This window comes from Salmo trutta, chromosome 20 (genome assembly GCF_901001165.1).
Source record: "Salmo trutta chromosome 20, fSalTru1.1, whole genome shotgun sequence".
In the NCBI taxonomy this organism is placed as follows: domain Eukaryota; kingdom Metazoa; phylum Chordata; class Actinopteri; order Salmoniformes; family Salmonidae; genus Salmo; species Salmo trutta.
This window is the reverse complement of record NC_042976.1, coordinates 25,357,161-25,501,339: the sequence shown is the minus strand read 5'-3', so window position 1 is coordinate 25,501,339 and position 144,179 is coordinate 25,357,161. Positions and strand designations below refer to the sequence as shown.

At 42.4% G+C, this 144,179-nt stretch overlaps 1 protein-coding gene and 1 pseudogene across 4 annotated transcripts; both read right to left on the bottom strand.

Moving 5' to 3' along the window:
• Positions 1-62,942: 62,942 nt before the first annotated feature.
• Positions 62,943-87,776, bottom strand: LOC115155768 (T-box transcription factor TBX15). 4 transcript variants are annotated; one of them, XM_029702701.1, is made up of 8 exons: positions 87,085-87,776; positions 79,876-80,083; positions 77,231-77,332; positions 73,897-74,080; positions 71,377-71,544; positions 68,100-68,164; positions 66,722-66,843; positions 62,943-65,026 (listed from the first exon to the last, which is right to left on the bottom strand). In XM_029702701.1, the coding sequence occupies exons 1-8, from the start codon at positions 87,284-87,286 to the stop codon at positions 64,206-64,208; spliced, it is 1,872 nt and encodes a 623-aa protein (XP_029558561.1). In that variant the 5' UTR covers positions 87,287-87,776; the 3' UTR covers positions 62,943-64,205. The 4 variants fall into 4 exon arrangements, with proteins under 4 accessions (XP_029558561.1, XP_029558563.1, XP_029558562.1 ...); XM_029702703.1 differs by having other exon boundaries at positions 66,722-66,819; positions 87,085-87,775; XM_029702702.1 differs by having other exon boundaries at positions 73,909-74,080; positions 87,085-87,775.
• Positions 87,777-95,625: 7,849 nt separating this feature from the next.
• On the bottom strand, positions 95,626-133,570 carry LOC115156348 (tryptophan--tRNA ligase, mitochondrial-like; annotated as a pseudogene).
• Positions 133,571-144,179: the final 10,609 nt, after the last annotated feature.

Below are 144,179 nucleotides of genomic sequence, written 5' to 3'. Positions count from 1 at the left end.
CATATTTAGCAGTGTTGGTTAGTGATAATTTGTAGATTGTCTCTATTACGCAGCATGCATATTTTTTTTTACCATTCTGAATGACTAAAGAATCCATATGTTCGACTGTAATATTAAAACCCCTAGAGTCAATGTCCGCGTGGAAATATAATTAGCATAATACAATAATCCCCATCAAAATCCATCTGTTTAAAATAGAGATATCTGGTTTTGTGCATGCGCTGCGTCTCAATCCACCACATCCACCAATTATGGCCTTCCGCATCTGCGGTGGAAGGTGGCAGAGCTACAGCTGTTTGTCAGTCCAGGTGACATCCCAAAACTCGGTCTTTTCATGAAAACGTCTGCAGAATCCGTATGGTTTTGCTCTACGACCCCCACAAACTTCACAGGACTTGTCTGAAGTCGATACAGCCAATGTGCCAGCTTCTGTCTGTAGCATCCCAACAGTTTGGGCTACAAACTATTATGACTGCACCATCGAAAGCTGAGACTCTCACGAACACATACATGTTGTTTTGCTCTACGACTTCCACAAGCCTCACATTTCCACTTCAAATGTACACATTTCCTGACCTTTCTTGTCTCTCAGATATAGCAGACACTTCAAAACATACTAACGTTTGATGTATTTTTTCACTATCTGTTTTGCCATATATCAATGTGTTATTTAATGTGTTTCTATGGGCTAATAGCAATAAGTCCAAATTCAATGATTCATAAAAGATCAATTAAAACATGTATACTTACAGGGTTCCTAAAATTCAAAATCAATTAGCATAATGAGCCATGGTATGACCATCTGAAACCCCCCCCCAACATTTTTGGAATCCCACACTCACATATTTTCAACTCTTATGATGGTGGCGAACACAATTCCAATCATGGTCTTGAAATGGACTTGCATTGTTCTGGTTTCTGTCTTCACTCGGACTCACCCCCCTCACGGTCTCGGTCTTGACTTGGTCTCGATTTGCTCCAGTCTTGGTCTTGACTTGGACTCGATTTGCTCCAGTTTCGGTCTTGACTTGGTCTTGACTTGGTCTTGACTCGGTCTTGACTTGGTCTTGACTTGCTCCAGTCTTGGTCTTGACTTGCTCCAGTCTTGGTCTTGACTTGGTCTTGCTTTAGGTGGTCTCACACTGATTTTCAGTCCCCTGCTCTTTCATAAAAGATTGTTGTTTTTGGAATTTTGGAATGATAAAAAGTGTTGTAGTCCATATCTGCATACCCTGTGAAAAAAGTTATTCAGAGACAACGCTGACCTCTTCTCCATCAAACATCTGTTCACATATTGTACTATAGAGATAATGTTTTCCAAGATAGTCTCAATATCCCACTTCTAACACCAGTGTATCACAGTCTGGTCAGCAAATTACATTACATGACCACAGACACAAATAACATGAGTTTCAACGAAGATATATAATATACATGACCCTATCTGCTGTTTGGAGACATAACATCTCCTATTATAAACCAAGAACATTTACCCTTTACCCTTTCAGTCTGCCTGTCTGGCAGGTTTACCTTCTTCCTGGTACAATAAAGTCCTAAAAGAAATGTCTGCTAGAGTCCCCAGAGGGATGCCTCCTGGCTCTGTGCCCCTAAGGCTGGTCTATATGTCAGAGGAGGAAGCTGTCTGCCTGGACATTGGGTGCAGTATATCTCCAGTCCCGCTGGGGCAGAAGCCCCCTGTCTCTTCGCTGCTCAGGGGAGCTGGGGCTGACAGGTCAACCCCCCCACCCCACCCCACCCCTGCCAAAGGCCCTTTAAGTAACTTTTAAATAGCTGATATTTCTTCCTCGCTTCCAACAGGAGGAAAGCATAAAAAAGAACAGAGAAGAAAAATCACAGGGTTTAAAAAAAAATAACATCTGCATTGGACATTGTTGAATGGCACTTACGGTACCCACACACTTGATTTACTTTGGGCAACATAATGTCTTCATAGAGAACAGTCACACTAGCAGCACACACACACAGAGCAGATGGAGTCTGTTATGCATGGGTTTCATTTTTAACCTAATCACAACTTGCTTCGCTGGCGAGTGGGTGAGTTCTGAATTGAACCGTTTCAGAATCGTGAGGGATTTGATACACTGCAGTTTGGAGTGCAGTGATGGGTGGCCAGGGAACCATGGAAGAGGTGGGGTGTAGGAGTGGGGGCTCCCTAGTTGAAAACACATTTTTGATTGCTCTCATGTGCCTAGGCATTATGTACTGCTCTCATTAATTCTGTGAGGGCTTTTTCTTTTAGGGGAGTTTAGTCCAAACAGGCGTCCTTCCAGTCCTGTGTATTTATGTTGGGCTACAGACAGACGTCCACTGACCCCAGGCTGCCACTGTTTACAGATCCTGTGTGTGATGGCCTCCTTGCGCTAATATGTTAACAACGAGCAGCCTTGAAGAACGGCAGCCCCCGGCCCCTGGGCATGCTAAAGATATTACATTAGTTTACGACTAAACAGCGGGAGAGAGAGTGGAGGACAGGCGAGAGCAGAATATCCCGGCCAGCGGATGCACCACGGGGCGGAGGACGTGTTTGGATGATCAGGGTCACTTTACTGATCCTGTTACTGAGCCAACCTCCCCAAACTGTCTGTCAAATGATAGTAGGTTCCACTATTGGGCTAACTGTGGCATTGTGTCCTTAAGAAACACAAGGGGGTTTAAATGGCTTTGGTACTGAAAAAATTGATTCCAATACTTAACAACCCATGATCTTCACCTTCTCTTCTAACTCCATCAAACAGACAAATGTTCAGTTGGCATCTAAGATTCTACAGTATACCATCAAAACTACTGAACCATGAACCCCAAACCTAGTAGTGATTCTTTAGTTGATATAAAGCCTATTTTGTTGATCGGCCTGTGAGCACTGGGCAACGCAGCACAGGCTGAAAAGCGTATATACAGACGTACAGTTTCAGCTCCATAAATCTGCTCCCCCCTGCAGAGAGAGATGAAACTGTCTCCTATAGGGCTGGTATGGACAGGGAAGAGACCGATCATATATCACATCATCGCTGTGCTCACAGCAGCACAGGTTAGAGATATACACCCGGCCCCCTCCGGCACGGGCCGACATGGCAAAAACACTGCAGAAACCACAGCTCAGGCCTAAAGTCTGGTCTGTCAGGAGTCCAAACTGTCTATGAGCTTAACAAGAAGATACAGCCATAAATATGACCTTCCCAGACAGAGGAAGGTTTGGAACGAGGATGTGCTGTGCATATGGAATGCAATGGATTCAATGTAATGTAATGCTCTATGAATTTTGCACAAATAGCTAAGAGTGAGTGTATGGGTGTGGAGTATTGGTATGAGTGCTAGGTCTGGACCAGACAGGTTGTGGGTTCATAAAGAGCACCAGATAGAGAAGTGGACGTTGAATCTGAGGCAGTGGCATCATTAGGGCTTCCGGGGCTGCAGCCCCAAATATTTTCTGTCCAGCCCCGAACCTTTTGATGGTTGAAGAATTACAGCCTGTATGTGTGATACAAGTTCCCATAACGACGCTTCACTGACACACTAGGCATTATGACATAGAGAAGAACTGAGCACAGCTTTGTGACTGTCATGGTTTCACCATTACTTTACTGAAAACTGTGTGTCTCTAGCCAAAACCATTCAAAAGATCAATTATACCGGAGCTATGTTGAGTTTTTCTTTCACAAATGTTCTAAATAAACCATATCTAGGGCCATTTAAAACTACAGATGTAGGATCTTAATTTGAATCAGTTTGCTACAGCATGAAAACCATCCTGCAGCAACATGAAATGTGAATTATTATGTGGATTATAAATAATGGATATTTTTGTAGGGGTTGCAACATGTTTTCTAATGTAGTAACTCCTGCAAGTTCTCCTGTAACAGGGTGATCAAATTAAGATCCTACATCTGTAGGGTACTCACAGAGCACTGATTTGTTCAATAACAACTTTGTTCAGTCATGTTACCTTATTAGCTAACAACCTGTTAACTGGACAGGCAGAAATTTGGTTTAAGACTGCACATGGAGAAAGAGATTGTGAACCCAAAAGTATACTTTTTATCCTAGTGGGGGGAGTGGGAAAAAAATGGACATCATTTGGGTGGGTGTAGTCCTAGATAGATTTAGGATATGCTATGTTGTCTTCAGGAGATTTTCTGTAAATTTCTTTCATTCACATTAGCTGATGTAAGTCAGTGGAACAATTCATATTCCTTATGATGGGCTATCATATTATAGGATTAGAATTGTGCTTGTCAGCAAGAACAGTACTGTTATTCCTCATACTTTTATTATTCCACTTCTTCACAATTTTGTTAGTGTAACTACTTATTTTAAATAGAATATGCCTACATGTGTTTTAGTTAGTGTAACTACTTATTTTAAATAGAATATGCCTACATGTGTTTTAGTTAGTGTAACTACTTATTTTAAATAGAATATGCCTACATGTGTTTTAGTTAGTGTAACTACTTATTTTAAATAGAATATGCCTACATGTGTTTTAGTTAGTGTAACTACTTATTTTAAATAGAATATGCCTACATGTGTTTTAGTTAGTGTAACTACTTATTTTAAATAGAATATGCCTACATGTGTTTTTGAAAATAAATTACAAGAGGCTATGCATTTTTGTCGGCATTCATTTAGATAGGCTATGTCATGGACATGTTGATTGTAAGTCATAAAATAGAGAATAGGCTATATTGAAATGCCTGTTACTTCAAGTATTTTGTCATTTATTAAGTAGTGTGAAAGCTGCTGGGCAGAGATGGTAAGGGGACTCTCAATAGCTCATAAATGTAAAAGATCTTGCCTATGTATTGTAAGATGACAAGAGTCTGCAACTACCTTTAGATTTTTCTTGAAGGTGGGGTGACTTGGAGAAAATCGTTGTTATAGCGTGAACATTTTCAAACCCCTTGCACTTGGGAAACACCCCCTGCAGGAATTTCTTCAAGTCCTATTTTAAAGGGATAGTTCACCCACATGAATTAATGTTTTTATGTTATTTTAACAAAATTCTTAGTAGATCTACAGTACATAGTAACACTTTATTGGATAGACCATCTGTAGATGCTCTACAGCAGGGATCATCAACTAGACTCAGCCGCGGGCCGATTTTTTTCTTGAACGGCTGGTTGTGGGCCGGAAGATAATTACAAATAATTAGCAAATTGACCGCAAAAAGCCCAAACAGATATAATACTTGACAAAACCCTAATGATTTCAAACCTTGCTTAGATTTATATATGATCCTGTGTCTCTCTATTATGCGTGGAAATACTCCGGAAAAGATTTCCCAAATGAAAATCATTTGGAGCTGATTTCCTGTTGTTTTTAACATTTTTTGTGTCCATCAACTAAATTATTATTTTATTTATTTATTCATTAAACATGGGGTTGGGGAACCCTGCTCTACAGACTATCATTAACATTTCAACTAACTATCTGCTAACCCTAGCCCTTACCCTAACCTTAACCTTTATCCTAACCCTAAACTGAACCCTTACCTTAACCTTAGTCCTAACCCTAACCCTTACCCTTATTCTAAACCTAACCGTAAATTTAGCAAGCAGTTGCTTATCAACAAATAGTTAGTTGATAGTATGACCATCTACAGATGGACTATCTGGACTATCCAAATAAAGACCATCTAATCGCTCAATGTTCATTTCAATGTGCACCAGATTGATGCTTTCCATTTTTCTTCCCATGTAAGACAGACAGTGTGTGTGTGGCTGGGAGTGAAACCTTTCTGTTCTTGTTCTCTTTCCCTGGTATACTATCCAGCTGTGTAAATGTGTTGCAGGACGTGTGAGACAGTCAAGGAAATAAATGAGCTGCTGAGTAATTAGCTGTTCATCCCTGACCTGACTCTCTTTCTCTCCTCCACCCCATCTCTCTCACTTTCTCTCTTTCACCCCATCTCTCCATCTTTCTCTTCCTCTCCTCTGTGTGAGGGAGGAGTCTGTCCACTGTCCTTGATGTTGTGATAATGGTATTTTAAGTATGTTCTGAGAACCCATCCCAAACTCACTGACACACAGTTTCATTTTCCACCGTCACTCTCATGAGTTCACCAAACCCTCCTTTATGTCTCCTCTTGCTTCCGTCTGAAGAGAGATCTATGTTGTCACTTCCTGGTGTGGAGCGCTGCACCTCTGGTGTTTGCTGTTCTCACAGTTAACATGGAGAGAGAGAAAGGGAAAGAAAGAGAGGGAGGCAGAGGGAGAGAGAAAGACAGAGAGGGAGGTAGCAGCAGGAAGAGGTGATGAAAGGGCCATCTGGCCAGGGAGTTGGTGTATATCAGCGTATTAATCCACAATCCCAGAGTGACGAGTTGGAGTGAGAGAGGAAAGGGAGCAGAACAAGGAGGACTGGAGAGGACGGACTAACCCCTGCTTTTATCGCCAGGGAAAGGAAAGGATCAATCATTAGGAACGATCACAACATCCTGAGAAACAGGATTCAAACCTTTCAGACATGGTCTGCTCCCACTGGGACAGCTGACCACAATAGATTGTTAACATTTTACCTCAAAAGCGCAAATCCATGGTGTCAAAATGACTTACTTGTAGAGCTTTTTGCACAATGGTTTTATAAAACATTGATTGTGTCTGAATCGCACACAAAACAATTAACTGGCAGTCACATTTTTCCCAACCAATAAACTGTGTAGAATACAAGCATGTTGCAGATGTAGTTTAATCCAAGATCACTCAACAATGTGGATGACCCACCGTGGCTTTCGGCTGAACCCTTTACCAAACTAATACCACAGGGTCAGGGGTCATGGGTCGTGGGGAGCGGGGTGTAAAGGAATATCAGTGAGCAGTGTGGTGTCAGGGCTGGGGCTGTGGGTGTGAGTGGAGGGGTTAGAGGAGAGACTTGCTGATTGAGTATCCATGTTTATTCTTCCATGGGGAGACGACTGTCGTTGCCAAATTCCTGTGAATGACGTATGGCCGTCCAACCTGTGAACTGGACTGTCCACCTACGAAGGGTTTAAAGTAGATGATGTGTCACTTCCCCAACAGCGCTGAGACTTCACACCAGGCTAAGGCCTCGTCCAGAGACAACCCCTAGCCCACTATCCTCTATACACTTGTATAGAACTAAAGGAATTTGATAGGCTTAGGTAATATGGTAGGAGCTCCATCTTGCCCTTCATCTCTTAACTTTATCAGACCAACTGGTGGGGCTATTGTTGGGCAGAAACATAGGGTTGTGGCTTTAAGGACTGTAGTTAGCCAATCCAGACCAGAGAGAGAAAAAGCAAAAAATTATGACTGGCCAATCAAACAACTCACTTTTCAGTATTTACAAGCTGCCGACAGGTCGTCTGAAAATCACATGGAAACCCCTCGGTGCCCACACCAAACACCTTTCCTGTTTCAGACTGTTATTGTTACATGACGTCATAATGTACTTTGCCCACTGCCTGCGTCACCTTACTACTTTACTACGTGGAGAGTCTATAACAGTTCTGTGTCACTCTTAGACAGAATAACCCAGTGTTGGAAGGGTATTGCTGAGCCCTGTACAGTCCCATACACTACAGTGACTTGGGGGATGGGTTATTTTCTTTGCCTTTTCCGGTAGAAGTCCAACTTCATATTGCGATATTATATATCACGTTGAGTTATCTGCTGTGTTTCCTGGAACGCATGGCTCTTATTGAGAGGGGGCTGAATTCCTCCATGCTCCAGCCCCTCTGCGGTAGGCCCTGGCCTGGCCTGCTTTGTGGCTCTGCAACCTTGCCTTGGCTCTGGCTCTCTGGTCCCCATCTGATTATAAACCTGCTCAGGTTTTCACCTGCTGAGACCATGAAACTCAACCTGGCAGTAAAAGCAGCCCTCTCTCAGCTCCAGTAGTGTTACTGAACCTGGCGCTCCCTGATAAACACTGAAATATGCTCCAAACCTGCTTCTCTCTTGCTCTTCTTTCTTTCTTTCTTTCTTTCTTTTTCGATCTCTCTCTTTTCTCTCCTGTCATTCTCCGATGGGAGGCTATCTGGAGCAGATGTCGACGCAACGGTTCTGACGCTGTGGGGCGGAGGTGGCCGATTTCCTAGCAGTCAATGCGAGGCAGCCCGGCCCGCCCGTACCTCGGCAAATCTATCAGTGTTGTTTTTTTATGAGGAGAGAGAAGGATAGAGCTGTACTCTATAAAAGTTATTTTAAAAGGTTTTCCCCCTTGTCCCTGGCATGTACGACCTGCACTGGAGCGTGTAATCGTAACACCATGTCCATGGCTGGAGAGGACACACAGGCCAAATTGTCTGTGTCATCGCCCGCGTCTGGCCGTGAAATACAGGGTCTGACATCATCACCCCTCATCGAGAGGGAGGCAAGGAGGGACTCTGGGTGGGTGGGGGGAACCGTAGGGGAAGTGGGGGGGCTGAAGCTGCTGGGAATGTTGTATCTGCTCAAATCGTTATGCTGTATCCCCCAGGTAGACATTTAAAATTATTACCTGGTTTCTTTCTCCCTATAAATGTTGTTTCCGCTCTCTCCCCAGCTCGCCTCCTCTGTCTCCCCACCCCCTTCCCCCCTCTCTCTCTCTCTCTGTCACTTCCTTCTCCTCCCTTTCTTTTTATTCATTTGGATGAACTGCAGTTGTCTGTAGAGGAAACTTGTCCTCCTTCCCACCCAGCTGTATATCAGGACCTGGACAGACAACCAGAACTGACTGAGCCCTCTGCAACTGAAATCAGATCTGTCACCATCAAAAATGTCATGATCCTAGAAAAGCGGTGCTAAAATTGGTGGTAGAAACGAAAGTCAACGACATCTAATCTGACAGGCAGGATCTTTTGATGTGCTGTGTTGCAACTGTGCCCACAACCCAGGCCGGCTTTCATCTGATGTTTTGTAGACGGACGGCAGCTGCAGCCGCCAGAGAACCAACACGAGGCAAGAGCTGACCTGCCGGCTCCTCAGGACTTTTTTAAAAAGTGTTTGACAGATGACATAGGACAGAGCTTTTCTGCCTTGGCCCTCTGGGACCCGTCCAGAGAGAAAAACATTAGTCATGACCTTGAAGTTTCAGATGCAAATACATTTTAGAGGAGACATCTAGTCAACCACCGGATGACCCCTATGCTTACTATTTACTACTACTTTACTACACACACACATGCATACACACACATGCATACACACAGTACACAAACTCAGTTTGTGAAATCACACCTAATCCAAATAATCACCATGTACATTTGAACTTATTCAGGCTGCGGACAAAGAGAATAAAAACATGTATTTATAAAGCCTCTGTTATAGAGTATACTTGAATGGGTATGACTCATGGAGGAGTGTCTCAGTTTGCTGCATGGTTCAATTTCAGCAGGAGGGTTCTGTATAGAGCTCACATCGGGAGTGTGCATCATAGCTACATAGCAGTGAAGATGTGTCTATTACATTTTGGATGACCCTCTCGATACCAAATGTAGACAGCCTCGCTCCTACATCTCCATGTATTCTGCCCCCGCCTCCTGCCCACCCTTTAAAACTCTCCCTCCCTCCCTCCACACCCCATGCAGAAGGGTCCTTTTGGTTGTGTACAGCTCCTGCCGCAGGCTCCGTTCACAGGGGCCCAGGGACAAAGAGGTGCCTGACCGGGGCAGCAGGGGCCTGGGGGCCTGTAAACTCAGTCCCCTCTTCCCTCAACCCTGACCCAGACCACTAAAACACACAGGGTAGGCCACACCACCCTTTAAACCTCTCAGCCCATGTTCAGAAATGATAGACAAATAACCTACTAACTTTGCTTTTAAGAACTCATTCAACATGTTTATAATGTTCAGTATCTGTAATATATCATTGTGTTTATAACATACTATATTAACCTCTGATTAATTGTCCCTGGGCTAATGTCTAAGCTTTAGCTTAGCGGGCTAGTACAGACTTGTGGTGCACAGACAACCCGTGTTCAGTCCCAGTCGGTCAAACAGAGAACCCTATTGTGAGGTCTGGGTCTTTGGACCAGAGTGAAGGCTGTGATTTCAGGTGGGCTGGTTCCTCTGAACAGGTGGTCCACACGTGCTGAGAGCCCTTCACATACTCATATTATTTACAAGGAGGACCTCTCTGTCATCGGACGACTTTTATCAATTGGGGCATTTTGAGGGTTTTTACTTGGGTAGAGGGCGGCGAGTTGCGGAAAAGGGAGGTTTCACTCACTTTTATTTCTATCCCTCTACCCCCCCATTCCCTTCCCTTCTCACAAAAATACAGATCTGTCAAGATGAATTTTATAAACATGTCCTGTTACATCAAGCTGCTGCTGAGGCTCTTTTAACCTTTTTTTTAAGCCCCGAGATAAAACGTAGAGAGGAGTGCTATCTGAAGGGAGAGAACAGGGAACGGTAGGGACCACACGGAACCCACAAGGAACTGTTGCCTGCTGGGATCCTTGGGGGAACCCTCAGCGATACAGTGAGGTAATTCAGACCATCTGCAGTAGAGAGGGGCCATTCTCTTTTAGGAGTATCTGTAAAACAGGTTAGGCTAGTGGACAGCCCCGGACAGACAGACAGGCAGACAGACAAGCAGGCAGGCAGACCTGATATTTACACAGCGCCCTCATAACACTGACGGCTGCTCCACCACTTCAGCAGTATCCTGTAGGTCTACATTCATCACTGTAAAGAGGACTGGAGCGGCTCCCCATGCTTTTGATACTGTTACACACACACACACACACCTACGTACAGTACACAGACACAGACTAAGAGAATTACACAAGCGAGGCCCCATACACCACAGGCTCTGTGTAGAGTATCTGTCACCAGGGTCTGAAGACACGTCCTATTCTGTAATCTATGTGGTGTGTAATTTCAGATAAGGACATTATATGTACAGTAAATGCTTGCTGGTGAAACATTAGAGAAGCCTTTCATCTCATTATTTTCAGAGGTATATTAGTAAGGTTACCTTGTCAAATTATCAGACCACCTGATGTGCCGACATCTCACAGAAATGGCTTTTTAGGGTACTGCTGTGGACCAAACTCCACAAGGGAGCCAGAAATACACCCTGCAACCAAGAAAGCAGCCAATCACACACACTACATAATGAGCCCTGGGGAGATGTGGCGCAGTGTAACTATATATGCGCTCGATATCACTGCCATCTCTACTTTGCACTTCTCAAAATATAAGCAACGGTTCACATTTAAGTTCATTAGAGGTGGGGTAGGAGACCATATCCAAACACCTTCGCTTGCAAATCTGACGTGGGCGTCTGGAGATGTCCACTATCAAATGTCGGAAAGAATCTTCATCAGTTGTTTAAAAACACAGACCTGACTCAATCCAACTCAATTCATTACAGTGTGTAATACTACATCTGTCAATAAGTTCACTCCCACTTCTTCAAGCCCGGCGACCGAATGCCTTTTTTTATTGTCTGTTCATATTCATCCATATTACCTAAACGATTCGCCTCAGAAAAAAAAATACAATTGAATTCTTCAGAAAAAAAGAAAAGAAGTAAAGAATTGACTAGAATCCAAGTGTTTTAGCACCTGAACCCTAGCGAGTATAATAAACGTCACTGGGATATTTATAGCGTAGTATATGGAGAATGTCCAATTCCCTTCGCAATAACGAGAATGCATCTGTTAACCGTATCAGAGCAGCCCCCTTTGCCTGAAGAAAGATCGGGTGAAAATAGAAAAGTCGACTGTGTCAGCCCCTCGACGTGCCACCGTACACTTTCTATTAACTTACACTTTAATCCCCCCGTAACCCAAACCCTACCAACTGCAGCCCGCTTTGCCCTATTGGGCCCAGGAACCAGGCTATATATAACCTTTAACAGAGCCACGAGAATACAGCACTGAGCACACACAGTCATATCAGCCACATGACCCTTAGTTCATTGTAGCTATAGGCTAATGTATGTTTTTTACTGTACAGGTTTTTCTGTATCAAACTGTGGTGTGTAATGTAGATAATTTAGCAGTCGTGAACATATTTTACGTAACCCATCATTGGATATAAAACAACATTGATTTGTAATTCAGAACAGCTCCTGATGATGGAGTTGAGGTGTTAGTGATGAGCAGTGAGTTTACAGTCAGGCGGTTTCTAGTGTTGTGGAGAAGGAGTTGCTGTAAGGCCCTGGCAGAGTAGCACTATGGCAGAGCGGAGTGTGGACCTGGTGTGAAGCTGTTGTTCGGCCACAGTGACAGATCCCTGTGTGCTCACGGCCTCACGGTATTCTGTAAGTTTCATCTGTGGCCACAGACTCTCTTCTCAGCCAAGAAGAGACACTAAAGTAAATAACCATACTGTATAAGTAAATAACTACACTGTGACAAACCAACAGCAACTGCCTGGCTGAGACACTTGAGATTCACACACCCACACATCATTTACACAAATACAAGCTCACATAAAGATACAAAGACTGGCCTACACCAACATTATCAGTTGGGCCGTTCCACCAATTCAATGTGTTTCGAGATGTGTATCTTGGTGTGGAATTTTGTTGTTGATTTCACCTAATTTCAACATAAACAGCACATGCTCCTGTCATAAACAGCACATGCTCCTGTCATAAAGAGCACATGCTCCTGTCATAAACAGCACATGCTCCTGTCATAAAGAGCACATGCTCCTGTCATAAAGAACACACGCTCCTGTCATAAAGAGCACATGCTCCTGTCATAAACAGCACATGCTCCTGTCATAAACAGCACATGCTCCTGTCATAAACAGCACATGCTCCTGTCATTAGCCCAAACTACTACCTCTTCCCCTACTGTATTTATTTATTTTATTTATTTTGCTCCTTTGCACCATATTATTTATATTTTAACTTTTAACTTTCTTCAAACTACAAATCTACCATTCCAGTGTTTTTCTTGCCATACTTTATTTACTTTGCCACCATGGCATTTTTTTGCCTTTACCTCCCTTATCTCACATCATTTGCTCACATTGTATATAGTCATATTTTTTTTCTTCTGCATCATTGATTGTATGTTGTTTTACTCCATGTGTAACTCTGTGTTTTTGTATGTTGTCGAACTGCTTTGCTTTATCTTGGCCAGGTCGCAATTGTAAATGAGAACTTGTTCTCAACTTGCCTACCTGGTTAAATAAAGGTGAAATAAATAAAATAAATAAAAAATAAACAGCACATGCTCCTGTCATAAACAGCACATGCTCCTGTCATAAACAGCACATGCTCCTGTCATAAACAGCACATGCTCCTGTCATAAAGAGCACATGCTCCTGTCATAAAGAGCACATGCTCCTGCCATAAACAGCACATGCTCCTGTCATAAACAGCACATGCTCCTGTCATAAACAGCACATGCTCCTGTCCTAAACAGCACATGCTCCTGTCATAAACAGCACATGCTCCTGTCATAAACAGCACATGCTCCTGTCATAAAGAGCACATGCTCCTGTCATAAAGAACACATGCTCCTGTCATAAAGAGCACATGCTCCTGTCATAAACAGCACATGCTCCTGTCATAAACAGCACATGCTCCTGTCATAAAGAGCACATGCTCCTGTCATAAACAGCACATGCTCCTGTCATAAACAGCACATGCTCCTGTCATAAAGAGCACATGCTCCTGTCATAAAGAGCACATGCTCCTGTCATAAACAGCACATGCTCCTGTCATAAACAGCACATGAATCTGTCATGAACAGCACATGCTCCTGTCATAAACAGCACATGCTCCTGTCATGAACAGCACATGCTCCTGTCATGAACAGCACATGCTCCTGTCATAAACAGCACATGCTCCTGTCATAAACAGCACATGCTCCTGTCATGAACAGCACATGCTCCTGTCATAAACACCACATGAACCTGTCATGAACAGCACATGCTCGGCTTAATAAAAACACGTTTTCCCATCTCAAGAGGTTAAATAAAACAAATGACTATAGTAAGTGCCAATTAAGTGCCAGATAAAATAACAAGGCTGACCGTAACAGGGTTGATGATTTCATCTTAAATCAGCCATAAAGGCCCTTGTGACAGAGGAAATGGAAGCTTGTTGTGTGCAACAGGGAGGGGCAATTTAATGTAAGCTTCACCCCAAGATGTTTTTTTGTTAAACATTTCTAGCCTAGCTTTCTATAGGTAACAGGGTTGACGTGTTATGCTCGACCCATTCAGTTTTCCACCACAAAACACCAGAAAGATCAGAACCAGCTCACCTGCTTTTAAACTATGATTTGACTATTAGATTTCCAATGTTTCTTTTGAATTTTTTTTTTTAAATGAATAGCTTCACCATATTAAAAGCAACTTAGTGTTTTTCATCATGAATCTTGTTCTGGAGGCAGCTCTGCAGAGTAGACACTAGCTGGCACAGCCACAGTCATGAAATATTAAACCTAACCTTAACCCTTAACTTAACCGCACTGCTAAGCCTAATGCCTAACCCTAACCTTAAATATTTACAATATAGCCAATTTTTACTTTGCAGCTGGCCCATCTAGCAGAAATAGCTCAGTTCTGCCTCAAGGACAAGACTCATCCCAATAAATGTCAACTTGCATATTAAAACAAGAGTTCAGTTCAAGTAACTGGGTTGACCTTAAATTGAGGGACAGGTTTTTTCCTTCCTTAAAATGATTCATCACATTAATAATCTTCAGAAGTGACTGTGTCAAAGCAACAAAATAACTAGGGCTTTCTAATAATGGTGAAAAGTTGGAGAAAGTTTGGGGTTACATGGGGTAGAATCTTCCTGGATGTCAAAAAGGGTGCACATAGGGACATGTCAATATGCATAATTTGGGCACTTTAGCAAGTGTCTTGTTCATATAAAAAAAATCTGATTTATTTAATTCTCCTGTGGTCAATATTAAAGGCCACTTCATAGAATATAACAGGCTTTTAAAATGTATTATTGTGTGTGTGTGTGTGTGTGTGTGTGTGTGTGTGTGTGTGTGTGTGAGAGAGAGAGTGTGTGAGAGTGTGTGTGCATGAGAGTGTGAGTGAGAGAGCATTTGTAGCTTGGTGCCCATATAAATCATTTCAGCACAGCTGCGCCCTGTCCCTCTATCTATCCTCGGATAAGCCTTCTCAAATCTCCCCCCGACATCATCTGGCCTCGCCTTGCTCACAGGCTGGCCAGCTATCAAACCTCTCTCTGTGTGTGTGTGTGTTTACTAAGCTCTCAGAGGATGAGTAAGCTCCCTATCTTTCTCTCCGTCAGCAGCTTCTCTGAGGACAGAAAGAGGATTGATTAGGACCCTGTCTGACTATACACACTATGAGTTTTTCAGGACACTATCTGTCTGTCTGAACGAGGCCTATCGGTAGGCTGGACAATAGTACGAGTCAAAATTCACCCAAGGCTGAAAAACGGCAAAACAACGTTGGCTAAGCTGGAACATTAGTGCGTGCCCATAGCAATTCATGGAATTGAACATTCGCAGAGCCTATTTTGACTGGAGTGATGCTTAGAATTCCATTTCACCTAAATGGCATTAAAAAATGTATCCCTTTTAATTTACCTCCCCAATCTGTTCGTCGGAAGAAACTGGGAAAAAAACAACTTGTGTAGAAAGTAAACATCCGCACCTCGATGGTGTCAACTGTGCTTATGTCTGCGTAATGAGGAAGTAGGGAAAAAATGAAAACTTCGTACTATTTATGGACTTTGCGAGATATTTGGAGAAATAGACAGACATGCCTATATTTCCCCGACAGGAAACAATGGGAAGACCTCAGAGTTCCATGGGTCATTTTTTGTTGTTGTTTACATTTGAACTACCAACAACGTGAGCAGGTCTCATTGCCAACAAAAGCGAAGCAGGCATTGTGAACAATAAGCTGGGAATAGAACGTTCAGAAGGCGAGTGTTGGTGCCACGGTGCTCAATACAACTAACAGGAGCTGGCAAGGTGAAAAATGCTCTAAAATAAGGCCTGTTTTTTTGTGATTACTTCAAAATGATGGCAAGCAGCTGGGAAATATGGTCATATTATGAAACTGGGCTCCACGGCTGATGCAATGAACTAGTTTTCATAAGAAAAAAGCGTTGTTAAAAATGTAATGTATCTAGGAGACGAGATGAGAGAGGGTTTAATTAAGAAGGTCCTAACATGAAACCGACCTTTTAACACTCCTAAATCAGCTGGAACAGGGTGGTATGTCAATCATAATGCTTTATGAATTAGACTTTACAGAATAGTTACAGAGATGTTTTAAAGACTTACACTCCACTGCTGTACAGTATATTGAACTAAAACTCAATTTTGGTCACCCTCATTATTTATCCTCCCATTCTCCACTCTCTTCTTCTCTCTTTCTTTCTTTCTTTCTTTCTTTCTTTCTTTCTTTCTTTCTTTCTTTCTTTCTTTCTTTCTTTCTTATTTGTCTGTGAATCAGACAGAGGGGCCTGCAATAGAGCCAAGGCAGTCAGGATGGAAAGTATGAATTTTACATAAAACTAAATGCACCGGACCCGAGGGAGGGAGAAGAGTAAAGAGAGAGAGAGAACGGGGGGAGATAGTAGAAGGTAGAAAGGGGTGGCGAGAGGGGGGAAGATGGAGGGATTGAGAAAGGGAGTGGTGAGAGAAGACAAGAGGGGGGTAAAGAGGGGAGCAGATGGAGTCAGATTTCATATTTCACATCTACTATGTCTTGCTCACACAAACAGAAACACAAAAACACATACATCTGTGCACCAGAAAGTCCCCCAACCATATGAGGGCAGTATAAAATGCAGCAGTTTGAGTGATTGAGCTTCTTTCTCACTGAAATTACCTTTGTCGTCAACCAAACCTCCCCACCCCCACCCAGGACAACACATACGGTTTCTTGGAATTCAAATCAAATCAAATTTTACCGTGAAATGCTTACTTACAAGCCCTTAACCAAAAATGCAGTTGTCACGACTTCGGTCCCTCTCCTTGTTCGGGCGGCGTTCGGCGGTCGACGTCACCGGCCTTCTAGCCACCGGCCTCCTCCGCCCCCTCTGGACATCGAGGGGGCCCTGGCGTATGCTGTTCAAGCCATCCTGGTCTCGAGGCGTCGGGCGAGGGGCCTTCAGTACCTCGTGGAGTGTGGAGTGGGAAGGGTACGGTCCGGAGGAGAGATGCTGGGTGCCGGTGGAGGACGTCTTGGACCCTTCGTTGCTGCGGGAGTTCCACCGTCTCCATCCAGATCGCCCTGCGCCTTGTCCTCCGGGTCGTCCCCGAGGTCGGTGTCGGTGCACTGCTGGAGCCGCGCGTCAAGGGGGGGTATTGTCACGACTTCCGCCGAAGTCGGTCCCTCTCCTTGTTCGGGCGGCGTTCGGCGGTCGACGTCATCGGCCTTCTAGCCATCGCCGATCCACTTTCATTTTCCATTTATTTTGTCTTTGTCTTACACACCTGGTTTCAATCCCCCAATTACTTGTTCATTATTTAACCCTCTGTTCCCCCGTGTTTGTTTGTGAGTGATTGTTTGTATGTAATACGGTCCGTTATTGTGGGCTAGATTATTGCGTTGTATTATTGATTCTTTAAGTAAATTACGTTTATTACTCATATCTGCTGTCCTGCGCCTGACTCCTCTACACCAGCTACACACAGGCTTATTACAGCAGTTCAAGAAACAGAGTTAAGAAAATATTTACAAAATAAACTAAAGTAAAAAATAAAATAAAAAGTAACCCAATAAAACAACAATAACGAGGCTATATTACAGGGGGTACCTCGGGTACCGAGTCAATGTGCTGGGGAACAGGTTAGTCGCGACATTTGTAAATGTAGGTAGGGGTAGAGCGTGACTATACACAGATAATAAACAGCGAATAGCAGCAGTTGTAAAAACAGGGGGGGTCAATGTAAATAATGTATTAATTGTTCAGCAGTCTTATGGCTTGGGGCAGAAGATGTCAAAGAGTCTTTTGGACCTAGACTTGGCGCTCCGGTACCGCCTGCCGTGCGGTAACAGAGAGAACCGTTTATGACTTAGGTGACAGGAGTCTTTGACAATTTTTTGGGCCTTCCTCTGACACCGCCTAGCATATAGGTCCTGGATGGCAGGAAGCTTGGTCCCAGTGATGTACTGGGCCGTATGCACTACCCTCTGTAGCGCCTTTTGGTCGGATGCAGAGCAGTTGCCATACCAGCCGGTGATGCAACCGGTCAGGATGCTCTCGATGGTGGAGCTTTATAACTATTTGAGGATCTGGGACCCATGCTAAATCTTTTCAGTCTCCTGAGGGGGAATAGGCTTTGTCATGCCCTCTTCACACCGTCTTGGTGTGTTTGGACCATGATAGTTTGTTGGTGATGTGGACATCAAGGAACTTCAAACTCTTGACCCACTCCACTACAGCCCTGTCGATGTGAATGGGGGCGTGTTTGGCCCTCCTTTTCCTGTAGTCCATGATCAGCTCATTTGTCTTGCGCACGTTGAGGGCGAGGTTGTTGTCCTGGGAACACACTGCCAGGTCTCTGACCTCCCCACTATAGGATGTCTCATCGTTGTCGGTGATCAGGCCTACCACTGTTGTGTCGTCAGCAAACTTAAGGATGGTGTTGGTGTTGTGTTAGGCCACGCAGTCGTGGGTGAACAGGGAGTACAGGAGAAGACTAAGCACGCACCCTTGAGGGCCCCCCGTGTTGAGGATCAGTGTGGCAGATGTGTTGTTGCCTACCCTTACCACCTAGGGGCAGCCCGTCAGGAAGTCCAGGATCCAGTTGCAGAGGGAGGTGTTTAGTCCCAGGTTCCATAGCTTAGTGATGAGCTTTGTGGGCACTATGGTGTTGAAAGCTGAGCTGTAGTCAAAGAATAGCATTCACACATAGGCGTTCCTTTTGTCCAGATGGGAAAGGGCAGTGTGGGGACTATGGCGGTCTGCTTGAAACATGTAGGTATTACAGACTTGGTCAGGGAGAGGTTGAACATGTCAGTGAAGAAACTTGCCAGTTGGTCCGCGAATGCTCTGAGTACACATCCTGGTAATCCGAATGTTGATCTGTTTAAAGGTCTTGCTCACATTGGCTATGGAGAACGTGATCACAGAGTCGTCTAGAACTGCTGGTGCTCTCATGCATGCTTCAGTGTTGCTTGCCTCGAAGCAAGCATAAAAGGCATTTAGCTCGTCTGGTGGCTCGCGTCACGGGGCAGCTCGCGGCTGGGTTTCCCTTTGTAGTCGGTATTAGTTTGCAAGCCCTGCCACATCCGATGAGCGTCAAAGCCAGTGTAGTAGGATTTAATCTTAGTCCTGTATTGACGTTTTGCATGTTTTGTTGGTTTGTCTGAGAGCATAGCGGGATTTCCTATAAGCGTCCGGATTAGTGACCTGCTCCTTGAAACAGCAGTTCTAGCCTTTAGCTCGGTGCGGATTTTGCCGGTAATCCATGGCTTCTGGTTGTGATATGTACCTTTTGTCACTATGGGGACGAAGTCTTTGATGCACTTATTGAGGAAGCTGGTGACTGAGGTGGTATACTCCTCAATGACATTGGATGAATCCCGGAACATATTCCAGTCTGTGCTAGCATAACAGTCCTGTAGTGTATAATCCACGTCATCTGACCACTTCCGAGTCACTGGTACTTCCTGCTTTAGTTTTTGCTTGTAAGCAAGAATCAGGAGGATATAATTCATATTTGCCAAATGGAGTGCGAGGGAGAGCTCTGCATGCGTATCTTTGTGTTGAGTAAAGGAGTTATTTTCCTCTGGTTGCACATGTGACATGCTGGTAGAAATGAGATGAAACGGATTTAAATTAGCCTCCACTAACAGTGCCGCTTCTGGATTGAACCTAGTATACTTTCAACCTAATATGTTTCAAGCAGCTTTAAGCACCTGCTGTCAGAGCAGCTCACAGATCACTGCACCTGTACATAGCCCATCTGTAAACAGCCCATCCAACTACCTCATTCCCATACTGTGGCTCAGTTGGTAGAGCATGGTGTTTGCAACGCCAGCATGGTGTGTGCAACGCCGGGGTTGTGGGTTTGATTCCCACAGGGGGCCAGTAAAATGCATGAAATGTATGCATTCACTATGGATAAGAGCGTCTACTAAAATGTAAATGTATTTATCTTGCTCCTTTGCACCCTGGTATCTCTACTTGCACATTCATCTTCTGCACATCTACCATTCCAGTGTTTAATTGCTATATTTTAATTACTTCGCCACCATGGCCTATTTATTGCCTTAACTCCCTTATCTTACCTCATTTGCACTCACTGTATATAGACTTTTTGTTTTCTTTTTTTCTACTGTATTATTGACTGTATGTTTTGTTTATTCCGTATGTAACTCTGTGTTGTTGTATGTGTCGAACTGCTATGCTTTATCTTGGCCAGGTCGCAGTTGCAAATGAGAACTTGTTCTCAACTAGCCTACGTGGTTAAATAAAGGGGAAAAAAATAAATAAAAATACTGTTAGAAAAATAGGCTGTAAACTACCAGAAAACCAATTCAACGGCATTCTCACATTTTCCTGTTCCTGCTTCAGAACATAATGAGTAGACATAGAAGGTGAACACATTCTCATCAATATTTTCCAGCTAAAGGCCAATACGTTCAAAGAGCTACGCTGCTGTATGAATCAGTCATCACACCCAGGCCAACAGCACACACACACACACACACACACACACCACACAAACACACACGCAGGCTCGACTGCAATCAGCCAGAAGCTGCTGGAGGAAAGGCTTGGGTGAGAGCGAGTGTTTTTTGGATTAAAGCCTTTTGCATGCGTAATATAGCGCAATAAGGATACATTAGCCATTACCTTCTCAGCAGAGAGTGCCTTAATGATCTGGAGAGGCAATAGCATGGAAAGCCAGACTCACACATCACCCACCCAATAAATGTAGGGAGGGAGAGAAAGAGAGGAAGGGAGAGAGAGAATGAGATTGAAATGAAGGGAAAAGTAGAGAAATGGAGGGAGAGAGAGGAAGAAACTGGGAAGTAGAGACAAATGGTCTATAGGCTAAGAAAATGTACAATCAATTTAAAGTGCTAGGGTTAGGGCTAGTGGGGTTAGGGTTAGGGTTAAGACCAAGTCTAGGGTTATTGTTAGAGTTAAGGTTGACAGGCAAACAAATGATGGAGTACTTACACCCCTTATATCCCTGTTTCTTCGCTTTCCTAATTACGCAGCACTGCTGTTGTGGATGGGATCCTCCCGTTCCTGTTATTACATAATGTGCTGTTTATGAGATTTTTAATGTGATGTACTGTGGCAGATTATATCATGTAATGCTGAACCACTGGTCTGTATTCTGATACAGTCCATGAGGTCTCACCATGGTAGTTATTCATTGCTTTTTAGGACAACACCCTGGCGACAAAACTATTCATTTGAACCTATATGGAAACCAAACTATTTTAGGAGGGGGGCAACAGAACTAGGCAGGTGTAGGACATCCCATCATTACAATAGCGGGGGAAACACTACTTCTAAGAGTGTGTCCATCATCTTTAGCTGAGAGCCTCATAATTTAAAGACTTGCCTACTGTTGCATTCTTCACCAAACATGGTCATTAACACGTTAGTTAACCACCGCCGATCCTTCACATCTTGCTCACTGACACACACACACACACACACACACACACACACACACACACACACACACACACACACACACACACACACACACACACACACACACACACACACACACACACACACACACACACACAAAACACATGTAAGACAGGGAATGCCACTGATCAGCACGAAGTCACAAGACTTATCGCCCCTCATATTTAACCATTGCGAGATCTGGGCTATTTTGTTCCTTCCCACAGGTGTTAGGAGTTAATGCCACTGGTCATGTGATCGGCGTGGCCTTAGTGCGGCGGGATGCCAGGGAGGCCTGAGGGCTGTGAACAGGCCCGACGGCCTTCAGATGGGTTAGGAATAACAGTGTTAACAACCTCTCTCAGAGCATAGCACAGTGGTGCAGCTTTCAACACAACACATTACAACACAACCTTACAACACAACACAGCTCCTCAACATAACACGATGCAATGCCACAGCCTTTCAGAGACCTGGCACTACTACAACACAACACAGCTCCTCAACATAACACGATGCAATGCCACAGCCTTTCAGAGACCTGGCACTACTACAACACAACGTTAAGGAGTTAGAACAGTGTAACAAAACACAACAGTAATACAGAGATAAACTGGGCAATATAGAGAAACCAAATTGGTATGACATTAACACCAGAGAACATTCTCTAACATTTTGTGTTACCTCAATTTTGCCAAACAGTAAGCCATTTAGTGTAATACACCTGAATATGAGGCTGGTGTGAAATATTATTAAGATGGACAGTATAATGGTGTTCTCTGAGTATCAGTGAGAAATCAACAGGAGAGGCTGTTTTCCATAGTGTTGCCTTACTGATTGATATCTAGATCCCACTGGCTCCCCAGGAAGCCTCAGGCTCTGTAGCACACACACACACACACACACACACACACACACACACACACACACACACACACACACACACACACACACACACACACACACACACACACACACACACACACACACACACACACACACACACACACAAACTTCTGTAGAGGTATCCAGTTCTTCTTAATGGTGTATTCCCACTCTGTTGGGGGTTATAATGGCATTTCCAGGCTAAATTGAATAACATGTCTTCAGCAAAGAGGTGCAGAAACACTGAGGGCGCGGTGTGGCTGAAAGATAAAAGAGAGGGAGAGAAAGTGGGACGCAGAATCAAACTTTTTTCCCTATTAAAATGAGGCCTGGAAAACAATAGAGTTGGAGGTCGCAAACGATAGCCGGAGGACACAGAGGCGCCTTACAGACACTGGGCTATAAAGGAGCTCTGTGATTGGGCAAGATCCACCACCCCGACCAAAGGTTTCCCCAGCTCTCCGCCTGGGCAGGGCTGATGATGACCTTTGACCCCAGAGTTGGTTGTAGTCCGAGCCAGCAGAAGCTCTAGAGAGACGGGGGAGGGAAGAGTGGCTGTCTGAGACTCCCACTTCTGAGATCCAGACCTCTCCACATTGCTCTCAGTCCTGTCCTCTGTGATTACTTGTTTAATGTATTCAGGGCTCTTGCTCTGTGTGTTTTATACCTCTAATGACGTATAGACTTTGGCATCTTCACTACATCTTCATCCTGAGGTCCCTGGAGAACCTGAGATAGAGACAGATCAACAACATACAGTGTGCGAGAGACAGAGAGTGTGTGAGAGAGAGTGTGAGAGAGCGAGGGAGAGAGACTGCCTGTGCCTGTGCAGCATGTTGTTGGAAGATGGGGCAGACAGACAGAGAGACAGGAGGAAATGGAATGCTGTTCTTCAGTTTGGCTTTATTGAGATGGACACGTGAGGGAACTGGTAGAGAACAAAGGCTTTCTGCTGGTGTCGTATCAAACGCACACACGCTGGGAGTGGACAGAGCACTTTTTCTTGGAGAGCCTTTCATACATAAAATGATTATTTGTTTCACAGATGGCTTCATTTTGCTTGTGTCATTATGTCATCCAAGTTCTGAGAAAAATTAATTTCCTCTGCAAAAATGAGAAAAGCAGGAAAACTGGTACATAAAAAGAGAAGAAAATTCAGGGCTTTTCTCATTCCGCTAAAAGGGAAAAAATTGGAAAAGGGACAGCTGAACCATTTACTTACAACACAGCAGTTACCTGTATAATAAATTAAGTAAATTAAAGAGAGGCTGTTCTTGTTTTCTGATAGTCAAGTAAGCTGCTTGCTTTGTTGATTTTAATTAATATGGTATGACTTAGAGAAACAATATATAATTATATAGGTTAACGTTGACTGAAATGACTATGGCGTAAGATGGCCTTCACTGCTGCTGGTATACAGAGAACTAATAATGTACATCCATCCAGGAATTTGAACATGCTGCAGCACCAGCATCCACCAGGGGGGAGCTGTGAGTCTACTTTCTCCCAAAGCAGTCTGATGATACATTTGGCTCTGAGTGCATGTGACCATAATAGCCATTAAAGGTTTGGACCAGCGATATTGGAATGTTACATTTCATTTACACAACTCCCAACATAACAGCTTGTCATGGGTGAGGACTGAGTAGCCACAACTCCCAGTGGCCCCTGACCCCTGGGCCTAGAGTACCAGTAAGTGTCTAGTTCTGCTGATAATACTGACCCAGCTAATTAACCCCAAGTCAGGCCTTTAATTTGAACCGTTCAGCTCAGCGTCTCATCCAATGGCCCTTGAGGAGCTGGGGATAATGAGAGACCAATAAATTTGACTGGATTTAAGCTCAGGGAGGCAGAGATTCGGTGCACCTGTCACGGCCAGATAGCAGTGAATGCAATTGATGGGCTCGACAAGGTCAATTTCGATTGCATAGGGCCCCATACAGCCTCCTCGGATCTCCGGCGCAATGCCACAGGGATTGTTGGACACCTATCAATCAGCCTGGAGAGGGAAAATATCCTGACTTGGCTACAGTGCCTCCTCTGTAAGACGGATAAGCCAGCACTAGGCTAACTCATGATATTCTCACGGAACCCCTGTAACAAGATAATGATCTTACAATAATACACCAACATTGAGAAACATTTTGCACACTAGCACATTATGAAGGGTGAATGCGTAACATGCTGCAATACTACACTACGAGGACTTTATACACTTTCCACGAACAGAATAGCCTCCTGACAACAGTGTTAGTGTGTTTAGTGTATTAAGTGTGTGTGTGTGTGTGTGTGTGTGTGTGTGTGTGTGTGTGTGTGTGTGTGTGTGTGTGTGTGTGTGTGTGTGGGGGGGGGGGGGGGGGGGGTGTTGGAACTAATGTTCACTGCCCTTGGTGACAATTTGTTTGTTGCAGGTCTGGAAAAGTCATCATCCAATTCAGGTCAGCGTGTTGAGTTCAATGTCTCAACACTGATCAATGTAAGACATACTAGCTAGCTGAAATGTGTCTCACTACTGCAATCTAAATGTCATCATAACAGAAATCCTGTCCCCTCTTCATCAACAACAGTAAACATTGTTCCGGATGCACTGTATTGTAGCGTGTGTCAGTCTCACAGGGGGATGAGATGAAGGGTTTAAGTTGTGCTCACATTCGCACAGATGAGGTCTCAGTCCCACTAGGAAATGGCATGTGTTCAAGGAAAAGACGGGACGTCCCGCGAAGCTGAAGGTGATCCCATCTGGGACTGACCTCTGACCTCTGACTGAGAGTGTGGGGGGGGGGGGGTAGAAGATAGCGAGAAGGACACCAAGATTTAATTTTGTTTTCCCGTTGAAGGAGGGTTTGAGGATTTAGGGAGGAATCAAACCCCCTCTCTCCCCTGGCTCTTCCCCCATGTTCAGGGCCTTGCAGCTGTCCCCTTTCCCTCACATTTTTCTCAGTCAGATTTCAATCTATAATTAGCAGAAAGACCTCTAACTCCGCACACACGTGAGTGTGTGACTGCGAGTGCGCCCCGAAACTAATGGACTAAATCCACTCCCCCCTACCCCTCCCAATGGCTGGAGTGGCAGGTTCACATGTAGAAACTTAAAGCAACTTCTTTCTCAATGGCTGAGGGAGGCAGACTTAAAGGGCAACCCCTTGGCGGTCTCCTCCACCATGCCAGAGCATCACTAAGCCCCCACTGAGCCTCAGTCCTCCTCGGTTCCCTCAGCATTCCAAATGTGGCACATACAGACAGACCCACCTGCTTCCCATCGCTTTTAATGATGAGTTTTATAGAACACTTGACGATTGTAGATCTAGATTGGAATCTGATCTGTGCTGACTGATGAGGTCACAGGCATAAGGAAGGGGGACATTACTCCACCAGGCATGCTGTCTATAGCAGGAAGGGAACACTGACAACTTTTCCATGACATCCCCGTACAGCCCTTCATGCTTTGCCTGGTTGTTTAATCCAAGAGCAAGGTCGTGATTTTATGGGTCAGCAGTTCCCCTCTGGACTAACTAACGTACAGACCTGTTCCCAACGCTGTGATTGGTCACCAGAGCCTTCCCACAAAGCCTTCGACCTCATCTTGATTTAGCCACCTGTTATTATTCTACTGCTGTTACCTCCCCTGCCCTAAGCCAGGGGAGGTAACAGCACAAAACCAAAAATAAAGTTTGATGTAATTTTAGTAAATCTCAACCCTTGGATTATTTTATTATTGTTATTAGAATGTCAATCTTCCCCTCACCAGTAAGTGATGGTTCCTAGTGTTCTTCATGTTCAAATGGTACCTCCTGTTGTTGAGGAGAATTTACCTAAGGCCTTTAATGAGCTCACATAAGCATTTTGTGACATCTTACATATGTTCTCAAAATACACTTAACATGTATTGGTGTTTAAAGGTAGACTCAGTGACATGACACAGATGCTGAAAGTAAACAACATAGTGGGTCAATTTTCCGCAATAAGCGTGAGGCTCAACTTCTCCGCTGTTTTGGTGCCCTCGCTACCGCACTGTAACTGTATGAAGCGAACCTGTGCACATGCGCAGATACTGTGTGTGACTGTGTGAGAGCGAAGTCTTACATCTTTCTCAACTCAATATCTGCAGTGTTGCTTGTGGCTACCTTTAAATACACTAAAACATTTATCAATACTGTACACACCACTAAATGAAGGCACATCAGAGTCTGGACAGGGCTAAAAAATATTTATGAATTTCAGTACTTGAGAATCCATATTTGACATGTTTTTATTTTCAAATAAATAGCGAACTACACAACTTAATATCAAATTAATTGAATCCTTTTCCTTTGAAAATACCAGACGATAAGAATAACAGTCAAATAGAGTAAATAACAAAGGTCACAGATGTCTTGAAGGTGGGAATGGCCATTACAACGATGCAACAGCTTGAAATTCAAGCATGAGTATTTCCAGTTTAATACTGTGTAAGTCAGCGTGGAAAATGTGACAAATTCTGCATGCATTTCATACGGAGCAATATTTCCGATGAAACATGACACTTATCCTAGAGTAAACTGTGTCGTTAAAGATTTTACAAAGTCATTATTTTCTCCGTTTCTCACACTTCATTTGGGCATTACTCAGTGTTATGGAGGCTTTCTGTGGTTTTTCGAGTTTTTCTGGAGTTTCACTCTCGACTCGCAACGCTTCAATCACACATTATCTCCAAACAGATGTAGTTACCTGGCATGGCGTACAACCCTTACACCTTACATGCTAAGGCCCGGTAACAGTTTTATTGTTTCATTACTGCACCAGGTGGTACTTAGCATCGACCTACTGGTACAGAATGGTAATCTGACTTTGGGGTAGGATTCAGAGAAACTCATTTGGTTGGCATCTGTCCCCTGGGCATGTGTTTGTGCATTTAGTCACGTCAAGTTCTGCGTTACAGCCTCGTTACTGGAGGAGCCAAGGGCACACATTTTTAATCATGATCTAAATTTAGTAAGGAAAGGTTGTAAACCGATAAATACTGTTAACTTGGCATGGCAGCAATACCGCCACAACAAGGGAGAATAAAATATCGAATGCGGTCTAGTGAGAGAAAAAAAGTTACTCCCATTCAGTTTGATTGACAAATTCATATGGGGAGACCTTTACCATAGACCGTTACCATAGATGGGCCCTCTGATTTTCCGCAGTGACCGACAGTATGAGAAGGCATGTTGGGGGGAGGTGGTAGGGAGGGGGTTTGGAGGCAGGATGGTCTTAGTTCTCCTTGTGCCAGTTCACTGTGAGCCTACTGAAATGACTTGGCACAGGGAAAATGTATTCAATTCAGGGGGACAAATAATTAACTGACATCAGCTGGTGAGTCCGGACCCTCCGGGGAAAGGTTACGGTACAAATATAGCACCTTTTTTCCCAATAAATCGTATGCGGGAGGCAGAGGCGCGTGGATTGACAGAATATGTAGAATGGAAGGCACGGCGACATTGATTAATGTGACGGACGGGGTCTTTTAAGTCGACGCTGAAATAGAACATCAAACGCTTATCTCAAACAGCAAATCACTGTCCTGCTACCAGCTATGAGCCAGCCGACAGTTACGACCAACACAGAGGTTGTGTGTGTCCCTTTGTCATGTGAGACGAGTTACTGTAGAAGGATCAAAGCAACGCTGCTCCTATGTTTGGTTCAACAAAAAATACATACAAAAAATGGAGAAAGAAATTATCCAATATTTTTCCTGCTCCCATGCACCTGTGGTTGTATTGGATGTGCTTGCTTCGTAATTATTATTATATTCTTAAAATGTATTTCACATCACTGGTAATCAGGTAATCAGTTATGTCATGTAAACAATAGAGACAAGTCCTAGTGTAAACAACAGCTGCACTAAATACATCCAGGAAGTAGGAGCAGACTAAAACGTAGCTGTGAAGGTGTGGCTATGATAGACTGCACCAGTATAAAACACTGTGAAGGCTGTCCGTAAACACCTTGGCATAATGTATTAAGGTGTTGAGAGATGCACAGGAGTATACAGTTGACATACAATATGTCTCTCTTTTTATCTTTCTCTCTCTCTCTGTTCCAGCAGCTGGAATGGCTTCCCATGGGCAGCCTAGCGGTTAAGAGCATTGGGCCAGTAAATGGAAGTTAGCTAGTTCAAATCCCTGAGCTGACTAGGTGAAAAATCTGTCAATGTGCCCTTGAGCAGGGCACTTAACCCTAATTGCTCCTTTAAGTGTCTCTGGATAAGAATGTCTGCTAAATGACTAAAATGTAAATAGAGGGGAAAAAATTACACAGTGTTGTTGCTGATTGGGCACAGAATTGGCGCAGAAAACTTTTAGCATATCTGCGGGTTCAAGCCTTCCAATGTCATAAAATTAGCACCTTTCCGGAAAGATGGTGAATGCCTGGACTGGAACCAGCGAGAGCATTGGGGGATATTTTGGCAGGTGCTGGGGCAGTGGTTAATGACAGAGCAGATAATATTTCTGATTTTATTGACCTGTCAGTTCTTATCAGAGACTTCCTCTAAAAGCAGTCCAAGGTGAGCCTGAGATGCTACCCAGAGATTCAAACTCCAAAAATAGGAAAAATAGCCCAATGCTTGTGTTTACATCAATGCTAAACGCTTCCTAAATATTCCCTGAAATATAATATAAGCATTTGGCCGACATGCTTTACAACTCATAAACCTGTGGCCTGTAATGTTGGCTTTGGCAAACGTGTTAACATTCTGGAAAAAGATGAACATAGATATACATTCTCATAAGGTGTAATGTAAATGTATATACACATATTCAAGCACTGACATACATGTTCATATACATTCACACACACAGACAAGCACACAAATGGGTTATGCTCTGCAAACAAGGTACAAATCCTGACAACTTTGCACACAAAGTTGAGCTCACTTTTAGCCTCCAAAGTAAACCATGGTTCCTTGGCCAGCCCTTGGACTTCACAAAGACCCAGTGTAGTTATCACCTAAAGTGTGAACGGACTGCTCTCTCTGCTTTTTATAAACAACGTGGCCAGCCAAGAAAAACACACAATTCACTTGATTTACTTTAAGAAGATGTAATCTCTGGCGGTGGATGTCTCAGAGTGTATCTTTGGCCAAAAAAGGCTGAACTCTGGTACCACTTTTACATTCTTTCTCTTCAACACTTTTATTTAGCTTCCACATTCCTCGGCTTGAAAATGCTCATAGGGAACGAGATGTTTTGGACTCTGAGAAGAGAGAAAACCGAATACATGATATTAGTGGACATTATCTGTCAAAATGTTGACAGTCCTCGAGGGCAGCGGATTCACACCTCAACAGCTCGATGTCACTCATGGAGATCCACTAGTTCAAAATGGCTAACAAAAACACACCAGCCGTGTTCAAGAGGATCAAAACCGTAATGAATTATGGGTCAGTGCAGTCACCTGCAATGTCGGCTGCAATGTCGTACAAGCCCACTGACTACTCCTGAAATGTAAAGAACCAACCAACCATTTCTGACACAGACAATGCCTATACATTATCATCATTTCTAGGGAGTTTTTCCTAGCCACCGGGCTTCTACACATGCATTGCTTGCGGTTTGGGGTTTTAGGCTGGGTTTCTGTACAGCACTTTGTGACATCAGCTGATGTAAGAAGGGCTTTAAAAATACATTTGATTGATTGATTTGACATACTTACAGATGTCCTCACCAACCAAACAGAACCTAACTCCAAATGTACCCCCCCATCACACTCTGCCTCTCCTTCAGCACCCCCCTTGTCCCCCAACACACACAAGTGCGTACTGTATACACACACATACCATACCCCCCGCCGCTATGCCATCCAGCACAAACACACACGCACACACTCCAGCCGGGTCCACTCCCTGTGGCGAGGGTGCTTGTAAAGCAGCCTGAGGAGAGATTGATGTGTGCGGTGTGGAATCTTCATGTGATGTGACGATATCTGGAACACATATATGCAGCGGCGGCCCACAAGCATGCCTGGAGAGGCTCTATGTCCTGCTTTTAGATTTCCACTCACCCAGACTTTCAATGTGAAAAGACCCCTCCACTGTAATTTGTTGTCTGCTAAAACTTTGAGGTGATTCAAAGACAAAAAATGTGTGTGTGTGGAGGGGTGGGGGTGGGGGGCAGGACTAGGGGGTTTGTTGTGAAATGTCACAGGGGTTTAGTGAATGTGTTGTAAATGAAGTGATATTTTTCATTGGATTCTTCCCCTCATTACATTGTTTCAACTCACTGGAAGCGTACGATTTGCATATTGACTGTGTAGTATTTGCTACAGAGGAGGGTTTGAAAACACCACACACCTTCATCAATTTAGATCTATTATAATTATAGCACGCGTCATTAATCATAGGTTCAAATCAGGTATTCTGAGAAGAGCATACCAAGTTATTTTCGCCTTCTACTCATCCATCACACTGCTACACACTGTTACTCTAGAATACTGAACAACATCCCGTCACACTGCTACACACTGTTACTCTAGAATACTGAACAACATCCCATCAAACTGCTCAATTAACCTTGATTTTTAATCATGTTCAGTTACTCAAGTCAACAACAAGTGGATACATTTGCGTGGGTCTCTGTCTTCACTCCCATGCAATAGGTTTAAATAAAGCTTTATGCATACGGTAGTTTGAGTGTTCTTTAGATGGTGGATTGATTACTTTCTTTGTAGGCAAATACTGGATGGAGAGACTGATTACTCTGTAGCTGATTTAATCATTAACCATATAGTTAGAGGTCTCATAATGTATATAACCCATTTTAGCATGGCCATTTCACCATTTTAAAGCAGTCAACTGGGTGGGGATTCCTATGAGTCAGGTAATGAAGAAGATGAAAATGTACTACTTTAAAATGGAGATAGCATGCACAGTGCCATTGTGGCTGTCACAGACACTATGATGGCACAGCTACAAAAATGAGTCCTCTATCTAGCTCTATGTCACAAACTAACCACATTCACAGGCATACATCTGGCAGATTTGATTATGCTGAGCCGCAGGGCGCCGGGCAAAGGCCGGTCGCGTCACTGGGTGAAAGCAGGGAGGGAGGAGAGCCAATCTCAAATCGAACAGTAGTCTGAGCCGCTCAGTGATTTTGTCAACAAGGCACTTTTGCATGGGAAAACAGAATCCTACTAATTAGTACACATCCTTAATTATGTCACTTTGTTTTGATCCGACTTTGCCATGGGCTTTGAAAGGGGCACCTGGCTCACGCCCGGGAGGCAGTCCGGATCCAAATCGAATGCACTCGACTTTCAGCCAAGCAAAACACGCCTACATGGGCACCCAGTCAAGATTAATCAAACCCCCTCATCAAATACTTCCTGTTCTCTTCCAACAAATACTAACATCTGACCAATCAAAATACAGCAAAGCAGTTGCTAGGTAGATAATGAATTACCGTTACGATTCCAGACAACTGTTTCACTATATGTTAGAGCTACACAACAGTGATTTAGAAAATAATAATATCTCTCATAAAATGAATCTACAATAATGAATATCCATTTCACAATTTGTTTCAGATCTGATTATAAAAAAGATTGTAATCTAAATAGTTTTGAATAACGAATTTGCATAATACCTGTCTGAAAGTCCCATGAGTTATATTGGTATACATCAGACACCTTGATCAGGCCCAATGGGACATTGTCACATGATGAAGATGAATAATTTGCTTTTAATAATCATAAAACCATAGATCAAACTCACTTGTTGATGGATAGATTTGGTGTGATATTTAGAATCATGAATTGCACTAATTAAACACAATGTCATCAGACTGGACAATGCCATCAGACTGGAGTCGTCCGAAATAAACGTAACGACATGGTGACATGGTGATTGTAAACTATCAGGAATGTGGCACCAAGACAGACAGAGAGAGCGAGAGAGAGAGACTGATCAGCGGACGTTACACTACATTAACCCAATGAAAGAAATGGTCAGATGTATGTTTGTATCAGGGGCCTTGGAATGGGTCTTTAAACCCATAATGATGCCTTGTTTTGGTTTCATTAGAGAATACACAGCCCCAGAGAACATTGTGACCTCTTCTGGTAATGTTATCTACTGGTTTATGTGATTAAAAAAGCTCTGAGCCAACTGACTGACATAAAGTGTCCAGGAATGTTCCACTTGACCATCCAGAGAATACCAAGTGAGGACAAGGGGACTGTTTAGGTTACACGGTTCATTATATCAACTGAAAATTATATGATAGAAGGCAGCCGTTGCAGAGCGACGCTGTCTCTTACATATGAAAATACAGCATGTTTTGTTAAAATGTTCTATTAGAACACTTACATTGGGCTACCTAGACAACAACCATGTATGTTATAGCTACTGGCGCACCTCTGGCCCAAGATGTACTCTTAAAGAACCGAACGTTACCGTTACTCCTTAAGGTCCAAGGACCTTATATGTTATTTTCAGAGGTAGACTGGCTCTGGCAGCCAAAACAGCCAAATACTCCATCTAAACGTGAATCGATTTTCAATCGCAATATGGTTCTAGAAAAATAAAGCCCTTTCATATCACAACAAAATAATTTTATAAATGCAAAATACACACTTATTTTAGACTGTTTTAAACGACCTTATCACAGTTGCAACCAACAGTATTTTTCAGTGACAACATATTTCTTGCTGCCTTCTTCCATTAGACACAAGTGTTCGGAGCATTCTAGATAGCTAATTAGCATAGGTGGACCCTCTGTCTTTCGTTTGTCTCTCGTAAACAGGTGCTGTAACTTGGAGATATGGCCGTGTGGAAATTCCAACCCTAACCCTATAGCCCTATTTCAATTTAACGTTTTGTTTTTTGAAAATGATTTTGACGCTGATGTGAAAGATAAGGTGCTTTCAAAGCCGTACCTTAGGCGATGCATGTTAATGTTCAGACCGAGCGTCGGGGCTCTTAACAAAACTCCCCCGTACAGAGGACGCCTTCGTCCAATGACTCTCATGTGCAATGTAATGGAACTGAGAGTCATGATCAAGGGCAAGGCCTCTAGTTAGTACACAAATGTTTCTCAGCTTTGTAAATATGGGAGCGGCAGGTAACCTAGTGGTTAGAGCGTTGGGCTGGTAACTGTAAAGTTTGCTGGATCGAATCCCTGAGCTGACAACATAAAATCTCTTGTTCTGCCCCTGAACAAGGCAGTTAACCCACTGTTCCCCGGTAGGCCATCATTGTAAATAAGAATTTGTTATTAACTGACTTGCCTAGTTAAATAATGGTTATTATCTTATCAGTATACACTGATAAGTATATTATAAGTACATTATAATTTACCATAGCACAGACCTGAATAACCTTTCAGCCAGGGCAGTCAGGATATGCAACATCAACTATGCTAAGGGGCTCTTTACACTACACTACTTTGACGACACTAGTCCCAGGAAAGATACTTTTGTAGTGTAAAGGCTTGCTTCAGTTCGCTGGCGTCTAGCTGAACTCCGAACACATGTCCCTGCAAGAATTACCTTAATTACAAGTAACTGTCCAGTGAAAACCATACTTTTGAAAGTTCATATTCTGTTAGCTCGTACCAAAATAATGTTGTTGACTAGTCCAAGACTCAGAAAATTGGATGCAGTCTAACACAGTGCCATCCGTTTTGTCACCAAAGCCCCATATACTACTCACCACTGTGGCCTGTATGCTCTCGTTGGCTGGCCCTCGCTTCATATTCGTCGCCAAACTCACTGGCTCCAGGTCATCTATAAGTCTTTGCTAGGTAAAGCCCCGCCTTATCTCAGCTCACTGGTCACCATAGCAGCACCCACCCATAGCACATGCTCCAACAATTATATTTCACTGGTCATCCCCAAAGCCAACGCCTCTTTGGCCGCCTTTCCTTGCAGTTCTCTGCTGCTAATGACTGGAACGAATTGCAAAAATCACTGAAGCTGGAGACTCAGCTTACAGATCATTGCACCTGTACATTTCCCATCTGTAAATAGCCCACCCAACTACCTCATCCCCATATTGTTATTTATTTTTTCTGCTCCTTTGCACCCCAGTATCTCTACTTGCACATTCATCTTCTGCACATCTACCATTCCAGTGTTTACTTACTAAATTGTAATGATTTCACTACTATGGCCTATTTATTGCCTTTTCTCCCTAATCTTACTTAATTTGCACACACTGTATATAGACTTTTCTATTGTGTTATTGACTGTACGTTTGTTTATTCCATGTGTAACTCTGTGTTGTTTGTGTCGCACTGCTTTGCTTTATCTAGGCCAGGTCTCCGTTGTAAATGAGAACTTGTTCTCAACTGGTCTACCTGGTTAAATAAAGGTGAATTTTTTATTTATTTTTAAATACTGATATTTGTTGGCAAATCATATATTGGAGAAAAAACACCTCAAAAACCCCACCTGTATCTCAAACAGACCGTTTAAAAAATGCTTGCTATTTCCTGATAGAACATGGTGTCATGTTGGCTCTTTGACGGAGCTGGCCAATCAGCTGTCTACTCGTATTAATATTTTTCATGATCGGTATACGCCCAAACCATTCTTTTGTTGAGGTATGTCCACACCATTCCAACGCAGAAAAGCTGCTTTTTAACGTACTCAATTATTTCAAAAAAATGTTTTACTCATACTGTAATTAATTATAGGTCATATTTCATAGAAACCTGGGAACACTGGACAGTTACTTTAATACCAGTAGACGGCATTTTTGCTCTGTTAGCCAAATTGAAAATTAAAGCTTTTAAAATATCCATACATTTGTGAATTGTTGCATTAATCAAGTGTGCAATATGGTTTAGATGAGAAGCTCCTGTATAGTTTGAATTGCTATCCTTATTTTGTTTGTCTATATACTATGGTATTTGCGGTATGCTAATATCTGCACTCACACATGAAGCAGGCATATGGCTTTGGCCACATCACATCCAAGGCTAAAGTAAGGATAGTCTAAACAGAAAAATTGCAAATCTGATGTTGAAGAGAGAGAGATCTTACTACACATATTCTACTAATGTAAATCCACCCTGATAACCACCTTTCCATTAGGATACTAGTCAATAAACATGGTGCTGTTGATGAGAGGATAATGTCTATCTCCAAGACATTTCCATTGTCCTGAGGCAACCCTTGGTGTGGAGAATAAAGGTGTTAAAACAAGACCCTGATTTATTAAGTACTAATTGTTGGTGTGAATGTCTCTCATGCAGACTGGCGTGGGTTACTGACAGTCTCCGCTGAGTGCAAACATTAATCGGCTGGCAGATTCATTGGGCTGAAACCCTGCTGGGGACGGAATATTTTTGAAAAGTTGCAAAGTTGTTGCCACCACTCGAAAATCGACCCTCATGTCCTCAAGGGTTATTGTTAGTTTTTTTCACCTCCAACAGGCCTGTGATTGATGATGGTTGACTGCAGAGAGAGAGAGCGAGAGAGAGAAAGTCTAAAATAAACCTGGCGTGGGGACGGTCAGGGCAGCTCAGGGGTCGTGCTGGCTGCTGGAGATGTGTGTTCACAGGCCAGCACACGGGACGCATGACATGGATAGCAGACCATTGCGGGAGGGCCCAAAAAGAGAGGCTCGTCTGGCAGAGCTATTTGTGGAGCAGAAATTCAGCTACTGACACAGACTGTCATCCCATGATGGATCAGTGAGATAGAGAGAAGCATGGAAGCAGGGCAGAGGAGAGGGTGTGACAGGGGACAGGGGGAGAAGTGGAGTAAGAGAGGGGGGTTAGAACAGCTTAATGCAACACTGGGGTTTTGGGGGGAAACATTTTGCCTGACATGAGACCTGTTGCAACAGTGAATCACGTCTGGAAAATCACTGACCTCAGATCTGTCTGTCAGAGTCGAGAAGTTAATTAAAGTCCACAATGCCCCCAATGCATACCTACACCTCTAAATGTCCTAACTTAGGCCACAATGTTCCTGTCAACAATGAGTAACACCTTGTCTATACCTGGTTTTACAAATAATGTTTCTAATCATAATGTTTCTAATCATGAGATCCAGATAATAAGCTTTGTTTCCATTCACACTTGGTTTCCAATGTGTCATGCCCATTTTACACTAAATATCCCATGTGCAGGTGCCCTTGGGCATTATTTACCATAACAATATACCTGACCTCAAGCACTGCCATGGACTGTAAACCAATGATTCCACCACAATACACAGTACCAGTAAAAAGTTTGGACACACCTACTCATTCAAGGGTTTTTCTTTATTTGTACTATTTTCTACATTGTAGAATAATAGTGAAGACATAAAAACCATGAAATAACACATATGAAATCATGTAGTAACCAAAAAAGTGTTAAACAAAATATATTTTGTATTTGAGATTCTTCAAAGTAGCCACCCTTTGCCTTGATGACAGCTTTGCACACTCTTGGCATTCTCTCAACCAGCTTCATGAGGTAGTCACCTGGAATGCATTTCAATTAACAGGTGTTCCTTGTTAAAAGTTCATTTGGGGAATTTCTTTCCTTCTTAATGTGTTTGAGCCAATCAGTTGTGTTGTGACAAGGTAGGGGTGGTATACAGAAGATAGCCCTATTTGGTAAAACACCAAGTCCATATTATGGCAAGAACAGCTCAAATAAGCAAAGAGAAATGACAGTCCATCATTACTTTAAGATATGAAGGTCAGTCAATATGGAACATTTCAAGAATTTAAAAAAGTGTCTTAAAGTGCAGTCGCAAAAACCATCAAGCACTATGATGAAACTGGCCCTCATGAGGACCGCCACATGAAAGGAAGACCCAGAGTTACCTCTGCTGCAGAGAATAAGTTCATTAGTTAACTGCACCTCAGATTGCAGTCCAAATAAATGCTTCACAGAGTTCAAGTAACAGACACAATTCAACATCAACTGTTCAGAGGAGACTGCGTGAATCAGGCCTTCATGGTCGAATTGCTGCAAAGAAACCACTACTAATGGACACCAGTGAGAAGAAGAGACTTGCTTGAGCCAAGAAATATGAGCAATGGACATTAGACCGTTGGAAATCTGTCCTTTGGTCTGATGAGTTCAAATTTGCGATTTTTGGTTCCAACCGCTGTGTCTTTGTGAGATGCAGAGTAGGTGAACAGATGATCTCCGCATGTGTGGTTCCCACCGTGCAGAAAAGAGGAGGAGGTCTGATGGTGTGGGGGTGCTTTGCTGGTGACACTGTCATGGATTTATTTAGAATTCAAGGCACACTTAGCCAGCATGGCTACCACAGCATTCTGCAGCGATAGGCCATTCCATCTGGTTTGAGCTTAGTGGACCATCATTTGTTTTTCAACAGGACAATGACCCAACACACCTCCAGGCTGTGTAAGGGCTATTTGACCAAGAAGGAGAGTGATGGAGTGCTGTATCAGATGACCGTGCTTCTACACCTGCATTGCTTGCTGTTTGGGGTTTTAGGCTGGGTTTCTGTACAGCACTTTGAGATATCAGCTGATGTAAGAAGGGCTATATAAATACATTTGATATGATTTGATGACCTGGCCTCCACAATCACCCGATCTCAACCCAATTGAGATGGTTTGGGATGAGTTGGACCGCAGAGTGGAGGAAAATCAGCCAAGTGCTCAGCATATGTGGGAACTCCTTCAAGACTGTTGGAAAAGCATTCCAAGTGAAGCTGGTTGAGAGAATGCCAAGCGTGTGCAAAGCTGTCATCATGGCAAAGGGTGGCTACTTTGAAGAATCTAAAATCTAAAATATATTTTGATTTGTTGAACACTTTTTTTGTGTTATTGCATAGTTTTGATGTCTTCGCTATTATTCCACAATGTAGAAAATAGTAAAAATGCAGAAAAGCCCTTGAATGGGTAGGTGTGTCCAAACTTTTGGCTGGTACTATATATCTACCCCCACATCACAAGTCCCTGTTTCCCCAAAGTAGTGGTCCAGATGGGGGCAAAGTGTTGACCCCCAGTCCATATGAGTGGTGCTCCCTCTTCCATCCGCATGGCCAGGTTTGGAATACCACCGGCTACCCCCGGGGCGAAAGTCTGCAGATCCCGTTACTGAACCCCCTAAGCCCACTGTGCCCTTTGTGATTTATATATCTGCTCTGAATTTACAGCTTGTGAAATACTCTCAGTTAACAGCAGACGGAAGAACTTAGGGTGTGTGTGGGGGGTTGGGGGGGGGGGGGCACACAGAAACAATGGATCTGTCCTGCAGGAGAAGGAACCAAGAATTTGTGTGTGTGTGTGTGTGTGTGAGAGAGAGAGAGAGAGAGAGAGAGAGAGAGAGAGAGAGAGAGAGAGAGTGACTAGGCTGTTGCACCTGGTCTGGAGAGAAGTGCATAAATTCCCCAAATAAGGAGAGGGGAAGTGTCGCATAGCTGGGTGTCGTTCTTTTAAGATGTGAGGAAATTGCACTGGGCTTGATTTCTTTTTGAAATACAACAATACCTGATATGCTGCGTACACTTTTATGGAGGCAGCAGAACCTGTGTCCATCTGTCCTGCTGGTAAAGCCAATGGTTGACATTGACTCTTGGGTTCTATTACGCAAATAACAGGCCTTCACTTTTCCTTTTTCCCTTATGCCTATCAGTAAAACAAACTTTTGTATATTACTAAACCTGACTAAACATAGCAATATTTTACACGGTGGGCAAAAAGGTTACCTTAAGCTGTGGAACCTGACCACTGAAGAAAAGTACCACCACACACTTCGATAAAGTCAAATTTCAGAAATGTGATGTGCCAAGTTTTCAGTAACAGTAGAGAACCACAACAACTCAAGCACTGATTTAATTTCAATTAAAATTTTAATTTGAAAAGACTGGAATTACAAGACAATTTTCATAACCTTAACAGTGTCAAATAAATAGGAATGTACTGGTTTATAAGTTGTGTTCATGTTATAATGATTGAGGCCTTTTGGTAAAAGGTGAATACAGCTCTGTGTGTTGTGGGGCTGGTCTGGGGCTCTGGGCTAGTTAGCTACTGCTGCTGTAGGTCTCAGGTGGAATGGTCTGGAGGCCTGTCTGCCTGGCCTGCCTCTTGTAAAACAGCCTGGCCCCGCGTTATCACACATTCCCTTTTTAAAGGGATGCTCTATGTGTAATCTCTTCATTAATAGATTTTCAGGCGAGATGTTTCACGTGTAATCTCTCCATTAATTGGTTTTAAGGAGAGATGCTGGACATGTAATCTCTTCATCAATTGGCTGGCCCGGTGGGGAATCAGAGAGACCAGGGGCCAATGAAAAGGGGCTGTCAGAACCTTTCCCTGAGCATCTGAATGTTTTTAAAACTGAGACACTTTGTTGGCTGGTTGGTCAGGGGACCAATATTTAAGGCCTAATTACACATGACCAACTACGGCTGACAATTGATTTCTTTCAGATGGGAAAACCCCTGGTCTTGATGACATTCAAAGAGAGATATGTCAAACCTTTTATGAACTACTGAAAGATCCATTACCATCATGTTTTAATTAATCATATATAAATGGCAAACTGTTCGGACACCCAAAAAGAGGGACTTATCTCTCTCCTACTGAAGCAGGAGCCAGGGGTTGGAGGCCTCCTCACCCTTCAATGTTGTAATGTGAAAATATTGGCAAAATGTATTGCTCATAGAATAAAAAAAATTCTACCAGACATTATTCATCACGATCAGATGGGATTCAACATTAGACAACTACGAGAAATAATGGGAAATTATGAGAATGCTGGAAAACCAGGAATAATCTTTATAGCAGATTTTGAGAAAGGCTTTGATTCAGTAAATGTAGAATCTGTATAAGAGCCTGGATTTTTTCAACTTTGGAGAATCTCTCATGGGTAAAAGTAATGTACAAGAATTCTTTATGTAAAATAATAAACAACGGTTACTTCTCTGAGAACTTTGAATTGTCAAGAGGCGCAAAACAAGGTTGCCCTCTGTCACCATGCCTATGTATTATGTGCTTGAAAAATCAGCGATAAATGAAATCAAATGAAAGTGTTACATTGGGCGGGCGTTCTATGTTCATTTTTCTATGGTTTTGTATTTCTTTGTTTTGGGCCGTGTGTGGCTCCCAATCAGGCACAGCTGTAGTTCGTTGTTGCTGATTGGGAGTCACACATAAGGAGCCTGTTTTTCCTTTGGGTTTTGTGAGGGATTGTTTCTGTTTAGTGTCTTGCACCTGACAGTACTGTTTGGCTGTCGGTTTTCTTGTTTTGTTGTATAGTGTTCTTACATTTATTAAAACTCAAGATGAACACTAACTCCGCTGCACCTTGGTCTACTTCCACAGACAGCCGTTACACATTGCCTTTAAATTGCTGAACTTGGGTCAAACATTTCGTGTAGCCTTCCACAAGCTTCCCACAATAAGTTGGGTGAATTTTGGCCCATTCCTCCTGACAGAGCTGGTGTAACCGAGTCAGGTTTTATTTATTTTATTTTATTTTTATTTCACCTTTATTTAACCAGGTAGTCTAGTTGAGAACAAGTTCTCATTTACATCTGTGACCTGGCCAAGATAAAGCAAAGCAGTGCGACACAAACCACAACATAGAGTTACACATCGAATAAACAAACATACAGTCTATAATACAATAGAAAAAAGTCTATATACAGTGTGTGCAAATGAGGTAGGATAAGGGAGGAAAGGCAATAAATAGGCCATAGTGGCAAAATAATTACAATATAGCAATTAAACACTGGAGTGATAGATGTGCAGAAGATGAATGTGCAAGTAGAGACAATGGGGTGCAAAGAAGCAAAATAAATAAAATAAATAACAGTATGGGGATGAGGTAGTTGGATGGGCTATTTACAGATGGGCAATGTACAGGTGCAGTGATCTGTGAGCTGCTCTGACAGCTGGTGCTTAAAGCTAGTGAGCGAGATATATGTCTCCAGCTTCAATGATTTTTGCAGTTCATTCGTCATTGGCAGCAGAGAAATGGAAGGAAAGGCGGCCGAAGGAGGAATTGGCTTTGGGGGTGACCAGTGAAATATACCTGCTGGAGCACGTGCTACGGGTGGGAGTTGCTATCGTGACCAGTGAGCTGAGATAAGGCAGGGCTTTACCTAGCAGAGACGTATAAAAGACCTGAAGCCAGTGGGATTGGCGACGAATATAAAGCGAGGGCCAGCCAACGAGAGCATACAGGTCGCCGTGGTGGGTAGTATATGGGGCTTTGGTGACAAAACGGAGGGCACTGTGATAGACTGCATCCAATTTGCTGAGTAGAGTGTTGGAGGCTATTTTGTAAATGACATTGCTGAAGGATCGGTAGGATAGTCAGTTTTACGGGGGTATGTCTGGCAGCATGAGTGAAGGATGCTTTGTTGCGAAATAGGATGCTGATTTTAGATTTAATATTGGATTGGAGATGCTTAATGTGAGTCTGGAAGGAGAGGTTACAGTCTAACCAGACACCTAGGTATTTGTAGTTGTCCACATATTCAGTCAGAACCGACCAGAGTAGTGATGCTGGACGGGCGGGTAGGTGTGGGCAGCAATCGGATGAAGAGCATGCATTTAGTTTTACTTGCATTTAAGAGCAGTTGGAGGCCACAGAAGGAGAGTTGTATGGCATTGAAGCTCGTCTGGAGGTTGGTTAACACAGTGTCCAAAGAAGGGCCAGAAGTATACAGAATGGTGTCGTCTGCGTAGAGGTGGATCAGAGAATCACCAGCAGCAAGAGCGACGTCATTGATGTATACAGAGAAAAGAGTCGGCCCGAGGATTGAACCCTATGGCACCCCCATAAAGACTGCCAGGGGTCCAGACAATAGGCCCTCCGATTTGACACACTGAACTCTGTCTGAGAAGTAGTTGGTGAACCAGGCGAGGCAGTCATTTGAGAAACCAAGGCTGTTGACTCTGCCGACAAGAATGTGGTGATTGACAGAGTTGAAAGCCTTGGCCAGTTCGATGAATACAGCTGCCCAGTATTGTCTCTTATCGATGACGGTTATGATATTGTTTAGGACGTTGAGCGTGGCTGTTGTACACCCATGACCAGCTCGGAAACCAGATTGCATAGCGGAGAAGGTACGGTGGGATTCGAAATGGTCGGTGATCTGTTTGTTAACTTGGCTTCTGAAGACCTTAGAAAGGCAGGGTAGGATAGATATAGGTCTGTAGCAGTTTGGGTCTAGAGTGTCTCCCCCTTTGAAGAGGGGGATGACCGCGGGAGCTTTCCAATCCTTGGTGGATATCAGACTATACGAAAGAGAGGTTGAACAGGCTAGTAATAGGGGTTGCAACAATTTCGGAGGATAATTTTAGAAAGAGAGGGTCCAGATTGTTTAGCCCAGGTGATTTGTAGGGATCCAGATTTTGCAGCTCTTTCAGAACATCAGCTATCTGGATTTGGGTGAAGGAGACATGGGGAGGCTTGGGCAAGTTGCTGCAAGGGGTGCAGGGCTGTTGACCGGTGAAGGGGTAGCCAGGTGGAAAGCATGGCCAGCCGTAGAAAAATGCTTATTGAAATTCTCAATTATCGCGGATTTATTGGTGGTAACAGTGTTTCCTAGCCTCAGTGCAGTGGGCAGCTGGGAGGAGGTTCTCTTATTCTCCATGGACTTTACAGTGCCCCAGAACTTTTTGGAGTTTGTGCTACAGGATGCAAATTTCTGTTTGAAAAAGCTAGTCTTTGCTTTCCTAACTGCCTGTGTATATTGGTTCCTAACTTCCCTGAAAAGTTGCATATCGCGGGGGCTATTCGATGCTAATGCAGAACGCCACAGGATGTTTTTGTGCTGGTCAAGGGCAGTCAGGTCTGGAGTGAACCAAGGGCCATGTCTGTTCCTAGTTCTACATTTTTTGAATGGGGCATGCTTATTTAAGATGGTGAGGAAAGCACTTCTAAAGAATAACCAGGCATCCTCTACTGACGGAATGAGGACAATATCCTTCCAGGATACCCGGGCCAGGTCGATTAAAAAGGCCTGCTTTCTGAAGTGTTTTAGGGAGCGTTTGACAGTGTATTTGGAGGGCAGGTTGGTTAGGATGATATCTATGAGGGTGCCCATGTTTACGGATTTGGGGTTGTACCTGGTAGGTTCACTGATAATTTGTGTGAGATTGAGGGCATCAAGCTTAGATTGTAGGATGGCCGGGGTGTTAAGCATGTCCCAGTTTAGGTCACCTAACAGCACGAGCTCTGAAGATAGACGGGGGGCAATCAATTCACATATGGTGTCCAGGGCACAGCTGGGGGCAGAAGGTGGTATATAGCAAGCAGCAACGGTGAGAGACTTGTTTCTGGAAAGGTGGATTTTTAAAAGTAGAAGCTCAAATTGTTTGGGCACAGACCTGGATAGTAAGACAGAACTCTGCAGGCTATCTCTGTTTGTAGGCCTCCTTGCTCACAGACGCTTTTTCAGTTCTGCCCACACATTTTCTATAGGATTGAGGTCAGGGCTTGTGATGGCCACTCCAATACCTTGACTTTGTTGTCATTAAGCGATTTTGCCATAACTTTTGAAGTATGCTTGGGGTCATTGTCCATTTGGAAGACCCATTTGCGACCAAGCTTTAACATCCTGACTGATGTCTTGAGATGTTGCTTCAATGTATCCACATCATTTTCCATCCATATCATTTTCCATCCTCATGATGCCATCTATTTTGTGAAGTGCACCAGTCCCTCCTGCAGCAAAGCACCCCTACAACATGATGCTGCCACCCCCGTGCTTCACAGTTGGGATGGTGTTCTTCGACTTGCAAGCCTCCCCCTTGTTCCTCCAAATATAACAATGGACAATATGGCCAAACAGCTCTATTTTTGTTTCATCAGACCAGAGGACCAAAGTACGATCTTTGTCCCCATGTGCAGTTGCAAACTGTAGTCTGGCTTTTTTATGGCAGTTTTGGAGCAGTGGCTTCTTCCTTGCTGAGCGGCCTGTCAGATTATGTCGATATAGGACTTGTTTTACTGTGGATATAGATACTTTTGTACCTGTTTCCTCCAGCATCTTCACAAGGTCCTTTGCTTTTGTTCTGGGATTGATTTGCACTTTTCGCACCAAAGTACGTTCATCTCTAGGAGACAGAAGGAGTCTCCTTCCTGAGCGGTATGACGGCTGCGTGGTCCCATGGTGTTTATACTTGCGTACTATTGTTTGTACAGATGAACGTGGTACCTTCAGGCGTTTGGAAATTTCTCCCAAGGATGACTTGTGGAGGTCTACTATTTTTTGCTGAGGTCTTGGCTGATTTCTTTTTATTTTCCCATGATATCAAGCAAAGAGGCACTGAGTTTGAAGGTAGGCCTTGAAATACATTCACAGGTGCACCTCCAATTGACTCAAATGATGTCATTTAGCCTGTCAGAAGCTTCTAAAGCCATGACATCATTTTCTGGACTTTTCCAAGCTGTTTAAAGGCACAGTCAACTTAGTGTACGAAAGCTTCTGACCCACTGGAATTGTGATACAGTGAATTAGAAGTGAAATAATCTGTAAACAATTGTTGAAAAAATTACTTGTGTCATGCACAAAGTAGATGTCCTAACCGACTTGCCTAAACTATAGTTTGTTAACAAGAAATGTGTGGAGTGGTTGAAAAATGAGTTTTAATGACCCCAACCTAAGCGTATTTAAACTTCCTACTTCAACTGTAGGTCCTGGGTGGCAGGAAGCTTGGCCCCAGTGATGTACTGGGCCGTACACTCCGTAGCACCTTGCGGTCGGATGCCGAGCAGTTGCCATACCAGGCGGTGATGCAACCGGTCAAGATGCTCTCGATGTTCCAGCTGTAGAACTTTTTGAAGATCTGGGGACCCATGCCAAATCTTTTCAGTCTCCTGAGGGGAAAAAGGTGTTGTCGTGCCCTCTTCATGACTGTCTTGGTGTGTTTGTGCCATCATAGTTTGTTGGTGATGTGGACACCAAGGAACTTGAAACTCTCGACCCTCTCCACTACAGCCCCGTCAATGTTAATGGGGGCCTGTTCGATCCTCCTTTTCCTGTAGTCCACATTCATCTCCTTTGTCTTGATCACTCTGAGGGAGAGGTTGTTGTCCTTGCACCACACGGTCAGGTGTCTGACCTCCTCCCTATAGGCTGTCTCATTGTTGTCGGTGATCAGGCCTAACACTGTTGTGTCATCAGCAAACTTAATGATGGTGTAGGAGTCATGCTTGGAGACGCAGTCGTGGGTGAACAGGGAGTACAGGAGGGGACTAAGCATGCCTCCCTGAGGGATCAGCACGGCAGATGTGTTGTTGCCTACCCTTACCACCTGGGGGGGCGGCCCGTCAGGAAGTCCAGGATCCAGTTGCATAGGGAGGTGTTTAGTTCCAGGGTCCTTAGCTTAGTGATGAGCTGTGTGAGCACTATCAGGGTAGGGATAATAGAGTGGGGTGGGAGTATATATATAAACACTGGATTTAGTGTTTAAATCAAGCAACATATCACCGCTTCTAACTCACATTTCTGCGCCCTGAGATAACAACTGAGTGTTCTGATGGGAGAACTGGTGAAAGTTAGAAGTAAACAAACAACAACAACTCCAGTAAATGTCATGGCCCCCCAACAAGGGTTCTCTGGGGGGGTCAAGGGGCTAAAGGGGAAAACAGGAGTGGAAATATCATAAATCAGACAGATTTTAGAATCTAATGACAAAACCTCATTCCTGTCTGTAAAGAGCCGAGCCATCCCCTCCTGACTGTCATCGAAGCCGGCCTATGAACATCGCAGCTGTCACCCAAGCTCGCCTGGACCGCCAAGGACATGCCATCGCACATCTCGCATGCTCTTTCTGTGAGCCAATTCTGGAATGGAGTGGCTGGCGAATTCCACTTTGCATTTTGTCACATTCACCCCCCCCCTCCCAGACCCCCTCCTCCACCCCTCCACCCCCACCCCCACCGCCACCCCAACCCTATTCTCCTTCGCGTCTGACCATCTGTTCAAGGGGAATTCCTCATGTAAAATCACTTTATCCTTCTATCGCTCCTAAAACAGGTCGTGAAAAATTAATATGGAAATTGGGGTGAATGTGGGGTGAGGGGACGGCAGAAGGGTGGTGAGTGGTAGGAGGAGGTGGAGAGGGGTGCACCTTGCTAAATGTTGCTACTGTGAAAGGTGAGTAGAGGAGCTTTAGAGGCCATTTTCCACTCAACTAATGCACCTAACACACAAATACAGACACACACACACACAACACACCATACACACAGTTTGCGCGCAGTCGTAACTAGATAGGCCTCAGCGTGTCTGGTCTGTAACCCATACTACTCAAGCTGGCAACTCAGTCGTTGGAGAAAAAAATAGATATAAAATGACACAGAGACGTCCAAGCATCCTGAGAGCATGTCTCAATGTTCCAAAACTGTAACGTTAACTTTAACCTCTAAGTGCAAGATGAGCACTATATCAGTCTACAACACAAAATACGCCGGAACTCATGCAGAGTATTCTCTATAGCGTTTATATATCCCCAGGTCATTAAAATCAGCATCGCCGACTTCTCTGAAAGACAAAACTATTCCAATTAAAATTGGATGTAGAACATTTTAATTAGTAACGCTTGGTCTAGAATTCCAAAGCGACTAAAGAGAAGTCATTATGTAATAGTTATTGTATATATACTTCTCAAAAAAATAAAGGGAACACTAAAATAGCACATCCTAGATCTGAATGAATGAAATAATCTTATTAAATACTTTTTTCTTTACATAGTTGAATGTGCTGACAACAAAATCACACAAAAATAATCAATGGAAATCCAATTCATCAACCCATGGAGGTCTTGTTTTGGAGTCACACTCAAAATTAAAGTGGAAAACCACACTACAGGCTCATCCAACTTTGATGTAATGTCCTTAAAACAAGTCAAAATGAGGCTCAGTAGTGTGTGTGGCCTCCACGTGCCTGTATGACCTCCCTACAACGCATGGGCATGCTCCTGATGAGGTGGCGGATGGTCTCCTGAGGGATCTCCTCCCAGACCTGGACTAAAGCATCTGCCAACTCCTGGACAGTCTGTGGTGCAACGTGGCGTTGGTGGATGGAACGAGACATGATGTCCCAGATGTGCTCAATTGGATTCAGGTCTGGGGAACGGGCGGGCCAGTCCATAGCATCAATGCCTTCCTCTTGCAGAAACTGCTGACACACTCCAGCCACATGAGGTCCAGCATTGTCTTGCATTAGGAGGAACCCAGGGCCAACCGCACCAGCATATGATCTCACAAGGGGTCTGAGGATCTCATCTCGGTACCTAATGGCAGTCAGGCTACTTCTGGCGAGCACATGGAGGGCTGTGCGGCCCCCCAAAGAAATGCCACCCCACACCATGACTGACCCACCGCCAAACCGGTCATGCTGGAGGATGTTGCAGGCAGCAGAACGTTCTCCACGGCGTCTCCAGACTCTGTCACGTCTGTCACGTGCTCAGTGTGAACCTGCTTTCATCTGTGAAGAGCACAGGGCGCCAGTGGCGAATTTGCCAATCTTGGTGTTCTCTGGCAAATGCAAAACGTCCTGCACGGTGTTGGGCTGTAAGCACAACCCCCACCTGTGGACGTGTGGACCTCATACCACCCTCATGGAGTCTGTTTCTGACCGTTTGAGCAGACACATGCACATTTGTGGCCTGCTGGAGGTCATTTTGCAGGGCTCTGGCAGTGCTTCTCCTGCTCCTCCTTGCACAAAGGCGGAGGTAGCGGTCCTGCTGCTGGGTTGTTGCCCTCCTACGGCCTCCTCCACGTCTCCTGATGTACTGGCCTGTCTCCTGGTAACGCCTCCATGTTCTGGACACTACGCTGACAGACACAGCAAACCTTCTTGCCACAGCTCGCATTGATGTGCCATCCTGGATGAGCTACACTACCTGAGCCACTTGTGTCGGTTGTAGACTCCGTCTCATGCTACCACTAGAGTGAAAGCACCGCCAGCATTCAAAAGTGACCAAAACATCAGCCAGGAAGCATAGGAACTGAGAAATGGTCTGTGGTCCGCACCTGCAGAACCACTCCTTTATTGGGGTTGTCTTGCTAATTGCCTATAATTTCCACCTGTTGTCTATTCCATTTGCACAACAGCATGTGAAATTTATTGTCAATCAGTGTTGCTTCCTAAGTGGACAGTTTGATTTCACAGAAGTGTGATTGACTTGGAGTTACATTGTGTTGTTTAAGTGTTCCCTTTATTTTTTTGAGCAGTGTATATATAATAGTTACCAGGTAAATTGTGAACTGTAAAATAAAGTGTAACCATCAGCGAATATATTAGTGGACGTTTAAACTTGATACCAGTGAATGTAGATAATAGGCCTACAGTAAAGGAGAGTGGGGTAAATTGACCCAAAGGGGTAAGTTGAGCCATCCTTGTTTCTAGGAAACCATACACAAAATGAATAATTTGAATACATAATATTTAGGAAGAGGTCATCATTTCATGGAGTCTGTGAAGATGGAGAAACCACATGGAAAAAGTTGTAAGCAAGTTAGGTCCAAAAAACACCAAGTCAAATGAATTTATTGTGTTAGAGGTTTCATGATGCTTGTATCTAAACAAAAGTAGATCATTTAAAGATTGTTCAATACATCAGTTGGGGTCTCTATAAGCTTCAATATGAGGTTCTAAACCTAGCATGAAAGTCTATCCTTGTAGCTGTCTGGGCCAATATAGTCAAACAGTTCAGCCAATGGTTGAGCCAATGGCAAGTTGAGCAAATTGAAGTGTTTTGTTCCCAGGCATAATACAAGTTATTATTGCTAGAAAATGAGGTAACAAAATGGCTTGGTCTATATTACAAGCTTTTTAAAAAAAGGTACAAAGTGTTTGTTAGGTGTTAAGCCTGTGTTAAAATATGCTTAAAATTATTAAAGACAAAAAAAGCAATCATGATTGTGTTGAATTCTGCTTGGGAAATAAAGATAGACATGGTTTTAAAAAGGTAGTGGTACTATAGTGCCTTAAGAAAGTATTCATACCCCTTGACTTTTTCACATTTTGTTGTTGAATTTCAAAATTGATTAAATTTAGATTTTTTTGTCACTGGCCTAAACACAAAACCCCATAATGTCAAAGTGGAATTCATTAAAAAGGAACAGCTGAAATGTCTTGAGTCAACAAGTATTCAACCTCTTTGTTATGGCAAGCCTAAATAAGTTCAGGAGTAAAAACAAGTCACGTAATAAGTTGCATGGATTTATTCGTGTTCAATAACAGTGCTTAACATGATTTTGAATGACTACCCCATCTCTGTACCCCACACATACAATGATCTGTAAAGTCCCTCAGTCAAGCATTGAATTTCAAACACAGATTCAACCACAAAGACCAGGGAGGTTTTCCAATGCCTCGCAAAGAAGAGCACCTATTGGTTGATGGGTAAAAATATAAAAAGCAGACATTGAATATCCCTTTATGCATGGTGAAGTTATTAATTACACTTTGGATGGTGTATCAAAATACCCAGTCACTACAAAAATATAGCCATCATTCCTAACTCAGTTGCTGTAGAGGAAGGAAACCGCTCAGGGATTTCACCATGAGGCCAATGGGGACTTTAAAACAGTTACAGAGTTTAATGGCTGTGACATATATATATATATATATATATATATAGGAGAAAACTGAGGATGGATCAACAACATTGTAGTTGCTTCACAATACTAACCTAATAGACAGAGTGAAAAAAGGGAAGCCTGTACAGAAAAAAAATATTCCAAAACATGCATCCTGTTTGCAACAAGGCACTAAAGTAATACTTCAAAGCTATTCACTTTTTGTTCTGAATGCAAAAGCGTTATCCAATACAACACATTAATGAGTACCACTCCTCCAGTGGTGGAAAACGTACTAAAAAGTCATACTTGAGTGAAAGTAAAGATACCTCAATAGAAAATGACTCAACTAAAAGTGAAAGTCACCCAGTAAAATATTACTTGAGTAAAAGTCTAAAGGTATTTGGTTTTAAATATACTTAAGTATGAAAAGTAACTGGAATTGCTAAAATGTACTTAAGTATCAAAAGTAAAAGTATTAATAATTTCAAATTCCTTATATTATGCAAACCAGACAGCACAATTTATTTTTTATTTTTTATTTGCAGATAGCCAGGGGCACAATACAACACTGACATTAATTTACAAACAAAGCATTTGTGTTTAGTGAGTCCGCCAGATCAGAGGCAGTAGGAATGAACAGGGGTGTTCTCTTGATAAGTGCGGGAATTGGACCATTTTCATGTCAAAATGTAACAAGTACTTTTGGGTGTCAGGGAAAATGTATGGAGTAAAAAGTACAATATTTTCTTTAGAAATGCAGTGAAGTAAAAGTAGAAGTTGTCAAAAACATAAATAGTAAAGTAAAGTCCAGATATCTCAAAAGTAGAAATACCACTTAAGTAGTACATTAAAGTATGTTTTACTTAAGTACTTTACACCACTGCACTCCTCATATTTTCAAGCATTGTGGTGGCTGCATCATGTTATGGGTATGCTTCTAATCTTTAAGGACTGGGGATTATTTCCTGATAAAAAAAGAAACGGGATGGAGCTAAGCACAAGCAAATTCCTAGAGGAAAGCCTGGTTCAGTCTGCTATCCACCAGACACTGGGAGATTCATTCACCTTTCAGCAGGACAACAACTTACAACACAAGGCCAAATCCACTCTGGAGTTGCTTACCAAGAAGAGAGTGAATGTTCCTGAGTGGCCGAGTTACAGTTTTGCCTTAAATCTACTTGAAAATCTATGGCAAGACCTGAATATGGTTGTCTAGCAATGATCAACAACCAATTTGACAGATCTTTAAGAATTTTTAATTGCTGCCAAAGCTGCTTCTACAAAGTATTGACTCAGACGTGTGAATACTTACACTACCGTTCAAAAGTTTGGGGTCACTTAGAATTTTGTGTCCATTAAAATAACATCAAATTGATCCGAAATACAGTGTAGACATTGTTAATGTTGTAAATGACTATTGTAGCTGAAAACTGCTGATTTTTTATGGAAGATCTACAATATCTTCTTTAGACTAGTTGACTATCTGGAGCATCAGCATTTGTGTGTTCGATTACAGGCTCAAAATGGCCAGAAACAAATAACTTTCTTCTGAAACTCGTCAGTCTATTCTTGTTCTGAAAAATGAAGGCTATTCCATGCGAGAAATTGCCAAGAAACGGAAGATCTCGTACAACGCTGTGTACTACTCCTTTCACAGAACAGCACAAACTGGCTCTAACCAGAATAGAAAGAGGATTGGGAGGCCCCGATGCACAACTGAGAAAGAGGACAAGTACATTAGAGTGTCTAGTTTGAGAAACAGATGCCTCATAAGTCTTCAACTGGCAGCTTCATTAAATAGTACCCGCAAAAACACCAGTCTTAACGTCAACAGTGAAGAGGCAACTCCGGGATGCTGTCCTTCTTGGCAGAGTTCCTCTGTCCAGTGTCTGTGTTCTTTTGCCCATCTTAATATTTTATTTTTATTGGACAGTCTGAGATATGGCTTTTTCTTTGCAACTCTGCCTACAAGGCCAGCATCCCGGAGACAAAATATGGAATAAGTCAAGGGGTATGAATGCTTTCTGAATGCACTCTATTTCATTCAGAAAAATCATTTTTCGGCGGCTTAACGTACCCGGTCCCGCGGCTCAACTTACTCCATACCTGGGATAAGTTGTGCCAAGAGACAACTTTTTTTTGGACATGCTAAGTTTTCAAAACTGTAATGAAATCTTATTATTTCCAGGGATGCACAACATCCTGAAATATGTGTAGTTATCTTTGTTAGAAAGAATACTATATTTCCCTTGACGGAGTGATGTTGAATGTAAAAAAGAGCTCAGCTTGGTTAATTGACAACCAGTTGGTAAAACATCATAAACAAATGACTGAGAATAAAATCCATCAGAACTCTTATCTTTTATTTCTATGGTTCAGACTTCACAGTGAATCACTGTGTCACGGTCGTGATAATGGACGGACCAAGGTGCAGCGTGATTTGAGTTCCACATCCTTTTATTAAGTGAAACTTCTCAACAAAACAAATAAACAAGCAACGAAACGTGACTTATGTGGTGCAACAAGCACAAACACAAACAATATCCCACAAAAGTAGGTGGGAACAGGGACACCTTAAGTATGATCCCCAATTAGAGACAACGATAATCAGCTGCCTCTAATTGGGAACCACACTCAATCCCAAACATAGAAATAAATCGACTAGAACACCCCCTAGTCACGCCCTGACCTACAACACCATAGAGAACCAAGGGCTCTCTATGGTCAGAGCGGGACAGTACCCCCCCCCCAAAGGTGCGGACTTCGGCCGCAAAACCTAAAACCAAATGGGGAGGGTAGGGGAGCGCTACTGGATGCCGTGCCTGGACTGGGCACCAGCGCAGAGGAGGGCTCCGGCCATGGAGCTGGGTTGGCCTCCGTGCCTGGACTGGGCATCGGCGCAGAGTGCACCTGACTGATGACACGCTCCTCAGGTCGAGTGCGTGGAGCCGGCACAGGACGCTCTGGGCTGGAGAGGCACACTGGAGGCCTAGTGCGTGGAGCCGGTACAGGTGGCACCAGACTGTTGACACGCACTTCAGGGCGTGTGCGGGGAGCTGGCACAGGACGTACCAGACAGGGGAGGCGCACTGGAGGCCTGGTGCGTGGAGCCGGAACAGGTGGCACCGGACTGGTGACACGCACTTCAGGGCGAGTGCGGGGAGCAGGCACAGGATGTACCAGGCTGGGGAGGCGCACTGGAGGCCTGGTGCGTGGAGCCGGCGCAGGTGGCACTGGACTGATGACACGCTCTTCAGGGCGAGTGCGCGGAGCCGGCACAGGACGTACTGGGCTGGGGAGGAGTACTGGAGGCCTGGTGCGTGGAGCCGGCGCAGGTGGCACTGGACTGATGACACGCTCTTCAGGGCGAGTGCGGGGAGCCGGCACAGGACGTACCGGGCTGGGGAGGCGCACTGGAGGCCTGGTGCGCTCCTCAAAACACCTGCGCTGCAGCATACTCCTAGCCAACATCATTCTCCGATATCCCTCCTCACACTGCTCCATCGACTCAAAGGCGGGCTCTGGCTCTCTCCTTGGCTCGACCGACCACCCCATGTGCCCCCTCCCCCTAAAAGAAATCTTGGAGTTTCTGTGGCCGCGGCCCCCGGCGTCGTCGCTGTCCTTCCTGATCTTTCTGTGATTCTCTCCAAGGAAGGGTCTCGCATCCTCCCCGGATTTCTTCCAAGGTCCAACTCACTTTCTCCTCCCGAACACGCTGCTTGGTCCTTGATTGGTGGGATATTCTGTCACGGTCGTGATAATGGACAGACCAATGCGCAGCGTAATTTGAGTTCCACATCCTTTTATTAAGTGAAACTTCTCAACAAAACAAATAAACAAGCAACGAAACGTGACTTATGTGGTGCAACAAGCACAAACACAAACAATATCCCACAAAGCAGGTGGGAACAGGGACACCTTAAGTATGATCCCCAATTAGAGACAACAATAATCAGCTGCCTCTAATTGGGAACCACACTCAATCCTAAACATAGAAATAAATCGACTAGAACACCCCCCTAGTCACGCCCTGACCTACAACACCATAGAGAACCAAGGGCTCTCTATGGTCAGGGCGTGACACACTGTTTTACACCCACCTACAAGTGGTTGAAATTCCTCACTAATTGCGTCTGCACGTCCAATATCTAGTTGAACAATAACATTACAAAGAATTATGACTCTGAATAAATGTGTAGCTAACAAACTGGGGGCTTCCCCCTGTCGGGCTGTTTGGATGGAGTGATGGCCGCCACAGGTCATAAATAAGAGGAAGAATGTAGCAGGCCAACTTCCTGCATAATTAAAGAAACGTGCTGCGTCTGATGCTTTGAATGCCTGCTGTTGTGTGTGTGCACCATATGTATGTATGATACACACATACACACACACACACTTTCTCTCCCTCGCCTCCACACATGCATGAATGTGTTTGTATGAATGAACATAAAGCAGTTTCCTGATCTCTTAATAGGGAAGGCTGAGGGCTGAAGGCAGAGCTCCAGCTCCAGTCTGGTTTTATAAATGGCACTTGACCGCATTTGGGGAGGATAAGGGCTTTACCAGTCATGGCAGTGAGCTGCTTTAACACTGGCTGAATTTAGTATGGGTGGCTGCTTTCCCCGTTATGGATAGGCCTTTATTATATTATGGCCTTCAAGAAATAATGAATGAGGAAAACTTAATAAAGACTTGACTGGAGCCGGTAGACTCAGCTAAGAGGAGAGAATAAGCTCTGACCACATAGAATAATCATGCATGATAATGCATTTTGAGTGGACTGGTGATGGAAAATATCCGACCACTGTTTGTCATTTCAAACAGTCACATTGTAATTACATGAATAGTTTAGTCTATATGAACAGGCAGCGGCACCTGAAATATGCTTTACATAAATATTTACATTGAATAAGGTAGGACTACAGCACATACCAAACGGCCTAGCTTTCAATCTGAAAATGTACACCAATTAAAGTGTGAGAGGCAGTGTGTGTGTATAGTATTGATGTTTGTCTGGCCCTTGGTCCCATGACCCCAAAACAGCCCCAAAAACACCCTCTAAAGCACTGAAATGCCTCTCCAGCCCCGGGACCCGTCAGTCGACACCTCTCGCCAAAACACTAATTGTGTCAATCGTCGCTCCTTGTGATAGAGATACCAGCGCCAAGGGATTTCCAAAGGCAAGAGAAAAAGGGCCTGAGTAGCTGTGATTGTTCTCGTGCTCCCCAACTGGCCCCATTGTCATTTTCAGGAGGGCGATCACAGTAATGGCCTTGTAATTGGCTTTAAGTGGATTAGGCCAGAGGCATGGCAGGCAGAGCTGCTCTGGCCTGGAGAGTGAGAGAGCTACACAGCCTGCTGCCTTGGCTGGACTGGGCTGATCTGGGCTGATCTGTGCTGTGGTGTATGAGTATGAGGTCTGGGGGAACTGGCCTCTAGGACAGGGATCATCAACTAGATTCACGGGACGATTTCTTCTTGAGCGGATGGTCGGGGGGCCGCAACATAATTAGAAATAATTTGTAGACTGCAAATTGACCGCAAGAAGCCCAAACAGATATAATATTTGACTAAAACATAATCATTTTAAACCTTACTTACATTTGTATACCATCATGTGTCTCTCTGTTATGGTTGGGAATACTTGGGAACAGATTTCCAAAATTAACTTGGTGCCGATTTCCTGGTGTTTTTACAATCTTTTATGTCCAACAAAAAATTTTAATAAAAATTTGCTCAGAAAACTCGGGAGGGGACAAATAAAACTAAATGAATCCCGCGGGCCGCCAGTTGGGGGACATTGCTCTATGAGACAAGAGGTGCTACTGAGACCGTTTAGGCCTCAGTCGGCAGTCGGCACCTAGCTATTACTAAGGCATGGGTTGGGGTCAATTAAGATTTCAATTCAGTCAATTCAGGAGGTGAATTGACGATTTGTTTTCTTTAGGGATTTGTTTATTCCTTAATTACATTTGTATTAACTTCCTAAATTAAGTGAATTGAAAACTACATTGACCTCAACACTGAACTGGGCTGAATGATGTCTTCAACATTGAGCCCTGTTTATTTCTCTATTAACATTAAATCAACCCAGGAGCCTAAGGCCTCTGACTGCATGCAATTTCCTCTCATCAAGTTAAATACAGTTTACTTCATTGATTAGAGAACCCTATTTAATTAACAGGCTCTTTCTAGCAGGGGCGTGCCCCCCAAAAATCTGAGGGGGCGCAAAGTATGTGAGGATGGCTGGAACAGCTTTTGAAACAGCTTTTCCCTGCAATTTAGAGCCATAATCACTATACTTAATTCAATGTAAAAAAATATGTATATTGAGGGGACACATGCCCCTGTGCCCCCTATGGGCATGACACCTCCGCTTTCCAGTGTGTCTCTCCTTCCTTGCTGTTGTAAATTTAACTTGGCATTCCTTTGTGAAGCAGGTGTTGGGGATTACGAAGCAAACTGCTCGGTCTGAGGAGAGAGGGGGATGGGGCATTGGCAGGGATGTGTAAAAAACAAAACTGTAGGGTACAGTTGTTGTGGGACATCTGAATTTGAACTTTGTGTCTATCCTATGTCAAGCCTGTTTTTCCTACAAAGGTCTTCATATTTTCTTCTAGAGGCATTGCTTTGAAAGGAATGCATGAAACATACATCACACAGGAAGAGAGCGATGTGACAAGGACAAGACTTCAAAGAGCAAACATTATCCTTCACCTATATTAATTGAATCCTTTCTCTAAAAATAGTCCATTCCTCTTTGCCCTGTGTAGCGATAGTTGTGTGTTGTTATGCTGGAGCCCCACCTGCCACACCTCTCCCACCTGACTCCCTGCCCCTCCATCGCTCTCAGCACCTGTCATCTATACTGAGAAGACAAGTGTTGCTTGTGAACAGCCTAAGCCTGTAGTAACCTCTTGTTTCCTTTAAAAGCCTGATGGCTGTGAAACAAAAGCTGCAGTAAGATACTGCGAATCCGATTGGCTGGCTTACTGTGCCCACAGAGGACCAGGCTAGGTCAGAGGCCAGCCTCCCTATCCTCTTTCACACTGTCACTGCCTTTGGCATATCACCACACACACACACAAAACAAAACAAACACACAAATACACATCCTTTCACATGCTCGGCCTCGTACTGGTGTGTGTTTCAGTATCAGTAACTAAGCACTGACACTCACACACATGCAAAGATAACCTTTGTTTTCCAACTATCTGCATGTCAGGGACTTAAAAGGGGCTTTGGTTGAGGGAAAGCAGTTGGTCAGGGTCACAGTCCTCAGAAAGACGTGGGTTTCAGGCACTCACTGAGCGTGTGCAGCAATGCCAAATTCCATCAGGGGAAGGAGCGAGCTGACCCAGCTTCCTGTTTTCCGAAACCAGCACACATCGCAATGTGACCCGGGCCAAGCCCTCCGACAAGCATGATGAGCACGGGTGGCGAGACAGCTTTCAGCGGCCCTGTTACCGGGGATTATGTCTGTGTTGTTTAATAGCGCTATCGTTACCAGAATAGAACGCAGTTTATCCAAGTTATCAGTCAGACCTGTGCTTTGCTGAAGAGCTGTTAGGGAAAGGTCGCCGTTAAATTTCTGCGAAACCCTCTTTGTCTCGTTTCTGTCCAATAGATCCAGGTGAGGGAATGCAGCTGCCAGCCACAAACCTGCATTCAGACACGCACCCATGGCATATGCAGCCTCCATAGATAGATTGATGGTGGAGGAGCCGAGCAAGCGTCGCATGACAGTCCCAAAATCAGCCCCAGCCAGCCATGTTGGACTTAACACAACGGACACGCTCTTAAGCCCACAGCCCTAGTAACATTTTATGTGACAAGCATTATAAAGGTGATTTATAGTATGCATGTGTGTTGGCAGAATATTTTCCAGAATATTTAGATGGGGGGATTAGCTGGGCATTTTCAAATGCTTGAATGATGGTTGTCCACCGCGTCCATCTATCGACTGTTAAACAAACTTCATCTGAAAATAACGAGCACAGCGAATGGCGACTCAGAATGCCTATTCCGAAGGCCAGTCAAGGACAAGAGATGCATTCCGTGCCAGAGCTGGGAAATGTGCCAATTAAAAGCATTGTGTTGTTTTACGGGCCTTTTTATTTATGGCACGGAGCTTTGCTATACCCCTATAATGTTGGTTATACATCCAGAACCACTTGTATTATTTACCCCATGATCACCCCTGAGATTTCTCAATGTAGACTCAGTGTCCTTGATAACACTTTACATGAAGTTACTATTTACACCTGTGCAGTAACACTGTCTACTACCATACTCACACTCACACATTGTTATTACAATCTTGAGGAGATCAGTGATGGCATAAAGGATATCCCTAAGAAATACTCCTTGTCTCGTTGAAGATCTCTCTCTCATTTTATTGCCACCAATCATCGTATTCAGATCATGTTTGAGCTGCGCAGGCTCCAGACAAAGTGAGCTGCCGTTCCTAATTTTATTTTCTCCTGGTGGAGGCACAGGGACACCTGTTTCGCTGTATCTGGACACCCTCAAACTCCCCCTTCCCAGCACACCGTACCTCCCACCCCACCAACGAATCCACATATGTGTGCTATTCCACCACCACCCCCAAACCACCCCAACACCCGGCCTTTTTCTCAACCAGGTCTCTTTCTCAAGTGCAGGTTTTGCTCAGCTCTGAAGGCAATTTGAAACCCACAACCTTTAATCGCTCAACATCGCTCCTCTCTCCCCTCTGCGTTCATACCTTTTCTCAAACCCTGGCCATTCCTATTCCCACACAGCTCAGTCTGGCCCTTGTCGGAGTTCAGAATCCGGGTCAGCCGTCCAGGTCAGTTCCGGGTCAGCCGTCCAGGCCACTCTGGACCGGACCTCTTTCATTAAGCCAGGGAGGTGACCCGGTGGGACGTCTATGTACTCAGCAGGCCACCCGCCACATGAGACCTCCGGCCGCTTCCATCTAGGCCCTCAGGTTGATCAGAAACACCTGCCTCTGGGGTGATGGTATCTCAAACATCTCTGTTCCCTCCAGAAGAGAAAAATAATAATTTAAAGAATTTCCTGTTGACCTGTGCATCCACATTTCAGAGAAAGGTTTGTGTGTGTGTGTGTGTGTGTGTGTGTGTGTGTGTGTGTGTGTGTGTGTGTGTGTGTGTGTGTGTGTGTGTGTGTGTGTGTGTGTGTGTGTGTGTGTGTGTGTGTGTGTGTGTGCGTGTGTGTGTGTGTGTGTTACCTCATAGACATATGAGCTGCTCTATGCTGTTTTTCTCACACAGAGCAAAGGGAAACCATGAATCACCAACCAGTTGGATCCAGAACACGTTCTCTCCATCCTTCTCCTCTCCTCCCCCTCTCCTCCTCCTTCTCCTCTCCTTTCCTCCCCCTCCTCCTCTCCTCCCTGAATGTGGACTAAAAACTAGAAACAGAGAGGAATTATTTTCTCATACTTACCTCGGCAAGAGGTGTCTATCCAGAAAAGTTCTTAAGTCAAATTTGATAGCCGGCTGTAACTTTACATTCCTTAATGAAATGAGATAAAAAGTATTTTAAAGCGTTTAATGTGTTGTTTAATGTGTCGCAGTTGCCAATAAATCAACGTGTTGCTTTAGTTGGACACTCAGTGCTCAGATCTGCATCTTGATGTGTTACTCTCAAAATATATTCAAGATGTAAAATAAAAAAGGTATGCAAGGTATTTGAAGGTATTGGAATCTCAGTTGTGACATACAGGTGATTTAGTTTTGTAATACACTTGTCAGTTGAACAGTAACACACTGAGATAGTGAATCTGCTGACAGTTAGTGACTCATGATGGGCCAGTAACACTTAACAATCCACGGCAAAGAGGAGAATAAACACAAGAGGGCAATAGTTTACCAGAAATCTTAGCATACTGTCTTATTTACCCAACCAGCAGTCCGGACTATAAAAAAGAAAAACTATCCTAGTGTCCCCAATCAAAGCGACGTTTTTTTATCCCTTTTTTTGCACAGTTTCAATAATGGTCTTCAGCCAGACTTGCCCAGTAGGGTTTCCTGGGGACAGATTGCACGTTCTGGGAGTATGTAAAACGTCTGAAATCTGCTCTGAGAGAAAGATCAATGACAGCAGAGAGGATTATGGGATACCTTCCAGTCAGCGTGCTGTCACTCAAAAATGGCCTCAAAGCCCAGCAGGCACGGGAACCCTCTCAACTTTGCTAGAGTGTCTCGTAAAATATCCAGCCTGTCAGAAGTGTTTTTGGAATCTTAAATTGTTCCAGTTTCATATTTTACTATATGGCAGGCATACATCTATTAATCAATCAATCAGATTGTTTGCATATTTCACTGCTAATGAAAGAAGCCTAGATGAAAGGATGTGAGGGGGTTGTTATTCAAGCCATTCTTTTCCACTTCAGAACTGATCTGACATTGGAAGACAATGTTTTGATACGGTAGTGCTGTGCTATAGCAGACTGCGGTGTATTATATCCTATGCTTTGTAGATTTCTACTCTGTGTTCTTCTTACCATGTACGTGCCTTTCCTCTGTAAAGCTAAGGTAAGTTTGCGGTGAAGAGAAGTTGATTTTAAATGCTCCTGGAACCGAGTAGGGGGATATCAGACAAATAACGTAAATAATTATTGCAAATAATATTCAGATACATGGAGTTATGCCAAATTATGAAATCATTGCTGCTCTTCACTCCAGTACATCTACTCATTACTGTGGTCACGGTTGGAAAACAGGTGTTTCCAATAGAGCCCTGTCTCCACAGTCCCGGACCCCCTTCATTTTCTGATGATGGTTCAGATATGATATTTCATGGGTAGAACCGTACTCATGATAGGAAGTGATTGGGCAGGAACGTTCTCCTCTGAGGACATCCATGTAATGGATGCTGATTGGCCTGCTAAATCACTGTGGTCTGTAAGGCTCTAATGAGGGACAGCACAGATCAAGAATAGAATCATCATAAATACTGTATGGTTTCCTTCTCTCTCTCTCAAACGTTCAAATGATTACGAGCTACTTTTCTCTGGCAGACAGAACCAGCAGGACTGGGCTGTGTTTTTTCAGTTTGATAGATGTGTTGTTGAGTCATTGATTAAAACCAACGAGAGCAGATGTCTGTTTACAGGACCTTAAGCTTGTGAGAATAAGATCATTCTTGAATACTGTTCATTAAATACATGATATACTGGTTAATCATTTTCTCCATCTTTACTGTTATATTCTTGAATAGTTATATAGTATTGCAGATTTCCAATGCTAAAGCCACAGTTAGTAAGATGTCCTGTTATTTCAACTAATTAAATAAACCTGCTTGATTTTGAATAATATATCATGCTGTATATTCAGTGCCTACAGAAATTACCCCTTGACTTTTTCCACATTTTGTTGTGTTACAGCCTGAATTTAAAATTGAATAAATTGAGATTTTGTGTCACTGGCCTACACACAATACCCCATAATGTCAAAGTGGAATTACGTTTAAGACATTTTTACAAATTAATTAAAAATGAACAGCTGAAATGTCTTGAGTCAAAACATATCCAAGCCCTTTGTTATGGCAAGCCTAAATAAGTTCAGGAGTACAATTTTGGTCAACAAGTCACTTAGGTTGCATGGACTCACTCTGTGTTCAATAATATTGTTTAACATGATGTTACCCCACACTTACAATTATCTGTAAGGTCCCTCAGTCGGGCAGTGAATTTCATTTGGTAGATGGATACAAAAAAAAGAGTAGACAATGAATATCCCTTTGAGCATGGTAAAGTTATTAATTACACTTTGGATGGTGTATTGTGTCAATACACCCAGTCACTACAAAGATAAAGACATCCTTCCTAACTCAATTGCCCATAGAGTAAGGAAACCACTCAGGGATTTCACCATGAGGCCAATGGTGACTTTAAAACAGTTACAGAGTTTAATGGCTGTGAAAGGAGAAACTGAGGATGGATCAACAACATTGTAGTTACTCCACAATACTAACTTACATGACAGAGTGAAAAGAAGGAAGCCTGTACCGATTTAAAAAAAAATCCAAAACATGCATCCTGTTTGCAATAAGGCACTAAAGTAAAACCGCAAAAATGTGGCAAATACATTTACTTTATGTCCTTTATGTTTGGGGCAAATCCAACACAACAAATCACTGAGTACCACTCTTCATATTTTCAAGCATGGTGGTGGCTGCATCATGTTATGGGTATGCTTGTCATTGGCAAGGACTAGGGAGATATTGGGGATAGAAAGACATGGAATAGAGCTAAACACAGGCAAAATCCTATAGGAAAACCTGGTTCAATCTACTTTCCAACAGACACTGGGATTTCAAATTCACCTTCCAGCAAGAAAATAACCTAAAACACAAGGCCAAATATACACTGGAGTTCCTTACCAAGACTATGTTGAATGTTCCTAGGTGACCTAGTTACAGTTTTTACTTAAATCGTCTTGAAAATCTATGGCAAGAATAAAAATGTCTGTCTAGCAATGGTCAACAACCAACTTGACAGAGCTTGAAGAATTAAAAAAAAAGAATAATGTGCAAATATTGTACACGTGTGCAAAGCTCTTAGAGACTTACCCAGAAAGACTCACAGCTGTAATTGCTGTCAAATGTGATTCTAACATGTATTGACTCAGGGGTTTGAATACTTATTTAAATGAGATACTGTATTTTTGTATTTCATTTTCAATCATTTGGAATACAAATTATAAAAACATGTTTTTGCTTTGTCATTATGGGGTATTATGTGTAGATGGGTGAGAAAAATATATATTTAATCAATTTTGAATTCAGGCTGTAACACAACAGCATGTGGAATAAGTCAAGGAGTATGAATACTTTCTGAAGGCACTGTATACCATATATATAGATATATAGTAGAATATCATAGTAATCAAGTTCTATTTGCATGGGAAAATGTCAGGGGATGCATTTACTCTATTGCTTGTGTTTTTGTTAGTGGTCCACTTTTTTTAATATATGCACATCTTACAGAGAGTGACAGCTGTAAATGAATCAAAAACATGTAAATGAATTAAAATGTTTATTGAACTTTTGTGTGCTTGGCACCTGTATTTACAGTTTTTTAAAAGGCCTTTCAAAATAATAATTTTGCTATTTCCATTTTTTCTCACATTTGTTTTCATGATAGATTGGCCCATATAATTGTATTATTGCTTGGCACTTAAATACAATTATCTACAACACACCAAAACATACTATAATTACTCTGTTTTCCTATTCTATCTTTATAACCTTTCACACAACAACTTTAAAGCTTATGGTTTTTGCTTGCATTCACCATCTTATATATGCTTTTAAAAAGGTAATCCACTCAAAAATAGTGAAGCCATTCCAGTCTGTGAGGGAAGGAGTTGATAAGATTGTGGTGATTTCACTGTATTTCACTATATGTTCAGTGTCCACTTGAACAGAGCTTCTCGTCCACCGTGTCCACTGAGAGGTGCAGGGCCAACAACTGTACCCCACTGTCAGACAGACATAGTTCCTCCCTCACCCTGACCTTTAGTTTTTTGACTTCATCCTTCCAGCATGTGCTGTATTATATTATATTCACCCTCTGTGCCTCATCCATCATCCTCCCATCATCCCCGCTGAGTGGCCAGAGGGGAAAACCTTTATAGTGAAGTCCTTCATATTGATCCGGCACTGTTAATGTCCACAACCCTCTCAGTTCTCTCCCAATGTTGCCACAACGTTATGGCATAATGTTGCATAAATGTCTTGTTAAAACTAGAGCAGTGGAAGTGGAGGTGAAGTTTCTGGATCACACAGAGCCCCTGTCACATCCTGTCCGGGACTGGATAGAGTCCATAGCAACAAGGCTGAGTTACTGTAGAGACTGTCATTACTATTGCACCATAACAGGTTCATGGGGGTTCACTCCTGAGAATCCCTCGACAGTAAGAGTATGTGGTCTCCTCTCTTTCACGTATCCCCCTGTATGTCCCCATGGTTGGGGTTAGTGTTCTAAACAGCCACATGTGCACTGAGAGTACGGTATATGGTTCTACTTCCCCTTTTTAACACTATTGTGGTAATTAAATAACAGTTCCACCTCCTTGTTTAAAGCATGTGAGGTGAAATAAAAAAAATTAAAAAACACAATGAGATGAAAAGTCTGTTTTTTGAAAGGTTCACTTTGTACCTCAGTATTACAAACAACGCTAAATGTAAAATGACTCATCAATAGCATATCTTAGTAGAAGAGACAGAACTTCTTCAAATAACAGGACAGTGAAAATTGGTGTCAGAAGTGGGATCTCAGTTTTTACACCATGTGCATTGACATCTGAGAGGAGGAGCCATACTGACGGCCATCACAGGAGCCAGCCCCCTGCTGGCCAGCGGAGGGGTTGCCAATCATGTGCATGCTGTCCATGCCACCGTTGGACAGGTACTGGCGCTCGGCAAACACCCCGGCAGAGGAGGAGGAGCACAGGAGGCCACCCTGGGTCTTCTCAGGGCTGGAAGCCAGGCGAGGGGAAGTGGGGAAGTTGTATCCATACAGGTTGTAGGGGTTGTGGAGTGAGAAGGCGTTGTAGGATCCCTGCTGCACATGGTGATGGCCCCCGCTGAACATGTGGGCAGAAGAGGGGGAGGAGCCTGAGGAGGAGGAGGAGCCAGAGGCAGAGCTAGCTCCACCCTGCATCACATACTGCAGCTGGGAGGCCGGAAATGAGGTCAGCTGACCTCCGTAGGCATCCATCTTCCCGCCACCGCTGCTGCCAGACAGAGGGCCATGGCCACCCCCTTGCATGCCTGCAGTGATCAGGGAGGACGTCCTCTGGGGCAGGAAGGATTCAGACTGCTGGGCGGAGGCCACAGCGCCTCCTGCTGCTTGGAGGCGTCCATAGGAGCTGTCGGCCAGTCCCCCGTAGCCCTGCAGGGCCGCCATGTTGCTGCGGGCGCAAGCCGGATACTCAGACAGGCCCATACTGCACAGCTGGCTCTCTCTGCAGCCCACGTTGAAGGTGTTGGGGGCCAGGTGGAAGGTGGGCGGGGAGCAGGAGGGGGACAGGAGGTGGGCCGTGCCAGAAGGGGAGGGGGCTCCTGTGCTGGAGGTGGTGGGAGAGGTGCCCGTACTTCCTCCTGAAAAACACACAGACACACACACTCAACGCAAAGACAGTGAGACAGAGCCAACGCTACGGAGTGAAACAACAACAGAAGCATTGGCCAACAATCACACTCAGAGTATCTCTCATTTCAGCCATTCGACCTATCGCCGCCAGAATGTCTCATTCCAGTGACTGCTGCCGTTTGATCTTAACCGGTCAAATATGAGAGCCCTGTTTAAGACTGGTGCATAAGCCACTTAATTCACATGTATTAAAGAATTTGATATTACACTTACTGGTCAATTTCAGCTGACTTTACCACTTTCATATGCTCAACATCTGATTTTAAGTACTAATTGCATGACATCATTACTTTTTTGAAATAGTAGTATTTATTGGATCCTAAACCCTAAAATAACAGTACTTGTTTCTGAGCATAAATGTGGCTTCAGTTTGATACAGTACATATCTGGTCAACAGAGCTCCGAGCTTGCCCCTTTTCTCAAAGAATCATGCATTCATAATTTAGACATGTATGGATGTAGAAATATATATTTTTTATCTTGGCACAGGTTAACATGCAATAAGTCAAGCTTTTGGAATTGGCGGATAGCTGTGGGATATCACTCACATATTTCTTTATTGATGAGAATTTGGCCCGTATTAATTTTAATGTTAGAGAAATACAGTTTGAAACCAGCTAAAGAAAAGAAAAACTTCATGACTCTCTCTTGGCCAGGGTTCTGATTCTGACTGCACCATATGCCTTCGATAATGTTCAGCTCAGTTCTGCAGGGTTCTGTTGGCCAGGAGAGGGGGATATCATAGTGATGTCATGTTTTCCTCTCTGGTCGGGCAGGGGTTAGAGCAGCTTCAGCGTTGCTGAGGGGAACTGTTGATTACCCCGCTGGAAGGGCTGTTGATTACCCCGCTGGAAGGGTGTCTGGTGGCGCTGAGGGGAACTGTTGATTACCCCGCTGGAAGGGCTGTTGATTACCCTGCTGGAAGGGCTGTTGATTACCCCGCTGGAAGGGCTGTTGATTACCCTGCTGGAAGGGCTGTTGATTACCCCGCTGGAAGGGTGTCTGGTGGCGCTGAGGGGAACTGTTGATTACCCCGCTGGAAGGGCTGTTGATTACCCCGCTGGAAGGGCTGTTGATTACCCCGCTGGAAGGGCTGTTGATTACCCTGCTGGAAGGGCTGTTGATTACCCTGCTGGAAGGGAATCTGGTGCCGCTGGGGGGGACAGGAGTGGAGGTGGGGGGACGACACACGCTCTAGCTCCGAGCCCTTACGGAGCGCCCAAAGTTAATCAGCGGCGTGAGGACTCTAATTAACGTCTAATCGGTTTGGAGGAGTTTGTGATAACAAACAGATGTCGACACAGACAAAATACTGAGTGGTGTAACGTCATCATGACCTCGGAGGAAGGAGCGCTGAAGAAATTGGCTTTAATGCATCGGGGCCTGTGATACGAGCCATGACCAAGACGCTGAGCTTTCACTGATTTCACTCATGTCACAAAGCCGTCCAAAAGCAACAGGGTTAATTTAATAAAAAGTTCAGCAGATGCCAAGTTAGGTGCCAAAACAGGTGGTGATGACCAGACTGATGCAGATAATTGATGTGTTGTGAGGTAAAGGAAAGATATGAAGTGACAGTGAAAGAGTGTATATTGTAGAAGATTGTAGAGATTAGGCCATAGTTTAGAGACCGTTGTACACACCTTGCTGTTTCTGCATGTTGGTGAAGTCCTCAAACGTGAGTGTCCTCACAGGCGGTCTCCAGAACGCATAGGTCTCCATGATTGCCTCCAGACCAGTCCTGTGTGAGAGAGAGAACGAGAGACTGAAACAGTGGAGAGAAAAAAAAGAGGGTCAGTGTGAGGGACGGATACATAAAACATAACAAAGGCGGGGTAGGAGAAAGAGGAAGGAAGAGTTGTGATGGCAAAACAGATAGTCGAAGAGAGAGAGAGGGACATAGAGAAAGGAAGGAGTGTAAGTGAGAATGAGAGAGGGGGAGGAAGAGAAGGAGAAGTAGAGTCAGACTGGGAGGAAACTGGAGCCATTAAAATGTGCAGGTTTTTACTGTGATCATAAATCTGAGTGACGTTTCATCTAGAATCTGTACACGGTTCTCCTTACTGCATGATTTACTCTCGTGTGCGCCGCTGGGCCCTGTCCCAGGGAAACGAGGGCCTGTCCCGACCATGTTATTTTAGGGCCAGTAACTCCAGGGCCATTTCAGCTCATTTGCGCGCTACGCTAATCACACTGGCCCTGGCCATCAGTGCGCTCATTCATAGCGCTCAGAACCAAAACCCAACAAATGAGCTCTGCCCTGTTTTACCTCATAAAGTCAAGTGTCACCAGTCAAAAAATCTGATTGACGACAATCATAATTTAATGCCTGAGAGAGCGCTATATTAAGATATAAATTCATAGAGGGGAAACAACTCAGTAGTTAATTAACGAATTAGCTTGTGTCATATGTCCTCGTTTTAATTAATTTCAGTTCGCTATAATGTGGAATAACTGACAGCTTAACAGTGATGTAGTAAATTACTATAATGCATTGGTATGAGTAGTTAGGGGGATATGTGTGAGGATAAATACATTTTCTGTCTATAAATATCTTATTTCTACATAATCTTTTCATCTGTAGTTTTCTGCAATGAAATTCTAATGCTAGTTCATAAATCATGCACTGTATTGTTTGAAAAATGAAAAAATATGTCTCAAATAACTGTGCCGATAATGCGCTCCAGATGGGAGGGGAGCTTTCATGTGCTGAGGGTCTGGTTCAGTGTTTCCCCTGTTACATATGATAATCCGGACTGAGAGAGAGAGCGAGAAAGAGAGAGAGAGCTCTCCCCTACCCAGAACCTGTGGTTCTATCTCAGATGTAGTGGGGTTTTCTTTGCTGGGGAGAGAGTGACTAATTTTATATGGAGCAGCATATGGGATTAGGAGGTATCTCCAGGGGATTGTTTCCATATTAAAGGCCACGTTGGACAAAAGGACAGATTTGCGGCACACAGCATGGCGAACGCGGAGACAGGTTGTTTTACACGGACCTCGGGTTAGTGGAGGAATGTATACCTGTTTCTACCTGAATCCCGAAATCCTTTAGCAAATGGGTTGCGATCAATCTTTAATCTAGTTATCTGCGGGAAAGAAAAACATGACAATCAAAACAAATGACATATATATGACCGATGCACATGTTGGAGAGGGGGAAAATGTATCAATATAAAGATTTCAAAGAAATCAAAGGGGAAATTAAGGAATGTATGAATAAAGGAATTCATGAAAATCTTTTTTTATATAATAATAATAATAATAATAATTGGTCATTTTCCATTCATAAACTGAATTTAAAGAGGAACTGACACCATTTTAGCACAATACATTTCCTTAAAATATGTTTACATCCTGTACACCCTCGGGAAGAATATGGTGATTTTTTAAAAACATTTTGTGACAAGCGAGCATTTTACATTTTGATACATTCATAGAATGTTTGGGAATTTGTGAAAATTCTATAGTAATATGAGTGGGAAAGCTGCCGTGTATTTGGGCAATTAATAGACACCGCAGTAAATAAAAAGGAATAAAAACTTATCAGTCTTGTCCAGGCCCAGACTCTACACAGACCCTAACCAATCAGAGCTACAGTTGGCGTATATGCAAATAATCCATTGCCATTCTGGGTTATGCCATTCACTTTTAACGGTATGTTTACAGGCAGCTACAACAACACAACTTTAGAAAGAGCCAGATGAGCTAACATGAAATCTAGTGAGGGATAAATGTACAGACAAAAGAGGAAACCAGTATCTTTAGATAAACTGTCAAATGTTTCAGCATGTAGTTGCACTGATATGATGGGGAATAGTAGCCTGCTCACTTGCCCTGTTGCAGCCTGCCTTCCAATACCTGCTAACCTATGTTTTTGACAACTGAATTGGATTACCAGCTTGCTTGCGTGCCTGCCAATTTGATCGATGACAAATACATTTGATCGACAAATGAGAGTTTCCTGTGGCTAACAGTTGTTCAAGTTCAGTAGCAAGTCACATTTCTTGTTAGCTAGCTAACCAAATGACACCTGCAACTTAGCTGTAGCCACCTAAGCTGCGAAAATCTTTTTGGGGAAAAAGTCTGTCACTTATACACTCATCCAAATGATGACATTACATCCTTCCAGCAGCTAGCTACATCAAAGCTCTGTGTTTTTAGCTTGCTAAATATTAGCCACGTTATGACTTATGATCATTGCTCATGCTCGTTTGATTGTGTTGAGATATCCACCTAACTTTCACCCACTTGCATCAACCAAATGGCTTCAGGCTCCAAACAATGCATGAAATGTGATTTACAACCTGATAGCAATTTTTATTAGACTGCCAAGCATTGCATTGGTTAATTACAGTTGAAGTCGGAAGTTTACATACACCTTAGCCGAATACATTTAAACTCAGTTTTCACAATTCCTGACATTTAATCCTAGTAAAAAATCTTCCCTGTTTTACGTCAGTTAGGATCACCACTTTATTTTAAGAATGTGAAATGTCAGAATAATAGTAGAGTGATTTATTTCAGCATTTCTTTCTTTCATCAGATTCCCAGTGGGTCAGAAGTTTACATACACTCAATTAGTATTTGGTAGCATTGCCTTTAAATTGTTGAACTTGGGTCAAACGTTTCAGGTAGCCTTTCACAAGCTTCCCACAATAAGTTGGGTGAATTTTGGCCCATTCCTCCTGACAGAGCTGGTGTAACTGAATCAGATTTGTAGGCCTCCTTGCTCGCACACGCTTTAACAGTTCTGCCCACAAATTTTCTATAGGATAGAGGTCAGGGCTTTGTGATGGCCACTCCAATACCTTGACTTTGTTGTCCTTAAGCCATTTTGTCACAACTTTGGAAGTATGCTTGGGGTCATTGTCCATTTGGAAGACCCATTTGCGACCAAGCTTTAACTTCCTGACTGATGTCTGGAGATGTTGCTGCAGTATATCCACATCATTTCCATCCTCATGATGCCATCTATTTTGTGAAGTGCACCAGTCCCTCCTGCAGCAAAGCACCCCCACAACATGATGCTGCCACATCCATGCTTCACGGTTGGGATGGTGTTCTTCGACTTGCAAGCCTCCCCCTTGTTCCTCCAAATATAACAATGGACAATATGGCCAAACAGCTCTATTTTTGTTTCATCAGACCAGAGGACCAAAGTACGATCTTTGTCCCCATGTGCAGTTGCAAACTGTAGTCTGGCTTTTTTATGGCAGTTTTGGAGCAGTGGCTTCTTCCTTGCTGAGCGGCCTGTCAGATTATGTCGATATAGGACTTGTTTTACTGTGGATATAGATACTTTTGTACCTGTTTCCTCCAGCATCTTCACAAGGTCCTTTGCTTTTGTTCTGGGATTGATTTGCACTTTTCGCACCAAAGTACGTTCATCTCTAGGAGACAGAAGGAGTCTCCTTCCTGAGCGGTATGACGGCTGCGTGGTCCCATGGTGTTTATACTTTTGTACAGATGAACGTGGTACTTTCAGGTGTTAGGAAATTGCTCCCAAGGATGAACCAGACTTGTGGAGGTCTACAATTTTTTTTCTGAGGTCTTGGCTGATTTCGTTTGATTTTCCCATGATGTCAAGCAAAGAGGCACTGTGTTTGAAGGTAGGCCTTGAAATACATCCAAGGGAACACCTCCAAATGACTCAAATTATGTCAATTAGCCTATCAGAAACTTCTAAAGCCATGACATAATTTTCTGGACTTTTCCAAGCTGTTTAAAGGCACAGTCAACTTAGTGTATGTAAACTTCTGACCCACTTCTGATACAGTGAATTATAAGTGAAATACTCTGTCTGTAAATAATTGTTGGAAACATTACTTGTGTCATGCACAAAGTAGATGTCCTAACTGACTTGCCGAAACAATAGTTTGTTAACAAGAAATTTGTGGAGTGGTTGAAAAATGAGTTTTAATGACTCCAACCTAAGTGTATGTAAACTTCTGACTTCAACTGTGTATTAATCATGCATTGATTGCATCCATCTATTCTGCAAACAATACCTAACTATATATAATGGAATTTTGAGTCAAATATAACATTTTTTTTAAAACCTCTTACGAAGTATGTTTTGAGCCATAAACTATGAATTTGATATTTTGGACTGATATTATGATTGTCTGTTTATTTCATTCATATCTGCAAAGTAGTTAAAACGGTGTCACTTCCGCTTTAAGTTCACTTCCAAAATTGACTCAAATTAAACTTGAATTGACCCTAAGCCTGGTGCAGATAGACCAATTGAGTGGCAACAGCATCGTAGCAACAAAGAGAAAGGTGTCTGGCCTCAGACCTGTTGGTTCTGGTAGGCGGTGACGGTGGTGAAGACTGTGTCAGGGAAGCTAAAGGTCTTCACTCCCTCTCCACTGGGAACAGGCTTGGTGGGGGACAGGTCACTGCTGAAGTCCTTCCTGATCACATGGACACGAGGCTGGTACTTATGCATGGAGTGGAGGATGATCTGAAACCACAGAGAGATCGTAATGGTTACATTGTGTGTGTGTGTGTGTGTGTGTGTGTGTGTGTGTGTGTGTGTGTGTGTGTGTGTGTGTGTGTGTGTGTGTGTGTGTGTGTGTGTGTGTGTGTGTGTGTGTGTGTGTGTGTGTGTGTGTGTGTGTGTGTGTGTGCCTATGCGTGTCTAAGCAAGTCTGAGTTCATATCAGGGCTGTATGATTAAGAGGAACACAAGTCCACACTTATGATAAGAGAGGTGGTAAAGTAAGTATTTAACACCAGAGAGCAGAGTGCTTCAGGCTATGACGGCCCAGCCTTCCATCCGGCTCTTTGTCTGCTCTTGATTACAGCCCGAGTGAGAAAGCCTCCCTGGAGCCACAAACAACTAAGGGGGTCATTTCAAACAGTAACGAATAACATTGACAGTAAATGTAATATCCCAGCCCCCCATCCTCTTCCCCTTTCCCCCTGCTCAGTCCAGGGGACCCCAAGTCAGGGCCAGGGTTCTGGGTCAGGTCAAACCCTCCCCAGTCACACATACACACACTGAGCTCACAACAACACAGCGCAGACAAGGGACTTATCTGACGGATCTATTATCAAAGCAATACATCTAGTAGTGTCCTTAAAATAAGAGGCCTACTGTAGCAATAAAGTGATTTCAGTTACATATTTATTACTTATTTATATGAATAACAAGCAAAAGCCAATCAGCTTGGTTAATCACCCGTGCGTCAATCTAAGTAACATAATAAAAAAATCCCCATCAAATCCGTCAGTTTAAACTAGAGATATCTTTTTGCATGGGCTAGTCTCAATTCACCCCATCCGCCTCCGTCGGCCTTCTGCATCTGCGGTGGAAGGTGGCTGAGCTACAGCGGTGTTTGTCAGACCATGAGACATCCCGAAAATCGGTCTTCTCACGAAAACATCTGTACTATTATGACCACTATATGGAAAGGGGAGACTCTCTCCGTTTTGGTCTACAACCCCCACAAGTGTCACGGGACTCGTCTGAATGTAACCCATACAAATGAATGGAAGTATGGAGGTAGTTTTGTGACAACAAAAATAAGGGGTTAAACTAAAATATTTCCTGAGCTTTCTTATATCTCTTAGAGACATAGAACAGACACTTCAAAACCTTATGATACATTTTTTGTCTGTCTTTTTTGCCATTTATTAACATGTTATTCAATGTGTTTCTATGGGCTATAGCAGTAAAGGGCAAATTCTATATTTTATCCCCAAATAATGTATACCTAAAGGTTTCCTAAAGTTCTAAATCAAATAGCTAAATGGTCCATGGTATGACCATCTTAAAACAATTCCATATGTTAGTCCCCCCAACGGCTTACACTTTTAGAGTTTTTTAAGAACCAATAGCCCTGCTTATGTGATTCAGAGGGGTTGGCTTAAATGTGGAAGACACATTTGAGTTGAATGCATTCAGTTGTACAATTGATTAGGTATCCCCCTTTCCCTTTCCCTTTATTATAGCAACCACTGTTAATGGAGAGGTTTAATAGTATGGCAAGACGGCGGAAGAAGAAATGAGTGATGGGACAGATACCCGCCTATTTGCGGTGAGGTTTCCCACACATGAAGTTCCAAAGTTAATTTCCTCTCGCCTCGATGCCTCCAGCGGAACAAAGGCCTTATAACGTGGCTGTGGGAGAGAAAGGAGCCTTGCCTGACTCCCCCCAAAAATACGTGCCCACTGCTGCATCTAACACCCATCTGTTATTACATTTGTCGGAGCGGAGCTGCGATAGCATCAGCTGGCCGGTTGGAAAACAGGCCCATATGAGGACCAGAATGTGCCGGCCCATCAGCGCCTCACTAGGCTACATGAAGTCACTGGCATCCATTTTGAGAGAAAATTCTAAAAATGATGTATCTCTCCGTCATGGCTAGGGAGGTTGGGTCCTTCTTGAGTAATTACATTACCTGGCATCCCTAAATCAGGACCTCTATGGAGAAATGGATTTGCACTGGCTCTTCTGACTGTTTCAACAACGTCAAGGCCCCGTAATAAAAGCAATCTGGCCTGTAACAGCACGGAGTTCATGTCATGAGGAGATCCATCTTGTGCCATAACTACATCAATGCCGATCAACTATTTCAGCATCAGTTGATAAAGGCCGCAGTCTTGTTCTCTAAGAATAGTCTTATCTACACATGGGTGGGGTGAAGTAAAATCCCATATTACAATGTAAAACACTTTGAGAAATACTGAAACAGTTCAATTACTTACATGTCTTTGTATTAGTGAACAGGTGTAAAGGTGTACAGGTGTAACAGTGTACAGGTGTAGGAGGGGGGCAAGAGTATGGTATGTCAAGTTAAGCCGGCTCACCGGCTCACTCACATGGCCCTGGTCGTCCAGCTCATTGTTGGTGAGTTTGAGTTTGTCGAAGCTGACCACCTGCCTCATCCAGGTGTCTCCAGAAGCCAGGGAGTCTGGGTGGATGTAGACCCGCGGGGGCACTGGGGAGTCCGCGTTCCCCGCCACCATCCACTTGGAGCTGTGGTACACATACCTAGAGGACAGACACACAGTGACAGACGTATCAGCACCAAACCTTATTTCACATTTGATTCTCTGTTTTTTTCCACAGGTTTTGCACATGTTATTGTGAAGCATTGAAGTCAGGGAGTTCATGTGTTGCAGATGCAGAGCTTGTTCACAATAGAGACATCAAATATCCCCACACATACTACATATCCTTTTAACGACATATTCACAACTAAGCTGTCATAACATTTTATGTTGCATTGCGAGTTAGGGTACAATATGACTGCCCCGCCCAGCACAGAGCATTCCCCTCACTGACTGACTGAAGCAAGAGAGGGACTCCAATCCACTGTAGCCCCAAGCACAGCGGTTTGCCTTTAGTTCTGGCCATGCGCACAGTTGAAAGTGCTTAGCTGCAACGCCTCTTCCATAGTCATCACTCAGTGGTAAAACATGGACAAAACTCTAATTTGGCCTCTTTGTTATTGTCTAGCAGCGTTACACCACCCTCTCGGTCTCTCTCTCTCTCACACACACACAGCCTTAAGCCCCCTGTACACACATGCACACTCTCTCACCTCTTTAGCACACAAGAACACACACACAAACACACACCAGACCAAACACACACACAGAATGCCAGGCGTTTGTGTAATTTCCTGTTTGGAGTGCTGTTTAGGGTTAAGTTCCGTGTAACAGGAAAAGTGTTGAAGAAGAGAGAGACCTTAGCCCCAAACAGGACTGGAAATTTGATTAGCCCCCTTTCATCTTCCATAAATCTGCCATCTGGCTCCAGCACAATCAATAAAGATCTGACTTTATGTGACACCATTCGGACAGATGGGGGTAGCCTAGCCCGCTCACCCAACACCACACACTTCACACACACACACATAGACCACAGACAACATATGCATGCATGCAACTCATGAAACAGATACATACTTTTATGGACACAGAAATTCAGACAGACACACGTTAAAATACTCACACACACTTGCCAAACCCAGGCTGTACTGTATATTATGGGGCGGCAGGGTAGCCTAGTGGTTAGAGCGTTGGACTAGTAATCGAAAGGTTGCAAGTTTGAATCCCTGAGCTGACAAGGTCTGTCGTTCTGCCCCTGAACAAGGCAGTTAACCCACTGTTCCTAGGCTGTCATTGAAAATAAGAATTTGTTCTTAACTGACCTGCCTAGTTAAATAAAGGTAAAATAAATATTGGGTTACCTTACTAACTGATAGAGTAAGTATCACCATTACATTTCCCTACAGCAGGGTTCCCCAACTGGTGGTCTGTGGGCCGAATTTGGCCCACAAGTGGTTTTATTTGGCCCCCCAAGTTTTCTGAGCAAAAATAAGTATAATTATTTGTATTTTGGGGGGGGACATAAAAGGCTGTAAAAACACCAGGTAATCACCTCCAAGTGATTTTAATGTTTGGAATATTCCCAAATATTCCCTCGCATAATAGCGAGACACGAGATTGTTTACAAATGTAAGCAAGGTTTGAAATTATAATATTTCAGTCAAATGTTATATCTGTTTGGGCTTCTTGCAGTCAATTTGCAGTCTACAAATGATTTATAATTATGTTCTGGCCCCCCGACCATCCGCTCAAAACAAAACGACCCGTGGTTGAATCTACTTGATCATCCCTGCCCTACAGGGTTGACTGGTGTATGTTCAGAGTTTACATCATTAAGTAAAGTCCTTGTATGTGAACGTGTTTTCGTATGTGTGTGTGTGTGTGTATGTGAGTGTTTTCAAATATAGAGGACAAAGTCAATTTGAAGAGCTAGACAGTGCTGGTGTCTGCACTTTTCGTTTGTGATTCAAATTTAGAACATACCAACTGTCCACATAAAAGACAAGTAAAATATGGAGATTTAACGAGCCCAGTATAAATGAGACACTCCTGAAGAGAGGCAGAGAGCCTAAGTAAAGCAAGTAAATTTCAATAAAGACTATTTCCAGACCCCAACTCTATGAGAACTATGAGACATTCCAGTGACAGCTCGGAGCTCAGTTTGCAAAGCCCTGTGGTAAAGTCCCCAGCCAGGAAGAAAATCCTATTTAATTTTACAAGATCTTTTGGCTTCTAAAAATCCTCCATAATATGTTGGTTATCTAGACCGTCCCCTCGTAGACAAACACTTCAGTCAGTGAGCGAGCCAGGGTTCTACGATCCTTCAATTACACATTTACATAAATAAACAACTGGGGGAAATAATATGAATGCATTGTTAAAGTGGTTCCTCAGTGTTCCATTCAAGAAAGCCAAGTCCTGTGTCTCAAATATAATGCAAACATAGTAAAAATATCTGTAACAATAATATAACATTAATGCATGTTATTGATATATAAACTGAAGATGTACACTGTCAAATTAGAAAATAAATGTAACAAATGTATTGGAACCCATCTGTTGCGCTGCTATAACATTAATGCAACTATGACACTTTGCCATTTGTCTGTCGCTCTGCCACATCACCAATGTATGACACATTGAACTGCGTCCTTCAGCTGAGGTAGTTCATTAAAACAGTATCTTACGACATTAAAATTGTATTCCGCCATGGTCAAAGAACCAGGTTTAGGGTAGAAAGATGTTTTGCCATTTCCATAGTGAATAAAGCTATCAATATTATGGTGTCACTCTAACCATACACACATCGTATGATAAATCATTTTCATTCTCCTCTCCTATGGTCTCTTTCTCTCCAGACATTGTGCTCTATGCCAGAAATTAATTCAGATACTTTGGCCGGAGATATCCATCATAAAAACCTATCCCCAAGATGGACAACTGTAAAGGTCATTGTTTCAGGTTCCATTAGATTTATGTGCATATCAGCATACCATTGGAAATTTGCAATGATCTGTGTATGTTTTTTTGGGGTTCATGGGGACTACTCTCCATCTTAAAATACACAACAACTATTTATCGGCAATGTTGTCCAAATTGGGGGTAGAGCCTATTTTGGTTTGACTGAATAAGAACATGAATCTCAGACATGGAGAGTGTAATGTTCCAACAGCACATGTTGTGTATATATCTGTACATCACCGTGCACACACGATAGTACACACCCATCTGAATGAGTGGCGGGAAGTTAGGAAATGTTAGGAAGCGCTAATAAGTGTGAGCATACCTTAGGAAGATAGGAGCATACCTGTATCTCTTATTGTCCACAGGAACAATGTCCATGGCTATGTAATACTGCTGATGGGGGTCCAGACCCACAATCTTTACTCTCATTGCAGGGAACATCCGCCTGAGAGAGAGCGAGAGAGAGAGATTAGCAATATAGCTTAAGTTGAATATTATATTATGAGTATCAGCATTACAAATGGAACCCTGCACCATGTAGACATTAAGTATAATTCCACTCGCGCCACTAGAAATATATTATAGTGCACCACTGGGCATGGCTTAAAGTTTAACCAATGTCTTGCCAGTCATATAGCTAATTTCCACCCCTCATCCACTCATAACAGAGCCTAGACACATCATTTTATGATAATTCCTTAAAATGTCTGTATCAACATTCCATGTCTTCATTAAATAAATATTATTCAGATTAAAGAAAGTAGGTAATTTCATCCTCAAAGAAGATTAAAACTGTTTTAATGCACGAGCTGGCAACAACTCACTCTTCCTTGAAAATATGCACCCAATCATGAGAAGTTTTTTGGTAATTCGATGCAAACCAAACCAGGAAAAACAAAAAAAGCCATATTAAAAGTAGGACTACATACACAGAGACATTTTCAAGTTAATTCCTCGTTTTACACTTCAAAAGCTGCATTTTTCTTTCATTTAAACGTCATAAATCTTTGCCCTCATAATGACTAATGAGTTCTGTTTTCTTACTTTCTTTCTCCTCTGAATTTATAGGCTTATTATTAGCAGAGGCATGAACTACACGGAGCTAGTCGTTTAAACTCTACTGCATATAAACAGACACTGATTATATATATGGGGCTATTAACAACGGAAATCTGATTCATGAATTTCACGAAAACAACGTTGATCATATATTGTTTAGGTAAGTCAGATGTATAGGTTAACTGTAAAGTTGGTGTACATGTGTTATTAAAACAGAAGAACAAACGCGAAAATACAAACCTACAACTTTACAATACAACTTTAAAATCTTGTTATGTAATTTGATAGAGACCTACCAAAAGAAAATGAAACACGCAAACAACTTGGCCATTGTCATTTCTCCATAGAAATATGTAGACTAATTGGTCCGCTTCAAATAAATTAAGATACATTGACGAAAATAATCAGTGGATAGCCAATCTAATCTAACGAAATGGAAAGCATGGTTTTAAAATTAGAAGACTAAGAGAAATATGCCGCATCCCTGTGTTAGGCCATATATAGCCTATACTGCTCTGCCCTCACCCCCTTCTAATGCATGACACATATACAGAGGAATCATCATAGGCCTATGTTTGTTAAATGCGATTAATATCATACTAGTTTCTGTTGTTAAACTTCATAATATGTTCTGTTATTAAAGGTAGTAGGCCTATATTAGCCTAAAAGTAATAATAATAATAATATATGCCATTTAGCAAACGCTTTTGTCCAAAACGACTTACTGTCATGCGTGCATACATGTTACGTATGGGTGGCCCCGGGAATCGAACTCAGGCCCTAGTGGTGCAAGCGAGATGCTCTATCAACTAAGCAATACAGGACCATAAATGGTTATAAATGTGGAAAAATCTAAAGGCTTGATGCTGATTGACATTAAATGGGAGCTTGAAACATAACTAATATTCCTAATTAATTACAATTATTTTGAAATGGGCAACTGGCTAAGTCGAGTTTCACAATCCAGAGTAAAATAAAATGGCCTTTAAAACTAAAACCGGTTAGGATAGATTTAAGATGAACACCTTAACCTATATTAAACCTAGTTTTGAAATAAACAAATTATGCATTATAAACTATAGGCCTACAGAAGACCATATGCTTTCAGATTGTTTTTCGTTTGTTTTATGGAGGAAAACGTCATACCCTCGACCGCTTTATTGCTAGGCCTACTTCGTGAATCAGTCGACTACATAAATTCGTCGTCCGCCTATTCCTTGATCGTTAAATTCAAAATGGACGGGAAATACCTGGTGTTCCTGGCGAGGGGGGGAAGTCTTCATGAGAACAGTGTAGGTTAAGTTATATGCTCTGTTTGGGTTGTAATTGCTGCCTGTTACGTTCCCCAGTACGTAACACTGCCCAAAAGAGCAAGAACCGAAAACATGTTTCAAAGAGATTAATTAGAAACAGTTCCTTTCTTCCCCGGCTATTCTCTGACATCAGCCATGGAATACCCTCATACGTCATTTATGGCCTGTGATTACAGAGCGGCCCTCGCGCGTCCTGAGCCCTTGCCCCAATGTGCAACACATTAGCACCCCTCAAAAACATGCGTGCTACAGGGGTAATGCATAGCGCACGGCGGTCTTTTGCGCAAAAGTAGGCTACATGTGTGTCACCTTAGGAACAAAAAGGTGATATCAAACGTAAAAGGGTTATTCGGCTGTCCCCATAGGAGAACCTTTTGAATAACCCTTTTTACAGGTAGAACCCTTTTGGTTCGAGGTAGAACTCTTTTGGGTTTCATGTAGAAATCTTTCCACAGAGGAACTAAAAATGGTTCCACCATGAGCCAAAAATAGTTATCCTATGGGGACAGCCGAATGAGCCCTTTGGAACCCTTTTTTCTAAGAGCATGAACTCCAAGAAGAAAATATATTCATCAGCGGAGTCCTTTAAATCATAAATATGCAGCAGCTGCTTTACCTCCCGGCTTTAGTGATGATCATCTCCGTGCCAATTTCATGGAAGCGCTTCCAGAGGTCCGCACACTGCAGCTCCACCTGAATCTCCTCCATTGAGGCAGCGGGAGACAGCTCGCAGGCCGCCGGGGCTAGGTCCTCAGGGGAGCCGAAGGAGCACGACGTCCTCTCCGCCAGACCCTCGCCATCTGAACCCGGGCTCGCCTCCGAATCTGTGGAGATTAACACGATTATGAAATAATGTAGCCGCGGTAAAGCGGGGACCTCAGGAAAATTAGTTGAGTAGTGACCGTTGAGGCCAAATAATCTGTAGCATGAACTCCGAGAAAGCACCGAATTTGACTCACTCAAATCATATGGGTTTGGTTGGATTTCAAATAATAAAAAATAAATCTGACTCTAAAACTATTCCATTTACGTTTGAAATGTCATAAAGTGTCCACAAGGGTAACGCTTGCATCAAACGAAATGTGCATTTTACATGAAAAAACGACCACCAACAAAATTCTAAAAGCTATATTTAGCCCAACTGACTGTCATGTCAACTACAAACTATCATGCATATCACTATGTCTACAAATATAATATATTACTATGTCACATAGGCTATGAAAAGGGCCCACATCAAAGTTAGAAAAAAGTTATATTTTCCCCAATGGAATCTCTGGCAACACAATAAGAACAACTACTATAGCAAAATAAATGTATAGCCTGCATATAGACATTTTCCAGAATAGCTGCTCCAGATCTTAGCTTCCAAATAAACCTATAGGCTTACATTACTATTAGGCTGCAGCATTTTATATTCGACATTGACAACACTATGTAGTGAAAAAAACATTTTGCCATGTATCAGCTCATAAATATATATATTTTTTTTCTATACAGCCCACAGTAAAGTTATGAATTGTATGTTTCAATTTCTTATTAATGTGCTTGTCTCCTCTGTTATTATGTGCCAATATGTAATATGATATGATTTATTGAGGGCCCTGACATGAGTAGGTTGCTTTGGCAGGACACACCAGGCAAACAGGCTTTTATGCAGATTCAGGACTGCTGAGAGACTGGAGCGTGGCCCAGGACTAACCACCAAGTGATCACGACCCCAAAACAAGAGACAAGAGCATGGAGTGGAGACATGAAGACAGTGCAGGCAGGACCGGTCCACCACAGAGACAGAGAGGGAGATGAGAGAGGTCCAGAGAAGGGGAGCGAAAGTGTGAGAGGAGAAAAAAATATTTGCATAATCCTCTTGAGAGATCCTTTCAGTATGATGGCAGTGATGACTCTCTGTGTGAGGCAAGGAACATGGCAAGACAGTGCAACTGTTGATTGGCCCATACAGCCATCATGCATCCAGCAGCCATCAGCCACACAGCGGGCCAGGCCAGAGATCTGGGCCTGCTCAGAGCCATCATGGCTGCTGCTGCTGCTGCTGTTGTCTCGGCACTTTACTGTCATTAAGCTACACCACGTCCATCCACTAGCACTCACTGAGTCACCGTGCTGTCCCTCACATGTCATCAGACCAGTCCCTGTCCTCCACCGCTATCCCACTGTCCCCCTCCACACGTACAGCCTGCTCTCAGTCACACCCACTTTAACCAGCAGGAACAGAGCAGAGCTACAAAAGTGTGAGAAGAACTACACACATTACACAGGATATTGCTGGGTAGAAAGACGCATGTCCCGAGAGAAGGGGAGAGAATGAGAGAGATGGAGTGAGCGACAAATAAATAAATATATTGAAGGAAGTAGCACCTCATGGCAGCTTACAGATAGAAAGGTGGAAGCAGAGTCAGAAATCTGGTGCTAACCTTAAGTGCATGACTAATGCTGACTAACTAGCCAATCATAGACAGTAGCCAACCTCTGCTAAACTGAGGAGAGCAGCAACCACTTTTTCAAAACCCAAATGAACTATCTTGTGGTTAGGCACAGAGAAATCAACTTGCGGTGAGCCTCAATGGATAACATAGATCTCCTCAACTGTTTTGTCTACCAAGTGTAAAAAAATAACAATAATGCAATCTTCTGTTTGTCAAAGCTTGGGTACACACAAGAAATTCAGCTAGTTGAATGTGAATAACAACAGCTTGTAGGTGCAAAGAATATGGATTTCAGCTAATTATTCTTACACAAACTTATTCACTATGTGATTATCTAATTTGGACAAAAATGTTACAAATAAAATCGCAAAGACCTTTCTATGGAAACAGGTTTATGAATAGAAAATGCATTTAATACAGTTGTAACAGAGTGGGTAAGTAGCAATCTACCAACCTTGAAATTGCAGAGTAACCCAATCCACAAGAATCAGAACCACCTGTTTCCGCCTGTAATTAATTCAGGCCTATGTTAGGGAGAGGCAATAAAATAAGGATTAAACCCTTTTAATAGTACAAACATCTGTTGGCTTAGAGTTCATCTTTTCTCAGAGGCATCATTTTAAAAGTTGGGTTACTAACATACAAAATGATTCAGAGATGATCAGCAGCCATTTGCATTTTGTGAAAGAGGAATCATCACCCCAGAAGTACCAAGTGACAATGTCTATATCATATATTATTATATATCATATATCATATATTAGGCTATATCATATATTATTATATAGAATATATTATTATATATCATATATTAGGCTATATCATATATTATTATATAGAATATATTATTATATATCATATATTATTATATATCATATATTATTCTATATCATATATTATTATATAGAATAGGTTAACAATATTGAAACCTCAGAGCTATATGAAGTACGGACAGAATAAGATTAAACATTCTGTCACTTAAAAATCAGTGTCACTCCATAGACTAAAAATATAAAACAGTCTACATGGTTATCCATAATATAATTACAGATTCCTAGTGAGACAGACTACTGTCCAGGCCATATAGGCCAGTAATAGGTTTAAGAGTGAGATTAAAGATCATCTGTAGTGATATATTTCACAGTCTGGATGTTTACATTTATTTGTAAATCCATAAAAGAAAAGTCTCTCTCTCTCTCTGACACAAGCAAGCGCGCGCACACACACAAACTGCTGACAGTGCTGATGTTTACATTTAAGGCAGGCAATTTAATATTGGAGTGGTTAATTCTGCAGATAGGCCTACATGTGCTTGTATGAAACAAAGGTAATGTGTCGTACATGCTGTCTCTCTGGGAAACGGAATTGTTATTAATCCAATTGAACTATTGTGTGGTGGTAGTTTTCTTACACCTGATCTTTTTCCCATGATGTGTCTTTCAATGAGAATGTTATTTGACCATGTCTGTTTGAAAGCCTCACATGCAGGCAAAATCATTATGTAAAAAATATAAACCGCACAAACTGACCACAAAGACTAGCTGTTATCAGTGATGGCTGGTCTATACGTGTCAACTGGAGGCGAGTCAAGGTCGGATACTCAAACTACTTGCGACGCTGCCAGGAATATGGCTCCTAAATGACTTGGAGCTCGCGAGACAACGTTCCTTTTCAATCAACGACGACTCTAACTTAATGTGAAACCGTGGAGGATATATGACATTTCCTTAACTGACTGAATCGCAGTCAATGGTAGTACTGAAACCCTGCATCTCAGCTGTGAACAAATTTAGTTCGGTCCTCCGCATTTGTGAGGCATCCCCCAAACGCACAACACTTGCTGCTGCACATCACGCGTCAGACAAGAGCCTCTGTGCATGAGGTTCAAGTCATGTTGCTGAAGGCAAACCACAAAGCTTTGCAGCTTCTAAAATGAACTGTACAATTAGAAAATAAATGTGTAGGCCTAGATCATTAAGCCATGCACGTGACGCTAAATTAGGTTCTAATGAACCAAATAAGATATATATTTTCTATGTATAGCCATATAGTCTATAATGCGGGTAGGCTATTAGTTTGAGATCCTTTTAGATACCCTTTGTTTAGGCCTATATCCTATTTGATAAAAAGCAGGTGGGACTTCGCGCTTTGTCTATAGCTACTAGGCCTATTGTGAATCCAATTGTAATATTGAGATGTTGGTTTAGGCGTCTGTTGAAATTCAATGTAGGCTATACTGAGCTGAGAGGAGATATCAATTCATATTAGGATTCTGATTCATATTTGCGGCCTGGGAGGGTTAGAATGGGATATAGAATATAACCATCATCATTCATTGATGTATTTAATAAAGTAAGGATATTCAAACTCAAAGCCTTGAGATTGAGTCATTCATGCTAGCTTTTGACATCAGTCTCTCTTCGATGAGTTCAATGTTCTTAAATTCAAACCTACCCCAAATCCCCCAAGACTTAGAAAAGAAGAGACAGTCAATTGATTTTGTGACATATAGCCTATTAAATAACTTATTAGTTCGTTTTAAATTTGTATAAAAATGAAGTCCTAGACGTCTTTGTAAATAATTTAGAAAAATCTAGAATGAAAAATTATAGGATATGCCCATCTTGAATCTAATGTGATTTGCGTCATAGGCATGCAATAACTTTGGCCTATTGAAAATCGGGATAGCCCAGGCTACTTATTATTACAACATTTGCAACAAAGAAAAGCGAAAACAAATGGTTTACCTAAATATAATTGCGATTTAGGAATATCAAGTGTTTTGACAGTAATACAAAGCCTGCGTGGTTCATAGGCCTTAAAGATTAGCCTGAGCCTTTTGATTTTGCGATTTCAGATTACAAAATTAATATTATCAATTTCAATTAAATAAACATTGATATCCAATTTTACTTTAGACTATCCTTATAGGTGATTGATTAAATTGTCAAGAATTGGCTGAAAGCTAAGTTGATATTTTCCTTAGCCTTAAAATTTTCCAATGAACCCAGTTTGAGTGGGCTAGGACACAAACACAGGCAGAGGTTGCGTGTCCATTCCTATATTATTGGAAAAATAAAGTACTAAAACATAATTATAAAAATAGTTTGAGCGTAGGTCTACGTTTTATTGGCCTATTGTTTCCCACATAGGAAAAATTATGGCGTTAGACTATAGGCCTATAGATATGCTTCACTAAATTAGAATAGAAAATACAGGGCACACAGGCTAACCAAGTGAAAACAACAAGCACACAACAGGCCTACCTTCAAACAAACTCTCTTCACACGAAAACACACGCATTGTCTCATATTATATTTGGACTCACACAAAAACAGGTATAAGTAACCCAGGTGTGGCTTGTGATGGCTAATTTCTATATATTGTGCCATGCTCCAAACATGCATAATTTGCATTGAATCACAGAAACCAATGTAGGCCTTCATAATCTCAGCAAAACATTTCTCCCAATTCAAAACCATCTTAAGTGAATATGAATTACAACTGACCATGTCTCCACTTGGGTCACTGGCATGGCCAATTGTACTGTATCAAGAGAGGCACGCGTGAAAGAGAGACGGGGCAATTTTATGCAGCTAGGCTTCTGCAAATGGAGAAGGGACAATGGCCCCACATGCAACCTTCATTTTGTACCAATGTGTAGTCATTTGTGAAACAATGGTAATATAACTTTTAACGTAACCGCTTATGATATTTTTGATCATAGGCTGCATCACATCCGGCCGTGATTGGGAGTCCCATAGGGCAGAGCACAATTGGCCCAGCGTCATCCAGGTTTGGCCGGGGTAGGCCGTCATTGTAATTAAGAATATGTTCTTAACTGACTTGCCTAGTTAAATAAAGGATAAATAAAAATAAATAAAAAATTAAGGAATATAACTGCGCAAAAAGAAAATTAACCGTGCTCTACTGCAATAGGCTACCGCATTTTTCTGCGTGCGTCATGGTCTAGTGACGCCTCGATCAGACCGACAATGATCTTGCATTCTGATACACCAGAAGAACATTCAGTTCCATTTATCCAAATATGCATCAAATTGCATGCGTAGATGTGACAGAAGTACACTGAACAAAAATATGAACGCAACATGTAAAGTGTTGGTCCCATGTTTCATGAACTGAAAGAAAATATCCCAGAAATTGTCTTTATGCACAAAAAGCTTATTTATCTCAGATTGTGCGCACAAATTTGTTTACATCCCTATTAGTAAGCATTTTCCCTTTGCCAAGATAATCCATCCACCTGACAGGTTTGGCATATCAAAAAGCTGATTATAACAGCATGATCATTACACAGGTGCACCTTGTGCTGGGACAATAAAAGGCCACTCTAACATGTGCAGTTTTGTCACACAACACAATGCCATAGATGTCTCAAGTTGAGGGAGCATGCAATTGGCATGCTGGCTACAGGAATGTCCAACAGAGCTGTTGTCAGAGAATTTAATGTTCATTTCTCTACCATAAGCCACCTACAACATCGTTTTAGAGAATTTGGCAGTATGCCTAATTGTCCTCACAACCGCAGACCAAGTTTGCTGATGTCAACGTTGTGAACAGAGTGTCCCATTGTGGCGGTGGGGTTATGGTATGGGCAGGCATAAGTTCCCAACAATGAACACAACTGCAATTTATTGATGGCAATTTGAATGCACAAAAAATACTGTGATGAGAACCTGAGGAACAATGTGAAGACCATTTGTTTTAATTATCTGTGATCAACAGATGCATATCTGTATTCCCTGTCTGTGAAATCCACAGATTAGGGCCTAATGAATTTATTTCCATTGACTGACTTCCTCATATGAACTGTAACTTAGTAAAATCTTTGCAATTCTTGCATGTTGCGTTTATATTTTTGTTTAGTACAGCAGCAAAAGGTGAATGTTGAACTTTTGTTGTTCACATATCCAGTAAAAAATGTGTATTTATGAATAAAGTTTGACTGCAGAATGTATTATGCATTGATGCATTGTCCCTGTCGGTCTGACCGAGGTGTGACAGGCCTATCCGTTTGTTAAAGTGATGGCATTTATACAAAATCTATCATTTGGGGTTGGTTAACTCCTTTGATAATTTATGCAAAGTTAAAACACCACTATTACGGTACAATAGTTACGCCGTTTTAAACTACATCCATATTATTTATGGACACTATTAGCCTACATATGTTATTATTCCACATTAGTAGGCCTATCTGAGGAAAACGTTATAACTAGTTATCTTTGAAATGGTGATGAAATAGTAGCCTTTTCTGTATTCCTCTTTTCCGCGAGATAGGCCAATCCGTAGTTTTGTTTTGGAAGCATAACAATATTCAAAAAACCCCAAATATGAAGTGATGGTGGTTATGCACTGACCGGGGTCGATATCCAGACAATGCACAGGGTCGTCGCCGTCTCCTAATTGTCCGTTGTTGGCGAGGCTCTCCATAGACAACTCCAGATCCTTTTCCTCCCAGCCCCGGAGCTTTCTCTTCTTGTTTGACCCGATCAGGGCTTCCACCGAAAAGGCGTGCGCTCTTGAGCTCAGAGCAGCAGCAGATCGCCTTCTGTCACTCATTTCTCTCAAGGCAAATCCACCAGAGGGAAAACAAAAACTCCGTCCACGCAGCGAGCACAAGGAAAATGCACACGTCAATGTTTAAAACGGTGCAAAAGTCGCCAATGACGAAAGTAATCCAAAAACTATGACTAGAAATGTTGTTTCAAACCTCTAAAGATATGATACGCCATCCCCTCGGCGCATTTATTTGCTCGAAAGTTAGCATTAAATATATTCCTGGCTATCTATCGCTTTCTGTCTCTCCGTCCTGCTTTCCTGCCTCTTTCTCTTCCCCTTTCTGTCCTTCTCCCCTCTCTCTGATTGATACTCACTTCTGGATAACTTTTTTTTTGAAGCGTTAAGGGCAACCCTTTCGCTCACTGTCAAATCGCACACGTCCAATGAGAAGTTTGGAAAGAGAGAGAACCAAAATGTGTTAACCAATAGCAAATGAGAGAAACACCAACTCCTGAAGGAAGAATCCTAAACCCGACCCTTGTAACTGACCATCCAACACTGAATTAACATCGTCAGGGCTTTATGGGGGAAAAATAGAACTAAACGTATTTTATAAATATTTTTGCTCCACCCCCCCCCCTCCTGCCCCCCCCCAATCCGGACCTCCTACCCCCCTCTACAAATATGTTACGAAGATTTACTTGAACTACCTGTATGAAATCATTGTGCAATGATAAACTGTCACTGAAAGCCTCCATGCACAGCTACTGAATGTGCGAAGACATGCATAAAGGGCCCAGAACAAGTGATGTTTCCAACTAACCACATTTATAATGCGATATTATACAAAGGTTGGCTATGTTTCCGAATTTGTATTAGGGTCCATACAATGTCGGAACACTGTCCACTTACTTCTAATCACCACGTATCATAGTCTACTCTAATGCATAAATAGGGCTTTATTGATTTCAATATTACCAGATTTAATGAAGTTACATTACAGCTTCATGAACAGCTGAAAAACAGAGCGAGCTCAAAGACCGTGACAGGTGGCCTGGTCAGAACCAAGATAAGCCTATTTGATTGAGGGAAAAATATAGACGACAATAATTATCTTTATTGGGTAATTGAAACCGGTGCTATGTAGCCTCTAGCTGTGCACTGTGCATTAGATTGTAGAAGACACTGAAAACAAGGTTTTGTTTCTAGTTTTATTTGCCTCGATTGTTTGAATCCTAACGCGTGCATGTTGCTGGTGCGGTCAGTGCGCAATCGCTGGTAGCCTAAATATTAAAATCAGTTCAGTAAAGCAACCTAAATAGCTTATCTAATGAATAACGTTTACACTCTCACACGTTTAAAACGAAGGGTAGCCAATACTTTGTTATCATATCTTTCAACGTGGAGAAGATGTAACAAAACGGAATAGAAAACGTAATTATTGAGTTATACAAGGTTTGTATGGTAGACCTAATCATCTTTTCTATTAATCAGTACATGAATAAAGTCAGGATTTTTCAGAAGTGTGCCTCTTTAGAAAAAAGAGAGACTGGGTAAACACCGAAACATATATGTCCTATGATATACATAGGCCATGATCAAAATAAAATGTTGAACTAAGAAGTGATATACATTATCTTTCTCTATATGTATATACAGCATTTGTGCAAACGTTAAGTATGAAATAAAACCACAGCGCACAAAATTCACCATGAATAAACACTTTTAGATTACTGTTTTTTTATTAGGAAAGTTATAATATTAGACCCCTTGACTTGAATCAAACGAGCGTTCCCTGGGCCAAGTCCGCACTACAGAAAATACAGTCGCTTGGTAAACCATTCATTTTCAAACAAGCATAACCTTTATTTTATTATTAGAATTAATGTAGGACTATATATTTTGTATTTTTTCTGCATATAGTAGCCTATTGAGATGCCTCTGTAATGAAAAGTGCTGTAGAAATTAAATTAATTTTTCTAAAACTTAGTCTATATCAAAATGTTAACAACAGTCTTCGAGTTGTGGTAAAACTATGATTTCATATACCCACAAAATTAGCTACTTTTGGCTGCATATTATCGTCTGATTATGAAATCATCCTAGCCTAAATGCAAACCTGGTGCATCAACGAAACAAACCGGACTACTTGTGTCAGGCTAAAGAAACTGAATTTCAATCACCACCTGAGCTTGACGCTTTATTGATGCATGAATATAGCTATTAATTCAGAGTAAATAATAATTAATATGCAGTCTAAATGATCATTAACGACAACAAGATGGAAACATTTTAATTAATCCTGAAATTCATTAGAAATAAAAGTAGTAAACGAAGATCATTCTAATTCAAGACGTGATTGCTGAATGCCTATCAATGTAGAACTTGAAGTTCATAATCCATTAACTTTGAAAAGATTAAAATAATAATGAACAAAAATACCATAAAAACAATCAATCGTCGTGGTCCTTTCTCAACCAAATATGAATTTATCGCATAGGCTACAGTCCTATTGAGCTACACGTGAAATGAAAACGATTTGTCAACCATAATTAAAAACGGGAACGAGGTGAAGTAAATAATAGCTAGCCTAATATTTGCAAGGAAAGGTTTGTAATCGGAGTATAACAAACCGGTGGGTGTAGCAGCATCAATTGTGATGAACATGGTCATATAGGCTAACAATATTGAAATGATACCATCAAACAAACTTTGAGATAGGAATATTAACAACATTAGGCAATGTGCAAACGCTTATACCTAAAATGTGGTAAGCATGTTGCCATCATGCCTGGATTTTTAGTGTCTCCCGCCCTACGGTGGCCATGTAGAGTATTTCACACCTATAGCCCTAAAATTGCACAAGGCAAATGTGTGCATTAATGTCCAATATTCCAGGACAAAGAGTGTAAATCCCTCAGAGCCTCAGGGAAGAATTGGGCCTATAATATCAAAATACTCGAGCACTGTTGCCCATTCTAAAACCATTTAGATCCCAATTTCTGTTACTGGAAAATGTAAAATGTCTCACTAGAAAGTGTGCAGGATTTCCATTTCAGATGATCATGAGGGTTTTTCATAGCGGCCCTATTTGAGCTAATCAGCGGAATAAGATATGGGTTACTTTTCAGTTTTCACTGTAGCAGGATATCATTTTGTTGATTATGAAGTGGTTAAAGACTTCAACACCCACCGTTCACATTCAATTTGTGCAAGAAGTCGTTTGACCCCGTGACCTCGGGGAAATAAACCATGCAACAGAGGAAACATGTCCGGGCGCAGTAAACCATCCAAAATGACGACACATCGGCTGTTTATAAAACTTCCAAATGAACTGGCAGTTCAGGCTATCGGCGACCCGTTAACTGACAGGTCGGGTATTTCCAAACACTGAACGCAAAATTCTGAATTAAGGGACAAATCATAGAAATCACGCAGATCTCTTCAGTGGATTCGGTCTTTACACAGTGAGCTGCTGCAGGGTATAACAAATGAAAACCCGATCGGGAGAAGTTCAAGGCTATTATCTGGTTTAGACCTATGCCTTCAGATAACACAGCAGAATGGCCTATGCAAGGGAATTTTAGGGAGCGTGGAAATAATCAGTTTATTTTCTGAACGTGATTGTTTGCGCCGACAAATATTTCCGATTGGGAAGAAAATGCAATTGCACGGACGTCAGTTACATATCTAGTTTTGATTTACTTTGATTGAGTCGTCAACTAACGTGAAATACAACAAACAATTTCGCCATGTAATTGCATTTAGGTTAAAAGTTGGGTAAAAAAAAGAGAAAAAAATACCTTACCTTGATGACTTTTTGCAAATGCAGTTAGTTTTCCACGTTGATTCAATGTCATCGTTGTTTTTGGATGAAATGACATGGAAACAACGTTGATTCATGCAGTTTTTGCCCAGTGGGTTATTTCAGGGTTATGTTATTTCAAACTTCTGAGTAAATCAATAAATATATTACCAATAGGACTATAGTACAAAAGTCAAACACAAATTCAAACATACATATAAAACCCTCAATGTTTGTTTTTAGTTTCATTGACTAACGTCAAATAAAAATGTACATTAAATTGGCTACATTTCATAAACTTTGTATTCTACTTGCACATCATCATCTGCACATCTATCACTCCAGTGTTAATGCTAAATTGTAATTATTTCGCCTCTATGGCCTATTTATTGCCTTACCTCCCTAATCTTACTACATTTGCACACACTGTACATATACTTTTTCTATTGTGTTATTGACTGTACGTTTGTTTATTCCATGTGTAGCTCTGTGTTGTTGTTTTTGTCGCACTGCTTTGCTTTATCTTGGCCAGGTCGCAGTTGTAAATGAGTACTTGTTCTCAACTGGCCTACCTGGTTAAATAAAGGTGAAATAAAAAATCATTTTGAAAGTGCATTTGCCTCCGTTACGTTTTTCAATTTAAATTAAATGAATCTAACACTTCATAAAGTATCTGAGTCCGGCTACATGTGTTGCGAATGAAAGTGCCTTATAGTCCAGTCAGAGTACTTCAGCGGCTCTGGGGGTGCAGGCTTTTTCCAAGTTTTGGCCTATGCTCTGATGGAATATAGCCTCCATTGAGATACATGTACAGCTTTTCAGGTGGGCAAATTGGGCATACACTCCATTACACAGTGTATTATACATATGCCTATAAACCGGACATATTTCGGCTACATATGAAGTCTGGACAGAATATAAGACCGAGAGGAGAGAGATTCAGCCGAGCCAGGCAAAAAAACAAAAAAGGCCTATATTTTAAAAAAATAAATCAAGTCGACCTGCGTAAAAACATTAGAAATTCGAATCGAGACGTTTTTATGTGTACTCAAGTACGCTCGATCCCATTAGGCCTACATTTATATTCAAATGACCTTGACATATATGAAATGTTTTATAGCCTACTGAAAGATCTTGCAAGTTAATATTCTATAAAAATAGCATATAATACTGTATGTCTTAAAGGTAGGGTCAGCCATGTGATGGAGATCAGGTTTCCTCAATTAGCGGCCCACGTGCTGAATTTGGCCCGCAGGTGTTTTTATTTGGCTCCCCAAGTTCTGAGCAATTTGTTTTTATTATCATCATCATTATTCTTATAATCCTTTTCATTGTTGGACATAAAATACTAAACACCAGGAAATCCGCTCCAATTGATTTACATTTTGAAAATCGTTTCACAAATATTCCCACACACATTAGAGACATACAAATGTAAGCAAGGTTTGAAATGATTGATTTAGTCAACTATTACAGTGCCTTCAGAAAGTATTCACACCCTTTTTCCACTGTTGTTGTTACAGCCTGAATTTGAAATTGATTACTTTGAGATTTTGTTGTCACTAGCCTAAACGCAATACCCCAAAATGTCAATGGAATTATTTTTAAACATTTTTTAAAAACAAATGATAAAAAATAAAAAGCTGAAATCTCTTGAGACAATAAGTATTCAACCCCTTTGGCCATGTCTACACTTGACACTTACATGTGACTTCTGCTATCAGAATATGAAGATATCACTGAAAAGATGAAGATGCGCAAAAGTCGCTTTGCGGTCTGATTGTGTTCAGATCTGGCGGACCACTTCCGGTCAGGGATGCATCGTGTGCAGATTTCTTCTCAGTCTGGACGCAATCAGGCTACTGACACCGCATACTGTGGGTGACATCATCAGCACTCCTCCCACAAGTCTCCAGAAAATGTGTGTTTTGAGACTGAGAGGCACCTTTTCATTATAACGTTGGAGGAAATACATTCCTAGCTTGTGAGGAACGTGTTTGCTGGCCTCATAAATGCTAGCCAGCTAGCTAAAATTTAGAAGAAAAACAATATTTCTTAGGCTCGAGTTATGCTAACCCATTTGCAATCCCTTTAGCAGGCTACAGAGGTAAGCTGGCTAATTAGCTACAGTAGTTAGCTACTGCCACCAGTTGTTGTTGTGTTGTCATATTTTGCCTATTCCACCGTTTGTAGATGCATACTGACATTTGAATATAGAGGGGGAAAAGGGAATCCGGACACACGGTAGACACATTTAAATGTAGGGGTAGACGCATGACGTGGACGGAATTCCATGATCAGAACTCTATGATCAGAATACTAAAGCTGCATGAACTGTCAAGTCTAGACACAGCCTTTGTTATGGCAAGCCAAAATAAGTTCAGGAGTAAGTAAAAATGTATCAAGTCACATAAGTTGCAATAATAGTGTTTAACTCATCTCTGTACGCCACACATACAATTATCTGTAAGGTCCCTCAGTCGAGCAGTGAATTTCAAACACAGATTCAACCACAAAGACCAGAGGTTTTCCAGTGCCTCGCAAAGAAGAGCACCTTTTGGTAGATCGGTAAAAAAAAAGCAGACATCGAATATCCCTTTGAGCATGGTGAAGTTATAAATTACACTTTGGCTGGTGTATCAGTACACCCAGTCACTAAATATATACAGGTGTCCTTCCTAACTCAGTTGCCGGAGAGAAAGGAAATCGCTCAGGGATTTCACCATAATTTCTTAATTTATTTAACTAGGCAAGTCAGTTAAGAATAAATTCTTATTTACAATGACGGCCTACCCCGGCCAAACCTAAACAACGCTGGGCCAATTGTGCACCGCCCTATGGGACTCCCAATCATTCCCGGATGTGATGAAGCCTGGATTCGAATCAGGGACTGCAGTGACACCTCTTGCACTGAGATGCAGTGCCTTAGACCGCTGTGCCACTCGGGAGCACGTTCATGCCACTGTTGACTTTAAAACAGTTAGAGTTTAATGGCTGTGATAGGGGAAAACTGAGGATGGATCAACAACATAGTTACTCCACAATAACCACCTAACTGACAGTGAAAAGGAGAAACCCTGTACAGAATAAAAATATTCCAAAACATGCATCCTGTTTGCAATAAGGCACTAAAGTAAAACTGCAAAAAATGTGTCAAAGCAATTCAGTTTTTGTCCTGAATACAAAGTGTTATGTTTAGGGCAAATTTCAATACATCACTGAGTACCACTCATCATATTTTCAAGCATGGTGGTGGCTGTATCATGTTATGGGTATGCTTGTCATCGGCAAGGACTAGGGAGTTTTTTTTAGGGTAAAAAGAAACGGAATAGAGCTAAGCACAGGCAAAATCCTACAGGAAAACCTGGTTCAGTCTGCTTTCCAACAGACACTGGGAGACAAATTCACCTTTCAGCAGGACAATAACCTAAAACACAAGGCCAAATATACACTGGAGTTCCTTACCAAGATGACATTGAATGTTCCTGAGTGGCCTAGTTACAGTTTGGAGTTACATCTACTTGAAAATCTATGGCAAGATCTGAAAATGTTTGTTCAGCAATGATCAACAACCAAAGCTCTTACACTCACCCAGAAAGACTCACAGCTGTAATTCCAGGTGATTCCAGCATTTATTGACTCAAGGGGTTGAATAGGCCAACTTATCTAAATCAAGATATTCCCGTTTTAATTTTCAAATTTAAAAAAATTAATGTTAGAATTTTTCATCCATTTTGACATTAAGAGGGTTTTGTGTAGATCGTTGACAAAAAAATAAATGCAAAGAAAGTGCTATGGCTACCATGCTGTAACAGCGTGAAGCGAATCTCTGCACATGCACAGATACAGTGTGAGAGCAAAGTGTTGCATCTCGCTGATCTCCATATCTGCAGTGCTGCTCGTGCCAACGTCATTTCGCTGAGTCTAGAATGAAATTACATTTGGTAGCTTATAGTCCTTAGTCATTGTAGGCTATTATTGGCTCATATGAATAGGCTGTATTTTCAGTCTGCTGCTTATGCCACTGCAAATACTAAAGTTGAAATAAACTGCAGTTGGATGTGATCTGACTAGTTAGTTCCCAGGTAAATATGGATCTGGAAAACTACATCAGAGTCCAGCTCCCACAGATGATCTGCTCCATCACCAGGATGGTGGGAGCGAAGAGGGTGAAAATATTATCCTAAGCAGTCTGGATCCCAGGTTAGTCTATCCAAGTATCACAGTGAGGCTGAGCTCTTCTTTATGTTCCATCTGCAGACAAGAGCCCAGAACTGAACAGGCAGAATGCCTACTATTGACAGGGCATTGGCCTACTCATTACTCACTGCCCACAGACTGTGTCTGGTGACGTGTGTGTGTGTCTGTTTATTGTATTAGAGCTTGAGAGTTCTCATTGGACTTTCCACAGAAAACCCATAGCATATCCTATACATATATTTACTGTTTAAGTAAAAAATATCTTGCCATTCATTTGAAGCAAGGCATAGAGCCGAATAAATGACAACAACAATATACGTAACTCAAGCAAACGTAGTCAAGCACCAGTAGAATCTTCCATTCCCCATACACAGTGCCAGTCTCTACTTTTTTTAAACAGTTTAACAAGTCCCCCTTCAGCAAAAGTCTACTCTGTGGCGGACCTCCTTGAGGATGGGTGCAGCCAGTTCCCTGGCCCTGTGGGCTCCCTGGGCCAGCAGCCTCTCCAGGTGCCTCCTGTCCCCCCTCAGCCTCTCAATCTCCTCCCTGATCGGTGTGAGCCACACCACCATGGCCTCCGGGACCAGCTGTTTGTACTACCCCGTGTCTAGCCCCACCACCTCCTCCATCGTGCAACCTGCTGCGTGCATCAGCACCAGGTTGGACACACCCAGGCGCGCCGCAGGGTCAAAGGTCACCACGGAGGTGAAGTCTAACGGTGCAGCGGATTTTGAGGAGTCAAGGAGGTTGATGGTGGCCATCTTCTGGGGGTCTGACTTGGACATCTTGGAGGAGGGGTCGCGGAGGGATTTGATCTTCCGTTTGGAGGTTGATTGGGATGAAAAGAAAATAGGCCTTATTAAGGCTGGGTTGGGTTTGGCAGCGATATGGCTATTATTGTTATTAAGGTGAATGTATGCATGGGATATCATTACATCAGTTAATCATATCCCGATAAGAAGAACCAGGTCCTGGCAGTATGCTGTCAGCAGAGAAGTCAGGAGAAGGGTGGCACTGGAGGATGAAGGGAGGAGGGTCTCTTTCCTGATGAGCTCTTTGTTTCAGGGTGATTTAAAAGGACATCTTTGATTGGGTTTCAAAGTGGCGGCGGATGACTGGCAGTTCTGCCAGAAGCTGTTGCTCTGGTCTCTTTCCCACAAAACGTCCATCAGTAAACAGCCAAAGACAGCACAAAAAGGCAGCATCAATCAGCCTGAGCCAACCACTGTCCCTAACCCGCCCCTGTAATACACACACACTTTTATCTATCCATCTCAACACGCGGGCGCACACACATCTCTGAAGTCGTCTTGAGGACATACCCCCTCCCGCCTCCCCAAATCTATTATCACTTTATTTCTCAGATATATGAGGAAGGGAACGGTCCTTTAATCAAAGCTCCATTGCACGCATGGCTGGTTACATCTTGTGCTTTCATGACGGCGATAATGAATGAGTATAAAACGGAGTATATCAGAGTGGGGTTAAGTATCCATCAGTAGAACATGCTGGCCATGTGTCTTTGTGCATGTGCATCTGGACGTATGTGTATGTATCCACATGGGTATATCTATGTGTTTGAGAGAAAGAAAAAGAGACAGAGAGAGTTGGATTTTGAGTATGTTTACGTATGAGTGAGTGTCTGAGTAAGAGAAAATGTACTACACTGCCTGCATCCATAGATGTAACCCCTGTGTGGTACACAGTAACTTACTGAGCAGAACGCGTGGCTCAGGGAATAAGTCTCCGTATGTGTTGATGAAGATGCGGGCTAGGTCCTGAGCCAACTGCAGATGTTGGACCTGATCTTATCCTACTAGTGGACCTGTCACAACATACAACATAGAAAACCTCACACTCAGTGAATTCATTTTTTAAATATTAATTTAATTTATTTGCTGCAGCACACCCACACTTAATAGAGACTGAGCTCACTTGTAAAGGAGATTATCCGCAGCCTGCAGGACAGGGAAAGACTACAGCCCCACACTCCCCTCATTCTTCTGTTTACTTTTCATCTGGAGAGAGCAAGAGAAATAGGGGAGAGGGGTGTAGCAAGAAGAAAGAGGAAGAAACATTGCAAGGAGAGAATAAGTAGAAAATGAAAGACAAAAAGAAGAAAAATAAAACAGGTTAGCTTCTCTTTAAGGCGGCATGTTCTCTTTACAAGTGACGAGCACTCGCTCATACAAACTCAACATGGCTGAATCACAGGACATTTTCCACCACGTTTGACGTGAAGTCAGCTGTTGAGTAAACAAAAGGTGTTTTCAGTGTAGAACCAGAACACTGCTGGCCGTCCTTTCCTTCCCTCTGGCCTCCTAGTTAAACTGCATGCGGCCAAGGAAATCATTATGAGAACATTTAAACAGATCTGGCAGGTGAGGTGCTGCTATGAGAAACAAACAGGACTAACAATAGCCAGGATGCTGAACATGAGAAAGGAAATGGAGGAAAATGGAAGGATACCATTGAACTTTCCACCATTTGTAACTTGACTAACAATTTAACTGATCAACAACTCAATTGTGCAGCCATTGATATTAATGCATAATTTACACAAAAAGTCAGGATTTGTCCCCATGTAAACTCATTCAGTGGTTGTATCACTGCATTTCAAATCCTACAGTATTCCCAAGCTGTTATGTACCTTTCGGGGGAATACTGGTGAGGCAGCCCAGGATCCAGGACAGTTCAGCGTGTTCAGAGACCTGTGGAAGGGAGGGAGATACCACAACCAGTCACTCAACATGGTCCAAGCCTAAATATTATTATTGGTTTTAAACTAAGCCCACATGTAAAATTAAAAATCAAGTCTCTTCTCCACCACCTCAAATAAACATAACTAAAAACCTTTCAGATCCTCACATGGTGGGACTCCTCAGCCCCACCATGTGGCAGAGATAGGAACTATACTGGATCTTCCCTGTGCCCTAACAACCAAGTGCTCTGTTGCCCAGATGCGTAGCCAATAGCCATACTCCATTATACTAAATCAGTGACAAGGCATTAGAGCCATTATATAACTCCAATCTCCTGGACATTAGCAGGGTTGGATTTAACGACTCCCTCTCTGCATCACGCTACAGCCATCCCATACTTCTCTCTCTCTCTCTCAACATGGGTCTCTCTAAAACCTATGGGGCTTGCCAACAACTCTCATTGGTGGAAAAAAAGGCGCAAAATCCTTCTGCTTCAGAGACTTAAAGTTTATGGGTGCTGGCGAAGTGACTGCCATCCCTCTCCGCTTAAAACGGATTCTAAAGAGTGTGACGTAAACTCAAGACAGCACAGACATAAACAACATTTTTACACTGAATACATGTAGCTAGAGAGGGGGGGATTTGTTACAGACTATGAACGTGAAATAGGACAGATGTTGATGACAGCAGAGTAAGGAAGGAGACACTGATATAGATCTAGGTGCAATAAAATACATTTTAGAATGAACATCAACTCCATTCATATTGAATGTGATCTTTCTTTGTAGTATCTGAAACAAACACAGTGCTAGTAATGTTATGGATTTTGTGATTATAGGACTCTTTTTTTTATTTATTTAGGGAGAAAGCAAAGATATTCCTATAAACCTCAGAGTTTTGTGGATCTGCTGCTGTTATTCCAGTAAGAAATGGTGTAACTCAGTGGCGGTCGGTGGCGTTTTAAGACTAGGGAAGACAGTTTTTATAAAAATTTGATGTGCATGGCCTTATTTCTATTACAGCATATTGGCATGACTGTCATTCATATTCCATTCACCCAGTTCAATGTAACATCGATAGGTGTAGGCTACTACATGATACTCCAATTTGACCTATACCCATCATGATGTTGCTACAACCTAGCCTATATATGAAAGTTTATAACGTAGATGCACAGATCGAGAGACAAATTGGAGTAATCAAGGTGACAGACAGTGGCTGTGTCTGAATACCCATACTTGCGTCCTAAATAATAGGCCGTTAGCGTATGCAAAAAAAATATGTTTTATAGTATGTGACATTTCGAAAATCGAGTATACTTTTGATGCCCAGATGTCATAATTAGATATCTGGATGCACTACCGAAATGAACCAAAAGCGGGAAACAACACAATCACACATGACGCCTTCTCATGATACAAAAATAGAATGTTTTATAGTATGTAACTTTTTAATAAAAAAAAAAATAGAGTATGCTGTAAATGCCAGGATGTTATACTCATTTTGGCTTTATAGCTGATCTGTAGCTGCCTGCTGTGCCTTTAACTAGCTAGGCTACTCATGATATTGCTTGTTTGTTTTTTGCTTTTGATGCGCTTTGAGATTGTTATGAAAAGCATTATAGAAATGCAATTTATTATTATACCAAAGTGACAGCAGTGGGCAGGGTTTCTTTTTACTTTGAACTTCTCTAATTGTTACCATGCACCTGCAACAAGATAGCTGTGAGTGCATTTTTTAATGTTGAAAGTAAAACACACCAACAGTAAATGTACCGGTATCAAATAAACAAAAAATATTACAAACAAGAAACACTTTCAATGAGAACAGAAATCCACTTTGGGTTTTAAAAAAACTAACTTCACCAAAAACAGTAAAAAATGAATACATTAACAGCTATAAATAAAATGCATACAAAATACATAAAACGACTTCTTAATCATGGCCTCTAAAATGGCCATAAGGAGTGCCTCACAGGTGGTCACCTTCTCCCACCTCCCCATCTGGACCCTTTGGGGAGAAAGAGGAGCCCACATCTGCAATGTATTTTTGCTTAAGCCTAAGGTTCTCTCACTTATTTTTCACCCATGCAGGTGACAGCTGCCCCCCCAGCTCACACTCCTTTATCTAGATCCTGAAAAGACATGAGATTAAGTACATTAACCAAAACATGAGTAAAGTAGAGTTGTTTGAACTTTATGTAGCTAGATGGCCACATACTTTATAAAATTAAAGTGCCAAGGTGAAACAGTAATGAGTGCAGCTTACCATTACTTTTACCTTAACAGGGGTGTATACTCCAAACATTTGCAAAACGTTTTGCAACAAAAACTAGCGTTTCTATTGGAAAGGTTCAGCAAACGAGGAGGGAACCTGCCTGAATCTGTCCAATAGAAACACTAGTTTTCATTGCAAAACAGAATATTTTGCAACTGTTTGGGGTAATGATTACACCCATATGTGCAATGAAACTAACCAGCTAGCTAACTAGGCTAAAGTTAAATATGAAGTTGACGGTGAACAGCAAGTAATCATGTAGCTAGCAAACGTTACTGTTCGAACAGTTATAACTTCTAGTCCTAGCTAGCTACTAAAGCACATAGCTATAGTTAGGTCAACCAATAGAGGCCAAGTCTTTGAGTGTATGCATCCTCCAAAGATGGAGAGGGACAGCTCATGGCTTGATCAGAGGAAGGTGGTCAAGGAGACGGGTGATGAAGATGGAGTCTGGTGATGATCTTGTAGAGGAATAGCTACTCTGTTAACCAGCCTGAGTCATGTAGCCACTAGCATCCTTCACAATGTATGGCACCCACCCAGCTCTGGGCGCCAGAAATCTCAGCACATAGTTCAGAGTAGTAGCCAGTTGTCCTCATTACGAGCACTTTGCCTCACCACTGCATTCCTCTACTGCTTTTCCCACTCCTCTCAAGCTCCAGGTGACTGCAATTGATACATGTGTAGGCCTACGGTAACTCAAGTTCACTCCAAATACGTCATTCCAAATGCTAGCTACTTAGCCCACAACAATAACACGAAAGGTCACTGGGTTGGGCTACAGACCATCCTTTCCGGTTCATATGTGAAGCCGACACTGATGGACCTTGGAAAAAACCTACTCTGACTGGGAAAAATAGTTTTGAACGGTCATCCAAATAGTCAGAAACTCAGGCACTTCTTCGACCTGAAGATCACCGACATCCTGATTTTACACAGTCTGAGCTGTGCATTTTGTTGCCGAATTCCTAGTTGTCTTGAATGCACCAAAAGTAAGACGTTTCGGGCGTGGCATACTGCATACTATTTTTTAAACAGTACGTGCTAAATAGTATGTAGTACAATTAGTATACAGTATGCAGTTTAAGTAAGTAGTAGGCAAAACAGATTTCAGACAGCCAGTGACACATTCAATACGGCCTTGCACACAAAGTAAGTAGCATACTGTATTCAGGAAATATTTAAAAAGTCAGTTCCACTACCATATTTACATGTGCAGGGATACTGGAGTGATGGAGGTAGATATTGATAGGGGTAAGGGGACTAGGCAACAGGATATAAGATAAACAGAGTAGTAGCAGCTTGTATGTGAATGGGTGTGCGTGTGTATAGAGTATAGAGTCATATGGAAGAATGGCGCCGGAGGGGATGGCTGCCGTTTTACGGGCTCCCAACCAGTTGTGCCATTTTGTGTATTTTTTCGCACTTATTTTGTGCATAATGTTGATGCTACTGTCTCTATTGACCGAAAATAGCTTCTGGATATCAGAATAGCGATTACTCACCTCGAACTGGACAAAGATTTTTTCTTTAATGAGTCTGACGCAAAGGATATAATATTGCTCCCAGGCAAGGCCCAAATCCCTGTCATTCACATGAAGAAAACAAGGAAATACAGGGGGCGGAGATCTGGGTGTCTTGTGAGAATTAGTCGGCGAGTGGTTAACCTGCCTCTACCATATGTTCTATAGGTAACGTGCAATCACTGGAGAATAAACTGGATGAGCTCCATTCGAGACTATACTACTAACTGGACATTAAAAACTGTAATATCTTATGTTTCACAGAGTCGTGGCTGAATGACGACACAGATAATATACAGTTAGCTGGGTTTTTGGTGCATCGGCAGGACAGAACATCTACGTCTGGTAAGTCGAGGGGTGGGGGTGTGTGTCCATTTGTCAATAACAGCTGGTGTGCGATGTGTAATATTAATTCTTAGGGCTTGGGGGCAGTATTCGAAAGTTCGGATGACTGACGTGCCCAAAGTAAACTGCCTGTTACTAAGACCCAGAAGCTAGGATATGCATATAATTGGTAATATTTGATAGAAGACACTCTGAAGTTTCTAAAACTGTTAAAATACTGTCTGTGAGTATAACAGAACTGATATGGCAGGCGAAAACCTGAATTTTTTGTTGTTGAGGTCACCACCCATTCAAACACTTGTCTGTGGGATATTCAAAGGAAATCCTTCCAGATTGCAGTTCCTATGGCTTCCACTAGATGTCAACAGTCTTTAGAAAGGGTTTCAGGCTTGTTTATTGAAAAATGAGCTAGAATTTGTAGTTTTTCAAGGTGGCTCTCATTTGGACTGTAGTCTTGTGTCGCGTGTGGATGAGGGCGCGCACTTCGTTATTTATCTTCGGTATTGAACATACTATTCTCCGTCTTAAATTTGATCATTGATTTACATATTAGGGTACCTGAGGATTGATTAGAAACGTTGTTTGACTTGTTTGGACGAAGTTTATTGGTAACTTTTGGGATTGCTTTGTCTGCATGTTGAACGACTGGAACGGGTGGATTACTGAATCAAACGAGCCAACTAAACTGACTTTTTTGGGATATAAAGAAGGACTTTATCAAACAAAACAACCATTTGTTGTGTAGCTGGAACCCTTGGGATTGCAAACAGAGGAAGATCTTCAAAGGTAAGTGATTTATTTTATTGCTATTTCTGACTTGTGGCACCTCTGCTGGTTTGGAAAATGTTTTTAATGATTTTGTATGTGAGGCACTGTACTCAGATAATCGCATGGTATGCTTTCGTCGTAAAGCCTTTTTGAAATCTGACAAAGCGGCTGGATTAACAAGAAGTTAAGCTTTTAAATGATGTATGACACTTGTATTTTTTGTATTTTGAATTTTGCGCTTTGCAATTTCACCGGATGTTGTCGAGATGGGGCGTTTGCGTCCCACCTAGCCTTAAGAAGATTTTAAGTTAGTCTTGAGGTATTGCTCGCCTGAGGTAGTGTGGTCTACAGCTTATCATGAGGAACTCTATCTAACAAGAGTAATCTATATTTTTCGTAGCCATCTATTTACGACCACAAACCAACCCTGGCACTACAGGACTGTTTTGCTAGCACAGACTAAAATATGTTCAGGGATTCATCCAATGGCATTGAGGAGTATGCCACCTCAGTCATCGGCTTCATCAAGAAGTGCATTGACAACGTTGTCCCCACAGTCACCGTACGCACTTATCCCAACCAGAAGCCATGGATTACAGGCAACATCCACACTGAGCTAAAGGATAGAGCTGCCGCTTTCAAGGAGCAGGACAATAATCTGGACACTTATAAGAAATCCCGCTATGCCCTCAGACAAACCATCAAACAGCCACAGTGTCAATACAGGACTAAGATTGAATCCTACTACACCGGCTCTGACGCTCGTCGGATGTGGCAGGGCTTGCAAACTATTACGGACTACAAAGGGAAACCCAGCTGCCCAGTGACGTGAGCCTACTAGATGGGCTAAATGCCTTTTATGCTCGCGTCGAGGCAAGCAACACTGAAGCATGCAGGAGAGCACCAGCTGTTCCGGACAACTGTGTGATCACGCTCTCTGAAGCCAATGTGAGCAAGACCTTTAACCTGTCTGGGCTAGGGGGCAGTATTTTCACGGCCGGATGAAAAAAACGTACCCGATTTAAACTGGTTACGACTCTTGCCCAGACATGAGAATATGCATATTATTAGTAGATTTGGATAGAAAACACTCTAAAGTTTCTAAAACTGTTTGAATGTTGTCTGTGAGTATAACAGAACTCATATGGTAGGCAAAAACCTGAGAAAAAGTCAACCAGGAAGTGGAGGATCTGAGAATTATAGTTCTTCTTTCTAGTCCCTTTCAAAACTACAGTATCCGTGGGGTTACGTTGCACTTCCTAAGGCTTCCATTGGCTGTCTGGAGCCTTCAGAAAGTGGTTTGAGCATTCTCCTGTCACTGGGCAGATAATAGGAGCTCAGTTTCTGAGTGGACTGCCTGGCAACAAAGGGATTTGATATGCGCAGTAACGCGAGTACGCTGTTCCTTCTTTTTCTGCTAGAATGAATACGCTATTGTCCGGTTTGAATATTATCGCAATTTTACGTTAAAAATACCATAAAGATTGATTTTAAACAGCGTTTGACATGCTTCTAAGTACGGTAATGGAACATTTGGACTTTTCGTCTCTGGTTCCACGCTCGCGCGTTATGCCTTTGGATAGTGCTCTGAACGCACGAACAAAACAGAGGTATTTGGACATAAATATGGATTATTTGGAACAAAAACAACATTTCTTGTGGAAGTAGCAGTCCTGGGAGTGCATTCTGACAAAGATCAGAACTTGGCGGGTGTCTGTATAGCTCGCCGTGATGGCTGAGCTATGTACTCAGAATATTGAAAAATGTGCTTTCTCCGTAAAGCTATTTTAAAATCTGACACAGCGGTTACATCCAGGAGTAGTCTATCTGTAATTCCTTAAATAATTGTTATATATTTTGTCAACGTTTATGATGAGTATTTTTGATGAGTACATTCACCGGACGTTTTGGTGGGAATACATTTTCTGAACATCACGCGCCAATGTAAAATGCTGTTTTTGTATAAATATGAACTTTATCGAACAAAACATACATGTATTGTGTAACATAATGTCCTAGGAGTGTCATCTGATGAAGATCGTCAAAGGTTAGTGCTTCATTTAGCTGTGTTTTGGGTTTTATTGACACGTCCTTGCTTGGAAAATGGCTGTGTGACTATTTTTGTCTATGTACTCTCCTAACATAATCTAATGTTTTGCTTTCGCTGTAAAGCCTTTTTGAAATCAGACAATGTGGTTACATCAAGGAGAAGCGTATCTTTAAAATGGTGTAAAATAGTTGTATGTTTGAGAAAGTGGAATTATGACATTTTGTTGTTACGAAGCACTTTCAAAGGCTTCCATTGGCTGCCTTCAGAAAGTGGTTTGAGCCTTCTCCTGTCACTGGGCAGAGTATAGGAGCTCAGTTACTGAGTGGTCTGCCTGGCAACAAAGGGATTGGATATGCGCGGTCCCGCAAGCTCGCTGTTTTTCTTTTTCTCCTTGAATGAATACGCTATTGTCCGGTTGGAATATTACCGCAATTTTACGTTAAAAATACCATAAAAATTGATTTTAAACAGCGTTGGACATGCTTCTAAGTACGGTAATGGAACATTTAGACTTTTTGTGTCTCGAATTGCGCTCGGGCGTTACCCTTTGGATAGTGACCTGAACGCATGAACAAAACGGAGGTATTTGGACATAACTATGGATTATTTCGATTAAAAACAACATTTCTTGTGGAAGTAGCAGTCATGGGAGTGCATTCTGACGAAGATCAGCAAAGGTAAGTGCATATTTCTAATACTAATTCTGAGTTTAGGTTGCCCCGAACTTGGCAGGTGTCTGAATAGCTCGTCGTGATGGCGAGCTATGTACTCAGAATATTGAAAAATGTGCTTTCTCCGTAAAGCTATTTTAAAATCTGACACAGCGGTTACATAAAGGAGTTCTGTATCTATAATTCTTAAAATAACTGTTATGTATTTTGTCAACGTTTATGATGAGTATTTTGTCAATTCAACGGATGTTTTGCTGGGAATACATTTTCTGAACCTCACGCGCCAATGTAAAATGCTGTTTTTGGATATAAATATGAACTTGATTGAACAAAAGATACATGTATTGTGTAACATAATGTCCTAGGAGTGTCATCTGATGAAGATCGTCAAAGGTTAGTGCTTCATTTAGCTGTGTTTTGGGTTTTATTGACACATGTCCTTGCTTGGAAAATGGCTGTGTGGTTATTTTGGTATATGTACTCTTCTAACATAATCTAATGTTTTGCTTTCGCTGTAAAGCCTTTTTGAAATCGGACAATGTGGTTGGATTAAGGAGAAGTGTGTCTTTAAAATGGTGTAAAATAGTCGTATGTTTGAGAAATTGAAATTATTGGACTTTTGAGGTTTTGTATTTCGCGACACGCTGTTCCATTGGATATTGGCTAGGCGTTCCGCTAGCGGAACGTCTGTCCTCAATAGGTTTTAATCAAATGGCCAGCCAGGCGATTTCCCCCCACCCCCCGTTTTTACACTGCTGCTACTCACTGTTTATTATTTATGCATAGTCACTTTACCCCTACCTACATGTACAAATTACCTTGTTTAACCTGTACCCCCGCACATTGGCTCAGTACCAGTACCCTGTACATAGCCTTATTATTGCAACTTTTTTATTTTTGTAAATATTTTCTTAACTCTATTTCTTGAACTGCATTGTTGGTTAAGGGCATGTAAGTAAGCATTTCATGGTGAGTTCTACACCTGTTGTATTCGGCGCATGTGACAATTACAATTTGATTTGATTGAGTATAAATATATGTGCATATTATGTGTAAGTGAGCAAATTATGGAGTGAGTGTTTGTATGTGTGTTGGAGTGACAGTGTGTGTGAGTGTGTAAGACCATCTGAGTATGCATAACAACAGTGCAAAGATTGAAATAAAAGGTCAATAAAGATGCAAGGTTAACGCAGATAGTCCGTGAAGCTATTTTGGTAGTTATTTAATAGTCATATTGCTTGGGGATAAAAGCTGTTTAAGAGACTGTTGGTGTCAGACTTGATGACCGGTACGTCTTGCCGTGCGACACCGGTACCTCTTGCCTGCATCTAGTTGATCTGGGGAGTAATCATTAGTCCAAAATGTGTTTATTTTGGACAAATTCAGGTAGGTCCATCCAGAATCGGCAGAATGAATACACTCCTGATCTCCAGTCACACACAATTCACTTTCATAGCAGCCACGTACAGCATCATCGCTTTGCTCATTGTATAATTTCTTATCGCATCTGCGCGCTCTCCTCCTCTCACCTTTTCCCTTAGCTGTTGTGTTGTGCAGTGAAGTCCACAAGCAATCTGTGACAAGCCACAAAAACCTCTCCAAGCCAAACATTCAAACCATAAATGCTAACCTCTATAGAGTCTCCATCGTTGTAACCATAATTAGCTAACGTCATAGTCAACAAATTCAAAATCAAATAAATTGTATTTGTCACATGCGCTGAATATAACAGGTGTAGACTTACAAACCCTTAACCAACAATGCAGTTTTAAGAAAAAAAGAAATGTTAAGAAAGTATTTACCAAAATAAACTGAAGTTAAACTAACGCTTTAGTAAACCCACAATCAAATCCATGTGCACAATCAGGCATAACAGTGTACAGTAAGCAGTTTGCAATTACACCGGTGGCAATACATTTATAAAACCAAAAGCTTACTTTGACTTGGAAGAGATGTAGTGTTGGATGGCCTCAGCCAGCTAGCTAACAGAAATAGCATTCCTCTCTGTTTGAGTTAAGTTGTTGAGTAGGCTAAATTAGCTGCATTAGCTAAGTAAGTGAAAGGTTAACTAAGAAGAAGAACAAATATATATATATATATATATATACAATAGTTGAAAAGTTTTGAACAAATTAATTTATTAAATGGAGAAGCAGCAGAGGGGGAGAGCTAGCTATATATATATATATATATATATATATATATAAGAAATTAATTTGTTCAAAACTCTTCAACTATTGTCTTTCTCTCTCTGAGTCAACTACTCACCAAATGTTATGCACTGCAGTGCTAGCTAGCTGCAGCTTATGCGTTCAGTACTATATTGATGCTCTGATCCTTTGATTGGATGAACAACATGTCAGTTCATGCTGCAAGAGCTCTGATGGGCCAGAGGGTGTCCTCTGGAAGTCGTCATAATTACTGTGTAAGTCTATGGAAGTGGGTGAGAACCATGAGCCTCCTAGGTTTTGTATTGAAGTCAATGCACCCAGAGGACAGAAAATAGCTGTCCTGTAGGGTAGCACTCTGTGCACACTGTGCTACCCTACAGGGTGCTGTTGAGGCTACTGTAGACCTTCATTGCAAAACATTGTGTTTTAATTAATTATTTGGTGGCGTGAATATATTTAGTCTAGTTTTATCTAAAAAGGATAACAGACGTTTCACTATTTTTATATTTTATGAAGTTCACTGAGTAGGATGGTTTTCCCCTTCCTCCTCTGAGGAGCTTCCACTGGTGTAACTTTACTATGGTCTTTCTCTCGGACACACATACGCCCACGCACACACACTCACGCAATCTTTTCAAGCTGAAGGCCCTTCAATTAAGACACTATTGATTTCAACTGGTTACCATTTTTTCAATGAAGTCAAGTGTTTTCTTTGGGCGGTAGTGGTATTCGTACATGTGGAACAGACTCTGGTTAGTTTGTTCAATAGGAGATCCCCTTCGCTGCCAATATATGTGACATGAAGCTAAATGGGAATAAAAATAGGCCTCGGCGCGTGTGTGAGAGAAATATCACAGATGGACCACCCTATCAAAACACATATGTCACTTGCAGAGATATTCTGACACACACATACAAACACACGTTAAGTGTCCAGGGAGAAGAAAATGTCTATTCGGATTACACTTCCTTTCCTAACTCAGGAGTTTACCCCAAAAAATGTATCCCCTTCATGTGGCTTCCTCTGAAGTAAATGGTGGTATGTGTTTTCATAATCCCTGGGAATTTACAGAGCACACAGTGAAGATAAGGATTGGAGTGATAAAAGAAGCGTTTTAAACTGCCTGCATTAGGTAACCATTCAGAGCTTGCCATGATAAAATAAACATTCCAATATGGCCGCCACTTCAGCTGACTTTCTTGATGACATGCTGGGAAACAGATCCAAAGCAGCCTGCTCAGACCGCCAAGTCACAAACACACTCTCAGCTTTTCCAACTGTTTGCAACACCACATTAGAAAATGCTCAAACTCTTTTAATAGAGCAGTGATTATGTGTGTGTGTGTGTATGCATGAGTGTGTACCTGCCTGGATGTGTGTCTGACTAACCTGTGACTGCTGGAAGAGGATAGATGTCTCTGGGTCGATGCCACAGGCCAGCAGGCTGACAACCATAACCAGTATGTTGACCCGCAGAAGGGCGGGGTCCTGGGACTGGGTGATGGAGTACAGGTCCACTATGCTGTAGATCACTGAGGGGTACTGGCTCTGTAGGGACACCCAGCTCTCCAGAGCCCCAAAGTAATTCCCTAGGTGGAGCACAGACGTGGGCTGGATCCCAGAGAACACATACCCTCTTGGAGGCTCCTGTTGAGAAGCGGAGGAGAGAGAAGAGTTTGAAAAGAGATGGAACTTGAGAGGGAGAAGCAACTTCCTGATGGGCCGCCCCCAGGTGGTAAGGGTAGGCAACAACACGTCTGCCACGCTGATCCTCAACACCGGGGCCCCTCAGGGGTGTGTACTTAGTCCCCTCCTGTACTCCCTGTTCACCCACGACTGCGTGGCCAAGCACGACTCCAACACCATCATTAAGTTTGCTGACGACACAACAGTGGTAGGCCTGATCACCGACAACGATGAGACAGCCTATAGGGAGGAGGTCAGAGAACTGGCAGTGTGGTACCAGGGCAACAACCTTTCCCTCAATGTGAGCAAGACAAAGGAGCTGATCGTGGACCACAAAAAAAAGGCGGGCCGAACAGGCCCCCATTAACATCAACGGGGATGTAGTGGAGCGGGTCGAGATTTTCAAGTTCCTTGGTGTCCACATCACCAATGAACTATCATGGTCCAAACACACCAAGAAAGTCGTGAAGAGGGCACGACAAAACCTTTTCCCCCTCAGGAGACTGAAAAGATTTGGCATGGGTCCCCAGATCCTCAAAAGTTATACAGCTGCACCATCGAGAGCATCCTGACCAGTTGCATCACCGCCTGGTATGGCAACTGCTCAGCATCTGACCGTAAGGCGCTACAGAGGGTAGTGCGTACGGCCCAGTACATCACTGGGGCCAAGCTTCCTGCACTCCAGGACCTATATAGTAGGTGGTGTCAGAGGAAAGCCCATAAAATTGTCAGACTCCAGTCACCCAAGTCATAGACTGTTTTCTCTGCTACCGCACAGCAAGCGTTACCGGAGTGCCAAGTCTAGGTCCAAGAGGCTCCTTAACAACTTCTACCTCCAAGCCATAAGACTGCTGAACAATTAATGAAATGGCCACCGGACAATTACATTGACCCCCCCTTCCATTTGTTGTGTACACTGCTGCTACTCACTGTTTATTTTCTATGCATAGTCACTTCACTCCCTACATGTACAAATTACCTCAACTAACCTGTAGCCCCACACACTGACTCGGTACCGGTACCCCCTATACATAGCCTCGTTATTGTTATGTTATTGTGTTACTTTTTATTTTAATTTAATTTTTACTTTAGTTTATTTGGTAAATATTTTCTTAACTCTTCTTGAACTGCACAGTTGGTTAGGGCTTGTAAGTAAGCATTTCACGGTAAGGTCTACACTTGTTTTATTCGGTGCATGTGACAAATAAAGTTTGACTTGATTTGAACAAGAGTAATAAAAGTAACAAACTTCAAGACAACATCAAGAGAAAGAAAATACGAAATTAAGGAGAGAAAGAAAACGTGAAGTCATCTGCAGAGGTGTTTGTACTGTATGCTGCCAACTGGCAGATTGGGAGGCAGTGGTCATGGTTGTATTGCTGTTATGGAGATGCTTAATAAAATCCATACCTAGCACCTCTGTAACAGTCAATGGGAGAACGTAACCCCCATATGTCCAATAAAAATATAGAACACTCTCCAGACAGCCAATGAAGCCAGAGCAACAACTACAAATGGCCAATGAAAGCAGGGCAGAATGGAAAATAAACCAATAAGAGTTGAAAAAAAATGTAGGTTTAGGTATATAGTCAGAGCAGAAATCAAGTGTGTGGTGTGTGTGTGAGTGAGAGTCTATACTCAAGAGCGTCATAAACCACAGCTATCAGAAACAATTACATGAAGACCTTATTTTAAAGCCTTGGTGGGAGTTGAGGAATAGGCGCTTTTTAAAATTGGGATCCTTAACGTTAAGAAAAATCCCGAAACCGATTTCAATTGTTGTTGTTTTTTAACAAAATTTTAAATCACAGTGCAGTTATCACAAAACATTATTCTCCGTGTTATAGCCTACTTAGACAGGAGGCTATAAAGGCCAGGGGAAAGTGGTGTAATTAAATTAAACCAAGAGAAAAAGGCAAACTTTAGGCTACTTTGCTAGGCATACAAAACAAGACGTTGCGATACAGATTACCAAGACATTCTTTCTGTCTGCCCCCTCTTCTCTCTCCCTCACGCTTGCCCGCCTGCCCTTGCGCATCGCTAATGATGCGAGCGTGTTCAGACTTCAGTCTGTTGCGTGTAGAATATCCTAGCCTATTCATCAATAACAGGCCCTGCTTTACAGAAATTGCGAGACATTGCAAGCCAATAAATTGCAATATACAACATTCCATTGTAAGATACAGCTTTTGATTGCCGATAGATAGGCCTAGTGCACAGTTTTGACTCCCTCTGCCTGGTGGCTGAACCTGCTCTTTCTGTGCCCCTCCGCTCTCTCTCTGTCCCTTGCTAGTTCACTATGAAAGATGCGAGTGTTTGTGTTCTCGGAAGTACGGCAACTAAATCAGTCTCCTCCGTTTCAAAAACACTGAATCTTAGGAGGCGATTATTAGCGGAATGTACATATACATACTACCTCAATTGGCCCGACCATCCAGTGCTCCCGCACATTGGCTAACCGGGCTATCTGCATTGTGTCCCACCACCCACCACCCGCCAACCCCTCTTTACACTACTGCTACTCTCTGTTCATTATATATGCATAGTCACTTTAACCATATCTACATGTACATACTACCTCAATCAGCCTGACTAACCGGTGTCTGTATGTAGCCTCGCTACTTTTATAGCCTCGCTACTGTATATAGCCTCGCTAATGTTTTTCACTGTCTTTTTACTGTTGTTTTTATTTCTTTACTTACCTATTGTTCACCTAATACCTTTTTTGCACTATTGGTTAGAGCCTGTCAGTAAGCATTTCACTGTAAGGTCTACACCTGTTGTATTCGGCGCACGTGACAAATAAACTTTGATTTGATTTTAATTTAATCCTGACTCCAGAGAAGAAGAGGTGAAGCGAGAGGTTTCACTCTCGCCAAAATAAGCCCAATGTATTTCTATGGACTTGTTTCGAACCTAAGCTTGTCACCTGCCTTCCCTCCTTTAGGACGACTCCCATTGTTAGGGCGGAGACATGAGCATCTCGTCATCATATACAGATCTCTGTTGACACTCAGAAATGGCAGTGGACATGCAAGTCGAGGAGTCGAGGAATCAATTATTTTGCAGTCGACTCTCAATCACCAAGTCATCGTCAGTAACTTTGGAAAAATGCAAGCGACAGCACCAACATCCTGTATGGTAATACTTTTGAGAAGTTAAAGGAGAAGGAAATGCAAACATTGCGAGGTCGATTTGGGGTATAGTAATGGCAGTACAGGTGCAGTGCTTAACCATCTGAAATGGGACACATCGTGAGACCCAAACCATTGCTGGCAGCAGCATGGAATTTTAACGGAAAACCGATATAAAAATGGCTGTTTAAATGTTACATCCCTATGCCCTTTGACTAAAACCTAAAGAAATGTAGGCCTAACATATTGGAACCAAAATTCAAATTCTATCAGGCAGATGGAGTTATACGTATGGCTGTGACCAAGGTGATTCCAATATTGTTTGATAAAAAGTAGAGAACTTTACAGACCATGAGTGGTCTTGTTGCACTACATGTAATGAGGACATGAATAAGGGGTCCTTATGGTAGAGCTGACCCTGCTCATTCCTGATTCATTTAGGATTTTATAAAAATCTGACATCTTTTAGGAATCACAGTTTTGAGATAAATATTATTTAAAGTCACAGAGAGCTATTGCAAGAAACTACATAATATCATTTTTCTTATAATATCCATTATTGTCATTTTTTGGAGAGTTTGAAATGTAGATCCTTTGCTCCGGACAAGGGCATGTCCAGGCATAGAGCCTATTAAATTAATCATATTTAAAACATTTAGAAAATTCCCAAAACAAATATTTTCTCCAAATCTTTTCCTTTAAATTCCCAAAAATATAAATTGTTAACTCAAATAATGCAACAAAATCTAATTAAAAATAAAAGTTTCCTTGCCGGACAAGGATTGTGTCACGTCCTGACCAGTATAGGGGTTATTTGTGATTGCAGTTTGGTCAGGACGTGGCAGAGGGTATTTGTTTTATGTGGTTTGGGGTGGTGGTTTGTTTAGAAGGGTGTTTGATTTATTATTTCCGGGTTTTGGGTTATGTTCTATGTTTTTGTATTTCTATGTTCTTTCTGGTTTAGTATTTTCTATGTTAGGTAATTGGGTTTTGGACTCTCAATTGAAGGCAGGTGTTTGTAGTTGCCTTTGATTGAGAGTCCTATATATAGGGATGTGTTTTGTTTGTTAATTGTGGGTAGTTGTTTTTTTTTTGCATTGTGTTGGTGTAGCCTGCAAAACTGTTTCCTGTTGTTGTTTATTGTTTTTTTGGTGTTCACATTCAATAAATATAATGATGAGCACGCAACCTGCTGCGCCTTGGTCCTCTCTTCACGAAGACAGCCGTTACAGATTGTCCCAACTTTCATGAATCCCTGAGCTAATTTCCTGCTATTCTACACATTTTGCCATGAGGCTGAGAGAAAATGTTTTAAAGCTAATTCCCTGTTATTCAAAATATATTTTCATGGCTTATGACGTGTTCATGTGCTATCTGGGGGGCCCAACCTCTGGGGGGACCCCAACCCCAATTTAAAAAAAATAATACCATTGCGATTATTATATTTTTTTCTTGGGTTCAGGGCTCCCAAAACTCATGGGCCCCCCATCTTGAAGGGGTTGCAGGAGTGTGTGCTACGCCAGTGGTGCCACGTACAAGACAACTCAGAAACTCAGAGGTAACATGTACATACTTGTTTTTGCATAGAGCTTTCTATTGGTTGATTCTGATACTTTCCAAGTGGGAAACTCGTACCTCATCTTTCTACAAGTTTCCAAGTCGGACATATGCGAGTTTCCGAGTTGTCTTGAAGGTGGGACGATCTCTTGCATGTCTTCACTCACAAACTTGATACTCTTAAAGAAACCGTGTACAATTTCCAATGTAATGCATCTCAGTAGGTAGTGCTTTTACACAATGTAGAAACCTAATATTTCGACAAATGACTTTGTAATACAGGTTTTTGTATCAATATTTTAGCTTTTTATAATAAACAAATGTCTTTACACTGTTAAATACTAGGGTTTAGGTTTCTAGTGCACAACATGTGCTTCAGAAATAGCTATAATTCATATAGGCTAGGCCCAATATAGGCTATATCTGAATCAATTCAAAAAACATATTTTCTGGTGCTCCTACATTTTATGTTGTGTTTGTAACTTTTAAGTTGGGAGCACCAGTGCTACCAATGAAAAGTGTTCATTTAGAGCCCTGCTTGCAACCAAGAAAATCATGTTGAAATCCCTGCTGTGTAACTTGGGCTGCCATCTTTGAAATTCTTTATCTTTACAAATCTTTAGAAACTTAATCTCAAAGTTTGTGCAGGAAATTGTACAGTATTTTCTTTTTTAGGTTATCATAACTAATTACAAAACACTCAGAGGATACTCTCGCTCTTGTAAATTTGGCAAACAGCAATAGTACTCTGAATCACAATCAGTTTATCTGAGGAACCAACAGCCTTCCACGGCCTCTGGGATCAGATAACCACTGTTCTGAGAACAGTCCTGTCTGTCTCGTTCTTTTGGGCCTATTGGATCAGATAACTACCGTCTGGTATCAGATTTCAGGTCAGTAAAAGGCGATGGCAGGAAGGAACTGGGTGCTTATGTCATTATTACTGAGGGGGTAATTGTAGCAGAGAGCCATTGATGCTGAGGGCCCCTTCAGAGGTGTCAGGAGTGATTTGGGTGCGGACGGCCTGAATCTGGCTCATGTGTGTTCTCACCTCGTGTTGACACGCCAAACGCATGTTCCCCCCTTGCCCCGGGGGAGGCTTTTAGCCATGCAGACATGGTAATGGTGTCATTTGAGACAATAACAGGCTAACTGAGTCAGCGCTAACTCTTAACTAGCCACTGGGTAATCAGGCTATCACACGTCACTGCGCCTGCCTGACACATCTGCTCTGCGTTGCATTTGGTCAGAGAAAATAAACTTATTTTTAACTTGTGCCACTACAGTTATGAGGAAAGAGACAGAGAATTTGGAAAATCTGATAAATGTTGACAGCACAACAGTATTGGTGTAATTTGAAGGTAAACATTATTTGAGGGTTCGCCGTTGCCATTAACTGAAAAGAAAAGATTAAAAGACGATGCCGAATCTCTTCCATTCATAACCAAACCCCCTCAACCTGTCCAACTGTTTCTCACTCCCCCACTCGCTCTTCCTGCACTCTCTCCTTACTCATTTGTGTCTCTCCATTTTCCCTTACTCCATCTCTCCCACCAAATGTGGGCCTGTTGATGACACGTAGCAGCAGCGGTAACTTTGGGTGTTCTCTCCTCATATTTTACTCTGACAGGTGCGTCGCGGTCCTACCACAGTGTAGCCTAGGTGACGAAAGGTTTCTTCATCCACATCTAGCATACGGTGAATACATTACACACTGTGTGCGAGTGTGACATTAACGCCAACAGCTAGAAGGGTTACGTACACTTTCATGCCGTGTTTTCACACTTGCAGACACTTTCCGGGAATGTGTGTTCATATAATGTGTGTTCATATGTGTGTGTGTATATTTATGTGTCCTTACGTGTAGGAGGGTATGCAGGAGTGTGTGTGTGTGTCTGATCAACCTGAGTGAAGCAGGAATGACAGAACTCATCACAGGTGGGAAAGGCAGTCACATCTGTCATGAAAACAGCACTAATGACATTACACAGGAATGTAATGCAAGGCTTCTATTAAGCATACATTTAAAAATGAATGGTCATTTAGCAGACGCTCTTCAACAGCGCGGCTTAAAAACAAACAATCGTTGATTGGACATTTTGAAACTGATTCAGTTAGTTGAGAAAACAACAGTTTTTTCTTTATTATGAGAAGACCTCAGGCCAAAATTCCATGAAGGAGCACAAGTCTCTTCTCTTTCCGCACTCTCCCAGATCTTTGAAACACATGTGGATCATAGCATATGGATGAAGAGGAATGCCAGAAATCTTTAACTCCGTGCAAAGTAAAGTCCTGTGACATCTTTCCACTAGAATGTGTAAAGATGTCAAATACATTGCTATACAATGGGAGGATCTGCCAGGACAGAGAGTGAAAAAATTTCTCACTAACCAGGTTTCCATCCAACTTTTTATGCGAGTAAAGTACATCTCAGATAAAAAGAAAGTAATGACAGGCCTGATGGAAACCGAAAATGTGTTGGTAAACTTACCAAATATTGACAAAACATATTACGCTAGACAAGGTGGGATCTTTTTGTGTCTGTAAAATTAATTATGCGAGAAATGTCGGTGGTAACGCTTTCATGTGAAAATATTGATATAACCATCATATCGACGTAAACTTGGAGTCACGCGATGACTCGCCTCCAACCACGACTCGTCTGGAAAGCAGTTTATTAGACTACAGATGAAATAAGTTATGATGAATTCACAGGGTGGTTAAAGTGCACGGTGATGATGCTCCTTCTTTCCGATAAATATTTTGGGTCTTATTTTGGTGACATGATCATCGACGGTTGGCTGCAGTTTGACAAATTAAAATAATCTTGCTCTTCTGTCCATAATTGTCACGTCCTGACCAATATTTAGGTATTATTTGTATTATATTTGGTCAGGATGTGGCAGAGGTATATTTGTTTTGTATTGTGGGGTTTTGTGTGTGGTGTAGTGGGGTGTGTTAGTTTTGGTATAGGTTCTAGGTTTGTTTTTCTATGTGTAGTTTTGGGTGCTGGACTCTCAATTGGAGGCAGGTGTTTCTAGTTGCCTCTGATTGGGAGTCCTATAAGTAGGTGTGTGTTTGTTTGGTAGGTTGTGGGTAGTTGTATTTGCACTGCGTTTATTCTGCCTATAAAACTGTCACTAGTCTTTATTCGTTTTCTTGTTTTTTCTCCGTGTTCTCTTTATTCTATTAAATGAAGATGAGCATTCACATCCCGGCTGCGTTTTGGTCTGTACAACCCAACGAACTCTGTGACAATAATAATCTCATCCTGTAGACAATACCCGCATTGTATCTGTAAACTGTTGGCTAGAGTGCACGTGCCTATATCAGAATGGGCACACTTGCTATATAACGCAATTTATTTTGTGAGTTAAAAATGCGATAGAAACCCATTTAACTTGTATTTTTTATTGGGTACATGGGAATTTAACCACAAAAGGTATTTTTTATGTGCACTACGTCATCATGCACAGCCTTTTATCCGCAACAAGTCAATTTGATGGAAACACATCACTGGTGGGAAAATGTACATATTGTTTTAATGCAGATTTTAGAATAATCACATGAAATTCGGGCTACCAGTTGGTTGGAAACCTAGCTACTGAATGATGGATATTGTGCTCTTGTAACGACCGTCGCAATGAGGGGACCAAGGTGCAGCGTGGTAAGTGTTCATCTTGATATTTATTTTTACTCAGAACACTTAAAAGAAAATAATAAACAATGGAAACGAAAGCACACAGTTCTGTCAGGTAAAACACAAAACAGAAAACAACTACCCACAAAACACAGGTGGGAAAAGGCTGCCTAAGTATGATTCCTAATCAGAGACAACGATAGACAGCTGCCTCTGATTAGGAACCATACTCGGCCCAACACAAAGAAATACAACACATAGAATGCCCACCCCACACCCTGACCTAACAAAATAGAGAAATAAACCGTCTCTCTCAGGTCAGGGTGTGACAGCTCTCAAGTTACCACAAAAATATAAGTCTGCTTTCTTAACAGTTTTCCAAGTATGTTGTGTAGGCCTACATTGCAAGATCTAGACTTCCAATGTCATTTGAGTTGACTGGCTGCTTGTCAGGAGAATTTTCAATCCCAATGATAATAACTAACAATCAATAAGCTTTGACCAATCCCCGAGGTTTGTAAGACCCTGGGTTTAATAATAATTAGGCAAAGACTCAGCTTATGCAAAAGGTTTGTACAGTTTATTCACGAGAGCGCTCTGAAGTCCATAATACAAAGACATCCATTTTATAGTTCACTCCCTACTTACGCACATACATACACACGAACAGTAGATATCCTACGCACATACATACACACGAACAGTAGGTGAGTTGTATCCACTCTTTATCACTACCAAGCTGGCAGTTCCATTCCCCCGAGATTAGAGGAACCTTGAAAGGACTCCCTGTCCTATCATAAGTTTTTCAGAGTTCTAGCCAGGTCAGGTCATGCATAGTTCAATGGTACCCGGTCTCTCCTTAGTCACACTGAAGCTTACCATTCTAATTCATTATACATGTTACAGAATCGAATGATTACTAATAGTTACATTTGTCTAATTATTCATTATATCTGTTACATCATGTCATAATTACGTTTCAGGGTGGAATTTGTTTAGTCATTACCTTTAAGCATATAATTCCCTTATCACTGCTGTCCAGCCAGCCAACACCATACATCACCTAATTGGTCATTGGATTGGGCAAGAGGCAGTTTCTCTTCTCAGGGATTTTCTCCTCATACATCATATCAGAGTGGCTCACTGACATCCCCCTCACAGGGCTTCCAGAAGACCGGCCGCTGCAGTGGCCACCACTCCAGAATGCCAATTTCAACACTTCTCAGAGTCGCCACCGGGGGCACCGGCCACCCCTGCAGGGTACCATCAGCCTCTCGTGAGCCCAGGGAAGCTATCCAGATCAGACCCAGCATGGGGAGCACTGAGCTGGGCCTAAGCAGAGGGGATTAGGCCCTCTCTGGTTCTTGTGTCCATCCGCCTGGGTCTCTCTCTCACTCTCTCTCTCTCTCTCTCTCCAACTGATACACACACACACACACACACACACACACACACACACACACACACACACACACACAGGGTCCAGTGTTCCCGCACACCCCATTAAAACACAGACACCATGCTGAACCAACCCCTAAAACAGGCCTTGTTCTAGCTGCTTCTGCAGCTATCACTACTGCCTTCCTCATCTCCCCCCTCCATCCCTCTTTCTCTCTATCGCGCATCGGGACCTGTTAAGGCAGGCGATCAACAGAGCCCCACTTCAGTGAGCTATTGAGCAGGAAATGGTGTTTAATGTACATCCTCCCTTTTAGAGGGTGATAGAGCAGTGTGTGTGTGTGTGTGTGTGTGTAGCCTGTTTCAGATCACACCCCAGCTTGAAACAAAGTGTGAATGACCACAGAGAAAACACAGGGGCAAAATGAAAGGGAGCAATGGAGAAACTAGAGGGAAAGAAAGAGTGAGTAGGTCAGGGTGAGCGAGAGAGAGAGAGAGTTTATTTTTCTCTGAAAAGTTGGTGTGACTGGTATGGATGCAGGAGCGGGGGGCCCAAACGGAGCGTTTGATTAAATCTGTGGTTGACGTGTGAGACAGGTGAGATTGATGAGGTTCCTCTGTGCTTCACACTGTGCGGAGAGCGGGGGGGGAGGGGGGGGTAGGAACAGAACGTGGCAGTGTGGCGAGCCAGGGAACAGGGCCCACTCACGCCGTGGGGTCCCCTGGCTGATTAATGGGACTGGAGGCCCTTCAAAAACAGTACTCCCTGCAGACAGACTGACAGCACTCCAAAAATAACCAGGAGGCAGCCCAGCCCGGGCCAAGCTAACCCAATACAGAGCTATAATGCTAAAGCCCAGGCCCAGGACAACCCCAAATACATCTACAGCTACTGCTAAAGCCTAGGCCCAGGACTACCCCAATATATATCTACAGCTACTGCTAAAGCCTAGGCCCAGGACTACCCCAATATATATCTACAGCTACGGCTAAAGCCCAGGCCCAGGACTACCCCATTATACAGTTTAAGTCGGAAGTTTACACACACGTAGGTTGGAGTCATTAAAACAAATTTTCAACCATTCCACAAATTTCTTGTTAACAAAATATAGTTTTGGCAACTCGGTTAGGACATTACTTTGTGCATGACACAAGTAATTTTCCCAACAATTGTTTACAGACAGATTATTTCACTTATAATTCACTGTGTCACAATTCAAGTGGGTCAGAAGTTTACATACACTAAGTTGACTTTGCCTTTAAACAGCTTGGAAAATTCCAGAAAATTATGTCATGGCTTTAGAAGCTTCTGATAGGATAATTGACATCATTTGAGTCAATTGGAGGTGTACCTGTGGATGTATTTCAAGGCCTAGCTTCAAACTCAGTGCCTCTTTGCTTGACATCATGGGAAAATCCAAAGAAATCAGTCAATACCTCAGAAAAAAATTTGTAGACCTCCACAAGTCTGGTTCATCCTTGGAAACAATTTACAAATGGCTGAAGGTACCATGTTCATCTGTACAAACAATAGTACGCAAGTATAAAGACTATGGGGACCACACAGCCGTCATACCGCTCAGGAAGGAGATGCGTTCTGTCTCCTAGAGATGAATGTACTTTGGTGCGAAAAGTGCAAATCAATCCCAGAACAACAGCAAAGGACCTTGTGAAGATGGTACAAAGTATCTATATCCACAGTAAAACGAGTCCAATATCGACATAACCTGAAAGGCTGCTCAGCAAGGAAAAAGCCACTGCTCAAAAACCGCCATAAAAAAGCCAGACTACGGTTTGCAACTGCACATGAGGACAAATATCGTACTTTTTGGGGAAATGTCCTCTGGTCTGATGAAACAAAAATAGAACTGTTTGGCCATAATGACCATCATTATGTTTGGAGGAAAAAGGGGGAGGCTTGCAAGCCGAAGAACTCCATCCCAACCGGGAAGCACGGGGGTGGCAGCATCATGTTGTGGGGGTGCTTTGCTGCAGGAGGGACTGGTGCACTTCACAAAATAGATGGTATCATGAGGAGGAAAATGATGTGGATATATTGAAGCAACATCTCAAGAAATCAGTCAGGAAGTTAAAGCTTGATCACAAATGGGTCTTTCAAATGGACAATGATCCCAAGCATACTTCCAAAGTTGTGGCAAAATGGCTTAAGGACAACAAAGTCAAGGTATTGGAGTGGCCATCTCAAAGCCCTGACCTCAATCCTATAGAAAATGTGTGGACAGAACTGAAAAAGCATGTGCAAGCAAGGAGGCCTACTAACCTGACTCAGTTACACTAGCTCTGCCAGGAGGAATGGGCCAATTTTCACCCAACTTATTGTGGGAAGCTACCTGAAACGTTTGACCCAAGTTAAACAATTTAAAGGCAATGCTACCAAATACTAATTGAGTGTATGTAAACTTCTGACCCACTGGGAATGTGATGAAAGAAATAAAAGCTGAAATAAGTCATTCTCTCTTCTATTATTCTGACATTTCACATTCTTAAAATAAAGTGGTGATCCTAACTGACCTAAGACAGGGAATATTTTACTAGGATTAAATGTCAGAAATTGTGAACTGAGTTTAAATGTTTTTGGCTATGGTGTATGTAAACTTCCGACTTTAACTGTATATCGACAGCTACTGCTAAAGCCCGGACCCAGGACTGCCCGAATATACAGACAGCTACTGCTAATGCCTAGGCCCAGGACTACCCCAATATATATCTACGGCTAAAGCCTAGACCCAAGACTACCGCGATACAAAGCTATAGATACAGTCTGAGCTCAGTCCTAACCGAATGCCTACCCAATACTGCCAGAACTAGAGCCCTGGTCTAACAAACCCAATACCGCTACGGCCCAGGCCTAGCTAACCCACTACAGCTACAGCCCAGGCCTAGCTAACCTACTACAACTATGGCCCAGGCCTAGCTAACCTTATACAGCTACAGCCCAGGTCTAGCTAACATGATACAGCCCAGGCCTAGCTAACCTGATACAGCCTATGCCTAGCTAACCTGATACAGCCCAGGCCTAGCTAACTTGATACAGCCTATGCCTAGCTAACCTAATACAGCCCAGGCCTAGCTAACTTGATACAGCCCAGGCCTAGCTAACCTGTTACAGTCCAGGCCTAGTTTACCTGGTACAGCTACAGCCCAGGCCTAGCTAACCCGATACAGCCCAGGCCTAGCTAACCTGTTACAGTCCAGGCCTAGTTTACCTGGTACAGCTACAGCCCAGGCCTAGCTAACCCGATACAGCCCAGGCCTAGCTAACCTGTTACAGTCCAGGCCTAGTTTACCTGGTACAGCTACAGACCAGGCCTAGCTAACCCGATACAGCCCAGGCCTAGCTAACCTTATACGGCTACAGCTTTGTTGGGCACAACGTGTCCAAATCAAGACATTGGACAAATTAAGTCCTTTCCAATAGCATTTGGTAACATTAAAAGGCCTTTGCATTAATTAAATAATGAGGGTTTAGAATTTCTCTATAAAAATATTTCCTCCCTCAATGACTTAATGATGGAGTTGTTTAATTTTACTCCACAGACTGTAGGGAAAACGAAAGTGGAACTAATAATACCACAAGCACATAAGTCACAACACAGCAAAAATAACCTTCACACACTTCATAAATTATTCAATCTATAATTATGGTAACACTCAGGCCAGGGCCACCCACTGTCAGCTGTCTCTCTCCATCCCTCTCTCTTTCTCTGAAGAGTCTAGTAATTTCCTCCTGCACAGGCAGCATCTGTTGACTTGAGCTCGACCCAAAAGTGCGATACAAGATACTTGGTACATTTTAATTAAAAGTGTGAGACCTTCTGTCCAATCTCTGGGTCTCCACAGTGTAAAACATGGGATTGGGAAACGTGTAAGGCTCCCTTGGTATTAAGATGGACATATTACAGAGACAGACTTATTCTGTAATTCAGCTTAGGTATGTCAAAAAACGAAATTTGGACAAATGGTTAATGTGCAAAGCATTCGTGGGCCTAGCAGGACTGTGACATACCTAATTATCCTGTATGGAGGGGACTGGTGAGAATTAGTGGGCTTTTCTGACAGTTTAAAATAAATAGGGCAATTAATGAATATACTCAACCTAAAGTCCATGATGTTTCCCTGTTCCCCTCTCTCTCCCATGTGGGGCTGGGGAGCTGTTCTAATGGTTTTTGCTGACACCACAGTGAGTGAACATGGAAATGAGCGGAGCACAGAGATGAATTAGAAGTCACTTCCTCCTTCCTGGAGCATTGGGTTGAGATGACTGATATCAGCCACTGGGACCACAGGCAAGTTAAGGAGCGGACAGAGAGGAGTGGATGGAGCACCATGTTACACAGAGCTGTGAGGAATCATGTCTACCCAAAGCTGCTGCAAGTCTGCACTCAGGTTAGTCTCTCTGCCCCTATCAACTGATTTAATATCAGTTCTGTCTACATCACATCCTGACCCAAAATAGATTCACCATTATGGCTCTCTCAGACCAGTTATATATTCAAGTCCATCAACTGCCCACAATCTCATGCTGTAATATACTTAATGAAAACATGCTTACACACTGACATGTTGAGGTAAAAATCGACAGATACAAAAACTGTCACTGCGTTTTAACATCAACCTTAGGGATGAGGATGACTGTTCTATGCACAGGTTCCATGCTTTTGCACGTTGACTGAAAATAGCTCTACAATATTCCTTACTATAAGCACAAAAAGAGACTCACTGTAAGTTGTGTTTTTCAATGAAATGGTTATCAAGACAATATGGCTACAAAATGTGCTAAAGTCCGATTTATGAAGGTCATGTTAAAAGGTCTGGTCTGCTCTAGATCCGTCATACAGGTTATAGTTCATCTCTCTATTGGTCTGCTGAGGTTCAGTGACTATTTCCAGCTCAATGTCTTGACACACATCACACCTCGGGCATTGTGTGTCTGTGTGGAGAACATTTTAACAAATGTTATTTCTGGACATGAAGCAGTGCTGTGATGCTTTCAGTTCCTCCACTTCCATCTAGCCTCCCGCCTCGGCGTACACCTCTCAACATCTCAAGAGATATCGCCTTAACAAAACGCAGACACAGACGGCGGTGAGCGCGCATTCCGTTCCTCGGCACCACCAGGCAGGCATTAAGGCGGGCAGCTCGTACATCACCGAGTGAGAAGTGGATCCTGTTGTAGGCTTATTATTCGGTATACGGGGGTTTTAACTGGGTCGTAGTAATTAGCGTCCTTGCTGTGCCAAAACGCTCTAACTATTGTTACCTGCAACGAGGTACTAGCTATCGGATTTAACACTCCATTAGCTTGTCCCGGGGGCTCGTTCCATGGCCGGAAACCCTGGGTTGAGGAGGTCAGTATTTACAGGTATTGCCTTCACTCTACTGAGTCAAGGTTGGCCACTCTAGGTAATATTCTAGTGACCTGAAATTAATGACAAAATGTATTATCAAAAATGTCATATTTTCTGAGGACATGTCTTTATGCAACAACAGTCCAAATCATTACTATATAAGCAGTTTGAGCATACCAACACAAGCTAAGTGAGTTAAGTGGGCCATGCTGTTCAAAACTCCATACTCCAGTGTGCAGGATTTTGTTCCAGCCTAGTACTAATACACATACACCTGAGGGTTTGCATCAGGTGTGGTACTGGTAGGTTAGAAGCATGCATGACCAGGGTTGGTGACTGACCACTGTTCAAGCAAATACACTACAATTGAAGACATGTTCCGGAACGTTGGCGACTACTATGTATTTTTTGAAACCTCCCGCTTTGGGATGGATGTGTCAATGTGTAGCTTAGTTCATACATGCACAATCTATGAGCAGAATTATTCTCGTACCTCAAGTAGCCATGAAATCCCTAGTTTGAAAGCAACTTTTTCTGGAAGCTACGCTGCACCATTTCCCCTAAATTTTCCCCCACATGGGCCAGTCCCTTAGCAATTCGATTTCAATCAATTAACTTCATCCCCTCACCATATGAGTGAGGGGCTGACCATATGAAATCTTGCACCCACAACAGAGCGAGAGAGAGAGCAAAAGACGTGCTGCACAAATCTGCATATACAGTATTAAACGTAGTTGGCAATTTTTGGGGACCACTTTTGGCTCGTGAGTGCTACTTTCAGAACTACTGGCTAAAAAGTATACAAAAGTACCAGAGAATCCCTTTACTTAACATGATCATATATTATGAAGGGTTTATTTATAAGTAGCCTAGTTTATAAATGACATTATAGATTCTAAGTGCTGGTTTCCCAGACACTGATTAGGCCTAGTCCTGGACTGTAAAGTGGTTTCAATGAAACCCCTTTTTTTTTATGGTCCAGAACTAAGATTAGGTCCCATGAGGCTCAGTTGGTAGAGCATGGCACTTGCAACGCCAGGTTTGTGGGTTCAATTCTCACAGGGTCCAGTATGAAAAAGTATGACAATGTATGCACTTATGACTTTAAATGGGGTTTATGTACAACCAAATGTAAATGTTATTTTATAGAAGGGAACAGACACCTTTTTTGTGATTTCACTTGTTCTTGATAAACTTAGGCCAAACAGCAAATCACTTCCTCATCCTCATTGTGTAGAATGGGGGCCCTGAAAAAACATGAACAAATGGTCAAAAAACACCCAAATACGTCCTTTTAGAAATGGAAAAGCTCTCAGTATAGCGATACAGGTCTTCAGATGTTGTACACATTAAAGTGTAATTCCGAATTTATAAATTCACAACGTTATATTCCCTTTTGAATTGGCAGATGGGAGTAGGGTGAAGTTGCGCCTAGATGCTAATCTTGAGTGAGTCAGTTTTGCATTTTCCCCAGGTTAAGGTTAAGCTTGGGGGAGGGGAACCTTATCCTAGAGATGTAGGGGGGGGGGGGCTTGAAGATGTAGCCTAGGCAGCCAATAGTAGGTGCTAGATCTGCACATTTGTCTAGGATTTGTGCCCAGCCGGTAATACACTCGTGTCCCCTATGGACTGGCTCGTACATTCAGGCTGCAAAGGCATCAACTAGCTTTAAAGGCGGGCCTTCAGAAAACAAAACTGGTGGTAGAAAATTGTGTTTTATTAAGACAGTAGACACTAAAGTGGCAGGTTCGGATAATTAGCGTGGCAGGTTCAAATCAAAAATCAAATCAAACTTTATTTGCCACATGCGCCGAATACAACAAGTGTAGACTTTACCGTGAAATGCTTACTTACAAGCCCTTAAACAACAGTGCAGTTCAAGAAGAAGGAAATATTTACCAAGTAGGCTAAAACAAAAAGTAATAATAAAAAGTAACACAATAAGAATAACAGTAACATAAGACCGGATGCTGGAGTGAGTAGTCGTGCTGTACTTCGCTCCGCGGGTAATATTACATTTCATTACATTACATTACAACTGAATGATTTGATTAGTGTAATGTTAGCTAGCTAGCTACATAGTTGTCTTTGCATCAAGGATAAAGGTGTAGCTAAAGGTGTAGGTGTAGCTTTGAGAAACTAACTTTGAGAAACTAACAAGGTTAGCTAGCCAGCTGTATTCGTTCGTTCGCGCCTTTTTCCAAACGGCGTCAACACCACAACACCACAGCCACTGCTAGCTAGCCAACTTTACCAACTAGCAGTACTGTAGAAACTAAATACATTACAACGGAACGATTTGATTAGTGTAATGTTAGCTAGCTACATCGTTGTCTATGTATCAAAGATAAAAGATAAAGGTAAACGCAGCCACTGCTAGCTAGCCAACTCTAGCAGCTAGCATTGCTGTATCATTTTTAGTCAATAAGATTTTTGCAACGTAAGCTTAACTTTCTGAACTTTCGAGTTGTGTAGTCCACTTGTGTAGCTAGCAGGACTGACTTTGTGTTAGCTAGCCAACGTTTAATTACTTCTGCGTTATGAAAGGAACTAGACACGGACACGAATGATCCATTGGTAGTTTGTTGAAACCAAGTATTGGTGCTAACCGTGTGTTATTGGATGCTAGCATGCTAGTTAGCTACGGCGTCATAGGACACGGTGCACTGGGTGGGTTTCACGGAAGAATACTGTACCAAGTTATCTAGCTGAATAAACTAAGTTTGAGCCTATTCCTGGAAACATTGAACCACTGTAGTTTACATCAATTATAATTTCTAAAGTGGAAGTTGGAAAAGTTATATTTGAGTGTTTCAGTGAATGGTTAGTGAGGGAGGCCCTGCTCTCTCGCTTCCCCAGTTGTTTAGTTAATTTTCATTCCAATCTCCTTTGCATTAGCGTAGCCTCTCTTGTAGCCTGTTAACTATGTGTCTGTCTATCCCTGTTCTCTCCTCTCTGCACAGGCCACACAAACGCTTCACACCGCATGGCCGCTGCCACTCTAACCTGGTGGTCCCAGCGCGCACGACCCACGTGGAATTCCAGGTCTCCGGCAGCCTCTGGAACTGCCGGTCTGCGGTCAACAAGGCAGAGTTCATCTCAGCCTATGCTACCCTCCAGTCTCTCAACTTCTTGGTGCTGACGGAAACATGGATTACCACAGAAACACTGCTACTCCTACCGCTCTCTCCTCGTCTGACCACGTGTTCTCGCATACCCTGAGAGCATCTGGTCAGCGGGGTGGTGGCACTGGAATCCTCATCTCTCCCAAGTGGACATTCTCTCTTTCTCCCCTGACCCATCTGTCTATCTCCTCCTTTGAATTCCATGTTGTCACAGTCACTAGCCCATTCAAGCTTAACATCCTTATCATTTATCGCCCTCCAGGTTCCCTTGGAGAGTTCATCAATGAGCTTGACGCCTTGATAAGTTCCTTTCCTGAGAGCCCCACCTGTTTTGAGTAACACATTTTTTGCAAAAATAAATAAAATGCATGTTGTTTTGTTGGGGGGGGCTTGCCTGTTGTGCATGTTATTTGGGCATTAATACGTGTCAAATATCAGTTTGCAAAGAATGTAAAAAAAATATACACTGCCGGTCAATAATTTTAGAACACCTAATCACTCAAGAGTTTTTCATTATTTTTAGTATTTTCTACATTGTATAATAATAGTGAAGACATCAAACTATGAAATAACACATATGGAATCATGTTTTAACTAAAGTGCTAAACAAATGAAAATATATTTTATATTTGAGATTCTTCAAATAGCCACCCTTTGCGTTGATGACAGGTTTGCACAGTCTTGGCATTCTCTCAACCAGCTTCGTGAGGTAGTCACCTGAAATGCATTTTAATTAACAAGTGTGCCTTCTTAAAAGTTAATTTGTGGAATTTCTTTCCTTCTTAATGCATTTGAGCCAATCAGTTGTGTTATGACAAGGTAGGGGGGTATACAGATAGCCTTATCATTCTACACTGGCTTTGATGCTCGTTGGATGTGACAGGGCTTATAAACCATTACAGACTACAAAGGGAAGCACAGCCAAGAGATGCTCAATGACACGAGCCTACCAAACGAGGTTAACTACTTCTATGCTCGCTTCGAGGAAAATAACATTTAAATATGCATTCCGGAAGACTGTGTGATCACGCTCTCCACAGCCGATGTGAGTAAGACCTTTAAACAGGTCAACATTCACAAGGTCGCAGGGACAGACGGATTACCAGGTCGTTTACTGCGAGCGTGCGCTGACCAACTGGCAAGTGTCTTCACTGACATTTTCAACCTCTCCCTGTCCGGGTCTGTAATACCAACATGTTTTAAGCAGACCACCATAGTCCCTGTTCCCAAGAACACCAAGGTAACCTGCCTAAATTACTACCGACCAGTAGCACTCACATCTGTAGCCATGAAGTGCTTTGAAAGGCTGGTCATGGCTCACTTCAACACCATTATCGCAGAAACCCTAGACCCACTCCAATTTGCATAGCACCCTAACAGCTCCACAGACTGTCCAATCTCTATTGCACTCCACACTGCACTTTCCCACCTGGTACAAAAGGAACACCTACAGTATGTGAGAATGCTATTAATTGACGACAGCTCAGCGTTCAACACCATAGTGCCCTCAAAGCTCATCAATAAGCTAAGGACCCTGGGACTAAACACCTCCCTCTGCAACTGGATCCTGGATTTCCTGACGTGCCGCCCTCAGGTGGTAAGGGTAGGTAACAACACATCTGCCACGCTGATCCTTAACACAGGGGCCCCTCAGGGGTGCGTGCTCAGTCCCCTCCTGTACTCCCTGTTCACTCATGACTGCACGGCCAGGCACAACTCCAACACCATCATTAAGTTTTCCGATGACACAACAGTGGTAGGCCTGATCACCGACAACGACGAGACAGCCTATAGGGAGGAGGTCAGAGACCTGGCCGTATGGTGCCAGGACAACAAACTCACCCTCAACGTGATCAAGACAAAGAAGATGATTGTGGACTATAGAAAAAAGAGGACCGAGCACACCCCCACTCTCATCGATGGGGCTGTAGTGGAGCAGGTTGAGAGCTTCAAGTTCCTTGCTGTCCACATCACCAACGAACTAACATGGTCCAAGCACACCAAGACAGTCGTGAAGAGGGCACGACAAAACCTATTCCCCCTCTGGAGACTGAAAAGATTTGGCATGGGTCCTCAGATCCTCAAGAATGTTCTACAGCTGTGCCATCGAGAGCATCCTGACTGGTTGCATCACTGCCTGGTATGGCAACTGCTCGGCCTCCGACCACAAGGCACTACAGAGGGTAGTGCGTACGACCCAGTACATCACTGGGGCCAAGCCTCCTTCCAACAAGGACCTCTATACCAGGTGGTGTCAGAGGAAGGCCCTAGAAATTGTCAAAGACTCCAGCCATCCTAGTCATAGACTGTTCTCTCTGCTGCCGCACGGCAAGCGGTACCGGAGCGCCAAGTCTAGGTCCAAGAGGCTTCTACATAGCTTTTACCCCAAGCCATAAGACCTCTGAACATCTAATCAAATGGCTACCCAGACTGTTTTTTATTTTTTTATTTCACCTTTATTTAACCAGGTAGACCAGTTGAGAACAAGTTCTCATTTACAACTGCGACCTGGCCAAGATAAAGCAAAGCAGTGCAACAAAAACAACAATACAGAGTTCACATGGGATTAACAAACGTACAGTCAATAACACAATAGAAAAATCTATATACAGTGTGTACAAATGTAGTAAGATTAGGGAGGTAAGGCAATAAATAGGCCATAGTGGCAAAATAATTACAACTTAGCATTAACACTGGAGTGATAGATGTGCAGATGATAATGTGCAAGTAGAGATACACGGATGCAAAAGAGCAAAAATAAAAATAATTATGGGGATGAGGTAGTTGGGTGGGCTATTTACAGATGGCCTGTGTACAGGTGCAGTGATCGGTAAGCTGCTCTGACAGCTGATGCTTAAAGTTAGTCTCCAGCTTCAGTGATTTTTGCAATTCGTTCCAGTCATTGGCAGCTGAGAACTGAAATGAAAGGCAGCCAAAGGAGGAGTTGGCTTTGGGGATGACCAGTGAAAATAAACCTGCTGGAGCGTGTGCTACGGGTGGGTGTTGCTATGGTGACCAGTGAGCTGAGATAAGGCGGGGCTATACCTAGCAAAGACTTATAGATAACCTGCAGAAAGTGGGTTTGGCGACGAATATGAAGCGAGGGCCAGCCAACGAGAGCTTACAGGTCGCAGTGGTGGGTAGTATATGAGGCTTTGGTGACAAAGCGGATGGCACTGTGATAGACTACATCTAATTCGCTGAGTAGAGTGTTGGAGGCTATTTTGTAAAGTCAAGCATCGGTAGGATAGTCAGTTTTACGAGGGTGTGTTTGGTAGCATGAGTGAAAGGGACTTTGTTGTGAAATAGGACGACGATTCTAGAGTTAATTTTGGATTGGAGATGCTTAATATGGGTCTGGAAGGAGAGTTTACAGTCTAACCAGACACCTAGGTATTTGTAGTTGTCCACATATTCTAAGTCAGAACCTTCCAGAGTAGTGATGCTAGTCGAGCGGGCGGGTGCGGCCAACGATCGGTTGAAAATCATGCATTTAGTTTTACGAGCATTTAAGAGCGGTTGGAGGCCACAGAAGGAGTGTTGTATGGCATTGAAGCTCGTCTGGAGGTTTGTGAAGACAGTGTCCAAAGAAGGGCCAGAAGTATACAGAATGCTGTCGTCTGCGTAGAGGTGGATCAGAGAATCACCAGCAGGAAGAGCGACATCATTGATATATACAGAGAAAAGAGTCGGCCCGAGAATTGAACCCTGTGGCACCCCCATAGAGACTGCCAGAGGTCTGGACAACAGGCCCTCCGATTTGACACACTAATCTCTATCTGAGAAGCAGTTGGTGAACCAGGCGAGGCAGCCATTTCAGAAACCAAGGCTGTTGAGTCTGCCGATAAGAATGCAGTGATTGACAGAGTCGATAGCCTTGCCCAGGTCGATGAAGACGGCTGCACAGTGCTGTCTTTTATCGATGGCGGCTATGATATTGTTTAGGACCTTGAGCGTGGCTGAGGTACACCCATGACCAGCTCGGAAACCAGATTTCAAAGTGGAAATGGTACGTGGGATTCGAAATGGTCGGTGATCTGCTTGTTAACTTGGCTTTCGAAGACTTTAGAAAGGCAGGGCAGGATGGATAAAGGTCTATAACAGTTTGGGTCTAGAGTGGCTCCCCCTTTGAAGAGGCAGATGACCGCGGCAGCTTTCCAATCTTTAGGGATCTCAGACAATACAAAAGAGAGGTTGAACAGGCTAGTAATAGAGGTTGCAATAATTTTAGGAAGAGAGGTTCCAGATTGTCTAGCCCAGCTGATTTATAGGGGTCCAGATTTTGCTCCTCTTTCAGAACATCAGCTATCTGGATTTGGGTGAAGGAGAAGCGGGGTGGAGGGGCTTGGGCAAGTTGCTGCGGGGGGTGCAGGGCTGTTGGCCGGGGTAGGGGTAGCCAGGTGGACTTTACAGTGTCCCAAAACTTTTGGAAATTTGTGCTACAGGATGCAAATTTCTGTTTGAAAAAGCTAGCCTTTGCCTTTGAATTGCCCCCACCCCCCCTCTTTTACACTTCTGCTACTCTCTGTTGTTATCATCTATGCATAGTCACTTTAATAACGATACCTACATGTACATATTACCTCAACTAACCAGTGCCCCGCACATTGACTCTGTACCACCCTGACCTGAGAGAGCCGTTTTTCTCTGTTTGGTTAGGTCAGGGTGTGACATGGGGTGGGCATTCTATGTGTCATATTTCTATGTTTTTTTTCTCTTTGATTGGCCTAGTATGGTTTCCAATCAGAGGCAGCTGTCTATCGTTGTCTCTGATTGGGAATCATACTTAGGCAGCCCTTTTTCCCTCCTTCAGTGTGTGATCTTGTTTTTGTCAGCTCAGTAAGCCTGCAGAACGTGACGTTCATTTTTCCTTGGTTTGTGATTTTGTTTGAGTGTTCTGAGTTACAATAAATATGAGCACATTCCACGCTGCACCTTGGTCTACTCCTTTTTGACGTTTGTCACAAAGAAGCATAAGCATTTTGCTACACTTGCATTAACATCTGCTAACCATGTGTTTATGACCAAAACAATTGGCTTTGATGATTTTATCAGCGCAATAAAAATAATACTCAGATACTGTAGCCTACTATTTATTTTTTTCACAACTTTTACATCACAACATTCCTAAAGAAAATATTGTACTTTTTGCTCCTTACATTTTCCCTGACTACCCAAAGTAGTCATTACATTTTGAATGCTTAGCAGGAAAATTGTGAAGAGAAAACGTGGTCATTCCTATTGCCTATGTTCTGGTGGACTTACTAAACACAAATGCATCTTCTGTAAATAATGTCTGAATGTTGGAGTGTGCCCCAGGCTATTTGTAAATTTTAAAAACAAGAAAATAGTGCCGTCTGCTTTGCTTAGTCTAAGGAATTAGAAATGATTTATACTTTTACTTTTATTTTTGATACTATATTTTAGCAATTACATTTTGCTTTGATACTAAAGTATATGTAAAACCAAATACTTTCAGACTTACTCTAAGTATTTTACTAGGTGACTTTCACTTTTAAGTTATTTTCTATTAAAGTATCTATACTTTTACTCAAGTATGACAATTGGGTACTTTTTCCACCACTTACATTCCATCTCTGTGGTACAGTTAATAACCATTGCTATGAACGCTAAGAAGTCAACCTTACTGAAACATTGGCCAATCCCTCTGTTTTGGCACAGATCTACTATTCACAGGGATCCTCTCAGAATCCCTCACCCTTGATCCATCATCTTCTTCTTTCTTCACTGCCTCAGCCTCTGTACCTTCTGCACTACTCTGACCCTTGCCACCTCAATCTGTCTCTCTCGCACCGGACACCTCCGATCCACAGCAACATAGGTACCCCTACAGTTGAAACGCACGTTTTCACCGAAACGACACATTCCTCTGTCCCATGTCCTCCTGCAAACTTACCACATCTTGGAATCTCCCTCCTAGACACTGCTGTGACATTCCCATAAACGTGACACCTATATTATCGGCACAAAAGCTCTAACAGTATAACTAATTTATCCTAACATTACTTTGTCAGGTAAAGCCTTAAAAAAAAAAAAAAAATACATAATGAAAAATAAAAGCTCAAATAACAGAATGTGTCACCTCCGTTTCACCACTCCCTCCGCCGGGTCTGCGTCGCACCAAACGACAAGCTTCACAGGAATCTTCAATTTCAATTGCTCCACCTCCACACCTAATGCTACCCCAGAAATCACTCCCTTCAATGGTGCCCTGCACCTAAGCTCAAAGCAAGACAAAGATCTTTCCCCAATTTACGTCATTCCGAGTGCCTGCTCTCTCTGATCTAAAGAAACACAAACAAAAATCACAAGTCCACTTCAGGTTACCTTTACCGACTGAACAGGACCCACCCAACCTGGGTTTTACATCCAACCTAAAACCACCCATGGATCAGCCAAAAGGCCTGGATCCACCCTCTTCAAAAATCTCACTCCCACTGGACCAAAGTTATCTCTATTATAACCATTTCCATCAATGCAATGCTCAGGCTCCGAGCTCCTCACCACACCTTCCTCCTCATTTTACCTCCAGAACTCGAACTGGTGTCTGGCTCACTCTGTTTGAACTTGACACCAATCTTGCTCAACATACCCTCTCCCTTGTTATTGCTAGCTTCAACAAATTCACACCCATCCTCTGCCTTCCTCAGTCTTTTCAACCTCCTCTCTCTTTCCCTCCAATCCACCTCTCTTAACCAATTACCCGACTCCTTCTGAAAATATTCCACTTTTCCCATTCAAAATCCCTTTCTTGCCTCCTCGAGGGACATTCTACGCCCTCTGGTGTAATCATTCCCGGATCTCTGGTCTATACTCCGTTTTCAAACCATGTGCTCGATCACAAAGGCATGAAGACTCAATCCCAGTATACTTAAAACAGTGAATCCGCAGTCATCGCTCAGAAAAGCTAACCTACGCTCTCAATTTGTCTATCCCTTTTATATGGGGAGACAGCAAATGTTTGTAGGCAATAATATAATTATTTCTGAGCCATTAAATTATTTCATGGTTAAAAAAAATACAATTGAGCCCTTTAATGATACATGTTTTAATAAACACAGGCTATTTGTATGATTCTTATGACTGTGGTAAAAAAAAAAAAAAAATCACAATGAACAAAAACCGTGTATTATGTAAAAACCCTACGATATTTTCAATTCCTTTGAATGTTGTTTGTCTTTTGCATGTATTTTTCTTGTGTATTTGGTAGGCACAGTATAGGCTATACTTTAGTTTACGCTATCCTCCTACCATATTTACACACATGAATAGCTGTGTGACAGACGTGTGGTTTCCTCTCTGACTGAAACCTATGTCTAATTGGTTGGTGTTGTGTCTGGCCAGCTCCTAAACCTTCCCCAGCAGCTGCAGAACTCTGCTCCATACCTCCCTCATTATGAGGGCGATATGATTATATACCGAGGCGGATTGGATTTCACATGTTTGGAGGGCACGCTCGGTCCTCTGAGTCCTCAGAGTTCACTTCAGACCCCTTGTTTTGTTCCCGTAACCAGCATCTGCTCCTGGTTTTCCCCACCTTTGCATCTGGTTGTATTTGCACAAATATCATTCCATATTCATTATTAGTTCCTGAGGCGCGGAGCTCCTAATGCACAAGGTCTCTGTGGGGATCCTCTCCCATCTGGGTTAGAGGTTGGTGTGGCTAGCAGCATATGTGTGTATAGCAATGGTCATCAAAATGGTTAAAACGTTTAAAAAAAACAATTCTAATAAATGCAGCAGTTGGACAATGAATGAAGATACTTTAAACCAATGTTCCCTCAAATTTTCTCTGGCACTGGGGAAAATTTCAGGTCTGCTGAGCACAAACTTAAATGTTGTGAAAGTTCTGTGCAACTTCCAGCACGTGTTTACTGTGAACACTGAAGTGCTTTAAATTACAGTTTTAACAGTGGCCATGTAGGCTACTGTGGCTATTTGATCATAATGTAGGCCTACAAGAATTGCCTACCATCAAAAACAATGGAGAAAATGCATCCCATAACATTTTAACATGGAAATAGTTGTTCTATCATTCAGCCTATCGTAGCAGCCAATGTGTGGTGTTCAACATAGGCCTACAATCCATGAGACCTTTGAAAAAAACATGCAGGGCTTGACATTAACCTTTTTATCCACTTGTCCTTCAGACAAGGAGGTGACTGAAAATGTGGTTGCGTTGTTTGATGCAAGAAACCACTTTACAAAAAAAAATGCATTGTTTTTCGCATACCATTATTATAGAGAATCATTCAAATTATGCTACCCTCTGCCTATTGTTCACTTAGTTTATTCAAGCCTGTCTCAAAATACAACACTAACCCTTTAAGACAATAAAGCTCTTTACCTGACTCGCTTTTCAAAGATGTCTGGAAATATACATGTTTTGTGTTCTTGTAGGAAGCAATCACTCCCTTATTGCTGACTACAAATGATCTATAACTGGGCTAATAACTGACTAACTAGCGAAGGATATGAACAAAATGTGCACACATGGCTACATGCAGCCTTCGTTTTGATCTCAAAACAAGCGCATCTACTTACGACCGCTCATGCTGTAAACACAGTCCATTTCAAAGTAAATGGCACAGATCCATATATGGCAGTGGTCTGTTGGTTTATGCCACATCGGTCTATGTAAAGTTTTGTTTTGGTATGTTGCATTGAAAGTGGCTAATATTGCGTTGATTCTATCACAATTGCCACAGTAAAGGGAAGCGTTGATAGTGTTAACAGGGAAAACTCTAGAACAGTGGTCGCCTTACCTTTTCTGAGTCAAAATTGCTTTGAGTCAAATACATGTCGAGATCTGCCGCTCAGATTTTTTTTTTAAACGTAAGCCTGTGCAACATTAACCAATTAAAAACAGTTTTGTAGCAATGAGGTTTGTGCAGTAAGCTATAGGCACAATACATTATCACCGCATATTGGCCTTGCTTGAATTGCCCTGCCAATGAATTCATTGTTGTTTGGGCCATTTTGAGGTAGGCTATATGATCACATCAGTAATAGATCCGTTGTTGTATTACTTGTGAAGCACAGCTGAGTGAGCATACATTCAAATCATTTTACTGGGCTGATGGTGCCTTCATCTGATGGTCAGTCTCAGTGGAGGGAGAGAGCAGCAGACTGAGGGTCTGCCTCTCAACGTCCCTCCGCTCTCTCTTTCCTCCACCGACACTGACCAAAAAGGGACACCATCTTCCAGCTGATGGCGAAACTCAAGTCGCACTGCATTATTTCTGCCTCATGCACAAATTCATGTTGTTACTCCTATGAACAGAGAAACTGAAATATTCATTGATATTAAAAAAGACACAAGCCACTAATAATAACAACAATGCAATCCTATAGATACACTTTCCTACTCATTCATCACTGCTGCAGAGCTTGTTGTAGCGCTGAGTGGAAATAGGAAGACAGCGCATTTTATGCCTTATAAAAGTGTTGAATGCAAAGTGTTGACTTTTTGCTGTATTCATTGACAGTCTCTCTCTAGTCATGGTTTTGAGATCTAAACTTTGCTGTATTCATTGACAGTCTCTCTCTAGTCGTGGTTTTGAGATCTAAACTTTGCTGTATTCATTGACAGTCTCTCTCTAGTCGTGGTTTTGAGATCTAAACTTTGCTGTAGCTTTCCTTTATGCTCACATTCCTGCAGACATGGTCATCTGAGCCATCCAATTGGCCAGCAGTAGGCCTATAGTAGATTTTTTATTTTTTTTATCTTAGAATGCTCTCATATATACATTTTATAATGGTATCAGGTATTTTTTTACATTATTTTGTATTAAAATATAGCTACAGTTGAAGTCGGAAGTTTACATACACTTAGGTTGGAGTCATTAAAACTCGTTTTTCAACCACTCCACAAATTTCTTGTTAACAAAATATAGTTTTGGCAAGACGGTTAGGACATTACTTTGTGCATGACACAAGTCATTTTTCCAACAATTGTTTACAGACAGATTATTTCACTTATAATTCACTGTATCACAATTCTAGTGGATCAGAAGTTTACATACACTAAGTTGACTTTGCCTTTAAACAGCTTGGAAAATTCCAGAAAATTATGTCATGGCTTTAGAAGCTTCTGATAGGTGAATTGACATCATTTGAGTCAATTGGAGGTGCACCTGTGGATGTATTTCAAGGCCTACCTGTTTGCTTGACATCATGGGTAAATCAAAATAAATCAGCCAAGACTGGAGGAAACAAAAGATGCTGGTACAAAGGTAACTATTTCCACAGTAAAACGAGTTCTATATCGACATAACCTGAAAGGCCGCTCAGCAAGGAAGAAGCCACTGCTCCAAAACCGCCATAAAAAAAGCGAGACTACGGTTTACAACTGCACATGGGGACAAAGATCATTCTTTTTGGAGAAACGTCCTCTGGTCTGATGAAACAAAAATAGAACTGTTTGGCCATAATGACCATTGTTATGTTTAGAGGAAAAGGGGAGAGGCTTGCAAGCCAAAGAACACCATCCCAACTGTGAAGCATGGGGGTGGCAGCATCATGTTGTTGGGGTGCTTTGCTGCAGGAGGGACTGGTGCACTTAACAAAATAGATAGCATCATGGGGATGGAAAATGATGTGGATATATTGAAGCAACATCTCAAGACATCAGTCAGGAAGTTAAAGCTTGGTCGCAAATGGGTCTTCCAAATGGACAATGACCCCAAGCATACTTCCAAAGTTGTGGCAAAATGGCTTAAGGACAACAAAGTCAAGGTATTGGAGTGGCCATCACAAAGCCCTGACCTCAATCCTATAGAACATTTGTGGGCAGAACTGAAAAAGCTTGTGCGAGCAAGGAGGCCTACAAACCTGACTCAGTTATACCAGCTCTGTCAGGAGGAATGGGCCAAAATTCACCCAATTTATTGGAAGGCTACCCAAAACGTTTGACCCAAGTTAAAGAATTTAAAGGCAATGCTACCAAATACTAATTGAGTGTATGTAAACTTCTGACCCACTGGGGATGTGATGAAAGAAATAAAATCTGAAATAAATCATTCTCTCTACTATTATTCTGACATTTCACATTCTTAAAATAAAGTGGTGATCCTAACTGACCTAAGACAGGATTTTTTAAATGTCAGGAATTGTGAAAAACTGAGTTTAATGTATTTGGCTAAGGTGTATGTAAACTTCCCACTTCAACTTTATATGTGCCTAATTTACATAATTTGCGAATATGAATAAATTAACGTAAAGGGGTGGAACAGGGCTGCAACCACCAACAACTTCCTCTGTGCACTGTCGAGACTGCCTCATTAATTACTGTTGTTGTCACGTTCTTTTGCATAATTCAACAAGTGTGTCAATAGCAGGATACCCTCAGATTAAAAATCAACAGGCTTGGCTCTAGATTACACCTATCTATTCTATACATACTTAAAGTTGTTTGCGAATATTACTAAAATCCAAGTGTTCATTTTTGGAAGTTGCTTTAATTTCCGAGCATCTAATTTTAAACATTTGAACTGAATTAAATGATTACTTTCACAAGAAATTAACATCCATCAAAATCTTCTCATTTCAGCCATTACCAGGATGTTTGACATTACAACAATCTTCGCAGTCGTCACGTAAACGGAAAAAACGGCAGGCACAGCAGGAGCATGAAAGAGTTGCAAGATTAAAATGAAAGCAATCAATCCAGCGAGATTTAAGTGACAAGTGGATTTTGCAGCCCTCAAACACAGGAAATAGATGACTGAAAAATAAAGATCCTCAGGTGGGCGGGGCATGCGCTTTGCTAGAGTATATGTGTTTGTGTGTGTGTGTGATGGGCCCGGTGTAGGTCAGCTGGTTTCTCCTGCTCTATCATTTCTCCCGCTCTAGCCCCCGTTTCCTGGCCACCCACATGAGGTTGGTCTCTCCTCCTCTACTCTTCTCTCCTCCTCCCTCACTCAATAAGAATTTCATCCCCTTGTATCAAAGTGTGTCTGCAGGTTCTTCCACTTCATCTCTGTTGGGACAGGGAAGGAGGGTTTTGTTTAATCCCCTCTTTTTGTTATTGCCATCCTCTCTTCTTCTCACACATGGTTTGTTAAATTAGCACCCAAGTCATATTTGAGTTTAAGTAAATATATGGAGGTTGGGCCTTCCTTCATTGACTGTGTGCTGTACATTGCCATCTACAGGATTTTTGCAGACTTTTCAATTTAATTTTGAAAGACAGTCCATCTGTGGAAAATGGAGGGAAAAACAACAAGGACCATTTTGGGCTGGAGTCAGCAGAAATCCTGAGGCCCCTCCTGCCTGTCCAGCAGCCTGCTGAAAAGCGGTGAGAAGCTGCCAGCTCGATGAGTGACAGCCTCACCCTTTCATCACTCTCCACAGATCACTAATTGTCTGTCCTTTCACCACACAACCATTTGGGGGATTTATTTTTGATCCTCCACGACTCGACTCCTCACCCTCCTCCACGACCATCACCAACCTTTCAATAGGCAACTTTGGGGCCCTATCAACTTCCAAAAGGCTATGTATTGGGTCCTAACCCCCTTGTCCAGGCATATGTATTGGGCCAGAGACCTGTTGACCACCCCTCCTGAGATGAGGAAAGAATGGGCAGGGTGGTGGCGACCGACGGCCCACCTGTGATAATAGACCCAGGCAGGGGGCAGCGGCCCACCGTGGGCCTGGGCTGGGAGGCCTGGGGCCTGGGGCTCTGCAGCGCTGTGTATTGGCCTCAGTGTGGATCAACGGATCCCCGACACGGCTGTGTCCTGACACTGAAAGACAGGCCCTCCCCTCTGACACTGTGGCCGGCTGAGACCACGGGGTATCCGCCACCCAAGTGGATGGACAGATGAGTGGAGGGATGGATGGATTGAGGAAAAGGAGGGGGCTGGGAAGGTCAGAAAAAAAAAAAAAAATTACTGCTTTATTTAATAGAAGGTTCCTCTATGGACCGGCCGCGTAAGGCCTGCAGGAACATTCCCCAAACTCCTTCTATTATTTTCTTAGAGTGAAAGTCTCTGGAAGAATAATAAACATTTTTTGCACTAAAGTATTTTGTGTAAAGCAATGTTTTCTTCCCTGAGGAGGGTCTGGCTTTTATTAAAGCAGCAGCATGTCTGTCTGTCTGTTGTAGCCTGCAGGCAGGCAGCAGAGAGAGACAGGCAGAGCAGAGAAACAGGGCTAGAACCCCCCAGGCCTGACAGAGAGGGGCTTAAAGTGAATTATCTCTGTCACAGGCAGCATCGGATATGACTGACACCAGAACACCAACCACACGACCAGGGGTCACCTGGACCTGGACATCAACCAACCGCCATGAAGCAAGAGAGATAGTCATAATCTCTCTTTCTCTTATTCTCTGGCTCTTTCTTTTTCTCTCTCACTTGTGTTGTGTTGTGTGTGTGTGCGAGCGAGTGAGAGAGAGAGAGAGAGAGAAAAGAGGGAGGGGGGTAGGGGGTCCCTGAGGGGGTCTATTTCAGCACCTTGTCTTGTTGTCTGTTGTAGTGCTGACAGAGCGGCGGCGGCGGCGGGGGGGGGGGCACTCACTGCTACTCAGTCCAGAGGACTAGAACCTGCTAGACAGCACCGTAACATCTCTTTTGTATAGGTATATATTCATTACACAATGAGTGAGCAGGTACTGTAATGTTAGCATGTCTACACCGAAAATGAAACATACAACCTGTTTTGCATTGTTTTTCGAAAAATGGGTTACATTGGTGACATTTCGTGAATCCAAAGACCTTTCCTCGTTGATCTATCGTCATTACGTATATTTCGTTGTTGAAATATTATGAAAATAGAATTGATTCAACCAATTTGTGTCCAGTAGGTTTGCTCTAGTGGGATTTTAAGATTATGGGCCTATCTAATAGATGTGAATTTCCATGAAAGCTATTTCTACAAGAGAGGAAGTGTCAAGTCGGATCAAGACAACACACAAGGGTGTGTGTTCGCTGCTCATCTCCACAATATCAAAGGTCTGGGGATGACTACATGTCAGTTAGCGTGTAATCAAAGCCAGCCTCCTGCATAAATCAATGCTCGGGTTTATTAGAAAACGACTGATGCTAGTAGAATGAGACGTCTCCTGATTTGACCACAATTGAGGACCAGGATTAGTCAGAATAACATTATTAATTTAGTGTCCATGCAGTAAAATAATTCAGGGAGATGTGAAGTCTCCCTGAATCCACGCTGAGACTGGGTTCCACAGAGCCAAACTCAATTTGGGTGACAATGGGTTCAATAATGTGGGAGGAAAAAGAAAAGAGAGTTTTTACAAGTTGTAGCTAAACAGCCTTGCATGGCACGCACACAAACACACAGTGAATGAACTCTGCATGGAGCGAGGGACTGTGGTCGAGCCCAGCTAGAGAATGGGGTTTACTTTGGCTCAGCCTATATGTCTCTGATGATTAAATCATTACCCTGTATTAACACATGGTGGAGGGCGGCAATGACGACAGCATCGCCCGCCTCTCTCACAACCTGATGACTGATGAAGCGTCAGAACACTGCAAACACTGTTCCCTCAAAGTGTCACTAATCCAGTGTGTACTAGCAGGAGTGTGTGTGTGTATGTGTATGTTCAAGGGTTGCTGAAAACAAACACCCTCAACATTATAACATCTCATTTTCTCTAGTTTAAAAGTCAGAGGGAGTGAAGGAAAGTTCAGACGTTTTTTCACTATACAGATGTTCAAAACACTCCGTCTGTTTACAGAAATGTTTCAGCTGCAATTATCTACATGAATTAGTTGAATTAGTGATGCTTAATTCATGATTAATTAACAACTAATTAACAAGATTTTGATATCTACATTAATTTAACTGGTCCCTACAACGTTACCTGCTCCAAGCTCACCTGGTGCAAAAGTCTGGCATCATCTGGTTCATGGTTCACGTTCATGAGTAAGCACAAATCAATATGGAGACTGTTTTAAGGTAGTAACATTTGTGTGTATTTCCGTGTGTCTGTCTGTGCACGTGTGCATGCGTGTGTTTACATGTGTTTGTGCGCCTATGTGTAATATATGCTGTGGGGCCCATCGCTGTCAGCACGTTGCTCTTCAGTCTAGGAAGGATATCACTTTACACTGAAGTCCTCATAGCCCTGGAACCTCCTCCCTCTCTCTGCACCAAACCCTGTAATTTCAATTTGCATTTAATTTTGGTGTAATCTCTTTACATTCTCCATGTTGAAAACAGACCTGGTGTTAGTGTGTGGAGGGGAGTGGAGCGAGGGGGACCAGTAAGGACCGACCAGCTGTCAGATGGATGCCCAGTCAGGGCTCAGGGATTTGGGGCCAGGTGGTTGTTGGGTCTAGTCCTAGGAGACTGCTGCATGGAGGTGATTTAATGTCATGTGACATCGTAATGATCAGATTCTTGTGGGAGTAAAGTGTGTTAAGTATTTTGACTTTGCCGAGAACCAAACACGCAGTCTCTTATCTGCCTTTGTGGTAATGTTTGTTAAGGTCTGACATCCTGCTGGGCTAGTATAGGAGACAGCAAATACAGTAAGTCGCATTAAGGCCCGAACACATGATTAACACTGGAAATGAGGTCAATAATCTCTGTCAAATTTCAGGTCACTGTCTGGACACTTATTTGTCGCTCTCTGCAATTGCCTCTGCTTCTCTCTCTCAAGGTTTCTGATGTGCCCAATCACAAATAAAACTCTCCTAGAAAATTAGTAGGCTTAGGCCCGACAAACACTGCCACCAACAGAAAGAGTCCTACAGTCCTCCAGCACTGGCATGTAATTAGCTGCGAAATTACAGCACACAACAGATGGCTCTGAGACACAGGATCTGCTGGCTGCTTTTACAGGCTGCTTAGTTTACAGTTCTCTCTCTAATGATGAAGCGTAGAGGAGCCCAGGCATACCTGCCCCAGCTGGAGTTTCTACTCATATCCTAAATATGACTGCTCCAAGATTAACAGGTTTTTAAAACAACTGTAAACATTGCAGATAACACGATCATTAGTTAACACGATCATCAACTCAAACGTTGTTGTTTATGTTTCTGTCTAAAAGTCACAAGTTCACAGGTTGTTGTTCTTTCAATTAAAATTCAGTCTGAAACATTAACTTTGTGTTATTTTTCTGTTCAATTTTGCTCTATATATTTATTGATTACATTTCTTTTGAAAATAAAACATCTCAAATTAGTAAAATGGACACAACATTTGAGCAAATTTGTATTTGCACTATTATTTTTGCAAAGATATTCTTCATTTTCAGAAATTACTTGTGCAAAATATAAATACCAAACTGAAATAGTCTAATAAAAAAAGATCACATTTAGGGTGGCCACAAGGGGGTCCTAAAATTATTTCATACTCCACATTTAGCATTTAGGGGGCCACAAGGGGGTCCTAAATTGTTGTTACAGGGCCCCCCCCCCCAGGGCCAGTGCCCCTGTAACAACAATTTAGGACCCCCTTGTGGCCCCCCTAAATGTGGAGTATGAAATCATTTTTACATAACACATTTTTGCTGTCGTTCTTTTTTTACATCCGTTAT

Coding starts and splice junctions, on each gene's coding strand:
- LOC115155768 (XM_029702701.1), bottom strand. CDS start 87,286: ATGAGTGACAGAAGGCGATCTGCTGCTGCTCTGAGCTCAAGAGCGCAC. Junction 80,084..87,084: donor TTGTCTGGATATCGACCCCG/GTCAGTGCATAA, acceptor TAATCTCCACAG/ATTCGGAGGCGAGCCCGGGT. Junction 65,027..66,721: donor CAACATGCAGAAACAGCAAG/GTGTGTACAACG, acceptor TGTGTTTTTCAG/GAGGAAGTACGGGCACCTCT.